General features: G+C 48.9%; 4 protein-coding genes and 1 non-coding gene across 7 annotated transcripts; 3 read left to right on the top strand and 2 right to left on the bottom strand.

Annotated features, from left to right (window-relative positions):
• Positions 1–5,451: 5,451 nt before the first annotated feature.
• Positions 5,452–29,921, bottom strand: LOC139392726 (F-box only protein 7-like). Its single transcript, XM_071140926.1, has 10 exons — positions 29,704–29,921; positions 28,992–29,114; positions 27,594–27,897; positions 25,557–25,790; positions 25,132–25,276; positions 20,125–20,208; positions 17,897–17,992; positions 14,139–14,315; positions 13,272–13,315; positions 5,452–6,480 (listed from the first exon to the last, which is right to left on the bottom strand). Exons 2-10 carry the CDS (start codon positions 29,111–29,113, stop codon positions 6,163–6,165), a joined length of 1,524 nt encoding a protein of 507 aa, XP_070997027.1. The 5' UTR covers position 29,114; positions 29,704–29,921; the 3' UTR covers positions 5,452–6,162.
• Positions 29,922–30,180: 259 nt separating this feature from the next.
• On the top strand, positions 30,181–49,078 carry LOC139392723 (RNA-splicing ligase RtcB homolog). 2 transcript variants are annotated; one of them, XM_071140923.1, is made up of 13 exons: positions 30,220–30,376; positions 30,601–30,679; positions 30,787–30,854; positions 31,116–31,215; positions 31,319–31,475; positions 33,533–33,689; positions 34,258–34,417; positions 36,378–36,553; positions 38,128–38,316; positions 43,044–43,154; positions 43,664–43,756; positions 43,819–43,845; positions 48,429–48,668. In XM_071140923.1, the coding sequence occupies exons 1-13, from the start codon at positions 30,284–30,286 to the stop codon at positions 48,534–48,536; spliced, it is 1,518 nt and encodes a 505-aa protein (XP_070997024.1). In that variant the 5' UTR covers positions 30,220–30,283; the 3' UTR covers positions 48,537–48,668. The 2 variants fall into 2 exon arrangements, with proteins under 2 accessions (XP_070997025.1, XP_070997024.1); XM_071140924.1 differs by lacking the exon at positions 43,819–43,845 and having other exon boundaries at positions 30,181–30,376; positions 43,664–43,783; positions 48,429–49,078.
• Positions 49,079–53,864: 4,786 nt separating this feature from the next.
• On the bottom strand, positions 53,865–101,194 carry LOC139393091 (exportin-T-like). Of its 2 annotated transcripts, XM_071141438.1 has the most exons (26): positions 101,020–101,177; positions 91,041–91,274; positions 87,983–88,065; positions 86,544–86,600; positions 85,680–85,749; positions 84,504–84,722; positions 83,665–83,849; positions 77,203–77,371; positions 76,593–76,829; positions 75,870–75,950; positions 74,464–74,502; positions 73,992–74,054; positions 73,547–73,671; positions 73,289–73,433; positions 72,624–72,743; positions 71,964–72,058; positions 70,860–70,929; positions 68,687–68,925; positions 59,822–60,107; positions 58,678–58,867; positions 58,337–58,453; positions 55,353–55,468; positions 55,207–55,254; positions 54,988–55,059; positions 54,830–54,886; positions 54,327–54,448 (listed from the first exon to the last, which is right to left on the bottom strand). In XM_071141438.1, the coding sequence occupies exons 2-26, from the start codon at positions 91,128–91,130 to the stop codon at positions 54,422–54,424; spliced, it is 3,000 nt and encodes a 999-aa protein (XP_070997539.1). In that variant the 5' UTR covers positions 91,131–91,274; positions 101,020–101,177; the 3' UTR covers positions 54,327–54,421. The 2 variants fall into 2 exon arrangements, with proteins under 2 accessions (XP_070997540.1, XP_070997539.1); XM_071141439.1 differs by lacking the exon at positions 75,870–75,950 and having other exon boundaries at positions 53,865–54,448; positions 101,020–101,194.
• A 429-nt stretch (positions 101,195–101,623) lies between these two features.
• Positions 101,624–109,901, top strand: LOC139392687 (large ribosomal subunit protein eL20). Its single transcript, XM_071140856.1, has 5 exons — positions 101,624–101,687; positions 102,711–102,890; positions 104,987–105,116; positions 106,401–106,510; positions 109,748–109,901. Exons 1-5 carry the CDS (start codon positions 101,670–101,672, stop codon positions 109,838–109,840), a joined length of 531 nt encoding a protein of 176 aa, XP_070996957.1. The 5' UTR covers positions 101,624–101,669; the 3' UTR covers positions 109,841–109,901.
• LOC139393347 (small nucleolar RNA SNORA68) lies at positions 102,441–102,575 on the top strand. The gene has a single exon (XR_011629778.1). It is a non-coding gene; the product is annotated as a small nucleolar RNA SNORA68 (small nucleolar RNA).
• Positions 109,902–124,882: the final 14,981 nt, after the last annotated feature.

The raw sequence follows: 124,882 nt of genomic DNA, 5'->3' as shown, positions 1-124,882 counted from the left end.
ACTGCTCAATAAACCAGACTGCAGACTGCTCAATAAACAGGATACAGACTGCTCAATAAACAGGATACAGACTGCTTAATAAACCAGGATACAGACTGCTCAATAAACAGGATACAGACTGCTCAATAAACAGGATACAGACTGCTCAATAAACAGGATACAGACTGCTCAATAAACAGGATACAGACTGCTCAATAAACAGGATACAGACTGCTCAATAAACAGGATACAGACTGCTCAATAAACAGGATACAGACTGCTCAATAAACAGGATACAGACTGCTCAATAAACCAGGATACAGACTGTTCAATTAACAGGATACAGACTGCTCAATTAACAGGATACAGACTGCTTAATAAACCAGGATACAGACTGCTCAATAAACAGGATACAGACTGCTCAATAAACAGGATACAGACTGCTCAATAAACAGGATACAGACTGCTCAATAAACAGGATACAGACTGCTCAATAAACCAGGATACAGACTGCTCAATTAACAGGATACAGACTGCTCAATTAACAGGATACAGACTGCTTAATAAACCAGGATACAGACTGCTCAATAAACAGGATACAGACTGCTCAATAAACAGGATACAGACTGCTCAATTAACAGGATACAGACTTGCTCCACAACAGCTCTCTCCTCTCACAGGATAAACACTAGACCTATTTATACACCTTCCAAATGGCAACCTATTTCCTTTATAGTGCACTACTTTCGACCAGAACTCTGGTAAAAGCTAGTGCACTACTTTCGACCAGAACTCTGGAAAAAGCTAGTGCACTACTTTCAACCAAAACACTGGGAAAAATCTAGTGCACTACTTTCAACCAGAACTCTGGGAAAAATCAAGTGCACTACTTTCAACCAGAACTCTGGTAAAAGCTAGTGCACTACTTTCGACCAGAACTCTGGTAAAAACTAGTGCACTATAAAGGCAATTGGATGTCATTTTGAATACAGTGTAGTGCATTCATTGCACTGTGACGGTGACAAACGGAGCCCACAAACTGTTAGGGCCTAAATAAAGCTGTACCAACAGCAGAGTACCAACAGCAGAGTCCCAACAGCAGAGTCCCAACAGCAGAGTCCCAACAGCAGAGTCCCAACAGCAGAGTCCCTACAGCAGAGTCCCAACAGCAGAGCCCCAACAGCAGAGCCCCAACAGCAGAGTCCCAACAGCAGAGTCCCTACAGCAGAGTCCCAACAGCAGAGTCCCAACAGCAGAGTCCCAACAGCAGAGTCCCAACAGCAGAGTCCCAACAGCAGAGTCCCAACAGAGTACCAACAGCAGAGTCCCAACAGAGTACCAACAGCAGAGTCCCAACAGAGTACCAACAGCAGAGTCCCAACACCTTACCACTGCTACACCTGGCTATCAGCAGAGTCCCAACACCTTACCACTGCTACACCTGGCTATCAGCAGAGTCCCAACACCTTACCACAACTACACCTGGCTATCAGCAGAGTCCCAACACCTTACCACCACTACACCTGGTTATCAGCAGAGTCCCAACACCTTACCACTGCTTACCACTGCTACACCTGGCTATCAGCAGAGTCCCAACACCTTACCACTGCTACACCTGGCTATCAGCAGAGTCCCAACACCTTACCACCACTACACCTGGTTATCAGCAGAGTCCCAACACCTTACCACTGCTTACCACTGTTACACCTGGTTATCAGCAGAGTCCCAACACCTTACCACAACTACACCTGGCTATCAGCAGAGTCCCAACACCTTACCACCACTACACCTGGTTATCAGCAGAGTCCCAACACCTTACCACCACTACACCTGGTTATCAGCAGAGTCCCAACACCTTACCACTGCTACACCTGGCTATCAGCAGAGTCCCAACACCTTACCACTGCTACACCTGGCTATCAGCAGAGTCCCAACACCTTACCACCACTACACCTGGCTATCAGCAGAGTCCCAACACCTTACCACAACTACACCTGGCTATCAGCAGAGTCCCAACACCTTACCACCACTACACCTGGCTATCAGCAGAGTCCCAACACCTTACCACAACTACACCTGGCTATCAGCAGAGTCCCAACACCTTACCACAACTACACCTGGTTATCAGCAGAGTCCCAACACCTTACCACTGCTACTCCTGGTTATCAGCAGAGTCCCAACACCTTACCACAACTACACCTGGCTATCAGCAGAGTCCCAACACCTTACCACAACTACACCTGGTTATCAGCAGAGTCCCAACACCTTACCACAACTACACCTGGCTATCAGCAGAGTCCCAACACCTTACCACCACTACACCTGGCTATCAGCAGAGTCCCAACACCTTACCACAACTACACCTGGCTATCAGCAGAGTCCCAACACCTTACCACTGCTACACCTGGTTATCAGCAGAGTCCCAACACCTTACCACCACTACACCTGGTTATCAGCAGAGTCCCAACACCTTACCACCACTACACCTGGTTATCAGCAGAGTCCCAACACCTTACCACTGCTACACCTGGTTATCAGCAGAGTCCCAACACCTTACCACCACTACACCTGGTTATCAGCAGAGTCCCAACACCTTACCACCACTACACCTGGCTATCAGCAGAGTCCCAACACCTTACCACAACTACACCTGGCTATCAGCAGAGTCCCAACACCTTACCACAACTACACCTGGTTATCAGCAGAGTCCCAACACCTTACCACTGCTACTCCTGGTTATCAGCAGAGTCCCAACACCTTACCACAACTACACCTGGCTATCAGCAGAGTCCCAACACCTTACCACAACTACACCTGGTTATCAGCAGAGTCCCAACACCTTACCACAACTACACCTGGCTATCAGCAGAGTCCCAACACCTTACCACCACTACACCTGGCTATCAGCAGAGTCCCAACACCTTACCACAACTACACCTGGCTATCAGCAGAGTCCCAACACCTTACCACTGCTACACCTGGCTATCAGCAGAGTCCCAACACCTTACCACTGCTACACCTGGCTATCAGCAGAGTCCCAACACCTTACCACCACTACACCTGGTTATCAGCAGAGTCCCAACACCTTACCACTGCTACACCTGGCTATCAGCAGAGTCCCAACACCTTACCACCACTACACCTGGCTATCAGCAGAGTCCCAACACCTTACCACTGCTACACCTGGCTATCAGCAGAGTCCCAACACCTTACCACCACTACACCTGGTTATCAGCAGAGTCCCAACACCTTACCACCACTACACCTGGTTATCAGCAGAGTCCCAACACCTTACCACAACTACACCTGGTTATCAGCAGAGTCCCAACACCTTACCACCACTACACCTGGTTATCAGCAGAGTCCCAACACCTTACCACCACTACACCTGGCTATCAGCAGAGTCCCAACACCTTACCACCACTACACCTGGTTATCAGCAGAGTCCCAACACCTTACCACCACTACACCTGGTTATCAGCAGAGTCCCAACACCTTACCACTGCTACACCTGGCTATCAGCAGAGTCCCAACACCTTACCACCACTACACCTGGTTATCAGCAGAGTCCCAACACCTTACCACTGCTACACCTGGCTATCAGCAGAGTCCCAACACCTTACCACCACTACACCTGGTTATCAGCAGAGTCCCAACACCTTACCACTGCTTACCACTGCTACACCTGGCTATCAGCAGAGTCCCAACACCTTACCACTGCTACACCTGGCTATCAGCAGAGTCCTAACACCTTACCACCACTACACCTGGTTATCAGCAGAGTCCCAACACCTTACCACTGCTTACCACTGCTACACCTGGCTATCAGCAGAGTCCCAACACCTTACCACTGCTACACCTGGCTATCAGCAGAGTCCCAACACCTTACCACAACTACACCTGGCTATCAGCAGAGTCCCAACACCTTACCACCACTACACCTGGTTATCAGCAGAGTCCCAACACCTTACCACAACTACACCTGGCTATCAGCAGAGTCCCAACACCTTACCACTGCTACACCTGGTTATCAGCGGAGTCCCAACACCTTACCACTGCTACACCTGGCTATCAGCAGAGTCCCAACACCTTACCACAACTACACCTGGCTATCAGCAGAGTCCCAACACCTTACCACAACTACACCTGGCTATCAGCAGAGTCCCAACACCTTACCACAACTACACCTGGCTATCAGCAGAGTCCCAACACCTTACCACAACTACACCTGGCTATCAGCAGAGTCCCAACACCTTACCACCACTACACCTGGCTATCAGCAGAGTCCCAACACCTTACCACAACTACACCTGGCTATCAGCAGAGTCCCAACACCTTACCACCACTACACCTGGTTATCAGCAGAGTCCCAACACCTTACCACTGCTACACCTGGCTATCAGCAGAGTCCCAACACCTTACCACTGCTACACCTGGCTATCAGCAGAGTCCCAACACCTTACCACAACTACACCTGGCTATCAGCAGAGTCCCAACACCTTACCACAACTACACCTGGTTATCAGCAGAGTCCCAACACCTTACCACAACTACACCTGGCTATCAGCAGAGTCCCAACACCTTACCACAACTACACCTGGCTATCAGCAGAGTCCCAACACCTTACCACAACTACACCTGGTTATCAGCAGAGTCCCAACACCTTACCACAACTACACCTGGCTATCAGCAGAGTCCCAACACCTTACCACAACTACACCTGGTTATCAGCAGAGTCCCAACACCTTACCACAACTACACCTGGCTATCAGCAGAGTCCCAACACCTTACCACAACTACACCTGGCTATCAGCAGAGTCCCAACACCTTACCACAACTACACCTGGTTATCAGCAGAGTCCCAACACCTTACCACAACTACACCTGGTTATCAGCAGAGTCCCAACACCTTACCACAACTACACCTGGCTATCAGCAGAGTCCCAACACCTTACCACCACTACACCTGGTTATCAGCAGAGTCCCAACACCTTACCACAACTACACCTGGCTATCAGCAGAGTCCCAACACCTTACCACAACTACACCTGGCTATCAGCAGAGTCCCAACACCTTACCACAACTACACCTGGCTATCAGCAGAGTCCCAACACCTTACCACAACTACACCTGGCTATCAGCAGAGTCCCAACACCTTACCACCACTACACCTGGCTATCAGCAGAGTCCCAACACCTTACCACCACTACACCTGGCTATCAGCAGAGTCCCAACACCTTACCACCACTACACCTGGCTATCAGCAGAGTCCCAACACCTTACCACCACTACACCTGGCTACTTCAACAGCTCTGGTGGACATTCCTGCCCACAGCACAAGGTGCACCTGTGTAATGATCGTGCTGTTTAAACAGCTTCTTGATATGCCACACCTGTCAGGTGGATGGATTATCTTGGCAAAGGAGAAATGCTCACCAGCAGTGATGTAAACAAAGTTGTGTTTTTGAGACATTTTTGTGCGTATGAAACATTTCTGGGATCTTTTATTTCATCTCATAAAACATAGAGACACTTTACATGTTGTGTTTATATTGTAGCTCAGTGTACATGACTATTGAATCGTCCCTGAACAGTCTGGATTTCAGAGACAGACTGAGGGCTCAAATATGACCACAGCTAAAAACCAGTCGATTGCCATTTTCTCATTTTATTTACAGCTTTTCGTCTGCGAGGAAACAAGTACAAAATGTCTTCATAGTGAATGGTGGAAGATCAAAACGGCCTACCTCAATCCCCCAGGCACCCTTACAGATCTACTATCTTAAATTTGACCGGTTTCTCACGGGAAAACTTTTAGAAGTTTACATTTCCTGCTGTGCAGCAACATTCTCTGCAACAACAGAGAGCTCAAATGAAGATAGCAGATCGGTATGATCTGACCTCATCACTTACTAAACACACACAGGAGAACATGAGCTATTAAAAGCTGATTCTGGGTCAAGGATAGGGTTTATAAAAAACACCTGGATGAGGTTTAGGGGATAATAAGCAGGCTGGCTGAGGGTTAGTGTTTATAGACCGAACAACGCCATTTATCTGTGACTATAGCACCTTATTTAAGGTAGGCTAATCAGTCAGTCTTCAACATCTCTGTTTTATTTAAGCTTCTCTGTGTGGTGGTCATACTCCTACACCACCACTAGAGGTCACTGGTCAGGGAGGTCATATGAACCCTCTTCTGATGTCAGCCGGCCGGTTCCCAGCAGGTCTCAGCCCCCTTCGTCCAATCAGCCCTCCTGCTGTGGGATCGTGACCCGGGAGCGGACCAATAGGGTCGTAGCGGGGGCGGGGCAGAATACCACCGGGGATGCCAGGTCTCTGGTCGTACTCCCCACCGATGATGCCAGGCGGGTAGAAGGGGAAGGGGTTGTTGGGGAGGGGGTGGAGGGGGTAGAGCGGTGGGGGGACAGGGTGGTAACGGGGCATGTGGTGCCGGTAACTGGCTGCTTCTCTCCTCCACTTGTACTTCTTCTTGTAGAGCTGAAATTAAAACGATACCAGAGAGTTAGACAGTGTCTGAGTCCTAAATGATACCAGAGAGTTAGACAGTGTCCTAAATGATACCAGAGAGTTAGACAGTGTCCTAAATGATACCAGAGAGTTAGACAGTGTCTGAGTCCTAAATGATACCAGAGAGTTAGACAGTGTCTAAGTCCTAAACGATACCAGAGAGTTAGACAGTGTCCTAAATGATACCAGAGAGTTAGACAGTGTCCTCAACGATACCAGAGAGTTAGACAGTGTCTGAGTCCCAAAGGGAACCCTACTCCCTATATAGTGCACTACTATAGACCAGAGGCCTATTCCCTATATAGTGCACTACTTTAGACCAGAGCCCTATTCCCTATATAGTACACTACTATAGACCAGGGCCCTATTCCCTATATAGTGCACTACTTTAGACCAGAGCCCTATTCCCTATATAGTACACTACTTTAGACCTGAGCCCTATTCCCTATATAGTGCACTACTTTAGACCAGAGCCCTATTCCCTATATAGTGCACTACTATAGACCAGAGGCCTATTCCCTATATAGTGCACTACTTTAGACCAGAGCCCTATTCCCTATATAGTACACTACTATAGACCAGGGCCCTATTCCCTATATAGTGCACTACTATAGACCAGGGCCCTATTCCCTATATAGTGCACTACTATAGACCAGAGGCCTATTCCCTATATAGTGCACTACTTTAGACCAGAGCCCTATATAGTACACTACTTTAGACCAGGGCCCTATTCCCTATATAGTGCACTACTTTAGACCAGAGCCCTATTCCCTATATAGTGCACTACTTTAGACCAGAACCCTATTCCCTATGTAGTGCACTACTTTAGGCCAGAGCCCTATTCCCTATATAGTACACTACTATAGACCAGAGTCCTATTCCCTATATAGTGCACTACTTTAGACCAGGGCCCTATTCCCTATATAGTGCACTACTATAGACCAGAGCCCTATTCCCTATATAGTGCACTACTTTAGACCAGAGCCCTATTCCCTATATAGTACACTACTTTAGACCAGGGCCCTATTCCCTATATAGTGCACTACTTTAGACCAGAGCCCTATGCCCAATATAGTACACTACTTTAGACCAGAGCCCTATTCCCTATATAGTGCACTACTTTAGACCAGAGCCCTATGCCCAATATAGTACACTACTTTAGACCAGAGCCCTATTCCCTATATAGTACACTACTATAGACCAGATCCGATGTTGATATGTGTTGTATCTATAGAATCTATATCCATCTGTTGTAAACAGGAACAGATACTGATGAGACAGCATGTTACTCTGATGTCAGCCGGGGTTTCAGTGATGTCAGATTGTAGCTGGGATTTCAGTGATGTCAGATTGTAGCTGGGGTTTCAGTGACGTCAGATTGTAGCTGGGGTTTTATTAATGTCAGATTGTAGCTGGGGTTTCAGTGACGTCAGATTGTAGCTGGGGTTTCAGTGATGTCAGATTGTAGCTGGGGTTTTATTAATGTCAGATTGTAGCTGGGGTTTCAGTGATGTCAGATTGTAGCTGGGGTTTCAGTGATGTCAGATTGTAGCTGGGGTTTCAGTGACGTCAGATTGTAGCTGGGGTTTCAGTGATGTCAGATTGTAGCTGGGGTTTTATTAATGTCAGATTGTAGCTGGGGTTTCAGTGATGTCAGATTGTAGCTGGGGTTTTATTAATGTCAGATTGTATCTGGGGTTTCAGTGACGTCAGATTGTAGCTGGGCTTTCAGTGATGTCAGATTGTAGCTGGGGTTTTATTAATGTCAGATTGTAGCTGGGGTTTTATTAATGTCAGATTGTAGCTGGGGTTTCAGTGACGTCAGATTGTAGCTGGGGTTTCAGTGAAGTCAGATTGTAGCTGGGGTTTCAGTGACGTCAGATTGTAGCTGGGGTTTCAGTGACGTCAGATTGTAGCTGGGGTTTCAGTGACGTCAGATTGTAGCTGGGGTTTCAGTGACGTCAGATTGTAACTGGGGTTTCAGTGACGTCAGATTGTAGCTGGGGTTTTATTAATGTCAGATTGTAGCTGGGGTTTTATTAATGTCAGATTGTAGCTGGGGTTTCAGTGACGTCAGATTGTAGCTGGGGTTTTATTAATGTCAGATTGTAGCTGGGGTTTCAGTGACGTCAGATTGTAGCTGGGGTTTCAGTGACGTCAGATTGTAGCTGGGGTTTTATTAATGTCAGATTGTAGCCGGGGTTTCAGTGATGTCAGATTGTAGCTGGGGTTTTATTAATGTCAGATTGTAGCTGGGGTTTCAGTGACGTCAGATTGTAGCTGGGGTTTCAGTGACGTCAGATTGTAGCTGGGGTTTTATTAATGTCAGATTGTAGCTGGGGTTTCAGTGATGTCAGATTGTAGCTGGGGTTTCAGTGATGTCAGATTGTAGCTGGGGTTTCAGTGACGTCAGATTGTAGCTGGGGTTTCAGTGACGTCAGATTGTAGCTGGGGTTTTATTAATGTCAGATTGTAGCTGGGGTTTCAGTGACGTCAGATTGTAGCTGGGGTTTCAGTGATGTCAGATTGTAGCTGGGGTTTCAGTGATGTCAGATTGTATCTGGGGTTTCAGTGACGTCAGATTGTAGCTGGGGTTTCAGTGACGTCAGATTGTAGCTGGGGTTTTATTAATGTCAGATTGTAGCTGGGGTTTCAGTGACGTCAGATTGTAGCTGGGGTTTCAGTGACGTCAGATTGTAGCTGGGGTTTCAGTGATGTCAGATTGTAGCTGGGGTTTTATTAATGTCAGATTGTAGCTGGGGTTTTATTAATGTCAGATTGTAGCTGGGGTTTCAGTGACGTCAGATTGTAGCTGGGATTTTATTAATGTCAGATTGTAGCTGGGGTTTCAGTGACGTCAGATTGTAGCTGGGGTTTCAGTGACGTCAGATTGTAGCTGGGGTTTTATTCATGTCAGATTGTAGCTGGGGTTTCAGTGACGTCAGATTGTAGCTGGGGTTTCAGTGACGTCAGATTGTAGCTGGGGTTTCAGTGACGTCAGATTGTATCTGGGGTTTCAGTGACGTCAGATTGTAGCTGGGGTTTTATTAATGTCAGATTGTAGCTGGGGTTTCAGTGACGTCAGATTGTAGCTGGGGTTTCAGTGACGTCAGATTGTAGCTGGGGTTTCAGTGACGTCAGATTGTAGCTGGGGTTTTATTAATGTCAGATTGTAGCTGGGGTTTTATTCATGTCAGATTGTAGCTGGGGATTTATTAATGTCAGATTGTAGCTGGGGGTTTATTAATGTCAGATTGTAGCTGGGGTTTCAGTGACGTCAGATTGTAGCTGGGGTTTTATTAATGTCAGATTGTATCTGGGGTTTCAGTGACGTCAGATTGTAGCTGGGTTTTCAGTGATGTCAGATTGTAGCTGGGGTTTTATTAATGTCAGATTGTAGCTGGGGTTTCAGTGATGTCAGATTGTAGCTGGGGTTTCAGTGATGTCAGATTGTAGCTGGGGTTTCAGTGACGTCAGATTGTAGCTGGGGTTTCAGTGATGTCAGATTGTAGCTGGGGTTTTATTAATGTCAGATTGTAGCTGGGGTTTCAGTGATGTCAGATTGTAGCTGGGGTTTTATTAATGTCAGATTGTATCTGGGGTTTCAGTGACGTCAGATTGTAGCTGGGGTTTCAGTGATGTCAGATTGTAGCTGGGGTTTCAGTGACGTCAGATTGTAGCTGGGGTTTCAGTGACGTCAGATTGTATCTGGGGTTTTATTAATGTCAGATTGTAGCTGGGGTTTTATTAATGTCAGATTGTAGCTGGGGTTTCAGTGACGTCAGATTGTAGCTGGGGTTTCAGTGAAGTCAGATTGTAGCTGGGGTTTCAGTGACGTCAGATTGTAGCTGGGGTTTCAGTGACGTCAGATTGTAGCTGGGGTTTCAGTGACGTCAGATTGTAGCTGGGGTTTCAGTGACGTCAGATTGTAGCTGGGGTTTCAGTGACGTCAGATTGTAGCTGGGGTTTTATTAATGTCAGATTGTAGCTGGGGTTTTATTAATGTCAGATTGTAGCTGGGGTTTCAGTGACGTCAGATTGTAGCTGGGGTTTTATTAATGTCAGATTGTAGCTGGGGTTTCAGTGACGTCAGATTGTAGCTGGGGTTTTATTAATGTCAGATTGTAGCTGGGGTTTCAGTGATGTCAGATTGTAGCTGGGGTTTTATTAATGTCAGATTGTAGCTGGGGTTTCAGTGACGTCAGATTGTAGCTGGGGTTTCAGTGACGTCAGATTGTAGCTGGGGTTTTATTAATGTCAGATTGTAGCTGGGGTTTCAGTGATGTCAGATTGTAGCTGGGGTTTCAGTGATGTCAGATTGTAGCTGGGGTTTCAGTGACGTCAGATTGTAGCTGGGGTTTCAGTGACGTCAGATTGTAGCTGGGGTTTTATTAATGTCAGATTGTAGCTGGGGTTTCAGTGACGTCAGATTGTAGCTGGGGTTTCAGTGATGTCAGATTGTAGCTGGGGTTTCAGTGATGTCAGATTGTAGCTGGGGTTTCAGTGACGTCAGATTGTAGCTGGGGTTTCAGTGACGTCAGATTGTAGCTGGGGTTTTATTAATGTCAGATTGTAGCTGGGGTTTCAGTGACGTCAGATTGTAGCTGGGGTTTCAGTGACGTCAGATTGTAGCTGGGGTTTCAGTGATGTCAGATTGTAGCTGGGGTTTCAGTAACGTTAGATTGTAGCTGGGGTTTTATTAATGTCAGATTGTAGCTGGGGTTTTATTAATGTCAGATTGTAGCTGGGGTTTCAGTGACGTCAGATTGTAGCTGGGATTTTATTAATGTCAGATTGTAGCTGGGGTTTCAGTGACGTCAGATTGTAGCTGGGGTTTCAGTGACGTCAGATTGTAGCTGGGGTTTTATTAATGTCAGATTGTAGCTGGGGTTTCAGTGACGTCAGATTGTAGCTGGGGTTTCAGTGACGTCAGATTGTAGCTGGGGTTTCAGTGACGTCAGATTGTATCTGGGGTTTCAGTGACGTCAGATTGTAGCTGGGGTTTTATTAATGTCAGATTGTAGCTGGGGTTTCAGTGACGTCAGATTGTAGCTGGGGTTTCAGTGACGTCAGATTGTAGCTGGGGTTTCAGTGACGTCAGATTGTAGCTGGGGTTTCAGTGACGTCAGATTGTAGCTGGGGTTTTATTAATGTCAGATTGTAGCTGGGGTTTTATTCATGTCAGATTGTAGCTGGGGTTTTATTAATGTCAGATTGTAGCTGGGGGTTTATTAATGTCAGATTGTAGCTGGGGTTTCAGTGACGTCAGATTGTAGCTGGGGTTTTATTAATGTCAGATTGTATCTGGGGTTTCAGTGACGTCAGATTGTAGCTGGGGTTTCAGTGACGTCAGATTGTAGCTGGGGTTTCAGTGACGTCAGATTGTAGCTGGGGTTTCAGTGATGTCAGATTGTAGCTGGGGTTTTATTAATGTCAGATTGTAGCTGGGGTTTCAGTGACGTCAGATTGTAGCTGGGGTTTCAGTGACGTCAGATTGTAGCTGGGGTTTTATTAATGTCAGATTGTAGCTGGAGTTTCAGTGACGTCAGATTGTAGCTGGGGTTTCAGTGATGTCAGATTGTAGCTGGGGTTTCAGTGATGTCAGATTGTAGCTGGGGTTTCAGTGATGTCAGATTGTAGCTGGGGTTTCAGTGATGTCAGATTGTAGCTGGGGTTTCAGTGACGTCAGATTGTAGCTGGGGTTTTATTAATGTCAGATTGTAGCTGGGGTTTCAGTGACGTCAGATTGTAGCTGGGGTTTCAGTGACGTCAGATTGTAGCTGGGGTTTTATTAATGTCAGATTGTAGCTGGGGTTTCAGTGACGTCAGATTGTAGCTGGGGTTTCAGTGACGTCAGATTGTAGCTGGGGTTTCAGTGACGTCAGATTGTAGCTGGGGTTTTATTAATGTCAGATTGTAGCTGGGGTTTTATTAATGTCAGATTGTAGCTGGGGTTTTATTAATGTCAGATTGTAGCTGGGGTTTCAGTGACGTCAGATTGTAGCTGGGGTTTTATTAATGTCAGATTGTAGCTGGGGTTTCAGTGACGTCAGATTGTAGCTGGGGTTTTATTAATGTCAGATTGTAGCTGGGGTTTCAGTGATGTCAGATTGTAGCTGGGGTTTTATTAATGTCAGATTGTAGCTGGGGTTTCAGTGACGTCAGATTGTAGCTGGGGTTTCAGTGATGTCAGATTGTAGCTGGGGTTTCAGTGACGTCAGATTGTAGCTGGGGTTTCAGTGACGTCAGATTGTAGCTGGGGTTTTATTAATGTCAGATTGTAGCTGGGGTTTTATTAATGTCAGATTGTAGCTGGGGTTTTATTAATGTCAGATTGTAGCTGGGGTTTCAGTGACGTCAGATTGTAGCTGGGGTTTCAGTGACGTCAGATTGTAGCTGGGGTTTCAGTGACGTCAGATTGTAGCTGGGGTTTCAGTGATGTCAGATTGTAGCTGGGGTTTCAGTGATGTCAGATTGTAGCTGGGGTTTCAGTGACGTCAGATTGTAGCTGGGGTTTCAGTGATGTCAGATTGTAGCTGGGGTTTTATTAATGTCAGATTGTAGCTGGGGTTTCAGTGATGTCAGATTGTAGCTGGGGTTTCAGTGATGTCAGATTGTAGCTGGGGTTTTATTAATGTCAGATTGTAGTTTTATTGATATCTAAAAACAGTCACTAATGACTAGAGACTTACTATCTGTGGGTTGATTCCAGGGATGATGTATAGAATAAATAGAGCTGAGAATACTGGGACCTGACTCACCTCTCTCCACTGAGTGTCTCTGGCTCTGCTGTGGTCCTGGCCGTCTGCAACAGTCAAATAACAATCTCCATTACACAATATGCACTCAATAACTAACATATATTTAATAGACTTAGTTCTGCTCTGACACGTAGAATCTAACATATCTATAATACAGACGTCTCAGGAGAACAGACCTAGATTCTACATGTCAGAGCAGAACTCACATATCTTTAATACAGACACCGACATGTTATTTAACAGACACTCTGGAAAGAGACCCTCCAGATAGACCTCCAGACAGACCAGAGACCTCCAGACAGACCAGAGTCCCTCCAGACAGACCAGAGTCCCTCCAGACAGACCAGAGACCTCCAGAGACCTCCAGACAGACCAGAGACCCTCCAGACAGACCAGAGACCTCCAGAGACCTCCAGACAGACCAGAGACCCTCCAGACAGACCAGAGACCCTCCAGACAGACCAGAGACCCTCCAGACAGACCAGAGACCCTCCAGACAGACCGGAGTCCCTCCAGACAGACCGGAGTCCCTCCAGACAGACCGGAGTCCCTCCAGACAGACCGGAGTCCCTCCAGACAGACCGGAGTCCCTCCAGACAGACCGGAGTCCCTCCAGACAGGCCAGAGTCCCTCCAGACAGGCCAGAGTCCCTCCAGACAGGCCAGAGACCTCCAGACAGACCAGAGACCTCCAGACAGGCCAGAGACCTCCAGACAGGCCAGAGACCTCCAGACAGACCAGAGACCCCGAGACAGACCAGAGACCCCGAGACAGAGCAGAGACCCCGAGACAGACCAGAAACCTCCTGTCTTTTATGTGTGTTTATAAATATATCCGTGTGTGTGTGTGTGTGTGCGTTCGTCCTACCTCGGAAGTCTCTGCGGTAGAGGTGTCTCCAGAGGGCCGGGTCTGTGGTGGTCTGGTGGAGGTGTCTGTTGACCGAGGAGAGGGCCAGGAGAGAGGAGACATCCAGCAGTCTCAGGACCCTCAGTAACAGCTCTGGAGGAAGGACTGGCAGGCCAAACACTGCTGGCAGGGCCATGGCTGTTATACCACCACCAGAGAACAGGGGGAGACAGAGAGTTACAACACTGTTGGCAGGGCCATGGCTGTTATAAAATCAAATTTTATTTGTCACATACACATGGTAGCAGATGTTAATGCAAGTGTAGTGAAATGCCACCACCAGACAACAGGGGGAGACAGAGAGTTACAACACTGCTGGCAGGACCATGGCTGTTATACCACCACCAGACAACAGGGGGAGACAGAGAGTTACAACACTGCTGGCAGGGCCATGGCTGTTATACCACCACCAGACAACAGGGGGAGACAGAGAGTTACAACACTGCTGGCAGGGCCATGGCTGTTATACCACCACCAGACAACAGGGGGAGACAGAGTTACAACACTGTTGGCAGGGCCATGGCTGTTATACCACCACCAGACAACAGGGGGAGACAGTTACAACACTGCTGGCAGGGCCATGGCTGTTATACCACCACCAGACAACAGGGGGAGACAGAGAGTTACAACACTGCTGGCAGGGCCATGGCTGTTATACCACCACCAGACAACAGGGGGAGACAGAGAGTTACAACACTGCTGGCAGGGTCATGGCTGTTATACCACCACCAGACAACAGGGGGAGACAGAGAGTTACAACACTACTGGCAGGGCCATGGCTGTTATACCACCACCAGACAACAGGGGGAGACAAGGAGTAATGGATTTGACACATTGGTCATTAACGTTTGCTATTCAATGATTTTAAATGATTGCAGTGAGATCTGAGACCAATGTCATATTTCCAGATATTCCCTTCTTAATAACAGTACTACATATCGCCGTGTTTGGAGGAAGAAGAAGGATGAGTACAACCCCAAGAACACCATCCCAACCGTGAAGCATGGAGGTGGAAACATCATTCTTTGGGGATGCTTTTCTGCAAAGGGGACAGAACGACTGCACCGTATTGAGGGCAGGATGGATGGGGCCATGTATCGCGAGATCTTGGCCAACAACCTCCTTCCCTCAATAAGAGCATTGAAGATGGGTCGTGGCTGGGTCTTCCAGCATGACAACGACCCGAAACACACAGCCAGGGCAAATAAGGAGTAGCTCCGTAAGAAGCATCTCAAGGTCCTGGAGTGGCCTAGCCAGTCTCCAGACCTGAACCCAATAGTAAATCTTTGGAGGGAGCTGAAAATCCGTATTGCCCAGCGACAGCCCCAAAACCTGAAGGATCTGGAGAAGGTCTGTATGGAGGAGTGGGTCAAAATCCCTGCTGCAGTGTGTGCAAACCTGGTCAAGAACTACAGGAAACGTATGATCTCTGTAATTGCAAACAAAGGTTTCTGTACCAAATATTAAGTTCTGCTTTTCTGATGTATCAAATACTTATGTCATGCAATAAAATGCTAATTAATTACTTAAAAATCATACAATGTGATTTTCTGGATTTTTGTTTTAGATTCCGTCTCTCACAGTTGAAGTGTACCTATGATAAAAATTACAGACCTCTACATGCTTTGTAAGTAGGAAAACCTGCAAAATCAGCAGTGTATCAAATACTAGTTCTCCCCACTGTATCTACCTCCCAGTACTATTTATTTAATAACAGTACTATATATCTACATCCCAGTACTATATATCTACATCCCAGTACTATATATTTAATAACAGTACTATATATCTACATCCCAGTACTATATATCTACATCCCAGTACTATATATTTAATAACAGTACTATATATCTACATCCCAGTACTATTTATTTAATAACAGTACTGCATATCTACTTCACAGAACTATATATTTAATAACAGTACTACATATCTACATCCCAGTAATATATATGTAATAACAGCACTATATATCTACATCCTAGTACTATATATTTAATAACAGTACTACATATCAACCTCCCAGTACTATATATTTAATAACAGTACTATATATCTTCATCCCAGTACTATATATCTACATCCCAGTACTATATATCTACATCCCAGTACTATATATTTAATAACAGTATTATATATCTACATCCCAATACTATATATCTACATCCCAGTACTATATATCTACATCCCAGTACTATATGTTTAATAACAGTACTATATATCTACATCCCAATACTATATATCTACATCCCTGTACTATTTATTTAATAACAGCACTATATATCCACATCCCAATACTATATATCTACATCCCAGTACTATATATTTAATAACAGTACTATATATCTACATCCCAGTACTATATATTTAATAACAGTACTATATATCTACATCCTAGTACTATATATTTAATAACAGTACTATATATCTACATCCCAGTACTATTTATTTAATAACAGTACTATATATCTACATCCCAGTACTATTTATTTAATAACAGTACTGCATATCTACTTCACAGAACTATATATTTAATAACAGTACTACATATCTACCTCCCAGTACTATATATTTAATAACAGTACTATATATATCTACATCCCAGTACTATATATGTAATAACAGTACTATATATCTACATCCTAGTACTATATATTTAATAACAGTACTACATATCTACCTCCCAGTACTATATATTTAATAACAGTACTATATATCTACATCCCAGTACTATATATTTAATAACAGTACTATATATTTAATAACAGTACTATATTTAATAACAGTACTATATATATCTACATCCCAGTACTATATATCTACATCCCTGTACTATTTATTTAATAACAGCACTATATATCCACATCCCAATACTATATATCTACATCCCAGTACTATATATTTAATAACAGTACTATATATCTACATCCCACTACTATATATTTAATAACAGTACTATATATCTACATCCTAGTACTATATATTTAATAACAGTACTATATATCTACATCCCAGTACTATTTATTTAATAACAGTACTATATATCTACATCCCAGTACTATATATCTAATAACAGTACTATATATCCACATCCCAGTACTATATATTTAATAACAGTACTATATATCTACATCCCAGTACTATATATTTACATCCCAGTACTATATATTTACATCCCAGTACTATATATTTAATAACAGTATTATATATCTACATCCTTGTACTATATATTTAATAACAGTACTGTATATCTACATCCCAGTACTGTATATCTACATCCCAGTACTATATATTTACATCCCAGTACTATATATTTAATAACAGTATTATATATCTACATCCTTGTACTATATATTTAATAACAGTACTATATATCTACATCCCAGTACTATATATTTACATCCCAGTACTATATATTTACATCCCAGTACTATATATTTAATAACAGTATTATATATCTACATCCTTGTACTATATATTTAATAACAGTACTATATATCTACATCCCAGTACTATATATTTACATCCCAGTACTATATATTTACATCCCAGTACTATATATTTAATAACAGTACTGTATATCTACATCCCAGTACTATATATTTAATAACAGTACTATATATCTACATCCCAGTACTATTTATTTAATAACAGTACTATATATCTACATCCCAGTACTATTTATTTAATAACAGTACTATATATCTACATCCCAGTACCTTCTCTGGCTGAAGCTATCAGAGGATACACCAGCTGGTCTTTGAAGACCCGGGACAACTTCCTCAGCTCTGTGTAGACGGCCGCTGCACTGTCACCTGTGGATCAACACACAGAACAGACACTGTCACCTGGAACAGTACAGACAGAACCGACACTATCACCTGGAACAGGACAGACACTATCACCTGGAACAGAACAGACACTATCACCTGGAACAGAACAGACACTATCACCTGGGACAGAACAGACACTATCAACTTGGAACAGAACAGACACTATCAACGTGGAACAGAACAGACACTATCACCTGGAACAGGACAGACACTATCAACCTGGAACAGAACAGACAGAACAGACACTATCACCTGGAACAGTACAGACAGAACAGACAGTATCACCTGGAACAGTACAGACAGAACAGACACTATCACCTGGAACAGAACAGACAGAACAGACACTATCACCTGGAACAGGACAGACACTATCACCTGGAACAGAACAGACACTATCACCTGGAACAGAACAGATAGAACAGACACTATCACCTGGAACAGGACAGACACTATCAACCTGGGACAGAACAGACACTATCAACCTGGGACAGAACAGACACTATCAACCTGGAACAGGACAGACACTATGACCTGGAACAAAACAGATAGAACAGACACTACCAACTGTAGATAAACACACACTAACCTGTCCACTGGTCAGTCACACTAACCTGTCCACGGGTCAGTCACACTAACCTGTCCACGGGTCAGTCACACTAACCTGTCCACGGGTCAGTCACACTAACCTGTCCACGGGTCAGTCACACTAACCTGTCCACGGGTCAGTCACACTAACCTGTCCACGGGTCAGTCACACTAACCTGTCCACGGGTCAGTCACACTAACCTGTCCACGGGTCAGTCACACTAACCTGTCCACTGGTCAGTCACACTAACCTGTCCACTGGTCAGTCACACTAACCTGTCCACTGGTCAGTCACCAGACAGACACTAACCTGTCCACATTTTTAGTCACCAGACACACACTAACCTGTCCACTGGTCAGTCACACTAACCTGTCCACTGGTCAGTCACACTAACCTGTCCACTGGTCAGTCACACTAACCTGTCCACTGGTCAGTCACACTAACCTGTCCACTGGTCAGTCACACTAACCTGTCCACTGGTCAGTCACACTAACCTGTCCACTGGTCAGTCACACTAACCTGTCCACTGGTCAGTCACACTAACCTGTCCACTGGTCAGTCACACTAACCTGTCCACTGGTCAGTCACACTAACCTGTCCACTGGTCAGTCACACTAACCTGTCCACTGGTCAGTCACACTAACCTGTCCACTGGTCAGTCACACTAACCTGTCCACTGCTCAGTCACACTAACCTGTCCACGGGTCAGTCACACTAACCTGTCCACGGGTCAGTCACACTAACCTGTCCACTGGTCAGTCACACTAACCTGTCCACTGGTCAGTCACACTAACCTGTCCACGGGTCAGTCACACTAACCTGTCCACGGGTCAGTCACACTAACCTGTCCACTGGTCAGTCACACTAACCTGTCCACTGGTCAGTCACACTAACCTGTCCACTGGTCAGTCACCAGACAGACACTAACCTGTCCACTGGTCAGTCACCAGACACACACTAACCTGTCCACTGGTCAGTCACACTAACCTGTCCACTGGTCAGTCACACTAACCTGTCCACTGGTCAGTCATACTAACCTGTCCACTGGTCAGTCACACTAACCTGTCCACTGGTCAGTCACACTAACCTGTCCACTGGTCAGTCACACTAACCTGTCCACTGGTCAGTCACACTAACCTGTCCACTGGTCAGTCACACTAACCTGTCCACTGGCCAGTCACCAGACATACACTAATCTGTCCACTGGTCAGTCACACTAACCTGTCCACTGGTCAGTCACCAGACACACTAACCTGTCCACTGGTCAGTCACACTAACCTGTCCACTGGTCAGTCACACTAACCTGTCCACTGGTCAGTCACACTAACCTGTCCACTGGTCAGTCACACTAACCTGTCCACTGGTCAGTCACACTAACCTGTCCACTGGTCAGTCACACTAACCTGTCCACTGGTCAGTCACACTAACCTGTCCACTGGTCAGTCACACTAACCTGTCCACTGGTCAGTCACACTAACCTGTCCACTGGTCAGTCACACTAACCTGTCCACTGGTCAGTCACACTAACCTGTCCACTGGTCAGTCACATAGGTGGAGGGTTTCAGCGACAGTTTCCTCACTGTGTCCACCTGCTGGTTCATCTTCAGGGTGGCTGCAGAGGGGAGCAATACACAGATCAATCAGGGGGGAGACCAATCAATAATGATAAGCAGAGATGGGTCAAACATATAGCTATGTCAAAGACTGAGACTGCCTTCCAGATGGCCCCTATAGAGCCCTTCCAGATGGCCACTATAGAGCCCTTCCAGATGGCCCCCTATAGAGCCCTTCCAGATGGCCACTATAGAGCCCTTCCAGATGGCCACTATAGAGCCCTTCCAGATGGCCACTATAGAGCCCTTCCAGATGGCCACTATAGAGCCCTTCCAGATGGCCACTATAGAGCCCTTCCAGATGGCCACTATAGAGCCCTTCCAGATGGCCCCTATAGAGCCCTTCCAGATGGCCACTATAGAGCCCTTCCAGATGGCCCCTATAGAGCCCTTCCACATGGCCCCCTATAGAGCCCTTCCACATGGCCCCCTATAGAGCCCTTCCAGATGGCCACTATAGAGCCCTTCCACATGGCCCCCTATAGAGCCCTTCCACATGGCCCCTATAGAGCCCTTCCAGATGGCCCCCTATCGAGCCCTTCCACATGGCCCCCTATCGAGCCCTTCCAGATGGCCCCCTATCGAGCCCTTCCAGATGGCCCCCTATAGAGCCCTTCCAGATGGCCCCCTATAGAGCCCTTCCAGATGGCCACTATAGAGCCCTTCCAGATGGCCCCTATAGAGCCCTTCCAGATGGCCCCTATAGAGCCCTTCCAGATGGCCCCTATAGAGCCCTTCCAGATGGCCCCCTATAGAGCCCTTCCAGATGGCCCCTATAGAGCCCTTCCAGATGGCCCCCTATAGAGCCCTTCCAGATGGCCCCCTATAGAGCCCTTCCAGATGGCCCCCTATAGAGCCCTTCCAGATGGCCCCTATAGAGCCCTTCCAGATGGCCCCTATAGAGCCCTTCCAGATAGCCACTATAGAGCCCTTCCAGATGGCCCCCTATATAGCCCTTCCAGATGGCCCCCTATAGAGCCCTTCCGGATGGCCCCCTATATAGCCCTTCCAGATGTCCCCCTATAGAGCCCTTCCACATGGCCCCTATAGAGCCCTTCCACATGGCCCCCTATAGAGCCCTTCCACATGGCCCCCTATAGAGCCCTACGGTCCTTCCAGATGGCCCCCTATAGAGCCCTACGGTCCTTCCAGATGGCCCCCTAAAAGAGCCCTACGGTCCTTCCAGATGGCCCCCTATAGAGCCCTACGGTCCTTCCAGATGGCACCTATAGAGCCCTAGGGTCCTTCCAGATGGCCCCCTAATAGAGCCCTACGGTCCTTCCAGGTGGCCCCCTATAGAGCCCTACGGTCCTTCCAGATGGCACCTATAGAGCCCTAGGGTCCTTCCAGATGGCCACTATAGAGCCCTTCCACATGGCCCCCTATAGAGCCCTTCCACATGGCCCCTATAGAGCCCTTCCACATGGCCCCCTATAGAGCCCTTCCACATGGCCCCTATAGAGCCCTTCCAGATGGCCCCCTATCGAGCCCTTCCACATGGCCCCCTATCGAGCCCTTCCAGATGGCCCCCTATAGAGCCCTTCCAGATGGCCCCCTATAGAGCCCTTCCAGATGGCCCCCTATAGAGCCCTTCCAGATGGCCACTATAGAGCCCTTCCAGATGGCCCCTATAGAGCCCTTCCAGATGGCCCCTATAGAGCCCTTCCAGATGGCCCCTATAGAGCCCTTCCAGATGGCCCCTATAGAGCCCTTCCAGATGGCCCCCTATAGAGCCCTTCCAGATGGCCCCCTATAGAGCCCTTCCAGATGGCCCCCTATAGAGCCCTTCCAGATGGCCCCCTATAGAGCCCTTCCAGATGGCCCCTATAGAGCCCTTCCAGATGGCCCCTATAGAGCCCTTCCAGATGGCCACTATAGAGCCCTTCCAGATGGCCCCCTATATAGCCCTTCCAGATGGCCCCCTATAGAGCCCTTCCAGATGGCCCCCTATATAGCCCTTCCAGATGTCCCCCTATAGAGCCCTTCCACATGGCCCCCTATAGAGCCCTTCCACATGGCCCCCTATAGAGCCCTACGGTCCTTCCAGATGGCCCCCTATAGAGCCCTACGGTCCTTCCAGATGGCCCCCTAATAGAGCCCTACGGTCCTTCCAGATGGCCCCCTATAGAGCCCTACGGTCCTTCCAGATGGCCCCCTATAGAGCCCTACGGTCCTTCCAGATGGCACCTATAGAGCCCTAGGGTCCTTCCAGATGGCCCCCTATAGAGCCCTACGGTCCTTCCAGATGGCCCCCTATAGAGCCCTACGGTCCTTCCACATGGCCCCCTATAGAGCCCTACAGTCCTTCCAGATGGCCCCCTATAGAGCCCTATGGTCCTTGCCGATGGCCCCTATAGAGCCCTATGGTCCTTCCAGATGGCCCCCTATAGAGCCCTATGGTCCTACCAGATGGCCCCTATAGAGCCCTATGGTCCTTCCAGATGGCCCCTGTAGAGCCCTTCCAGATGGCCCCCTATAGAGCCCTTCCAGATGGCCCCTATAGAGCCCTACGGTCCTTCCAGATGGCCCCCTATAGAGCCCTTCCAGATTGCCCCCTATAGAGCCCTTCCACATGGCCCCCTATAGAGCCCTTCCACATGGCCCCCTATAGAGCCCTTCCACATGGCCCCCTATAGAGCCCTTCCACATGGCCCCCTATAGAGCCCTATGGTCCTTCCAGATGGCCCCTATAGAGTTCTATGGGGCTACCCGATGGCCCCCTATAGAGCCCTATGGTCCTTCCAGATGGCCCCCTATAGAGCCCTATGGTCCTTCCAGATGGCCCCTATAGAGCCCCGTGGTCCTTCCGATGGCCCCTATAGAGCCCTATGGTCCTTCCAGATGGCCCCTATAGAGCCCTTCCAGATGGCCCCTATAGAGCCCTATGGTCCTTCCAGATGGCCCCCTATAGAGCCCTTCCAGATGGCCCCCTATAGAGCCCTTCAGATGGCCCCCTATAGAGCCCTACGGTCCTTCCAGATGGCACCTATAGAGCCCTAGGGTCCTTCCAGATGGCCCCCTATAGAGCCCTACGGTCCTTCCAGATGGCCCCCTATAGAGCCCTACGGTCCTTCCAGATGGCCCCCTATAGAGCCCTACAGTCCTTCCAGATGGCCCCCTATAGAGCCCTATGGTCCTTGCCGATGGCCCCTATAGAGCCCTATGGTCCTTCCAGATGGCCCCCTATAGAGCCCTATGGTCCTTCCAGATGGCCCCTATAGAGCCCTATGGTCCTTCCAGATGGCCCCTGTAGAGCCCTTCCAGATGGCCCCCTATAGAGCCCTTCCAGATGGCCCCTATAGAGCCCTATGGTCCTTCCAGATGGCCCCCTATAGAGCCCTTCCAGATGGCCCCCTATAGAGCCCTTCCACATGGCCCCCTATAGAGCCCTTCCACATGGCCCCCTATAGAGCCCTTCCACATGGCCCCCTATAGAGCCCTTCCACATGGCCCCCTATAGAGCCCTATGGTCCTTCCAGATGGCCCCTATAGAGTTCTATGGGGCTACCCGATGGCCCCCTATAGAGCCCTATGGTCCTTCCAGATGGCCCCCTATAGAGCCCTATGGTCCTTCCAGATGGCCCCTATAGAGCCCCGTGGTCCTTCCGATGGCCCCTATAGAGCCCTATGGTCCTTCCAGATGGCCCCTATAGAGCCCTTCCAGATGGCCCCTATAGAGCCCTATGGTCCTTCCAGATGGCCCCCTATAGAGCCCTTCCAGATGGCCCCCTATAGAGCCCTTCAGATGGCCCCCTATAGAGCCCTTCCACATGGCCCCTATAGAGCCCTTCCACATGGCCCCCTATAGAGCCCTTCCAGATGGCCCCTATAGAGCCCCATGGTCCTTCCAGATGGCCCCCTATAGAGCCCTTCCACATGGCCCCCTATAGAGCCCTTCCAGATGGCCCCCTATAGAGCCCTTCAGATGGCCCCCTATAGAGCCCTTCCACATGGCCCCTATAGAGCCCTTCCAGATGGCCCCTATAGAGCCCTTCCAGATGGCCCCCTATAGAGCCCTTCCAGATGGCCCCCTATAGAGCCCTTCCACATGGCCCCCTATAGAGCCCTTCCACATGGCCCCCTATAGAGCCCTTCCACATGGCCCCCTATAGAGCCCTTCAGATGGCCCCCTATAGAGCCCTTCCACATGGCCCCTATAGAGCCCTTCCACATGGCCCCTATAGAGCCCTTCCAGATGGCCCCCTATAGAGCCCTTCCAGATGGCCCCTATAGAGCCCTTCCAGATGGCCCCCCTATAGAGCCCTTCCAGATGGCCCCCCTATAGAGCCCTTCAGATGGCCCCCTATAGAGCCCTTCCAGATGGCCCCCTATAGAGCCCTTCCACATGGCCCCCTATAGAGCCCTTCCAGATGGCCCCCTATAGAGCCCTTCAGATGGCCCCCTATAGAGCCCTTCCACATGGCCCCTATAGAGCCCTTCCAGATGGCCCCCTATAGAGCCCTTCAGATGGCCCCCTATAGAGCCCTTCCACATGGCCCCCTATAGAGCCCTTCCAGATGGCCCCCTATAGAGCCCTTACAGACGGCCCCCTATAGAGTCCTTACAGACGGCCCCCTATAGAGCCCTTCCAGATGGCCCCTATAGAGCCCTTCCAGATGGCCCCCTATAGAGCCCTTCACATGGCCCCCTATAGAGCCCTTCCACATGGCCCCTATACCCTTCCACATGGCCCCCTATAGAGCCCTTCCAGATGGCCCCTATAGAGCCCTTCCAGATGGCCCCCTATAGAGCCCTTCCAGATGGCCCCCTATAGAGCCCTTCCAGATGGCCCCCTATAGAGCCCTTCCAGATGGCCCCCTATAGAGCCCTTCCAGATGGCCCCTATAGAGGAGCCATATGGTCCCTGGTCAGAAGTAATAAACCCCATTTGGGACACAGCTTTGAGAAACAGTGAGACTGACCGTTGATAACCAGTACGGGTCCCATGGGGACAGCTAGGACCAAGGCCAGGCTGTCGTCACAGAGAGGATGGGCATACTGCAGTCTGTACAGCCCTCCTGGTGCCCTCCACCCAGCTGGCATCTCACCAGGACGCCCCTCAGAGCCCTACACACACACACACCATTTAGGGAATAGGGTTCTGGTCAACAGTAGTGCACTATGTAGGGACTAGGGTGCCATTTGGGATGCAAATCCCAGAGAGAATCTCAATTGCATACTCCTAGCGTCCTCTCTCCTCGCCTCCTTCTCAAACCCATTGGATGAGAAAGCCAGAGGTCCCTCCCACCTGACCTTCTCCTCCAATGGGTTTTGAGGAAGGAAGCAGAGAGGAATGCGAGGAGTATTCAATTGAGATTGTCTCCCCCAGTCTCCTGTAGAGGCTTACCTGACACAGGAAGCCAGTCTCCACCATCAGGAGGTGGACTGCCACCATCAGGGCATCACAGGTACTGCTGCTCTGAGCCTGGTGGTACAGAACCTCCAGGGAATGGGGTACCTTCCCTCCTTCTGCCTCCCCACACAGCATGGGCTCCCACACCCACTGACCTGCCTCTTCTTCCTGCTCCTCCTCCTCTCTGACCACTTCCTGTTGAGGCTCCGCCCCCTTGCTGGTGCTGGCCTGGATCAACAACACAAATCAGCATGGTGACTATCTGGTACTGAGAAGAAAGTCAACAGCAGTGTCCTATTAGAGTTATACAAAACTCACAGTACAAGCATACGATTTGCACACACATTACATACATACATACATACATACACACACACACACATACATACATAGTTTTTCCCTCTCAATCTACACAATAGCCCATAATGAGAAAGCAAAAACAGGTTAAGACATTAAAAACCTAAAATATGACATTTACATAAGTATTCAGACCCTTAATTCAGTACTTTGTTGAAGCACCTTAGGCAGCGATTACAGCCTCCAGTCTTCTTGGGTCTGACGCTACAAGCTTGGCACACCTGTATTTGGGGGAGTTTCTCCCATTCTTCTCTGCAGATCCTCTCAAGCTCTGTCAGGTTGGATGGGGAGCGTTGCTGCACAGCTATTTTCAGGTCTCTCCAGAGATGTTCGATCGGGTTCAAGTCCGGGCTCTGTGGCTGGGCCACTCAAAGACATTGAGACTTGTCCCGAAGCCACTCCTGCGTTGTCTTGTCTGTGTGCTTAGGGTTGTTGTTCTGTTGGAAGGTGAACCTTCCCCCCAGTCTGAGGTCCTGAGCGTTCTGGAGCAGGTTATCATCAAGGATCTCTGTACTTTGCTCCGTTCATCTTTCCCTCGATCCTGACTAGTCTCCCAGTCCCTGCAGCTGAAAAACATCCCCACAGCATGATGCTGCCACCACCATGCTTCACCGTAGGGATGGTGCCAGGTTTCCTCCAGACGTTACGCTTGGCCTTCAGACCAAACAGTTCAATCTTGGTTTCATCAGACCAGAGAATCTTGTTTCTCATGGTCTGAGAGTCTTTAGGTGCCTTTTGGCAAACTCCAAGGGGGTTGACATGTGCCTTCTATAGAGGAGTGGCTTCCATCTGGCCACCCTAGAATAAAGGCCTGATTGGTGGAATGCTGCAGAGATGGTTGTCCTTCTGGAAGGTTCTCCCATCTCCCCAGAGAAACTCTGGAGCTCTGTCAGAGTGACCATCGGGTTCTTGGTCAGCTCCTTGACCATGGCCCTGCTCGAGTCTTGGTGGTTCCAAACTTCTTCCATTTAAAAATGGAGGCCACCGTGTTCTTGGGTACCTTCAATGCTGCAGAAATTGATTGGTACTCTTCTCCAGACCTGTGCCTCGACACCATCCTGTCTCTGAGCTCTTTGGACAACTCCTTCGACCTCATGGCTTGGTTTTTGCTCTGACATGCACTGTCAACTGAGGGACCTTATATAGACAGGTGTGTGCCTTTCCAAATCATGTCCAATCAATTGAATTTACCACAGTTGGACTCCAAGTTGTAGAAAAATCTCAAGGATGATCAATGGAAACAGGATGCACCTGAGCTCAATTTTGAGTATCATAGCAAAGGGTCTGAATACTTATTTATTATTGTAAATAAGGTATGTTTTTTTTATTTTTTTTATAAATTTGCAAAAAATTCTAAAAATCTGTTTTCACGTTGTCATTATGGGGTATTGTGATGTCATTATGGGGTATTGTGATGTCATTATGGGGTATTGTGATGTCATTATGGGGTATTGTGATGTCATTATGGGGTATTGTGATGTCATTATGGGGTATTGTGTGTAGATTGAAGAGGAAAAAAATTATTGAATCAATTATAGAATAAGGTTGTAACTTAACAAAATGTGGAATAAGTCAAGGGGTCTGAATACTTGTATTGTAATATACTACTACTATATTCTACTACTACAATACTGTAATAAAATATACTACTGGTGTTAGGAGATGAGGGCTCACCTCACTGGAGCGTTGGGCTGGTGGGTGTACAGCTTGGTACAGCCCAGGACTACTACTACTGCTGCTGCTGCTGTTGCTGGGTAACTGGCGGGCTGAAGAGGCAAAGGCAGCAGAGGAAGCAGGGGAGCCTGAGGGCACAGCCTGGCGGGCTGAGGGAGCAGGGGCAGCGAAGGGCACAGCCACAGATGGAGGCAAGATGACACAGACCAGGTCCCCAGTGACGATGCCACAGGAGGACAAAGTCTGACCAGAGTCAGATAGAAGATCTGAGCCATTCAGGGACAAGGTGAACTCTGTGTCTGGGCTGTGGGGGACAGAGGAGAGTTAGGATCTGAGCCCCAACCACTATGGGTAAACTTTACAGCATTCAACATGTGGTCCTCATACTTTACTAACAATATATAAACACAAATAATACACAGCTACTGCCAAGTTAAACCTTTAAAATAACCTTCCACGCTAACGGAACTACACCAAGACATCGATTTTTCACTTTTAAACGTTTGCTAAACACAAACCATTGTTTTCTAAGTTTAATAAACCAGACAACTATGAACAATGACCTCTTTGAATAATTTACACAATACATTTATAAAAAGACCACATTTACTGGAAAAACTCCAGATGCAAAGTTTGGTTCCAGAATTACAGTAAAATCTCCCTTAGTTTTATTCTGTTAGCAAACTTAGTTTCTGCCCAGTTCTTCCTCTAAAGTTGTTTTTGGAACATTTTAAGTGGGCATTTTTAAACGTCGTCCTTGTGCATAGAGTTGTATGGTTTGTTAAACTTTGAAATCAATGTTTTTTGTTCGGCAGACATTTTAGAGTGAAAATCTGAGTCTACCATGGAATTGCCCTTTAGCAACAGAAGGAGAAAGTGTCTAACCTGAGGGACTAACTAACCTGAGGATCTAACTAACCTGAGGGACTAACCTGAGGGACTAACTAACCTGAGGGACTAACCTGAGGGACTAACTAACCTGAGGGACTAACCTGAGGGACTAACTAACCTGAGGGTCTAACTAACCTGAGGATCTAACTAACCTGAGGGACTAACCTGAGGGACTAACTAACCTGAGGGACTAACCTGAGGGACTAACTAACCTGAGGGTCTAACTAACCTGAGGGTCTAACTAACCTGAGGGACTAACTAACCTGAGGGACTAACTAACCTGAGGGTCTAACTAACCTGAGGGACTAACCTGAGGGACTGACCTGAGGGACTAACCTGAGGGACTAACCTGAGGGACTAACTAACCTGAGGGACTAACTAACCTGAGGGACTAACTAACCTGAGGGACTAACTAACCTGAGGGTCTAACTAACCTGAGGGACTAACCTGAGGGACTGACCTGAGGGACTAACCTGAGGGACTAACTAACCTGAGGGTCTAACTAACCTGAGGCCATGTGAAGGCAGAAGGATCTCTCTGATTTGAACATTGAGCTCTGTCAGAGTGGGCTCCTCTCCCTCCAGCTTCACCCGGCTGGTCTGCTTGTTTATCCTCACACGTAGTTTCATGCTTAGGAGAGAGAGACCGACGGGACAGGGAGGGAGAGAGAGAGACAGAGAGGGAGAGAGAGACCGATGGGACAGGGTTAGGTAACCAACACACAGAACACGATCAGACAGGTTAAGGACACAAATTCAATCATTCAGACCCAAGACACTTAATTGTGGTCTTCTCTCCCTGGTTCATCATGAATCATTACGGTCATCTTCCAAAACACCCTTTCACAAAGCGCCCAACTTTCTGAGCATGATGTCAGTATTCACATTGAAGTAGAAAACACTTGGCAACGCCAAGTCACCTCTTCACAGTAGAAACACAATGCTAGCTGGAATTCTTTCACTTTCATTTCCTGCCAACTGCGTTAAGAAAGACTGAATTATGAAGGTAAAATGGTAACATTCATCAGTGTAACAATCTAACGTTATAGCAGGTACACTGGCCTAGAAATTCATACTGTATACAGATACGTTTCATTATGCACAGCACACTTCTGGTATGATGGTGTTTATCTAGCGAGAACAATACAAACCTACATGTAGAAGAGCAGCTAGCTGGTTAACCTATCTGGTAGCTAGCTAGCCAGCAGTATTTCACTTACTTTAGTTTAGTTGTTGTCTCTTGTTAACTTATTGCAAGCCTTAATCATTTCACACCATACAGTTCATGTTAACTAAAGAGGTCTTAATTGCAAGTAGAGCTAGTTGAAGATTTCAACGTATTACAATCGAGAAGTAGAAGAGGCTTTGACAGAAGCTAGATGGTCAACAAAATGTTATCAAATAGTTGACTTCAACTACGGAAAGAGATTAGCGTTCTGACTTCAACTACGGAACGAGATTAGCGTTCTGACTTCAACTACGGAAAGTCAAAAAAGACTAATACAGGAAAATAATAACCACAAATGTTTTCAAAAAATAAAACTCTGCTAGGACATTAGGGAACGTGTATTTGTTAGGAACGACTATAATATGGTGTTATCCAAGATCAATGTTTCAATCCATTCAAAAATAAACGCGATAGATTTAAAAACATTTACAGCTGCGTCATTATTCAGTTTTCCAAAAACGCGTTTTGTACGGACGCCTCTGAGTTGCCGTAGTTGTAGTTTGTTGGTTCAGAACAGAATCAGACACTGCTGAAATATAAGTGAAATAAACAGCGAGCTACATAATCATATCATGAGTCGATCGTACAATGACGAGTTACAATATTTGGACAAGATTGACAAGAACTGCTGGCGAATCAAGAAAGGTTTCGTCCCAAATATGCAGGTGATTAGCTAAAACGAACTTATATGGAATGAATTAACGTTAGCACATGTCGGTAGTTTGATAGCTTCAGACGTGGCTTGTTACTATCCAGCTTGACTCTGTTATTGTTGCTGTTGTCTTTTGTTTGTAGATAAGGTGTAAGAGCATAGTAGCTATCTAATTTAGCTAACCTAATATGGCTTATGGACTTGACAGCTCATCAAATCCTTCCCATTTGATTCCAGGTGGAAGGAGTGTTTTACGTCAACGAGTCCCTGGAGAAGCTGATGTTTGAGGAGCTGCGTAACGCGTGTAAAGGAGGAGGTAGACAACAACAACAACAACACATGATGCCATGTTAACAGACAAGCCCGCTCCTGTATTGTTTTCCCAGTTGATTTGACTGATTTGGTTGTTGTTATTGTCGTCAGGTTTTGGTGGGTTTCTCCCTGCCATGAAACAGATTGGAAACGTTGCAGCTCTGCCGGGTATAGTCCATGTAAGTAGATGTCTGGTCCGGATCAGTCCTTAACACAAGTCAGTGGAGATGACGCTGACAGCCGTTATCTAACCAGCTATAAACTGACATATTGACACCTCTGTAATATCTCACCGGTTTCCCCCACACATATTTAGCCTTGTAACAGACTAAGAAGCACTTTCAATGAGTTTGCTTGTCAGTCCAGGATTTCTCTTAACCTGTGTCCAGGAAACAAGGCCTAATAGTGTCCCCAAACCTCTCTCTCTCTCTCTCCCTCAGAGGTCCATCGGCCTGCCAGACTGCCACTCAGGGTATGGGTTCGCCATCGGAAACATGGCTGCCTTCGACATGAGCGACCCCAACGCAGTCGTATCCCCAGGTACAGAGGATACACACAGTCCAACAGGCTCTCCTGTCTAATCTCTGGTGTGGGTTTTGACATTAACCGTGTGTGTGTGTGTGTGTGTGTGTGTGTGAGCTAGGTGGTGTGGGGTTTGATATTAACTGTGGAGTGCGTCTACTAAGGACCAACCTAGACGAGGGAGACGTCCAGCCTGTCAAGGAGCAGCTGGCTCAGGCCCTGTTTGACCACATCCCTGTAGGAGTCGGCTCCAAGGGAGTCATCCCTATGACCGCCAAGTAAGGAGGCACCAATACCCTGCTGTCTGCAGACACCAATACACCAATACCCTGCTGTCTGCAGGCACCAATACCCTGCTGTCTACAGACACCAATACCCTGCTGTCTACAGACACCAATACCCTGCTGTCTACAGACACCAATACACCAATACCCTGCTGTCTACAGACACCAATACACCAATACCCTGCTGTCTACAGACACCAATACACCAATACCCTGCTGTCTACAGACACCAATACACCAATACCCTGCTGTCTACAGGCACCAATACACCAATACCCTGCTGTCTACAGACACCAATACACCAATACCCTGCTGTCTACAGACACCAATACCCTGCTGTCTACAGACACCAATACACCAATACCCTGCTGTCTACAGGCACCAATACACCAATACCCTGCTGTCTACAGGCACCAATACACCAATACCCTGCTGTCTACAGACACCAATACACCAATACCCTGCTGTCTACAGGCACCAATACACCAATACCCTGCTGTCTACAGACACCAATACACCAATACCCTGCTGTCTACAGGCACCAATACACAAATACCCTGCTGTCTACAGGCACCAATACACCAATACCCTGCTGTCTACAGGCACCAATACACCAATACCCTGCTGTCTACAGGCACCAATACCCTGCTGTCTACAGACACCAATACACCAATACCCTGCTGTCTACAGGCACCAATACCCTGCTGTCTACAGGCACCAATACCCTGCTGTCTACAGACACCAATACCCTGCTATCTACAGACACCAATACCCTGCTGTCTACAGACACCAATACACCAATACCCTGCTGTCTACAGGCACCAATACACCAATACCCTGCTGTCTACAGACACCAATACCCTGCTGTCTACAGACACCAATACCCTGCTGTCTACAGACACCAATACCCTGCTGTCTACAGACACCAATACCCTGCTGTCTACAGACACCAATACCCTGCTGTCTACAGACACCAATACCCTGCTGTCTACAGACACCAATACCCTGCTGTCTACAGACACCAATACACCAATACCCTGCTGTCTACAGACACCAATACACCAATACCCTGCTGTCTACAGACACCAATACACCAATACCCTGCTGTCTACAGGCACCAATACACCAATACCCTGCTGTCTACAGGCACCAATACACCAATACCCTGCTGTCTGCAGACACCAATACACCAATACCCTGCTGTCTGCAGACACCAATACCCTGCTGTCTACAGACACCAATACACCAATACCCTGCTGTCTGCAGACACCAATACAACATTAACCCAATCCCTTTGGATAGAGCAGGGTTAAGGTTAGGGTTAGAGTTAGAGGGTTAGAGTTAGAGGGTTAGGGTTAGGGGTCAGGGTTAGGGGTTAGAGGGTTAAGGTTAGGGTTAAGGTTAGGGTTAGGGGTTAGGGTTAGAGGGTTAAGGTTAGGGTTAAGGTTAGGGTTAAGGTTAGGGTTGGGGGTTCAGGTTAAGGGTTAGGGGTTAAGGTTATGGGTTAAGGTTATGGGTTAAGGTTAGGGGTTAGGGTTAGGGGTTAAGGTTAGGGCCTTTGGAAAGTATTCAGACCCCTTGACCTTTTACACATTTTGTTACTTTACAGCCTTTTTCTAAAAATGGATGAAACACACAATACTCCATAATGACCAAGCAAGAACAGGTTTATAAATTGTTGCTACAAGCTTGTATTTGGGGATTTTCTCCTGTTCTTCTCTGAAGATCCTCTCAAGCTCTGTCTGTTACAGGGATCTAGAGGAGGCTCTAGAGATGGGAGGGGACTGGTCCCTGAGAGAAGGCTGTCTGTTACAGGGATCTAGAGGAGGCTCTAGACATGGGAGGGGACTGGTCCCTGAGAGAAGGCTGTCTATAGACTGATAACCTGGTGTCTGTTACAGGCATCTAGAGGAGGCTCTAGAGATGGGAGGGGACTGGTCCCTGAGAGAAGGCTGTCTGTTACAGGGATCTAGAGGAGGCTCTAGACATGGGAGGGGACTGGTCCCTGAGAGAAGGCTGTCTATAGACTGATAACCTGGTGTCTGTTACAGGGATCTAGAGGAGGCTCTAGAGATGGGAGTGGACTGGTCCCTGAGAGAAGGCTATGCCTGGGCAGAGGATAAGGAGCACTGTGAGGAGTATGGCAGGATGCTGCAGGCCGACCCCAACAAGGTCTCCTCCAAGGCCAAGAAGAGAGGCCTGCCTCAGGTAACACCACTCCCTAACTAACCCTGACCCCTGACCCCCAACAAGGTCTCCTCCAAGGCCAAGAAGAGAGGCCTGCCTCAGGTAACACCACTCCCTAAGTGACCCCTGACCCCCAACAAGGTCTCCTCCCAGGCCAAGAAGAGTGGCCTGCCTCAGGTAACGCCACTCCCTAACCTATAATGACCTGTCCTTATTCCAGCTGGGTACTCTGGGGTCAGGGAACCACTACGCTGAGATCTATAATGACCTGTCCTTATTCCAGCTGGGTACTCTGGGGGCTGAGATCTATAATGACCTGTCCTTATTCCAGCTGGGTACTCTGGGGGCAGGGAACCACTACGCTGAGATCCAGGTGGTGGATGAGATCTATAATGACCTGTCCTTATTCCAGCTGGGTACTCTGGAGGCTGAGATCTATAATGACCTGTCCTTATTCCAGCTAGGTACTCTGGGGGCAAGGAACCACTACGCTGAGATCCAGGTGGTGGATGAGATCTATAATGACCTGTCCTTATTCCAGCTAGGTACTCTGGGGGCTGAGATCTATAATGACCTGTCCTTATTCCAGCTAGGTACTCTGGGGGCAGGGAACCACTACGCTGAGATCCAGGTGGTGGATGAGATCTATAATGACTATGCTGCTAAGAAGATGGGCATCGACCACAAGGGCCAGGTGTGTGTGATGATCCACAGTGGCAGCAGGGGGCTGGGCCACCAGGTGGCGACAGGTAGGACTGCTCTCTCTACCCATGTTGGAAATATGCATTTTCGTTTTAAAGAATTGTCTGTAACGTGGTCTCCTGTCTGCGTTGCCTGCACGGTGTATTGGTTCTTGTCTTGGTCAGGTTGTTGTTGTAAATGGTGTGTTTTTCAATGACTTACCTGGTTAAATAAAGGTAAAAATATACATTGAGGGAAAAAAATAATTGATCCATTTTAGAATAAGACTGTTACTTTGTTCTAAAATGGATAAAATAAATACACATAAATACATAAATACATAAATACACATAAATACACATAAATACACATAAATACACTACCCCATAAGGGAAAACGGTTTATTAGAAAAACGGATACCTTACATAAGTATTCAGACCCTTTGCTGTGAGACTTGAAATTGAGCTCAGGTGCATCCTGTTTCCATTGACCTCCGGTGCTTCCTGTTTCCATTGAGCTCAGGTGCTTCCTGTTTCCATTGAGCTCAGGTGCTTCCTGTTTCCATTGAGCTTGGGTGCATCCTGTTTCCATTGACCTCAGGTGCTTCCTGTTTCCATTGAGCTCAGGTGCATCCTATTTCCATTGATCATCCTTGAAATGTTTCTACAATTTGATTGGAGTCCACCTGTCATAAATGACATTGATTGGACATGATTTGGAAAGGCACACACCTGTCTATATATAAGGTCCCACAGTTGACAGTGCATGTCAGAGCAAAAACCAAGCCATGAGGTCGAAGGAATTGTCCGTAGAGCTCCGAGACAGAATTGTGTCGAGGCACAGATCTGGGGAAGGGTACCAAAACATTTCTGCAGTGTTGAATGTCTCCAAGAACACAGTGGCCTCCATCATTCTTAAATGGAAGAAGTTTGGAACCACCAAGACTCTTCATAGAGCTGGTCACCCGGCCAAACTGAGCAATCGGTGGAGATGGGCCTTGGTCAGAGAGGTGACCAAGAACCCGATGGTCACTCTGGCAGAGCTCCAGAGTTCCTCTGTGGAGATGGGACAACCTTCCAGAATGACAACCATCTCTGCAGCACTCCACCAATCAGGCCTTTATGGTAGAGTGGCCAGACGGAAGCCACTCCTCAGTAAAAAGACACATGACAGCCCCCTATGAGTTTTCCTGAAGGCACCTAAAGGACTCAGACCATGAGAAACAAGATTCTCTGGTCTGATGAAACCAAGATTGGACTCTTGGCCTGAATGCCAAGCATCACGTCTGGAGGAAACCTGGCACCATCCCTACGGTGAAGCATGGTGGTGGCTGCATCATGCTGTGGGGATGTTTTTCAGCAGCAGGGACTGGGAGACTAGTCCGGATCGAGGGAAAGATGAACAGAACAAATTACAGAGAGATCCTTGATGAAAACCTGCTCAGGACCTCAGACTGGTGGGGGGGGCAAAGGTTCACCTTCCAACAGGACAACGACCCTAAGCGCACAGCCAAGACAACACAGGAGTGGCTTTAGGACAAGTCTCTGAATGTCCTTGAGTGGCCCAGCCAGAGCCTGGACTTGAACCCGATCGAACATCTCTGGAGAGACCTGAAAATAGCTGTGCAGCAACGCTCCCCATCCAACCTGACAGAGCTTGAGAGAATCTGCAAAGAAGAATGGGATAAACTCCCCAAATACAGTTGTGCCAAGCTTGTAGGGTCATACCCAAGAAGACTCGAGCCTGTAATTACTGCCTAAGGTGCTGCAACAAAGTACTGAATTAAGGGTTTGAATACTTAGGTAAAATTTGTTTTTTATAAATAAGTAAAAACCTTTTTACTTTGTCATTATGGGGCATTGTGTGCAGATTGTGGGGGGACAATTGAATCCATTTTAGATTAAGTTTGTCACGTAACAAAATGTGGAAAAAGTCAAGGGGTCTGAATACTTCCTGAAGCCACTGAAGAACAACCCTTGAATAATTAGGTGTCCCAACTTTTGACTGGTACTGTATATGTTCTGGTAGATGCCCTGGTTGCCATGGAGAAGGCGATGAAGCGAGACAAGATCCAGGTGAACGATCGTCAGCTGGCGTGCGCCCGTATCTTTTCAGAGGAGGGACAAGACTACCTGAAAGGAATGGCCGCCGCCGGCAACTATGCCTGGGTCAACCGTTCCTCTATGACCTTCCTCACACGACAGGTATCTGACCCTACCTGAGACAGGTAACTGACCCTACCTGAGACAGGTAACTGACCCTACCTGAGACGGGTAACTGACCCTACCTGAGACGGGTAACTGACCCTACCTGAGACGGGTAACTGACCCTACCTGAGACAGGTAACTGACCCTACCTGAGACAGGTAACTGACCCTACCTGAGACAGGTAGCTGACCCTACCTGAGACAGGTAACTGACCCTACCTGAGACGGGTAACTGACCCCACCTGAGACGGGTAACTGACCCCACCTGAGACGGGTAACTGACCCCACCTGAGACGGGTAACTGACCCCACCTGAGATGGGTAACTGACCCCACCTGAGACGGGTAACTGACCCCACCTGAGACGGGTAACTGACCCCACCTGAGACGGGTAACTGACCCCACCTGAGACGGGTAACTGACCCCACCTGAGACGGGTAACTGACCCCACCTGAGACGGGTAACTGACCCCACCTGAGACTGGTAACTGACCCCACCTGAGACGGGTAACTGACCCCACCTGAGACGGGTAACTGACCCCACCTGAGACGGGTAACTGACCCCAACTGACCCCACCTGAGACGGGTAACTGACCCCAACTCACCCCACTTGAGACGGGTAACTGACCCCACCTGAGACGGGTAACTGACCCCACCTGAGACGGGTAACTGACCCCACCTGAGACGGGTAACTGACCCTACCTGAGACAGGTAACTGACCCCACCTGAGACAGGTAACTGACCCTACCTGAGACAGGTAATTGACCCTAACTGACCGCACTTGAGACGGGTAACTGACCCCACTTCAGACGGGTAACTGACCCCACCTGAGACGGGTAACTGACCCCACCTGAGACGGGTAACTGACCCCACCTGAGACGGGTAACTGACCCCACCTGAGACGGGTAACTGACCCCACCTGAGACGGGTAACTGACCCCACCTGAGACGGGTAACTGACCCCAACTGACCCCACCTGAGACGGGTAACTGACCCCAACTCACCCCACTTGAGACGGGTAACTGACCCCACCTGAGACGGGTAACTGACCCCACCGGAGACAGGTAACTGACCCCACCTGAGACGGGTAACTGACCCCACCTGAGACGGGTAACTGACCCCACCTGAGACTGGTAACTGACCCCACCTGAGACGGGTAACTGACCCCACCTGAGACGGGTAACTGACCCCACCTGAGACGGGTAACTGACCCTAACTGACCCCACCTGAGACAGGTAACTGACCCTACCTGAGACAGGTAACTGACCCTACCTGAGACAGGTAACTGACCCCACCTGAGACGGGTAACTGACCCTAACTGACCCCACCTGAGACGGGTAACTGACCACACCTGAGACGGGTAACTGACCCTAACTGACCCCACCTGAGACAGGTAACTGACCCCGCCTGAGACGGGTAACTGACCCTAACTGACCCCACCTGAGACAGGTAACTGACCCCACCTGAGACGGGTAACTGACCCCACCTGAGACGGGTAACTGACCCTAACTGACCCCACCTGAGACAGGTAACTGACCACTCCAGTGTGACTTCTCCGCGTCTCTGTCTCCTCCAGGCGTTTGCCAAGGTGTTCACCACCACTCCTGATGACCTGGACATGCATGTGATCTATGACGTGTCTCATAACATCGCCAAGGTGGAGGAACACATGGTAGATGGGAAACAGAAGACTCTACTGCTGCATCGCAAGGGATCCACCCGGGCCTTCCCTCCACACCACCCCCTCATCCCTGTAGACTACCAGGTACTCCCTCATCCCTGTAGACTACCAGGTACCCCCTCATCCCTGTAGACTACCAGGTACTCCCTCATCCCTGTAGACTACCAGGTACTCTCTCATCCCTGTAGACTACCAGGTACCCCCTCATCCCTGTAGACTACCAGGTACTCCCTCATCCCTGTAGACTACCAGGTACTCCCTCATCCCTGTAGACTACCAGGTACTCCCTCATCCCTGTAGACTACCGGGTACCTCCTCTCATCCCTGTAGACTACCAGGTACCCCCTCATCCCTGTAGACTACCAGGTACTCCCTCATCCCTGTAGACTACCAGGTACTCCCTCATCCCTGTAGACTACCAGGTACTCCCTCATCCCTGTAGACTACCAGGTACCCCCCCTCATCCCTGTAGACTACCAGGTACCCCCCCTCATCCCTGTAGACTACCAGGTACCCCCTCATCCCTGTAGACTACCAGGCACCTCCTCTCATCCCTGTAGACTACCAGGTACCCCCCCTCATCCCTGTAGACTACCAGGTACCCCCCCTCATCCCTGTAGACTACCAGGTACCACCCCCTCATCCCTGTAGACTACCAGGTACTCCCTCATCCCTGTAGACTACCAGGTACCCCCTCTCATCCCTGTAGACTACCAGGTACCCCCTCTCATCCCTGTAGACTACCAGGTACTCCCTCATCCCTGTAGACTACCAGGTACCCCCTCATCCCTGTAGACTACCAGGTACTCCCTCATCCCTGTAGACTACCAGGTACCTCTTCTCATCCCTGTAGACTACCAGGTACTCCCTCATCCCTGTAGACTACCAGGTACCCCCTCATCCCTGTAGACTACCAGGTACCTCCTCTCATCCCTGTAGACTACCAGGTACCTCCTCTCATCCCTGTAGACTACCAGGTACTCCCTCATCCCTGTAGACTACCAGGTACTCCCTCATCCCTGTAGACTACCAGGTACTCCCTCATCCCTGTAGACTACCAGGTACCTCCTCTCATCCCTGTAGACTACCAGGTACCCCCCCTCATCCCTGTAGACTACCAGGTACTCCCTCATCCCTGTAGACTACCAGGTACCTCCTCTCATCCCTGTAGACTACCAGGTACTCCCTCATCCCTGTAGACTACCAGGTACCCCCCCTCATCCCTGTAGACTACCAGGTACCCCCCCTCATCCCTGTAGACTACCAGGTAACCCCCTCATCCCTGTAGACTACCAGGTACCCCACCTCATCCCTGTAGACTACCAGGTACTCCCCCTCATCCCTGTAGACTACCAGGTACCCCCCCTCATCCCTGTAGACTACCAGGTACCTCCTCTCATCCCTGTAGACTACCAGGTACCTCCTCTCATCCCTGTAGACTACCAGGTACTCCCTCATCCCTGTAGACTACCAGGTACCTCCTCTCATCCCTGTAGACTACCAGGTACCCCCTCTCATCCCTGTAGACTACCAGGTACTCCCTCATCCCTGTAGACTACCAGGTACCTCCTCTCATCCCTGTAGACTACCAGGTACTCCCTCATCCCTGTAGACTACCAGGTACCTCCTCTCATCCCTGTAGACTACCAGGTACTCCCTCATCCCTGTAGACTACCAGGTACCCCCCCTCATCCCTGTAGACTACCAGGTACCCCCCCTCATCCCTGTAGACTACCAGGTACCTCCTCTCATCCCTGTAGACTACCAGGTACTCCCTCATCCCTGTAGACTACCAGGTACCCCCCTCATCCCTGTAGACTACCAGGTACTCCCTCATCCCTGTAGACTACCAGGTACCCCCCCTCATCCCTGTAGACTACCAGGTACCCCCCCTCATCCCTGTAGACTACCAGGTACCCCCTCTCATCCCTGTAGACTACCAGGTACTCCCTCATCCCTGTAGACTACCAGGTACCCCCTCTCATCCCTGTAGACTATCAGGTACCCCCTCTCATCCCTGTAGACTACCAGGTACCCCCCCTCATCCCTGTAGACTACCAGGTACCTCCTCTCATCCCTGTAGACTACCAGGTACTCCCTCATCCCTGTAGACTACCAGGTACCACCCCCTCATCCCTGTAGACTACCAGGTACTCCCTCATCCCTGTAGACTACCAGGTACCTCCTCTCATCCCTGTAGACTACCAGGTACCCCCTCTCATCCCTGTAGACTACCAGGTACCTCCTCTCATCCCTGTAGACTACCAGGTACCCCCTCTCATCCCTGTAGACTACCAGGTACCCCCTCTCATCCCTATAGACTACCAGGTACTCCCTCATCCCTGTAGACTACCAGGTACCTCCTCTCATCCCTGTAGACTACCAGGTACTCCCTCATCCCTGTAGACTACCAGGTACCCCCTCATCCCTGTAGACTACCAGGTACCTCCTCTCATCCCTGTAGACTACCAGGTACTCCCTCATCCCTGTAGACTACCAGGTACCCCCTCTCATCCCTATAGACTACCAGGTACCCCCTCATCCCTGTAGACTACCAGGTACTCCCTCATCCCTGTAGACTACCAGGTACCCCCTCATCCCTGTAGACTACCAGGTACCCCCTCATCCCTGTAGACTACCAGGTACCCCCTCATCCCTGTAGACTACCAGGTACCCCCTCTCATCCCTGTAGACTACCAGGTACCCCCTCTCATCCCTGTAGACTACCAGGTACTCCCTCATCCCTGTAGACTACCAGGTACCTCCTCATCCCTGTAGACAACCAGGTACCACCCCCTCATCCCTGTAGACTACCAGGTACCCCCTCATATCCCTGTAGACTACCAGGTACCTCCCCCTCATCCCTGTAGACTACCAGGTACTCCCTCATCCCTGTAGACTACCGGGTACCCCCTCATCCCTGTAGACTACCAGGTACCTCCTCTCATCCCTGTAGACTACCAGGTACCTCCTCTCATCCCTGTAGACTACCAGGTACCTCCTCTCATCCCTGTAGACTACCAGGTACCCCCTCTCATCCCTGTAGACTACCAGGTACTCCCTCATCCCTGTAGACTACCAGGTACCTCCTCTCATCCCTGTAGACTACCAGGTACCCCCCCTCATCCCTGTAGACTACCAGGTACCTCCTCTCATCCCTGTAGACTACCAGGTACCCCCCCCCCCTCTCATCCCTGTAGACTACCAGGTACCTCCTCCTCATCCCTGTAGACTACCAGGTACCTCCTCTCATCCCTGTAGACTACCAGGTACCTCCTCTCATCCCTGTAGACTACCAGGTACCCCCCCCCCCTCTCATCCCTGTAGACTACCAGGTACCCTCCCCCCCCCCCTCTCATCCCTGTAGACTACCAGGTACCTCCTCCTCATCCCTGTAGACTACCAGGTACTTCCTCTCATCCCTGTAGACTACCAGGTACACCCCCCTCATCCCTGTAGACTACCAGGTACTCCCTCATCCCTGTAGACTACCAGGTACCTCCTCTCATCCCTGTAGACTACCAGGTACCTCCTCCTCATCCCTGTAGACTACCAGGTACCCCCCCTCATCCCTGTAGACTACCAGGTACCCCCCCCTCATCCCTGTAGACTACCAGGTACCCCCCCTCATCCCTGTAGACTACCAGGTACCCCCTCTCATCCCTGTAGACTACCAGGTACACCCCCCTCATCCCTGTAGACTACCAGGTACCTCCTCCTCATCCCTGTAGACTACCAGGTACCACCCTCTCATCCCTGTAGACTACCAGGTACCACCCTCTCATCCCTGTAGACTACCAGGTACCACCCTCTCATCCCTGTAGACTACCAGGTACCACCCTCTCATCCCTGTAGACTACCAGGTACCTCCTCTCATCCCTGTAGACTACCAGGTACCCGCTCATCCCTGTAGACTACCAGGTACACCCCCTCATCCCTGTAGACTACCAGGTACCCCTTTCTCATCCCTGTAGACTACCAGGTACACCCCCCTCATCCCTGTAGACTACCAGGTACCTCCTCCTCATCCCTGTAGACTACCAGGTACACCCCCCTCATCCCTGTAGACTACCAGGTACCTCCTCCTCATCCCTGTAGACTACCAGGTACCACCCTCTCATCCCTGTAGACTACCAGGTACCTCCTCTCATCCCTGTAGACTACCAGGTACACCCCCTCATCCCTGTAGACTACCAGGTACCCCTTTCTCATCCCTGTAGACTACCAGGTACCACCCCCTCATCCCTGTAGACTACAGGGATGGGTACCACCCTCTCATCCCTGTAGACTACCAGGTACCACCCCCTCATCCCTGTAGACAACCAGGTACCACCCCCTCATCCCTGTAGACAACCAGGTACCACCCCCTCATCCCTGTAGACTACCAGGTACCACCCTCTCATCCCTGTAGACTACCAGGTCCCCCCCCCCCTCTCATCCCTATAGATTACCAGGTCCCCCCCCCCCTCATCCCTGCAGACTACCAGGTGCCCACCCCCCCCTCTCATCCCTATAGATTACCAGGTCCCCCCCCCCCCCCCCTCATCCCTGTAGACTACCAGGTGCCCACCCTCATCCCTGTAGACTACCAGGTGCCCACCCTCATCCCTGTAGACTACCAGGTGCCCACCCTCATCCCTGTAGACTACCTTAATCCATATAACCTTAATCCATATCTGCTTTAGGGCCAATCTAACAGCCCTATGTGGCTCTGGCTCTAAAGTAGTGCCCTATATAGGGAGGGCCCTAAAGTGGTGTCATTTTGATGCAGAGACTGTTTTTAAAATGCTTCCTGTTTCTGGTCCAATCAGCTGACAGGCCAGCCGGTGTTGATCGGGGGCACGATGGGCACCTGCAGTTACGTCCTGACGGGCACGGAACAGGGCATGACGGAGACCTTCGGCACCACCTGCCACGGCGCGGTAAGGCTTTACTGCACCTCTGTCGCTTTACTGCACCTCTGTCGCTTTACTGCACCTCTGTCGCTTTACTGCACCTCTGTCGCTTTACTGCACCTCTCTGTCGCTTTACTGCACCTCTCTGTCGCTTTACTACACCTCTCTGTCGCTTTACTACACCTCTCTGTCGCTTTACTACACCTCTCTGTCGCTTTACTACACCTCTCTGTCGCTTTACTACACCTCTCTGTCGCTTTACTACACCTCTCTGTCGCTTTACTGCACCTTTCTGTCGCTTTACTGCACCTTTCTGTCGCTTTACTGCACCTTTCTGTCGCTTTACTGCACCTCTCTGTCGCTTTACTGCACATCTGTCGCTTTACTGCACCTCTCTGTCGCTTTACTGCACCTCTCTGTCGCTGTGTTCCTAGGTATGTCCATACTATAACAAGTAGTAACGATGGACTGCATCCATCTGTTCATTATCAAGAACATGTTTTATCTACTCCTCAACATTGAACTCTTGTCTCCAGGGTCGGGCTCTGTCTCGGGCCAAATCCCGCAGGAACATCGACTTCCAGGACGTGTTGGATAAGCTGGCAGACAAGGGTATCGCCATCAGGGTGGCTTCGCCCAAACTAGTTATGGAGGAGGTAGGCTTCGCCCAAACTAGTCATGGAAGGGTTAGGCTTCGCCCAAACTAGTCATGGAAGAGGTAGGCTTCGCTTCGCCCAAACTAGTCATGGAAGGGGTAGGCTTCACTTCGCCCAAACTAGTCATGGAAGAGGTAGGCTTCGCTTCGCCCAAACTAGTCATGGAGGAGGTAGGCTTCGCCCAAACTAGTCATGGAAGGGGTAGGTTTCGCCCAGACTAGTCATGGAAGGGGTAGGCTTCGCTCAAACTAGTCATGGAAGAGTTAGGCTTCGCCCAAGCTAGTCATGGAAGCGTTAGGCTTCGCCCAAGCTAGTCACGGAAGGGGTAGGCTTCGCCCAAGCTAGTCATGGAAGGGATAGGCTTGGCTTCGCCCAAAAAAGTAATGGAAGGGGTAGGCTTTGCCCAAAAAAGTAATGGAAGGGGTAGGCTTCGCCCAGACTAGTCATGGAAGGGATAGGCTTGGCTTCGCCCAAAAAAGTAATGGAAGGGGTTGGCTTCGCTTCGCCCAAGATAGTCATGGAAGGGTTGGCTTCGCCCAAGATAGTCATGGAAGGGTTGGCTTCGCCCAAGATAGTCATGGAAGGGTTGGCTTCGCCCAAGATAGTCATGGAAGGGTTGGCTTCGCCCAAACTAGTCATGGAAGGGTTAGGCTTCGCCCAGACTAGTCATGGAATGGTTGGCTTCGCCCAGACTAGTCATGGAATGGTTGGCTTCGCCCAGACTAGTCATGGAAGGGTTGGCTTCGCCCAGACTAGTCATGGAAGGGGTAGGCTTCGTCCAGACTAGTCATGGAAGGGTTGGCTTCGCCCAGACTAGTCATGCTATAGCTACAGTGGGGGGGGGGGGGGGTCGTGGAAGGGGTAGGCTTTGCCCAGACTAGTCATGCTATAGCTACAGTGGGGGGGGGGGGGGGGGGGTCGTGGAAGGGGTAGGCTTCGCCCAGACTAGTCATGCTATAGCTACAGTGGGGGGAGGTCGTGGAAGGGGTAGGCTTTGCCCAGACTAGTCATTCTATAGCTACAGTGGGGGGGGGTTGGCTTTGCCCAGACTAGTCATTCTATAGCTACAGTGGGGGGGGAGGTCGTGGAAGGGGTAGGCTTTGCCCAGACTAGTCATTCTATAGCTACAGTGGGGGGGGGGTTGGCTTCGCCCAGACTAGTCATGCTATAGCTACAGTGGGGGGAGGTCGTGGAAGGGGTAGGCTTTGCCCAGACTAGTCATTCTATAGCTACAGTGGGGGGGGGGTTGGCTTTGCCCAGACTAGTCATTCTATAGCTACAGTGGGGGGGGGGGTTGGCTTTGCCCAGACTAGTCATGCTATAGCTACAGTGGGGGGGGGGGGTCATGGAAGGGGTAGGCTTCACCCAGACTAGTCATGGAAGGGGTAGGCTTTGCCCAGACTAGTCATTCTATAGCTACAGTGGGGGGGGGGGTTGGCTTTGCCCAGACTAGTCATTCTATAGCTACAGTGGGGGGGGGGGGGGTTGGCTTCGCCCAGACTAGTCATGCTATAGCTAGAGTGTTGGGGGGGGGTCGTGGAAGGGGTAGGCTTCGTCCAGACTATTCATGGAAGGGGTAGGCTTTGCCCAGACTAGTCATTCTATAGCTACAGTGGGGGGGGGGGGGGTCATGGAAGGGGTAGGATTTGCCCAGACTAGTCATTCTATAGCTACAGTGGGGGGGGGGGTTGGCTTTGCCCAGACTAGTCATTCTATAGCTACAGTGGGGGGGGGGGGTTGGCTTCGCCCAGACTAGTCATTCTATAGCTACAGTGGGGGGGGGGGGGGTTGGCTTCGCCCAGACTAGTCATGCTATAGCTAGAGTGTTGGGGGGGGGTCGTGGAAGGGGTAGGCTTCGTCCAGACTATTCATGGAAGGGGTAGGCTTTGCCCAGACTAGTCATTCTATAGCTACAGTGGGGGGGGGGGGGTCATGGAAGGGGTAGGATTTGCCCAGACTAGTCATTCTATAGCTACAGTGGGGGGGGGGGTTGGCTTTGCCCAGACTAGTCATTCTATAGCTACAGTGGGGGGGGGGGGTTGGCTTCGCCCAGACTAGTCATGCTATAGCTAGAGTGTTGGGGGGGGGTCGTGGAAGGGGTAGGCTTCGTCCAGACTATTCATGGAAGGGGTAGGCTTTACCCAGACTAGTCATGCTATAGCTACAGTGTTGGGGGGGGGGGGTCGTGGAAGGGGTAGGCTTTACCCAGGCTAGTCATTCTATAGCTACAGTGGGGGGGGAGGTCGTGGAAGGGGTAGGCTTTGCCCAGACTAGTCATTCTATAGCTACAGTGGGGGGGGGGTTGGCTTCGCCCAGACTAGTCATGCTATAGCTACAGTGGGGGGAGGTCGTGGAAGGGGTAGGCTTTGCCCAGACTAGTCATTCTATAGCTACAGTGGGGGGGGGTTGGCTTTGCCCAGACTAGTCATTCTATAGCTACAGTGGGGGGGGGGGTTGGCTTTGCCCAGACTAGTCATGCTATAGCTACAGTGGGGGGGGGGGGTCATGGAAGGGGTAGGCTTCACCCAGACTAGTCATGGAAGGGGTAGGCTTTGCCCAGACTAGTCATCCTATAGCTACAGTGGGGGGGGGGGGGGTCATGGAAGGGGTAGGATTTGCCCAGACTAGTCATTCTATAGCTACAGTGGGGGGGGGGGTTGGCTTTGCCCAGACTAGTCATTCTATAGCTACAGTGGGGGGGGGGGGGGTTGGCTTCGCCCAGACTAGTCATGCTATAGCTAGAGTGTTGGGGGGGGGTCGTGGAAGGGGTAGGCTTCGTCCAGACTATTCATGGAAGGGGTAGGCTTTGCCCAGACTAGTCATTCTATAGCTACAGTGGGGGGGGGGGGGTCATGGAAGGGGTAGGATTTGCCCAGACTAGTCATTCTATAGCTACAGTGGGGGGGGGGGTTGGCTTTGCCCAGACTAGTCATTCTATAGCTACAGTGGGGGGGGGGGGTTGGCTTCGCCCAGACTAGTCATTCTATAGCTACAGTGGGGGGGGGGGGGGTTGGCTTCGCCCAGACTAGTCATGCTATAGCTAGAGTGTTGGGGGGGGGTCGTGGAAGGGGTAGGCTTCGTCCAGACTATTCATGGAAGGGGTAGGCTTTACCCAGACTAGTCATGCTATAGCTACAGTGTTGGGGGGGGGGGGGGTCGTGGAAGGGGTAGGCTTTACCCAGGCTAGTCATGCTATAGCTACAGTGGGGGGGTAGGCTTTGCCCAGACTAGTCATTCTATAGCTACAGTGGGGGGGGGGGGTTGGCTTTGCCCAGACTAGTCATGCTATAGCTACAGTGGGGGGGGGGGTCATGGAAGGGGTAGGCTTCACCCAGACTAGTCATGGAAGGGGTAGGCTTTGCCCAGACTAGTCATTCTATAGCTACAGTGAGGGGGGGGGGGGGGGTCATGGAAGGGGTAGGATTTGCCCAGACTAGTCATTCTATAGCTACAGTGGGGGGGGGGGGGTTGGCTTTGCCCAGACTAGTCATTCTATAGCTACAGTGGGGGGGGGGGGGGGGGTTGGCTTCGCCCAGACTAGTCATGCTATAGCTAGAGTGTTGGGGGGGGGTCGTGGAAGGGGTAGGCTTCGTCCAGACTATTCATGGAAGGGGTAGGCTTTGCCCAGACTAGTCATTCTATAGCTACAGTGGGGGGGGGGGGTCATGGAAGGGGTAGGATTTGCCCAGACTAGTCATTCTATAGCTACAGTGGGGGGGGGGGTTGGCTTTGCCCAGACTAGTCATTCTATAGCTACAGTGGGGGGGGGGGTTGGCTTCGCCCAGACTAGTCATGCTATAGCTAGAGTGTTGGGGGGGGGTCATGGAAGGGGTAGGCTTCGTCCAGACTATTCATGGAAGGGGTAGGCTTTACCCAGACTAGTCATGCTATAGCTACAGTGTTGGGGGGGGGGGGTCGTGGAAGGGGTAGGCTTTACCCAGGCTAGTCATGCTATAGCTACAGTGGGGGGGTAGGCTTCGCCCAGACTAGTCATGCTATAGCTACAGTGGGGGGGGGGGTCGTGGAAGGGGTAGGCTTTGCCCAGACTAGTCATTCTATAGCTACAGTGGGGGGGAGGTCGTGGAAGGGGTAGGCTTTGCCCAGACTAGTCATGCTATAGCTACAGTGGGGGGTCATGGAAGGGGTAGGCTTTGCCCAGACTAGTCATTCTATAGCTACAGTGGGGGGGGGGGGGGGTTGGCTTCGCCCAGACTAGTCATGCTATAGCTACAGTGGGGGGGGGGTCATGGAAGGGGTAGGCTTTGCCCAGACTAGTCATTCTATAGCTACAGTGGGGGGGGGTCATGGAAGGGGTAGGCTTTGCCCAGACTAGTCATTCTATAGCTACAGTGGGGGGGGGGTCGTGGAAGGGGTAGGCTTCGCCCAGACTAGTCATGCTATAGCTACAGTGGGGGGGGGGGTCGTGGAAGGGGTAGGCTTCGCCCAGACTAGTCATGCTATAGCTACAGTGGGGGGGGGGGGTCGTGGAAGGGGTAGGCTTCGCCCAGACTAGTCATGCTATAGCTACAGTGGGGGGGGGGGGGGGGGGTCATGGAAGGGGTAGGCTTCGCCCAGACTAGTCAGTGGGGGGGGGGTCGTGGCTATTGTGTTATAAAGGCTAACAGTATTTTCTTACCATTTCTAGGCTCCGGAGTCGTACAAAAACGTGTGTGATGTCGTCAACACGTGTCACGATGCTGGAATCAGCAAGAAAGCCATCAAACTACGACCCATCGCTGTGATCAAGGGATAAGGCTGCACCGCTCTGCTAGTGACGGCATTGGCCATGGCACTCCCTCCAGGAGCCAATCACCAGGCAGAGAGCTGGCGGAGGAGCCAATGGGGAAGTGTCTGACTGCGAGTGAGCATGTCCGTCTTCATAGACTGACTTGACAAGGGATCGGTTTCCTCCGCTCCACTTCCTGTTTATGACCAGTATGATTATTTTGGCATGGGGGGGGGGGTGATTTGTCCGTTGAGTGATCAATTTAATTGGACCGGATGGGCTCTTTAATATTGTAAAGTTTGAGAGGGTGAAGTGTCTTGGGTTTACTTTTCATTCATGGCAAAGTCACTGTGGAAAATAACCTTGAGAATCAGGTTAACCACAGATAATAAAATACAAGATGACAGATTGATCTACTTGCATTTAATGCCTGGGAGTCACTTTGTTCCAACATCTGAAAAAAACAAACACTAAAGCTTCACAGGGTGAGGAGATCGTTTGGGAACTCGATTCTCTGACCAGATTGATTTCCCTCACTACCTCTCACCCATTGGTAGGAGAAACCCTGGTGTCTGGATTAGTAAACACTTAATGTTGTTTTGATGAACCGATAAAGATACTCATGAAGACAGATTAATACAGGATGAACATATCTCTCGTAAATGTGCGGTGTTTCCTTCTCCAGTCCGCCAAAACATTTGACTGCCTTCAGTCTCCCCTCCACAACCGGTCCTGGTTCTGGGTGGCCAGATGTGATCCGTTCTGTTTTTCCAACACCACATTTAGATCCAGTCTGGATCATCTTGATTTAAATCCATTAGTCTGGTCTGTAGGTAAACTGGCTCTGATCATTTCTGAATATCCATTAGTCTGGTCTGGTAAGCTGTCTGGGATCATATCTGAATATCCATTAGTCTGGTCTGGTGAGGTAAGCTGTCTGCTCATATCTGAATATCCATTAGTCTGGTCTGGAGGTAAGCTGTCTGGGATCATATCTGAATATCCATTAGTGCTGTCTGGGATCATATCTGAATATCCATTAGTCTGGTCTGGGGCTGAAGAAGATTAATTTGTAACAATGGCATAAATAACAGACCACTCAAATACAGCTCAACATCCGGTGCAACACGGAGATGTGTTAACGTTCTATGGATTATTCTACAGAGGCTGGACAGTAAGTACAGCTGGATGAACATGGTGTTTACTGCAGGTTCTTCAGGTTCAAAATGGAGCTGAGGTGGTGGGCGTGGCCAACGGTGCGATGGAGCTGAGGTGGTGGGCGTGGCCAACGGTGCGATCCAAAAATGTTTTGAGGCCCTCCTGTTGACCCGGCTTATGCCAAACGCATTCCATGAAGGGGCCTGGTGTCGTCTGGTGTCTCCCTTTCAGACTTAGAGACAACCAGGTCAGTCAGGGGAGTTCCTAATCAGACATAATCAAGTATCAGGGAGGAGCGAAACCCCCCACTGAAAGAGTTTTTGACTCTTGAGTGACTCAACATATCAATACTACCTAACACTATGGTATAAAATAACTGGGATTCAAGGGCAACGACACACGTCGGTTGCTGGGAGGAGCTGAAATAAAACATCCCAGAAATGTTGTGCACAACTTTGTTTCACGTCCCTTTCAGTGAACACTTCTCCTTGATGATCCATATCAAGAAGCATGATCATTACACAGGTGCACCTTGTGCTGGGGACAAAAAGGCCGCTAAAATGTGCAGTGTTATCATGCCACAGATGTCTCAAGTTGAGGGAGAATGCAATTGGCATGCCGACTGCAGGAATGTCCACCAGAGCTGTTTTAGTGAGTGAATTTGGGAGACTGTCCAAACGGCCTCAACTGCAGGTGAAACCACACCAGCCCAGGTGCTCTACATCCAATTTCTTCGCGTGAGGAGTATTTCTGTCTGTAATGAAGCCCTTTTGTCAGGAAAAACTAATTCTGATTGGGTGGGCCTGGCTCCTAAGTGTGTGCCCTCCCAGGCCCACCCATGGCTACGCCCCTGCCCAATCATGTGAATTCCATAGAGTACGATCTAATGAATTTATTTCAATTGACTGATTTCATTAAATGAACTGTAACAGAGTTTAAATCATTGTCATGTTTGTTCAGTATATAGTTAACAGGCAGGTTAGCATTACCAATCACATGTCCTCATTGGTCAAGCTGAATTGTGAGTAACAGTTGGGTATAAAATGCTGTTGTCCCGGTTATAGTCAGTCCTATGGATCATGCTGCTCAAACCTTTAAAGACGACACGGACTAATCTTTAACATTACATCCTTTCAGAAAAGGAATAGAAGTTCAAAACAACAACAACAACAACAACAAAAACAAACCATCAAACTAAGTTATTTACATCCCAACATGTTATTCCTTCTTTAAAATAAAACGTCATATTTACATTTTGATCCGCTATTAAAAGACTTTCCTTCTGGAAGTGACGGTGTCGTAGCGACCACCGGGGTAAACACTTCGCTAGTCAGTCTGGTCCAGAGTTCTCCTGTTGAGGGCAGAGTGGATGACTTCACTCAGTCACACCCCCCCCCCATCATTCCCTATATGTTGCCCAGGGCCCTATAGTGGACCTTCTGTTAAGCGCCCCCCACCAACAGACAGTAAGTACAGCTGAGATGCAGTTCCTGACATTGTCTGATTTTTTTTAGATCACAAACAGATGTTTGTTAAACCAGGTCCTATTCTTTCTGAGGGGACTGAGGGTAGAGGAGAACCTTGTTCAGGGCAGGTCCTATTCTGTCTGAGGGGACTGAGGGTAGAGGAGAACCTTGTTCAGGGCAGGTCCTATTCTGTCTGAGGGGACTGAGGGTAGAGGAGAACCTTGTTCAGGGCAGGTCCTATTCTTTCTGAGGGGACTGAGGGTAGAGGAGAACCTTGTTCAGGGCAGGTCCTATTCTGTCTGAGGGGACTGAGGGTAGAGGAGAACCTTGTTCAGGGCAGGTCCTATTCTTTCTGAGGGGACTGAGGGTAGAGGAGAACCTTGTTCAGGGCAGGTCCTATTCTTTCTGAGGGGACTGAGGGTAGAGGAGAACCTCGTTCAGGGCAGGTCCTATTCTGTCTGAGGGTAGAGGAGAACCTTGTTCAGGGCAGGTCCTTTTCTTTCTGAGGGGACTGAGGGTAGAGGAGAACGTTGTTCAGAGCAGGTCCTATTCTGTCTGAGGGGACTGAGGGTAGAGGAGAACCTTGTTCAGGGCAGGTCCTATTCTGTCTGAGGGTAGAGGAGAACCTTGTTCAGGGCAGGTCCTATTCTTTCTGAGGGGACTGAGGGTAGAGGAGAACCTCGTTCAGGGCAGGTCCTATTCTTTCTGAGGGGACTGAGGGTAGAGGCCTATTCTTTCTGAAGGGACTGAGGGTAGAGGAGAACCTTGTTCAGGGCAGGTCCTATTCTTTCTGAGGGGACTGAGGGTAGAGGAGAACCTTGTTCAGGGCAGGTCCTATTCTTTCTGAGGGGACTGAGGGTAGAGGCCTATTCTTTCTGAAGGGACTGAGGGTAGAGGAGAACCTTGTTCAGGGCAGGTCCTATTCTGTCTGAGGGGACTGAGGGTAGAGGAGAACCTTGTTCAGGGCAGGTCCTGTTCTTTCTGATAGGACTGAGGGTAGAGGAGAACCTTGTTCAGGGCAGGTCCTGTTCTGTCTGAGGGGACTGAGGGTAGAGGAGAACCTTGTTCAGGGCAGGTCCTGTTCTGTCTGAGGGGACTGAGGGTAGAGGAGAACCTTGTTCAGGGCAGGTCCTATTCTTTCTGAGGGAACTGAGGGTAGAGGACCTTGTTCAGGGCAGGTCCTGTTCTGTCTGAGGGGACTGAGGGTAGAGGAGAACCTTGTTCAGGGCAGGTCCTATTCTGTCTGAGGGTAGAGGAGAACCTTGTTCAGGGCAGGTCCTATTCTTTCTGAGGGGACTGAGGGTAGAGGAGAACCTTGTTCAGGGCAGGTCCTGTTCGTTCTGAGGGGACTGAGGGTAGAGGAGAACCTTGTTCAGGGCAGGTCCTGTTCTGTCTGCAAAGGACTGAGGGTAGAGGCCTATTCTTTCTGAGGGGACTGAGGGTAGAGAACCTCGTTCAGGGCAGGTCCTATTCTGTCTGAGGGTAGAGGAGAACCTTGTTCAGGGCAGGTCCTGTTCGTTCTGAGGGGACTGAGGGTAGAGGAGAACCTTGTTCAGGGCTTGAGTTCATAAAGCATATCTGATCTAGAAGCAGTCCGACCTCTTCCTATTCATAACATCCTCCATCAGCACTCCTACTGAAACACCATGAATAGAGGCCCTGACGTTCAGGACATCCTGACAACGTTCTGAGGGACAGGGGTACCTGACAACATTCTGAGGGACAGGGGTACCTGACAACGTTCTGAGGGACAGGGGTACCTGACAACGTTCTGAGGGACAGGGGTACCTGACAACGTTCTGAGGGACAGGGGTACCTGACAACGTTCTGAGGGACAGGGGTACCTGACAACGTTCTGAGGGACAGGGGTACCTGACAACGTTACAGAGGTCTGTCATCCACCGTTACAGAGGTCTGTCATCCTCCCGTTACAGAGGTCTGTCATCCTCCCGTTACAGAGGTCTGTCATCCTCCCGTTACAGAGGTCTGTCATCCTCCCGTTAGAGAGGTCTGTCATCCTCCCGTTACAGAGGTCTGTCATCCTCCCGTTACAGAGGTCTGTCATCCTCCCGTTACAGAGGTCTGTCATCCTCCCGTTAGAGAGGTCTGTCATCCTCCCGTTACAGAGGTCTGTCATCCTCCCGTTACAGAGGTCTGTCATCCTCCCGTTACAGAGGTCTGTCATCCTCCCGTTACAGAGGTCTGTCATCCTCCCGTTACAGAGGTCTGTCATCCTCCCGTTAGAGAGGTCTGTCATCCTCCGTTAGAGGTCTGTCATCCTCCGTTACAGAGGTCTGTCATCCTCCCGTTAGAGAGGTCTGTCATCCTCCGTTAGAGGTCTGTCATCCTCCGTTACAGAGGTCTGTCATCCTCCCGTTAGAGAGGTCTGTCATCCTCCCGTTAGAGGTCTGTCATCCTCCCGTTAGAGAGGTCTGTCATCCTCCCGTTAGAGAGGTCTGTCATCCTCCCGTTACAGAGGTCTGTCATCCTCCCGTTAGAGAGGTCTGTCATCCTCCCGTTACAGAGGTCTGTCATCCTCCCGTTAGAGGTCTGTCCTGTATATCACGTCAAACTAAAACACATCCTACCCCAACCATCCCATTTCTTCCACAACAGAAAAATCTAGAAAAACATGTCAAACCCTTTTATTTAGTCCATCAATTCATTCACAGGGCAAAGAGAAACAAAACCTCCACGTTCAACCACTCAAATTAAAGACATCTTGAAAACATTTATTTTTTTTTTTTTAAGAAAAAAAATACATTTTTTATAAACAAATAAATCCTAATCGTTAGACTGTGTTCAGGTCATTGTTGGATCATCACCAACAGACAGATGAGGCTTCAGGCCTGTTAAAGGATACTTGGTATTCTACTATGGAAGCCTCGTTCCATAAGCCCTTCCTCTATACTCTAGTTTACTTCCTGTCTTGCAGAGAATCCAACCAATCACATCTTCACTTGACCAGGGTGCCACCCCAGATGGAGAGCACGTCCTTGATTGGGCCTGGATCAGTGGAGGGGGGTGTGGTCACCGCAGTGAAAGCCTCCTTGACCACTCGTGTCCTTGTGTCTTGGCTCCGTTCCCTCCCACGTGGACAGGATGGGCGGGGTTATGCAGTTACCTTCAGAAGTGCTAAGGCCGCTCCTATGCTAAGCTCTCCATCTTTAAGATCTCTCTCCGTCCGTCTCTCTCTCTGTCCGGCTGTCCGTAGTGAGTGGTACTATCTCACTACCCGTCTTCTCAGTTTCCAGTGTCCTCTCTCAATCCTTCCAGCTCGGTTTGTATTTACAGTTTGGCTCGCTGAAAGAAAGCCTGTGGAGAGAGAGAGAGACAGAGACAAGAGAGAGAGAGAGAGACAGAGACAGAGAGACAGAGAGACAGAGACAGAGAGACAGAGACAGAGACAGAGAGACAGAGACAGAGAGACAGAGAGAGAGACAGAGACAGAGAGACAGAGAGAGAGAGACAGAGACAAGAGAGAGAGAGAGAGACAGAGACAGAGAGACAGAGAGACAGAGAGACAGAGAGACAGAGACAGAGAGACAGAGACAGAGAGACAGAGAGACAGAGAGAGAGACAGAGACAGAGAGACAGACAGAGAGACAGAGATTCTTGTCAGATGTCATTGCTAGTCTCAAGACACAGGCGACAGAGTGGAGATGTTTCCAAGGCAACAACCAGCTGACTACGTACCTTCATGTAGGTTTTGAGGACCTTGGCGTCTGGCTGCTGAAGCACTTGACACACTTCCTGTGACAGGAAGAGGAGGAGGAGTGTTACAGAACTAGGGAACGGGTTACATTTCCGTGCTCTCTTCAGCTGTGATTTGTATGGTTATGCGACAGTGGTACCTGTGTGATTTCAGGTGACACCTGTAGAGAAGGGAGGTACTCCTGTTGAAGGTACTGGATAAACTCCGGACCCTGCCGACCAGGAAGTACAAAACATGACGACAAACACCCTGTCAGCCGTGCATTCATTCATTCATATAAAAAAAGGTCCAAGTTCCAGATAGATCAGGTTCTCAACCAGACGAGCACAACGGAAAGGAAAACCAAACTGGAGCTTACCCTTCTGAGATGAATCATTTTCAACGTCAGAGCACACTCTGACAACGTCTGGAGAAAAGAACAACAAAACAAGGTTTGTCAAATGAGTCCAAACGTCTGTTCTGTAAAGAGACGTGTCTGATACATCTGGTTCCACAGGTACTCACCAGGACGGTCTGAGCGTCCGTGAGATCAAAGGATGGTTTGAGAGGAGCCAGGAAGCATGCTGGGACGATGTGTTTATAGATGAAGTCTGGGAAACCAGCCATACCGTCTTTACCTCCTGAAGGACAAAACATCAGTCCCGGTTCAAAACGTTTTCGCTTTTACACCAGGGGTGTATTCATTAGTGCAAACCGTAGCAACAATGTTTTACAATGAAAACCAGAGTTTCTGTCTGGATGAATTCAGCAAGGTCCCTCCCCGTTTCAACACAGAAGGTTTCTAGTGAACACAAACCAGTCCAAGACAAAAAACACACTAATGGTTGTGTTTCCAGAACAAACCAGTCCAAGACAAAAAACACACTACTATCTGCTGGTTGTGTTTCCAGAACAAACCAGTCCAAGACAAAAAACACACTATCTGCTGGTTGTGTTTCCAGAACAACTGTTCTGTCAGGAAGGATCAACAGCAGCAAGACAGGTGGTTGGATACGGAGGGAGGGAGGGTGGTTGGATACGGAGGGAGGGAGGGTGGTTGGATACGGAGGGAGGGAGGGTGGTTGGATACGGAGGGAGGGAGGTTGGATGGATACGGAGGGAGGGAGGTTGGATGGATACGGAGGGAGGGAGGTTGGATGGATACCGAGGGAGGGAGGTTGGATGGATACCGAGGGAGGGAGGGTGGTTGGATACCGAGGGAGGGAGGGTGGTTGGATACGGAGGGAGGGACGGTGGTTGGATACGGAGGGAGGGACGGTGGTTGGATACGGAGGGAGGGACGGTGGTTGGATACGGAGGGAGGGACGGTGGTTGGATACGGAGGGAGGGACGGTGGTTGGATACGGAGGGAGGGACGGTGGTTGGATACGGAGGGAGGGACGGTGGTTGGATACGGAGGGAGGGACGGTGGTTGGATACGGAGGGAGGGACGGTGGTTGGATACGGAGGGAGGGACGGTGGTTGGATACGGAGGGAGGGACGGTGGTTGGATACGGAGGGAGGGACGGTGGTTGGATACGGAGGGAGGGACGGTGGTTGGATACGGAGGGAGGGACGGTGGTTGGATACGGAGGGAGGGACGGTGGTTGGATACGGAGGGAGGGACGGTGGTTGGATACGGAGGGAGGGACGGTGGTTGGATACGGAGGGAGGGACGGTGGTTGGATACGGAGGGAGGGACGGTGGTTGGATACGGAGGGAGGGACGGTGGTTGGATACGGAGGGAGGGACGGTGGTTGGATACGGAGGTAGGGACGGTGGTTGGATACGGAGGGAGGGACGGTGGTTGGATACGGAGGGAGGGACGGTGGTTGGACACGGAGGGAGGGACGGTGGTTGGACACGGAGGGAGGGACGGTGGTTGGACACGGAGGGAGGGACGGTGGTTGGACACGGAGGGAGGGACGGTGGTTGGACACGGAGGGAGGGACGGTGGTTGGACACGGAGGGAGGGACGGTGGTTGGACACGGAGGGAGGGACGGTGGTTGGACACGGAGGGAGGGACGGTGGTTGGACACGGAGGGAGGGACGGTGGTTGGACACGGAGGGAGGGACGGTGGTTGGACACAGAGGGAGGGACGGTGGTTGGACACGGAGGGAGGGACGGTGGTTGGACACGGAGGGAGGGACGGTGGTTGGACACGGAGGGAGGGACGGTGGTTGGACACGGAGGGAGGGACGGTGGTTGGACACGGAGGGAGGGACGGTGGTTGGACACGGAGGGAGGGACGGTGGTTGGACACGGAGGGAGGGACGGTGGTTGGACACGGAGGGAGGGACGGTGGTTGGACACGGAGGGAGGGAGGGTGGTTGGACACGGAGGGAGGGAGGGTGGTTGGACACGGAGGGAGGGAGGGTGGTTGGATACGGAGGGAGGGAGGGAGGGTGGTTGGATACGGAGGGAGGGAGGGAGGGTGGTTGGATACGGAGGGAGGGTGGTTGGATACGGAGGGAGGGTGGTTGGATACGGAGGGAGGGTGGTTGGATACGGAGGGAGGGTGGTTGGATACGGAGGGAGGGTGGTTGGATACGGAGGGAGGGTGGTTGGATACGGAGGGAGGGAATGTGGTTGGATACGGAGGGAGGGAATGTGGTTGGATACGGAGGGAGGGAATGTGGTTGGATACGGAGGGAGGGTGGTTGGATACGGAGGGAGGGTGGTTGGATACGGAGGGAGGGTGGTTGGATACGGAGGGAGGGAGGTTGGATACGGAGGGAGGGAGGTTGGATACGGAGGGAGGGAGGTTGGATACGGAGGGAGGGAGGTTGGATACGGAGGGAGGGAGGTTGGATACGGAGGGAGGGAGGTTGGATACGGAGGGAGGGTGGTTGGATACGGAGGGAGGGAGGTTGGATACGGAGGGAGGGACGGTGGTTGGATACGGAGGGAGGGACGGTGGTTGGATACGGAGGGAGGGACGGTGGTTGGATACGGAGGGAGGGACGGTGGTTGGATACGGAGGGAGGGACGGTGGTTGGATACGGAGGGAGGGACGGTGGTTGGATACGGAGGGAGGGACGGTGGTTGGATACGGAGGGAGGGACGGTGGTTGGACACGGAGGGAGGGACGGTGGTTGGACACGGAGGGAGGGACGGTGGTTGGACACGGAGGGAGGGACGGTGGTTGGACACGGAGGGAGGGACGGTGGTTGGACACGGAGGGAGGGACGGTGGTTGGACACGGAGGGAGGGACGGTGGTTGGACACTGAGGGAGGGAGGGTGGTTGGATACGGAGGGAGGGAGGGTGGTTGGATACGGAGGGAGGGAGGGTGGTTGGATACGGAGGGAGGGAGGGAGGGTGGTTGGATACGGAGGGAGGGTGGTTGGATACGGAGGGAGGGTGGTTGGATACGGAGGGAGGGTGGTTGGATACGGAGGGAGGGTGGTTGGATACGGAGGGAGGGTGGTTGGATACGGAGGGAGGGTGGTTGGATACGGAGGGAGGGAATGTGGTTGGATACGGAGGGAGGGACGGTGGTTCTCACCCCAGAGTTCCACCAGCTTGGACAAGATGATGAAACAGGTCTTCTGGGCGATGGGGTCGGGGAAGTCGACAGCTCCCTGGATGATGGTGAACAGAACCCGCTCTACGTTCTCAACACCTGGGGAGGAACCACACACTTAGAACCCTGGAGAACCACACAACAAATATTTATAGCTGAGGAACCACACACACACACACAGAACCCTGTAGAACCACACCCCAAACATTTATAGCTGAGGAATCACACACACTTAGAACCCACTTAATGTTCTCAACACCTGGGTAACAGAACACACACGCAGAACCCTGGAGAACCACAGTACACACTGAGCAGCAGCTCACCCTGGTTGGCCAGGACTTCGTTCATCCCGCTGGAGGTTATCGTCTGTATGAAGGTGAAGTAGCTTCTACGTAACATTTGTTTCTCCAGAGCTGCTGCCTGGTCGTTGTCCTCAGCAGGTCGACACAACACCTCAAAGATGGCCAGGACCAGAGGCATGAACACCTGCTGCAGGAAAGGAGACACCTGGTCCTGGAGAGGAGAGAGACAGAGAGGACCAGAGACATGAACACCTGCTGTAGGAACAGAGACACCTGGTCCTGGAGAGGAGAGAGACAGAGACACCTGGTCCTGGAGAGGAGAGAGACACCTGGTCCTGGAGAGGAGAGAGACACCTGGTCCTGGAGAGGAGAGAGACACCTGGTCCAGGGAATGGGGACATTGACTATAAACCTAAACCTAACCCTTTTAGCTGGCCTGTTAGCAGTCAGTCCTCTACCATAGATATTTGGTAAGGGCCGGTTTCCTGGACAGATGAATCTTAGTCGTGGACTAAAACCCTTCCTATGGAGATCCTACCTTAGTCCAGGAGACCAGCCCCAGATGTCCTCTAACTGTGTAGCAGGTCCCTGGTTACCTTGAACTTAGCGGTGATCTGACTGATGAGGGTATGAACTCCTGCAGGTCCCTGGTTACCTTGAACTTAGCGGTGATCTGACTGATGAGGGGTATAAACTCCTGCAGGTCCCTGGTTACCTTGAACTTAGCGGTTATCTGACTGATGAGGGGTATAAACTCCTGCAGGTCCCTGGTTACCTTGAACTTAGCGGTGATCTGACTGATGAGGGTTTGAACTTAGCGGTGATCTGACTGATGAGGGTATAAACTCCTGCAGGTCCCCCTGGTTACCTTGAACTTAGCGGTGATCTGACTGATGAGGGTATAAACTCCTGCAGGTCCCTGGTTACCTTGAACTTAGCGGTGATCTGACTGATGAGGGGTATAAACTCCTGCAGGTCCCTGGTTACCTTGAACTTAGCGGTGATCTGACTGATGAGGGTATAAACTCCTGCAGGTCCCTGGTTACCTTGAACTTAGCGGTGATCTGACTGATGAGGGGTATAAACTCCTGCAGGTCCCTGGTTACCTTGAACTTAGCGGTGATCTGACTGATGAGGGTATAAACTCCTGCAGGTCCCTGGTTACCTTGAACTTAGCGGTGATCTGACTGATGAGGGGTATGAACTCCTGCAGGTCCCTGGCCTCGCAGTCCTTCAGCATGTGCTCCGATGCCGCCGGGACGAAGGGCAGGACCTCTTCTTCGAGACAGATGATCATGCGATGAAGGAAGGAGCGGACAGCGCTACGCAGAGACCCCCTCTGGACAGGACAGCTCAGTGCAGGCAGGAAGGTCTGCAGACAGTCTCTGTAGACTTCAGTACATCCACACTGCTTCACTGTCTGCTTGTTGCTGAACGCCTTACTGGTACGACTAGAGGGGGGGGGGGGAGAGAGGGAGGGAGGAGAGAGGGGAACAGAGAGAGAGGGAGGGAGGGGGGAACAGAGAGAGAGGGAGGGGAGAGAGAAGCGCAGAGATGGGAGAGGGGGAAGGAGAGGGAGGGGGAGAGAGAGGGGAGAGATGTAGTATTTTTAGCAGGAACAGAACTTGTAAACCCAGAGAGAAGAGTGCTGAGCGATTAGTGCTTTTTGAGGTGGGTTCGGTTTCAGTTCTATAAATAACTAGTGAATGTTTTATGCATTATGTGGGTTGAATGCTGTAACAGAATGAAATAAAAGGCCATTACTGCTCATCACTTATTAACCATTTATTCACATGACTTTAAGACACACGACATGACATTATCTCTGAAGACTACACTACATGACCAGACATTATCTCTGAAGACGACACTACATGACCAGACATTATCTCTGAAGACGACACTACATGACCAGACATTATCTCTGAAGACTACTGTACATGACCAGACATTATCTCTGAAGACTACTGTACATGACCAGACATTATCTCTGAAGACTACTGTACATGACCAGACATTATCTCTGAAGACTACTGTACGTGACCAGACATTATCTCTGAAGACGACACTACGTGACCAGACATTATCTCTGAAGACGACACTACGTGACCAGACATTATCTCTGAAGACGACACTACATGACCAGACATTATCTCTGAAGACTACTGTACATGACCAGACATTATCTCTGAAGACTACTGTACATGACCAGACATTATCTCTGAAGACTACTGTACATGACCAGACATTATCTCTGAAGACTACTGTACATGAACATTATCTCTGAAGACTACTGTACATTAACATTATCTCTGAAGACTAATGTACATGACCAGACATTATCTCTGAAGACTACTGTACATAACCAGACATTATCTCTGAAGACTACTGTACGTGACCAGACATTATCTCTGAAGACTACTGTACATAACCAGACATTATCTCTGAAGACTACTGTACATGACCAGACATTATCTCTGAAGACTACTGTACATGACCAGACATTATCTCTGAAGACTAATGTACATGACCAAAAGTATGTGGACACCTGGTCTTCCAACAACTCATTCCCTACCCCCCGCTATAACAGCCTCCACTCTTCTGGGAAGGCTTTCCACTAGATGTTGGAACATTGCTGCTATAACAGCCTCCACTCTTCTGGGAAGGCTTTCCACTAGATGTTGGAACATTGCTGCTATAACAGCCTCCACTCTTCTGGGAAGGCGTTCCACTAGATGTTGGAACATTGCTGCTATAACAGCCCCTACTCTTCTGGGAAGGCTTTCCACTAGATGTTGGAACATTACTGCTATAACAGCCTCCACTCTTCTGGGAAGGCTTTCCACTAGATGTTGGAACATTGCTGCTATAACAGCCTCCACTCTTCTGGGAAGGCTTTTCACTAGATGTGGGAACATTGCTGCTATAACAGCCTCCACTCTTCTGGGAAGGCTTTTCACTAGATGTGGGAACATTGCTGTGGGGACTTGCTTCCATTCAGCCACAACAGCCTTAGTGAGGTCGGGGACTTGATGTTGAGCGATTAGGTCTGGCTCACACTCACTTCTTTTTATAAGAAACATTAATGTGTTGAAAATCCCTAATTGTTTGCGTAGTCAGCTGACACACACACACTTACCCCTCCAGACATGCCACCAGGGGTCTTTTCACCGTCCACAAATCCAGAACAAATCCAAGAACGTGTACAGTATTATATAGAGCCCTTATTGCATGGAACTTCCTTCCATCTCATATTGCTCAAATAAACAGCAAACCTGGTTTAACAAACCAGATAAAGCAACACCTGGTGGCACAACGCCTCTCCCCTATTGGACCTAGATAGTCTGTGTGTATTGATATGAGGGCAGATACAGCAACACCTGGTGGCACAACGCCTCGCCCCTATTGGACCTAGATAGTCTGTATGTATTGATATGAGGGTAGATACAGCAACACCTCACGGCACAACGCCTCTCCTCTATTGGACCTAGATAGTCTGTATGTATTGATATGAGGGTAGATACAGCAACACCTGGTGGCACAACGCCTCTCCTCTATTGGACCTAGATAGTCTGTATGTATTGATATGAGGGCAGATAAAGCAACACCTGGTGGCACAACGCCTCTCCTCTATTGGACCTAGATAGTCTGTATGTATTGATATGAGGGCAGATAAAGCAACACCTCTCCCCTATTGGACCTAGCTAGTCTGTATGTATTGATATGAGGGCAGATACAGCAACACCTCTCCCCTATTGGACCTAGATAGTCTGTATCTATTGATATGAGGGCAGATAAAGTGGCACAACGCCTCTCCCCTATTGGACCTAGATAGTCTGTATGTATTGATATGAGGGCAGATAAAGCAACGCCTCGCCCCTATTGGACCTAGATAGTCTGTATGTATTGATATGAGGGCAGATACAGCAACACCTGGTGGCACAACGCCTCTCCCCTATTGGACCTAGATAGTCTGTATGTATTGATATGAGGGCAGATAAAGCAACACCTGGTGGCACATCACCTCTCCTCTATTGGACCTAGCTAGTCTGTATGTATTGATATGAGGGCAGATACAGCAACACCTGGTGGCACAACGCCTCTCCCCTATTGGACCTAGATAGTCTGTATGTATTGATATGAGGGCAGATAAAGTGGCACAACGCCTCTCCCCTATTGGACCTAGATAGTCTGTATGTATTGATATGAGGGCAGATACAGCAACACCTGGTGGCACAACGCCTCTCCCCTATTGGACCTAGATAGTCTGTATGTATTGATATGAGGGCAGATACAGCAACACCTCTCCCCTATTGGACCTAGATAGTCTGTATGTATTGATATGAGGGCAGATAAAGCAACACCTCTCCCCTATTGGACCTAGATAGTCTGTATGTATTGATATGAGGGCAGATACAGCAACACCTGGTGGCACAACACCTCTCCTCTATTGGACCTAGATAGTCTGTATGTATTGATATGAGGGCAGATAAAGCAACACCTGGTGGCACAACACCTCGCCCCTATTGGACCTAGATAGTCTGTATGTATTGATATGAGGGCAGATACAGCAACACCTCTCCCCTATTGGACCTAGATAGTCTGTATGTATTGATATGAGGGCAGATAAAGCAACGCCTCTCCCCTATTGGACCTAGATAGTCTGTATGTATTGATATGAGGGCAGATACAGCAACACCTGGTGGCACAACACCTCTCCCCTATTGGACCTAGATAGTCTGTATGTATTGATATGAGGGCAGATACAGCAACACCTCTCCCCTATTGGACCTAGATAGTCTGTATGTATTGATATGAGGGCAGATACAGCAACGCCTCGCCCCTATTGGACCTAGATAGTCTGTATGTATTGATATGAGGGCAGATACAGCAACACCTGGTGGCACAACACCTCTCCCCTATTGGACCTAGATAGTCTGTATGTATTGATATGAGGGCAGATACAGCAACGCCTCGCCCCTATTGGACCTAGATAGTCTGTATGTATTGATATGAGGGCAGATACAGCAACACCTGGTGGCACAACACCTCTCCCCTATTGGACCTAGATAGTCTGTATGTATTGATATGAGGGCAGATACAGCAACACCTCTCCCCTATTGGACCTAGATAGTCTGTATGTATTGATATGAGGGTAGATACAGCAACACCTGGTGGCACAACGCCTCTCCCCTATTGGACCTAGATAGTCTGTATGTATTGATATGAGGGCAGATACAGCAACACCTGGTGGCACAACGCCTCTCCTCTATTGGACCTAGATAGTCTGTATGTATTGATATGAGGGCAGATACAGCAACACCTCTCCTCTATTGGACCTAGATAGTCTGTATGTATTGATATGAGGGCAGATAAAGCAACACCTGGTGGCACAACACCTCTCCTCTATTGGACCTAGATAGTCTGTATGTATTGATATGAGGGCAGATACAGCATCACCTGGTGGCACAACGCCTCTCCCCTATTGGACCTAGATAGTCTGTATGTATTGATATGAGGGTAGATACAGCAACACCTGGTGGCACAACGCCTCTCCCCTATTGGACCTAGATAGTCTGTATGTATTGATATGAGGGTAGATACAGCAACACCTGGTGGCACAACGCCTCTCCTCTATTGGACCTAGATAGTCTGTATGTATTGATATGAGGGCAGATATAGCAACACCTGGTGGCACAACGCCTCTCCTCTATTGGACCTAGATAGTCTGTATGTATTGATATGAGGGCAGATAAAGCAACACCTCTCCTCTATTGGACCTAGATAGTCTGTATGTATTGATATGAGGGCAGATATAGCAACACCTGGTGGCACAACGCCTCTCCTCTATTGGACCTAGATAGTCTGTATGTATTGATATGAGGGCAGATATAGCAACACCTGGTGGCACAACGCCTCTCCTCTATTGGACCTAGATAGTCTGTATGTATTGATATGAGGGCAGATATAGCAACACCTGGTGGCACAACGCCTCTCCTCTATTGGACCTAGATAGTCTGTATGTATTGATATGAGGGCAGATAAAGCAACACCTCTCCCCTATTGGACCTAGCTAGTCTGTATGTATTGATATGAGGGCAGATACAGCAACACCTCTCCCCTATTGGACCTAGATAGTCTGTATGTATTGATATGAGGGCAGATACAGCAACACCTGGTGGCACAACACCTCTCCCCTATTGGACCTAGATAGTCTGTATGTATTGATATGAGGGCAGATACAGCAACACCTCTCCCCTATTGGACCTAGATAGTCTGTATGTATTGATATGAGGGCAGATAAAGTGGCACAACACCTCTCCTCTATTGGACCTAGATAGTCTGTATGTATTGATATGAGGGCAGATAAAGCAACACCTGGTGGCACAACACCTCTCCCCTATTGGACCTAGATAGTCTGTATGTATTGATATGAGGGCAGATAAAGCAACACCTCACGGCACAACGCCTCTCCCCTATTGGACCTAGATAGTCTGTATGTATTGATATGAGGGCAGATAAAGTGGCACCTCACGGCACAACGCCTCTCCCCTATTGGACCTAGATAGTCTGTATGTATGTACTGATATGTAGGATACGTGTGCCTTTAAACATGTATGGAGTTCTGTCCTTGAGCTGTTCTTGTCTATTGATGTTCTGTATTATGTTTCATGTCGACCCCAGTGTTCTGGGTTCTGTGTTCTGTGCTCTGGGTTCTGTGCTCTGGGTTCTGTGTTCTGTGCTCTGGGTTCTGTGCTCTGGGTTCTGTGTTCTGGGTTCTGTGTTCTGTGCTCTGGGTTCTGTGCTCTGTGCTCTGGGTTCTGTGTTCTGGGTTCTGTGCTCTGGGTTCTGTGCTCTGGGTTCTGTGCTCTGGGTTCTGTGCTCTGGGTTCTGTGTTCTGGGTTCTGTGTTCTGTGCTCTGGGTTCTGTGCTCTGTGCTCTGGGTTCTGTGTTCTGGGTTCTGTGCTCTGGGTCCTGTGCTCTGGGTTCTGTGCTCTGGGTTCTGGGTTCTGTGCTCTGGGTTCTGTGTTCTGGGTTCTGTGCTCTGGGTCCTGTGCTCTGGGTTCTGTGCTCTGGGTCCTGTGCTCTGGGTTCTGTGCTCTGGGTCCTGTGCTCTGGGTTCTGTGCTCTGGGTCCTGTGCTCTGGGTCCTGTGCTCTGGGTTCTGTGCTCTGGGTTCTGTGCTCTGGGTCCTGTGCTCTGGGTCCTGTGCTCTGGGTTCTGTGCTCTGGGTCCTGTGCTCTGGGTCCTGTGCTCTGGGTCCTGTGCTCTGGGTTCTGTGCTCTGGGTTCTGTGCTCTGGGTTCTGTGCTCTGGGTTCTGTGCTCTGGGTTCTGTGCTCTGGGTTCTGTGCTCTGTGTGGAACCCCAGGAAGAGTAGCTGCTGCTTTTGCAACAGCTAATGTGGATCCTAATAAAATACCAGAATAGCCCAACCCGGACGATGCTGGGACAATTGTGTGCCGCCTCATGGGTCTCTCGGTCGCGGGCCGGCTGCGACACAGCCTGGGATCAAACCCGGGTCAGTAGTGACGCCTCTAGCGCTGCGATGCAGTGCCTTAGACCGCTGGCCACTGGGCCTTACTTATAACCAAATGTTGCAGTTGGGGGTTAAGGCTTAGTGTTACTAGGGCTTAGTGTTACTAGGGCTCAGTGTTACTAGGGCTCAGTGTTACTAGGGCTCAGTGTTACTAGGGCTCAGTGTTACTAGGGCTCAGTGTTACTAGGGCTCAGTGTTACTAGGGCTTAGTGTTCCTAGGGCATAGTATTCCTAGGGCTCAGTGTTACTAGGGCTCAGTGTTACTAGGGCTCAGTGTTACTAGGGCTCAGTGTTACTAGGGCTCAGTGTTACTAGGGCTCAGTGTTACTAGGGCTCAGTGTTCCTAGGGCATAGTGTTCCTAGGGCATAGTGTTACTAGGGCTCAGTGTTACTAGGGCTCAGTGTTACTAGGGCTCAGTGTTACTAGGGCTCAGTGTTACTAGGGCTTAGTGTTACTAGGGCTCAGTGTTACTAGGGCTCAGTGTTACTAGGGCTCAGTGTTACTAGGGCTTAGTGTTACTAGGGCTCAGTGTTACTAGGGCTCAGTGTTACTAGGGCTTAGTGTTACTAGGGCTTAGTGTTACTAGGGCTTAGTGTTCCTAGGGCTTAGTGTTCCTAGGGCTCAGTGCTCCTAGGGCTCAGTGTTCCTAGGGCTCAGTGTTCCTAGGGCTCAGTGTTCCTAGGGCTCAGTGTTACTAGGGCTTAGTGTTACTAGGGCTTAGTGTTACTAGGGCTTAGTGTTCCTAGGGCTTAGTGTTCCTAGGGCTTAGTGTTACTAGGGCTTAGTGTTACTAGGGCTCAGTGTTCCTAGGGCTCAGTGTTCCTAGGGCTTAGTGTTACTAGGGCTTAGTGTTCCTAGGGCTTAGTGCTCCTAGGGCTTAGTGTTCCTAGGGCTCAGTGTTCCTAGGGCATAGTGTTACTAGGGCTTAGTGTTCCTAGGGCTTAGTGTTCCTAGGGCTTAGTGTTCCTAGGGCTTAGTGTTCCTAGGGCCCAGTGTTACTAGGGCATAGTGTTCCTAGGGCTTAGTGTTCCTAGGGCTCAGTGTTCCTAGGGCATAGTGTTCCTAGGGCTCAGTGTTCCTAGGGCATAGTGTTCCTAGGGCATAGTGTTACTAGGGCATAGTGTTCCTAGGGCTTAGTGTTACTAGGGCTTAGTGTTACTAGGGCTTAGTGTTACTAGGGCTTAGTGTTACTAGGGCTTAGTGTTACTAGGGCTTAGTGTTCCTAGGGCTTAGTGTTACTAGGGCTTAGTGTTCCTAGGGCTTAGTGTTACTAGGGCTTAGTGTTCCTAGGGCTTAGTGTTACTAGGGCTTAGTGTTCCTAGGGCTTAGTGTTCCTAGGGCTCAGTGTTCCTAGGGCATAGTGTTACTAGGGCATAGTGTTCCAAGGGCATAGTGTTCCTAGGGCTTAGTGTTCCTAGGACTTATATCAGGGGGTGGTGTTTGTATATCAGGGTCAGTGTTTGTACATCAGGGTCAGTGTTTGTACATCAGGGTCAGTGTTTGTACATCAGGGTCAGTGTTTGTACATCAGGGTCAGTGTTTGTATATCAGGGTCAGTGTTTGTACATCAGGGTCAGTGTTTGTACATCAGGGTCAGTGTTTGTACATCAGGGTCAGTGTTTGTATATCAGGGTCAGTGTTTGTATATCAGGGTCAGTGTTTGTATATCAGGGTCAGTGTTTGTACATCAGGGTCAGTGTTTGTACATCAGGGTCAGTGTTTGTACATCAGGGTCAGTGTTTGTACATCAGGGTCAGTGTTTGTATATCAGGGTCAGTGTTTGTACATCAGGGTCAGTGTTTGTATATCAGGGTCAGTGTTTGTACATCAGGGTCAGTGTTTGTACATCAGGGTCAGTGTTTGTACATCAGGGTCAGTGTTTGTACATCAGGGTCAGTGTTTGTACATCAGGGTCAGTGTTTGTACATCAGGGTCAGTGTTTGTACATCAGGGTCAGTGTTTGTACATCAGGGTCAGTGTTTGTACATCAGGGTCAGTGTTTGTACATCAGGGTCAGTGTTTGTACATCAGGGTCAGTGTTTGTACATCAGGGTCAGTGTTTGTACATCAGGGTCAGTGTTTGTACATCAGGGTCAGTGTTTGTACATCAGGGTCAGTGTTTGTACATCAGGGTCAGTGTTTGTATATCAGGGTCAGTGTTTGTACATCAGGGTCAGTGTTTGTACATCAGGGTCAGTGTTTGTACATCAGGGTCAGTGTTTGTACATCAGGGTCAGTGTTTGTACATCAGGGTCAGTGTTTGTACATCAGGGTCAGTGTTTGTACATCAGGGTCAGTGTTTGTACATCAGGGTCAGTGTTTGTACATCAGGGTCAGTGTTTGTACATCAGGGTCAGTGTTTGTACATCAGGGTCAGTGTTTGTACATCAGGGTCAGTGTTTGTACATCAGGGTCAGTGTTTGTACATCAGGGTCAGTGTTTGTATATCAGGGTCAGTGTTTGTACATCAGGGTCAGTGTTTGGATATTTACCTAGCGAAGCCAACAGCGTGACTGAGACAGTCGGCCAGCGCAGCCTGCCTCTCCTCCTCCCTCTCAGAGGCCAGTTTGGCCAGCAGCAGACGGAAGGCGTCGGTCAGCGGGGTCAGCAGGGATCTCATCAGCGCCTGCTTCCTCTCCGCGGGACTCTCTCCGTGGACGATCAACACCCCCGCCGTCTCAAATATAAACAGCTGGTCATCGCTGGTCAGCAGCGCAGGGAAACCGTTCTCCTGAGGCACATATGGGGAGGGGAAGGAAGGTCAGTACAGGGGGGGTAATGTATGGAGGGTAAGGTAGGTCAGTACAGAGGGAGGGTAAGGTAGGTCAGTACAGAGGGGGGGTAAGGTAGGTCAGTACAGAGGGAGGGTAATGTATGGAGGGGAATGAAGGTCAGTACAGGGGGGGTAATGTATGGAGGGGAATGAAGGTCAGTAATGTATGGAGGGTAAGGTAGGTCAGTACAGAGGGAGGGTAATGTATGGAGGGTAAGGTAGGTCAGTACAGAGGGAGGGATGGTAATGTATGGAGGGTAAGGTAGGTCAGTACAGAGGGAGGGGAATGTATGGAGGGTAAGGTAGGTCAGTACAGAGGGAAGGTAATGTATGGAGGGGAATGAAGGTCAGTAATGTATGGAGGGTAAGGTAGGTCAGTACAGAGGGAGGGTAATGTATGGAGGGTAAGGTAGGTCAGTACAGAGGGAGGGATGGTAATGTATGGAGGGTAAGGTAGGTCAGTACAGAGGGAGGGGAATGTATGGAGGGTAAGGTAGGTCAGTACAGAGGGAAGGTAATGTATGGAGGGGAATGAAGGTCAGTGCAGAGGGAGGGGAATGAAGGTCAGTGCAGAGGGAGGGGAATGTATGGTAGGTAAGGTAAGGTAAGGTAGGTCAGTACAGGGGGAGGGTAATGTATGGAGGGTAAGGTAGGTCAGTACAGGGGGGGTAATGTATGGAGGGTAAGGTAGGTCAGTACAGAGGGAGGGTAATGTATGGAGGAGAATGAAGGTCAGTAATGTATGGAGGGTAAGGTAGGTCAGTACAGAGGGAGGGTAATGTATGGAGGGTAAGGTAGGTCAGTACAGGGGGGGTAATGTATGGAGGGTAAGGTAGGTCAGTACAGAGGGAGGGTAATGTATGGAGGGGAATGAAGGTCAGTGCAGAGGGAGGGGAATGAAGGTCAGTGCAGAGGGAGGGTAATGTATGGTAGGTAAGGTAAGGTAAGGTAGGTCAGTACAGAGGGAGGGTAATGTATGGAAGGTAATGAAGGCCAGTACAGAGGGAGGGTAATGTATGGAAGGTAATGAAGGTCAGTACAGAGTGAGGGTAATGTATGGATGGGAATGAAAGTCAGTCAAGGGGGAGGGTAATGTATGGAAGGTAATGAAGACAAGTACAGAGGGAGGGTAATGTATGGAAGGTAATGAAGGTCAGTCAAGGGGGAGGGTAATGTATGGAAGGTAATGAAGGCCAGTACAGAGGGAGGGTAATGTATGGAAGGTAATGAAGATCAGTACAGAGGGAGGGTAATGTATGGAAGGTAATGTATGGAAGGTAATGAAGGTCAGTACAGAGTGAGGGTAATGTATGGAGGGTAAGGTAGGTCAGTACAGAGGGAGGGTAATGTATGGAGGGTAAGTCAGTACAGAGGGAGGGTAATGTATGGAGGGTAAGGTAGGTCAGTACAGAGGGAGGGTAATGTATGGAGGGTAATGTATGGAAGGTAATGAAAGTCAGTACAGAGTGAGGGTAATGTATGGAGGGTAAGGTAGGTCAGTACAGAGGGAGGGTAATGTATGGAGGGTAAGTCATTGGAGAGATGCTGTTGATGGTAATGTAGGTCAGTGAAGAGAGATACTGTAGAGGGTAATGTATATGAGGGGAGGGTTAACTTACAGGAGGTGCTAGCTCAGCAGGTCTATAGAGGGTAATGTGTGGAGGGTAATGTATATGAGGGGAGAGGTAACTTACAGGAGGTGCTAGCTCAGCTGGTCTGTAGAGGGTAATGTATATGAGGGGAGAGGTAACTTACAGGATGAGCTCCAGCTGGTCTGTAGAGGGTAATGTGTAGAGGGCAATGTATATGAGGGGAGAGGTAACTTACAGGAGGAGCTCCAGCAGGTCTGTAAAGTGTAATGTGTGGAGGGTAATGTGTGAGAGGTAACTTACAGGAGGAGCTAGCTCCAGCAGGTCCTGTATCCTGGACAGGATGTCTTCAATGAAGGAGTTCATGTGTTTACTGGCAACAGAGTAAACAGAGGACAGGGTTGGGGTCAATCACAAAGAACCTTCTAGAACTATTACTGTAAACAGAGGACAGGGTTAGGGTCAATCACAAATAACCTTCTAGAACTATTACTGTAAACAGAGGACAGGGTTAGGGTCAATCACAAAGAACCTTCTAGAACTATTACTGTAAACAGAGGACAGGGTTAGGGTCAATCACAAAGAACCTTCTAGAACTATTACTGTAAACAGAGGACAGGGTTGGGGTCAATCACAAAGAACCTTCTAGAACTATTACTGTAAACAGAGGACAGGGTTAGGGTCAATCACAAAGAACCTTCTAGAACTATTACTGTAAACAGAGGACAGGGTTAGGGTCAATCACAAAGAACCTTCTAGAACTATTACTGTAAACAGAGGACAGGGTTGGGGTCAAACACAAAGAACCTTCTAGACTTATTACTGTAAACAGAGGACAGGGTTGGGGTCAAACACAAAGAACCTTCTAGAATTATTACTGTAAACAGAGGACAGGGTTGGGGTCAATCACAAAGAACCTTCTAGAACTATATAATATATAACGACATGTCCTGCTTTCTGGTGATCTGGTGTTGACTACCAGGACAGGGTCCAACCAGTCTGCTGATAATACTGGTCCAACAGGTACCCTATAATCTACAACAAGGACCCATAGAGCTCTGGTCTAAAGTAGTGCACTATATAGGGAATAGGGCTCTGGTCTAAAGTAGTGCACTATATAGGGAATAGGGCTCTGGTCTAAAGTAGTGTACTATATAGGGAATAGGACCCTGATCTAAAGTAATGCACTACATAGGGAATAGGGCCCTGGTCTAAAGTAGTGCACTATATAGGGAATAGGGGCCCTGGTCTAAAGTAGTGTACTATATAGGGAATAGGGCCCTGGTCTAAAGTAGTGCACTATATAGGGAATAGGGCTCTGGTCTAAAGTAGTGTACTATATAGGGAATAGGGGCCCATTGGGAACACAGGGTAACGCGTGCTTAGTGACGGTACAGCTGGACTTACTGCAGTGTCTTGACGAACCGTGAGAAGAGGTAGGCCACTCTGCTACGGACCTTAGGACTGCTGTGTCTCAGACCGCGATGGTCCAGAAAGGACATCTACAGGGACACAGTAACACAATGATACAAAACCTCCCCTTTAACCAGGGGTCCACTGTCCCTCTCCTCAACACTGATACAAAACCTCCCCTTTAACCAGGGGTCCACTGTCCCTCTACTCTCCTCAACACTGATACAAAACCTCCCCTTTAACCAGGGGTCCACTGTCCCTCTCCTCAACACTGATACAAAACCTCCCCTTTAACCAGGGGTCCACTGTCCCTCTCCTCAACACTGATACAAAACCTCCCCTTTAACCAGGGGTCCACTGTCCCTCTCCTCAACACTGATACAATACCTCCCCTTTAACCAGGGGTCCACTGTCCCTCTCCTCAACACTGTGAAGACACAATGTTAAAAGGTAGAGTTCATTGATTCAGCGACTGAGCTAGGACAGTCTAGTATTGCAGAACTAACTGAGCTAGGACAGACAGTCAGGTACTGCAGAACTAACTGAGCTAGGACAGACAGTCTAGTACTACAGAACTAACTGAGCCAGGACAGACAGTCTAGTACTGCAGAACTAACTGAGCCAGGACAGACAGTCTAGTACTGCAGAACTAACCAGGACAATAGGAATGTGCTGCGGTTCAACCAGGAAGAACTTGTCGTAACGAACCACCGTCTCGAAGAACTCCAGCGACACAGACGTGTGTTGGTAACCACTGAGACCAGAGGAGACCAGCTGAGGAGACAGGGAGAACACAGGATATGATGTCAGACATTAGAAACAACAGACTGTGTGTTGGTAACCACTGAGACCAGAGGAGACCAGCTGAGGAGACAGGGAGAACACAGGATATGATGTCAGACATTAGAAACAACAGACTGTGTGTTGGTAACCAATGAGACCAGAGGAGACCAGCTGAGGAGACCAGCTGAGGAGACAGGGAGAACACAGGATATGATGTCAGACATTAGAAACAACAGACTGTGTGTTGGTAACCACTGAGACCAGAGGAGACCAGCTGAGGAGACAGGGAGAACACAGGATATGATGTCAGACATTAGAAACAACAGACTGTGTGTTGGTAACCCCTGAGACCAGCTGAGGAGACCAGCTGAGGAGACAGGGAGAACACAGGATATGATGTCAGACATTAGAAACAACAGACTGTGTGTTGGTAACCACTGAGACCAGAGGAGACCAGCTGAGGAGACAGGGAGAACATGATGTCAGACATCAGGATCAAGGGTTGTCAGCGGACTGGCTGGCTGTGTGTAACTCACCGTTCTCATCATATCCTGCAGGGCGGAGGTCTTGGCCGTGTCGCCAGAGAAGTGAGCTCCGTGAGACGCAGGCAGAGCCTCTCCTAGCATGTACAGCAGCCTGATGGCCACCTCCACCTCCATGAAGGACGCCGTCTGCCAACGCCTGAGACACACAATCAGGATCAATACACGCTTCTTCACAACAGTTGTTTAAAACAAGGGGCAAAGTTAGGAAATAAGGTGGACATCGGGGAACAAAACAAGATGGAGTCTTACTGTATGGTGTTGTTGAAGACTCTGCCTACAGCTTCCAGGAGCAGGTCAGGAGACACCTGAGCCAGGCGATCCAACAGCATCTTCAACTGTTTCCTGTACTCTACAAACATCGCTTCATCCTCCCCCTGAGACAGAGAGACAGAGAGAGAGAGAGAGGATAGAGGAAGAGAGAGACAGAGAGACAGAGACAGCAAGAGAAGGAGAAGGAGATAGAGAGAAAGGAGAGAGAGAAGGCGCGAGAGAGAAAGAGAAAGGAGAGAGAGAAGGAGCGAGAGAGGAGAGAGAAAGGAGAGAGAGAGGAGAGAGAAAGGAGAGAGAAAGAGGGGGGAGGAGATGGACAGAGAAAGAGGGGGGAAGAGATGGACAGAGGAAGATAGAGACAGTGAGTAATGAAAATGCTGTTCAACTCCCCCCCCACAATTTAAAACTCACTCAAAGTTTTTACCTCGTTGTCAAAGTTGTACTCTTCATCATAAGTTAGTTTCTTCATGACGGCCAACATGATGTCCTGGTGAGACAGAGAGCACAGTCAACATACTGGATACAGTGAGGGGAAAAAGGTATTTGATCCCCTGCTGATTTTGTACGTTTGCCCACTGACAAAGAAATGATCAGTCTATAATTTTAATGGTAGGTTTATTTGAACAGTGAGAGACAGAATAACAACAAAAAAATCCCCAAAACATGTCAAAAATGTTATAAATTGATTTGCATTTTATTTCCATACTGGATATATCTGCTAACAAGATGACAGATGGACAGACACTAGATAAGGTTTTAAAAGCTTGTGGCTGGTTTCCCCAGACACAGAGTAATTATATTCCTGGAATACAATAAAATAAACATATTTTTAGTCCAGAACTAGGACTCCTCTGTGTCTGGGAAACCAGCCCAAAGAGTTCCTGATGAAATCGCACCTCAACGTGAGTCTTCTGTTGGTCTGTCAGCAGCGGGAACTAGAAGAGGAGAGACACAGCAGAATGTTCTCATTATGACACACCAGAATGTTCTCATTATGACACAACAGAATGTTCTCATTATGACACAACAGAATGTTCTCATTATGACACAACAGAATGTTCTCATTATGACACAACAGAATGTTCTCATTATGACACAACAGAATGTTCTCATTATGGAGACACACACCAGAATGTTCTCATTATGAGACACACACCAGAATGTTCTCATTATGACAACAGAATGTTCTCATTATGACACAACAGAATGTTCTCATTATGAGACACACACCAGAATGTTCTCATTATGAGACACACACCAGAATGTTCTCATTATGAGACACACACCAGAATGTTCTCATTATGACACACCAGAATGTTCTCATTATGGAGACACACACCAGAATGTTCTCATTATGAGACACACACCAGAATGTTCTCATTATGAGACACACACCAGAATGTTCTCATTATGAGACACACACCAGAATGTTCTCATTATGAGACACACACCAGAATGTTCTCATTATGAGACACACACCAGAATGTTCTCATTATGAGACACACACCAGAATGTTCTCATTATGAGACACACACCAGAATGTTCTCATTATGAGACACACACCAGAATGTTCTCATTATGAGACACACACCAGAATGTTCTCATTATGAGACACACACCAGAATGTTCTCATTATGAGACACACACCAGAATGTTCTCATTATGAGACACACACCAGAATGTTCTCATTATGAGACACACACCAGAATGTTCTCATTATGAGACACACACCAGAATGTTCTCATTATGAGACACACCAGAATGTTCTCATTATGAGACACACCAGAATGTTCTCATTATGAGACACACACCAGAATGTTCTCATTATGAGACACACACCAGAATGTTCTCATTATGAGAGACAGCAGAATGTTCTCATTATGAGACACACACCAGAATGTTCTCATTATGAGACACACACCAGAATGTTCTCATTATGAGACACACCAGAATGTTCTCATTATGAGACACAACCACAGGCCTTTTAATACAACGCAGTGGGCTATTCCAGACAGCAGGACAGACTAGCCAGCTAACTATGATAAACACACACACACACACACACACACACACACACACACACACACACACCTCTAAATGTTCTGCATCATTTGGAAAGTTAAACTTGAATGTGTTGTTGGTTTGTAAAGTCAATTATACCACGGCCATTTCCAAGTCTATATTTGTTGTAAATGTAGAATAATTCAGACAGTTAATCAGCTAATCCATTGCTGTCTCTTCCTGGAACAGGGGGGGGTAATGATAATGATTGGGGTCAGTTAGTGTGGACAGTTTCCTCCACCTTGTCTGAGTCCCAGTACTCTTCAATGGCCTCCTGTCCTCCTCTCCCTACCTGAGGCATGTGACTCTGCCACTCGGACCCCTTGAGGAAGATTAAGCAAATGAACACAAGTTTACGTCATGTTACCGTGCCAACCGGACCCTATTGAGGACGCTGTCACATGACAGTGGTCTGAGGGGCTACTCCACACCCGTTATAAAGATTATATTTCTATGGTTTCCATCCTGTCTAGTAAAGATACATCTAGAGTGACTCCCTCTCCTGTCTAGTAAAGATACATCTAGAGTGTCTCCCTCTCCTGTTTCGTAAAGATACATCTAGAGTGACTCCCTCTCCTGTTTCGTAAATATACATCTAGAGTGACACATAGAGAATAGGGAGCCATATTCCAATAGGCCTCTGGTCAGATGTAGTGCACATAGAGAATAGGGAGCCATATTCCCATAGACCTCTGATCAGATGTAGTGCACATAGAGAATAGGGAGCCATATTCCCATAGCCTCTGGTCAGATGTAGTGCACATAGAGAATAGGGAGCCATATTCCCATAGACCTCTGATCAGATGTAGTGCACATGGAGAATAGGGAGCCATATTCCAATAGGCCTCTGGTCAGATGTAGTGCACATAGAGAATAGGGAGCCATATTCCCATAGGCCTCTGGTCAGATGTAGTGCACATAGACAATAGGGAGCCATATTCCCAACTAGCAGGGTGTATCTCACCTGTTTGAGTACGTTCAGGTAGTCGTAGCAGAAGCCTACGATGTTGGCTGAGATGTCATCGTCGTCGTGGACCAGTAGCTGGAGGAGCAGAGGAACCTTGGTCTCGAGGGCACGCAGCGCCTCGGCGGCTTCCTTCACGGCGCCCCCCTTGGCCAGTTTGGTCCAGCTCAGCACCAGAGACTGGCCCATCCCGTTCACCAGTCTGGAGAACTTAGCCAGGAAGTCCACATCCTCCTCCTGATGGAGCCAAGACAGGAAACAGGGGGGGGGGGGGGCTTTTCAGGTATAAACAGGAAACAGTTTCACATCCATTCAGGAAGTAGAGGTGAGGAGGAAGAGGAAATGGAGCCTTTGGCCTTTTGTTGGACTGTGGGAAATGTAGTAGCGAGTGTGTGTGTGGTGTGTGGTGTGTGTGTTATGTGGTGTATGTGTGTTGTGGTGTGTGTGTGTGTTATGTGGTGTGTGTGTGTGTTATGGTGTGTGTGTCTGTGTGTGTACCTACCTGGTCCACGTTGAAGAAGCCAGCCGACTGCAGGACCTGACAGAGGGACTCGACCAGCTTGGTCTTGTCTGTTATGCGGTGTGTGTGTGTCTGTGTGTGTGTACCTACCTGGTCCACGTTGAAGAAGCCAGCCGACTGCAGGACCTGACAGAGGGACTCGACCAGCTTGGTCTTGTCTGTCGGGGCCATTCCTTTACAGACAATCTCATACAGACAGTCACACGCCTCCTCTCTCAGGTCCTCCACAGACATCTGACTCAGCAGCAGGTTCACAAACCTGGAGGGAGAGGAACACAGAGGAACACACTGGTTAAACACTGGTCCAGGACCAGTCATCTGATCTAGTGTCTGGTTCATAAACCTGGAGGGAGAGGAACACACTGGTTAAACACTGGTCCAGGACCAGTCATCTGATCTAGTGTCTGGTTCATAAACCTGGAGGAAGGGGAACACACTGGTCCAGGACCAGTCATCTGATCTAGTGTCTGGTTCATAAACCTGGAGGGAGAGGAACACACTGGTCCAGGACCAGTCATCTGATCTAGTGTCTGGTTCATAAACCTGGAGGGAGAGGAACACACTGGTTAAACACTGGTCCAGGACCAGTCATCTGATATAGTCTCTGGTTCACAAACCTGGAGGGAGAGGAACACACTGGTCCAGGACCAGTCATCTGATCTAGTGTCTGGTTCATAAACCTGGAGGGAGAGGAACACACTGGTCCAGGACCAGTCATCTGATCTAGTGTCTGGTTCATAAACCTGGAGGGAGAGGAACACACTGGTTAAACACTGGTCCAGGACCAGTCATCTGATCTAGTGTCTGGTTCATAAACCTGGAGGAAGGGGAACACACTGGTCCAGGACCAGTCATCTGATCTAGTGTCTGGTTCATAAACCTGGAGGGAGAGGAACACACTGGTCCAGGACCAGTCCTCTGATCTAGTGTCTGGTTCATAAACCTGGAGGGAGAGGAACACACTGGTCCAGGACCAGTCATCTGATCTAGTGTCTGGTTCATAAACCTGGAGGGAGAGGAACACACTGGTTAAACACTGGTCCAGGACCAGTCATCTGATCTAGTGTCTGGTTCATAAACCTGGAGGGAGAGGAACACACTGGTCCAGGACCAGTCATCTGATCTAGTGTCTGGTTCATAAACCTGGAGGGACAGGAACACACTGGTTAAACACTGGTCCAGGACCAGTCATCTGATCTAGTGTCTGGTTCATAAACCTGGAGGGAGAGGAACACACTGGTCCAGGACCAGTCATCTGATCTAGTGTCTGGTTCATAAACCTGGAGGGAGAGGAACACACTGGTCCAGGACCAGTCATCTGATCTAGTCTCTGGTTCATAAACCTGGAGGGAGAGGAACACACTGGTTAAACACTGGTCCAGGACCAGTCATCTGATCTAGTGTCTGGTTCATAAACCTGGAGGGAGAGGAACACACTGGTCCAGGACCAGTCATCTGATCTAGTGTCTGGTTCATAAACCTGGAGGGAGAGGAACACACTGGTTAAACACTGGTCCAGGACCAGTCATCTGATATAGTCTCTGGTTCACAAACCTGGAGGGAGAGGAACACACTGGTCCAGGACCAGTCATCTGATCTAGTGTCTGGTTCATAAACCTGGAGGGAGAGGAACACACTGGTCCAGGACCAGTCATCTGATCTAGTGTCTGGTTCATAAACCTGGAGGGACAGGAACACACTGGTTAAACACTGGTCCAGGACCAGTCATCTGATCTAGTGTCTGGTTCATAAACCTGGAGGGAGAGGAACACACTGGTCCAGGACCAGTCATCTGATCTAGTGTCTGGTTCATAAACCTGGAGGGAGAGGAACACACTGGTTAAACACTGGTCCAGGACCAGTCATCTGATCTAGTGTCTGGTTCATAAACCTGGAGGAAGGGGAACACACTGGTCCAGGACCAGTCATCTGATCTAGTGTCTGGTTCATAAACCTGGAGGGAGAGGAACACACTGGTCCAGGACCAGTCCTCTGATCTAGTGTCTGGTTCATAAACCTGGAGGGAGAGGAACACACTGGTCCAGGACCAGTCATCTGATCTAGTGTCTGGTTCATAAACCTGGAGGGAGAGGAACACACTGGTTAAACACTGGTCCAGGACCAGTCATCTGATCTAGTGTCTGGTTCATAAACCTGGAGGGAGAGGAACACACTGGTCCAGGACCAGTCATCTGATCTAGTGTCTGGTTCATAAACCTGGAGGGACAGGAACACACTGGTTAAACACTGGTCCAGGACCAGTCATCTGATCTAGTGTCTGGTTCATAAACCTGGAGGGAGAGGAACACACTGGTCCAGGACCAGTCATCTGATCTAGTGTCTGGTTCATAAACCTGGAGGGAGAGGAACACACTGGTCCAGGACCAGTCATCTGATCTAGTCTCTGGTTCATAAACCTGGAGGGAGAGGAACACACTGGTTAAACACTGGTCCAGGACCAGTCATCTGATCTAGTGTCTGGTTCATAAACCTGGAGGGAGAGGAACACACTGGTCCAGGACCAGTCATCTGATCTAGTGTCTGGTTCATAAACCTGGAGGGAGAGGTACAGACTGGTTAAACACTGGTCCAGGACCAGTCATCTGATCTAGTGTCTGGTTCATAAACCTGGAGGGAGAGGTACAGACTGGTCCAGGACCAGTCATCTGATCTAGTGTCTGGTTCATAAACCTGGAGGGAGAGGAACACACTGGTCCAGGACCAGTCATCTGATCTAGTCTCTGGTTCATAAACCTGGAGGGAGAGGAACACACTGGTTAAACACTGGTCCAGGACCAGTCATCTGATCTAGTGTCTGGTTCATAAACCTGGAGAGAGAGGAACACACTGGTCCAGGACCAGTCATCTGATCGAGGGTCTGGTTCATAAACCTGGAGGGAGAGGAACACACTGGTCCAGGACCAGTCATCTGATCTAGTGTCTGGTTCATACCCCTGGAGGGAGAGGAACACACTGATTAAACACTGGTCCAGGACCAGTCATCTGATCTAGTGTCTGGTTCATAAACCTGGAGGGAGAGGAACACACTGGTTAAACACTGGTCCAGGACCAGTCATCTGATCTAGTGTCTGGTTCATAAACCTGGAGGGAGAGGAACACACTGGTCCAGGACCAGTCATCTGATCTAGTGTCTGATTTCATAAACCTGGAGGGAGAGGAACACACTGGTTAAACACTGGTCCAGGACCAGTCATCTGATCTAGTGTCTGGTTCATAAACCTGGTGGGAGAGGAACACACTGGTCTAGGACCAGTCATCTGATCTAGTGTCTGGTTCATAAACCTGGAGGGAGAGGAACACACTGGTTAAACACTGGTCCAGGACCAGTCATCTGATCTAGTGTCTGGTTCATAAACCTGGAGGAAGGGGAACACACTGGTCCAGGACCAGTCATCTGATCTAGTGTCTGGTTCATAAACCTGGAGGGACAGGAACACACTGGTTAAACACTGGTCCAGGACCAGTCATCTGATCTAGTGTCTGGTTCATAAACCTGGAGGGACAGGAACACACTGGTCCAGGACCAGTCATCTGATCTAGTGTCTGGTTCATAAACCTGGAGGGAGAGGAACACACTGGTTAAACACTGGTCCAGGACCAGTCATCTGATCTAGTGTCTGGTTCATAAACCTGGAGGGAGAGGAACACACTGGTCCAGGACCAGTCATCTGATCTAGTGTCTGGTTCATAAACCTGGAGGGAGAGGTACAGACTGGTTAAACACTGGTCCAGGACCAGTCATCTGATCTAGTGTCTGGTTCATAAACCTGGAGGGAGAGGTACAGACTGGTCCAGGACCAGTCATCTGATCTAGTGTCTGGTTCATAAACCTGGAGGGAGAGGTACAGACTGGTCCAGGACCAGTCATCTGATCTAGTGTCTGGTTCATAAACCTGGAGGGAGAGGAACACACTGGTCCAGGACCAGTCATCTGATCTAGTGTCTGGTTCATAAACCTGGAGGGAGAGGTACAGACTGGTTAAACACTGGTCCAGGACCAGTCATCTGATCTAGTGTCTGGTTCATAAACCTGGAGGGAGAGGTACAGACTGGTTAAACACTGGTCCAGGACCAGTCATCTGATCTAGTGTCTGGTTCATAAACCTGGAGGGAGAGGTACAGACTGGTTAAACCCCTTTGCAAAGGGTCTGAATACTGACGTAAATAAGGCATCTGTATTTTATTTTTAATACATTTGCAAAATTTCTAGACAACCTGTTTTCGCTTTGTCATTATGGGGGTATTGTGATGTCATTATAGGGTATTGTGACGTCACTATGGGGTATTGTGATGTCATTATGGGGTATTGTGATGTCACTATGGGGTATTGTGATGTCACTATGGGGTATTGTGTGTAGATTGATGAGGGAAAACAATAATTGAAATTGGTTACTAGATATTATCTAGCGTGTCCTGCGTTGCATATAATCTGACTGAGCATACAAGTATCTAAGTATTTGACTGAGCGGTGGTAGGCAGAAGAAGGCACGTAAACATTCATTCAAACAGCACTTTCGTGCGCTTTGCCAGCAGCTCTTCGTTGTGCGTCAAGCATTGCGCTGTTTATGACTTCAAACCTATCAACTCCCGAGATGAGGCTGGTGTAACTGAAGTGAAATGGCTAGCTAGTTAGCGCGCGCTAATAGCGTATTAAACGTCAATCTCTCTGAGCCTTCTGGTAGTTGTTCCACATGCTCTGCATGGGTAAGGCTGCTTCGATGGTGGCTGTTGTCGTTGTGTTGCTGGTTCGAGCCCAGGGAGGAGCGAGGAGGGGGACGGAAGATATACTGTTACACTGGCAATACTAAAGTGCCTATAAGAACATCCAATAGTCAAAGGTTAATGAAATACAAATGGTATAGAGGGAAATAGTCTTATAATTCCTATAATAACTACAACGTAAAACTTCTTACCTGGGAATATTGAAGACTCATGTTAAAAGGAACCACCAGCTTTCATATGTTCTCATGTTCTGAACAAGGAACTTAAACGTTAGCTTTCTTACATGGCACATATTGCACTTTTACTTTCTTCTCCAACACTTTGTTTTTGCATTATTATTATTTAAACCAAATTTAACATGTTTCATTATTTTTCTTGAGGCTAAATTGATTTTATTTATGTATAATATTAAGTTAAAATAAGTGTTCATTCAGTATTGTTGTAATTGTCATTATTACAAATACATTTTAACATAAAAAAAAATATATATATATATATAAAATAGAAATGGGCTGATTAATCGGTAATCGGCTTTTTTGGTCCTCCAATAATCGGTATCGGCGTTGAAACATCATAATCGGTCGACCTCTAGAATATACCCATGTTCCCCCATATATCTTAATGTAATTACATGAAAATAACTGGCAGATTATTACTCAAAAGGCGAAATCCATTAACACCAAGATAATGGAGTTCATTCCCCTTGACAATCAACCGTTCCCTGTCGTGGGTGTTGTCTTTCGCCGATTGGTCGAGCACCGGTACACACTACCAAGTGTGATATTTTTCAGATGTTGCCCTACCAGAGTTACACAGTAATAGTGTCACTGCTATTAGCTTCACGACATACTACTGAACGCCGTTTGGGTCTTTGCGTGTCAGAAAAGATACAGTAGCACTGTCAAAGCTGTACAAAGAAGTCTGCAACACCGGCCACGAACGATGTGTTTACAATACCGCGTTGGTAATAAAGCATCATCTGTTCAACCGCAACTTCTGGGGTAGCTAGCTTTAGCTTGGTACCTAGCTAGCTTTAGCTTGGTACCTAGCTAGCTTTAGCTTGGTACCTAGCTAGCTTTAGCTTGGTACCTAGCTAGCTTTAGCTTGGTACCTAGCTAGCTTTAGCTTGGTACCTAGCTAGCTTTAGCTTGGTACCTAGCTAGCTTTAGCTTGGTACCTAGCTAGCTTTAGCTTGGTACCTAGCTAGCTTTAGCTTGGTACCTAGCTAGCTTTAGCTTGGTACCTAGCTAGCTTTAGCTTGGTACCTAGCTAGCTTTAGCTTGGTACCTAGCTAGCTTTAGCTTGGTACCTAGCTAGCTTTAGCTTGGTACCTAGCTAGCTTTAGCTTGGTACCTAGCTAGCTTTAGCTTGGTACCTAGCTAGCTTTAGCTTGGTACCTAGCTAGCTTTAGCTTGGTACCTAGCTAGCTTTAGCTTGGTACTTGCGCGGGACAACTTTATCAGCATCATAGCATACTGTACGTATTGATGAATCATTGTGACATATGAAATACGAGGGATCGTCTAATCGATGTGTAATAACTACGTAAACAAATTATTAATGCGTTACATTATCATGTGACGTCATATTCAGGTCCTGATTGGTCAACAAGCTTCATTGGCCCGTCAAATAGTGTATATTATATACACACAAAGACCCAAACGGCGTTCCATAGGAATCCTGGTTGAGAATGAAATGACTGACCACACAGACTGACCACACAGACACTGACCAGACAGACTGACGGCAGACAGACTGACGGCAGACAGACTGACGGCAGACAGACTGACGGCAGACAGACTGACGTACCTGTCGTTGGCGATGAGGTTGAGGTCTATCCAGGAGACGTATGCCCCCACTACCTCCAGACATTGACAGGTGATCTCAGGGTGAGACTGCTGATAGGCCCCGAGGATCTGGTACCAGGACTCAACCAGGCTGGGGATGACCTGCTCCCTCATACCATCTTTTATTAATGTGTTCCTACGCACCTCCTAGAGAGAGGAGAGAGAGAGAGGAGGGAGGGGAGAGAGAGAGGAGAGAGAGAGGAGGGAGGGGAGAGAGAGGGAGGGGAGAGAGGAGGGAGGAGAGAGAGAGAGAGGAGGGAGGAGAGAGAGAGAGGAGGGAGGAGAGAGAGAGAGGAGGGAGGGGAGAGAGGGGAGAGAGAGAAGAGTTAGAGACTGGGGATGACCTGCTCCCTCGTACCATCCTTTAATAATGTGTTCCCACGAACCTCCTAGAGAAAAGAGAAGGAGAGAAAAGGAGAGAGAAGGAGAGAAAGAGAAGAGAAGGAGAGAAAAAGAGAGAAGAGAAGGAGAGAAAAAGAGAGAAGAGAAGGAGAGAAAAAGAGAGAAGAGAAGGAGAGAAAAAGAGAAGGAGAGGACACCCTCAGTGTCCTCTTACCTCAGGGGAGAGCAGGATGTCTCTGTCCACCACCTCAGTGTCCTCTTACCTCAGGGGAGTGCAGGATGTCTCTGTCCACCACCTCAGTGTCCTCTTACCTCAGGGGAGAGCAGGATGTCTCTGTCCACCACCTCAGTGTCCTCTTACCTCAGGGGAGAGCAGGATGTCTCTGTCCACCACCTCATTGTCCTCTTACCTCAGGGGAGAGCAGGATGTCTCTGTCCACCACCTCAGTGTCCTCTTACCTCAGGGGAGTGCAGGATGTCTCTGTCCACCACCTCAGCGTCGATAGCCATCAGTGTTCTGAGGTAGACATCGACCCCGTGTGGGTTCAGGCCCACTAGAGACAGCAGGTCGTGGAAGAACTTGGGCCAGTGGGTCAGGTACTCCATCACGAAGGTCAGAGCAAACACCTGGGCTGCCTTGTTACGGATGAACGGCTTCTCTGGTTGGGAGTTCATTAACTGGAGAGGAGGAGGAGGAAGGGGGAGGAAGAGGAGGGGGGAGGAAGAAGAGGGGAAGGATGAATAGGAGGAGGAAGGAAGAAGAAGAGGAGGAGGGGAGGAAGAAGAGGAGGAGGAGGAAGAGGAGGAGGAAGAAGAGGAGGAGGAGGAAGGGAAGGAGACGGAGGGGAAGGATGAAGTGGAGGAGGAAGGAAGAAGAAGGAAAGAGAAGGAAGAAGAGGGGGAGGGGAGGAATAAGAAGAGGAGAAAGAAGAAGAGGAGGAGGAAGAAGGGGAAGGAGGAGGAGGAGGAAGAAGATGAAGAGGAGGAGGGGAAGGATGAAGTGGAGGGGAAGGAGGAGGAGGAAGAAGGGAAGTGGAAGAAGGGAAGGAATAAGAAGAGGAAGGGAAGGAAGAAGAAGATGAAGAGGATGAGGGGAGGATTGTCGGGATAGCAGTGAAGGAGAATATTATATTGAAATTAATTTTCTAATACAATTTTTCAATTCAGGAATTCAGGTGTGGAAGAGAGTCAACTTCATGACTGTATAAAAACGTGTAACTAACGACAGCTCAAGTAACAAATAGAGTTGTTGATGAAATGTGTAACTAACGACAGCTCAAGTAACAAATAGTGTTGTTGATGAAATGTGTAACTAACGACAGCTCAAGTAACAAATAGAGTTGTTGATGAAATGTGTAACTAACGACAGCTCAAGTAACAAATAGAGTAGTTGATGAAATGTGTAACTAACGACAGCTCAAGTAACAAATAGTGTTGTTGATGAAATGTGTAACTAACGACAGCTCAAGTAACAAATAGAGTTGTTGATGAAATGTGTAACTAACGACAGCTCAAGTAACAAATAGTGTTGTTGATGAAATGTGTAACTAACGACAGCTCAAGTAACAAATAGTGTTGTTGATGAAATGTGCTACGTTGTTGTGACAGGTTGCCTAAGTGACAGAGAAGCCCCACCTGACCCTGCAGCCACTTCATCAGGGTTTCTCTGATCAGCTGTTGCTGGGCAGGACTGAGCCCTCCATGTCTGGGACAAAACACACAACACAAAGTCACTTTCTGTTCAGGACTACTTCATAGAGGAATGCTGCTGACAGAGACACATGTACATGGTTTTCAGTCAGATGTTAGGAAGAAACGTGACACTACTTTAATGCTCTACTGTGAAAGCATGAGAAAAGGTGACAGTACTTTAATGCCCTACTGTGAAAGCATGAGAAAAGGTGACAGTACTTTAATGCCCTACTGTGAAAGCATGGGAAAAGGTGACAGTACTTTAATGCCCTACTGTGAAAGCATGAGAAAAGGTGACAGTACTTTAATGCCCTACTGTGAAAGCATGAGAAAAGGTGACAGTACTTTAATGCCCTACTGTGGAAGCATGAGAAAAGGTGACAGTACTTTAATGCCCTACTGTGAAAGCATGAGAAAAGGTGACAGTACTTTAATGCCCTACTGTGAAAGCATGGGAAAAGGTGACAGCATTAGCTGTTATCTGGAGTCAATGGGATTGGAGGAACAGTCAACCTATTATCACAGACTTCCTAATTCATCATCTATCAGACTAGTGGCAGGATGACAGCTGACAGAGGTACTTCCTCTCCTTCCCCTCCCCTCTCTCTCCCCCTCCTCCTCCTCCACCTCTCCTTCCCCTCCTCCCTCTCTCCTTCCCCCCTCCTCCTCCACCCATCCTCCACCCGCTCTCCCCCTCTCCTCCCCTTCCCCTCCCTCTTCTCCCCTTCCCCTCCCTCTCCCCCTCCTCCTCCTCTTCCCCTTCCCCTCCTCCCCCCTCCTCCTCCCCTCCTCCTCCCCTCCTCTTACCTGTACTTGATCTGGTGCTCCAGGACTTGGAAACAGAAGAACTTCACATGGTCGTCACTGAGAGAGGGATTAATAAAGATATTACAATACAACACAGGGTCGTCACTGAGAGAGGGATTAATAAAGATATTACAATACAACACAGGGTCGTCACAGAGAGGGATTAATAAAGATATTACAATACAACACAGGGTCGTCACTGAGAGAGGGATTAATAAAGATATTACAATACAGCACAGGGTCGTCACTGAGAGAGGGATTAATAAAGATATTACAATACAACACAGGGTCGTCACTGAGAGAGGGATTAATAAAGATATTACAATACAACACAGGGTCGTCACTGAGAGAGGGATTAATAAAGATATTACAATATGGCACAGGGTCGTCACTGAGAGAGGGATTAATAAAGATATTACAATACGGCACAGGGTCGTCACTGAGAGAGGGATTAATAAAGATATTACAATACAACACAGGGTCGTCACTGAGAGAGGGATTAATAAAGATATTACAATACGGCACAGGGTCGTCACTGAGAGAGGGATTAATAAAGATATTACAATACGGCACAGGGTCGTCACTGAGAGAGGGATTAATAAAGATATTACAATACAACACAGAGTCGTCACAGAGAGGGATTAATAAAGATATTACAATACAGCACAGGGTCGTCACTGAGAGAGGGATTAATAAAGATATTACAATACAACACAGGGTCGTCACAGAGAGGGATTAATAAAGATATTACAATACAACACAGGGCTGTCACTGAGAGAGGGATTAATAAAGATATTACAATACAACACAGGGCCGTCACTGAGGGATTAATAAAGATATTACAATACAATATATGGTCTGGGAGACCAGAGTCCAGAGAAGGACCAACAGGGAGACAAACAGGGAGACAAACAGGGAGACCAGAGAAGGACCAACAGGGAGACAAACAGGGAGACAAACAGGGAGACCAGAGAAGAACCAACAGGGAGACCAACAGGGAGACCCACAGGGAGACCAACAGGGAGACCAGAGAAGGACCAACAGGGAGACCAACAGGGAGACCAGAGTCCAGAGAAGGACCAACAGGGACACCAACAGGGAGACCAGAGTCCAGAGAAGGACCAACAGGGAGACCAGAGTCCAGAGAAGGACCAACAGGGAGACCAGAGAAGGACAAACAGGGAGACCAGAGAAGGACCAACAGGGAGACCAACAGGGAGACCAGAGAAGGACCAACAGGGAGACCAACAGGGAGACCAGAGAAGGACCAACAGGGAGGCCAACAGGGAGACCAGAGTAGGACCAACAGGGAGACCAACAGGGAGACCAGAGAAGAACCAACAGGGAGACCAACAGGTTTGAATCTGAAACCTCCCAGGTGTGACTAGAAGGATACTGTACCGTCTCTAATCAGAATCCTACCAACTAATGGGTCTCACCTGTAAATGCCTTTAGCCAGGGCCTCTGCACACACCTCCCAGGCATCCTGGGACTCCTTCAACTGCTCAAAATACACCATCGCCTGAGGAGGAGAACCAGAAGCAGAGAGAGAGAGAACCAGAAGCAGAGAGAGAGAAACAGAAGCAGAGAGAGAGAAACAAGAGTTAGAAAAGGGAGAGAAACAGAGCTTCTGAATCTGACACATAACTACCCAATTCTACAGCCAGCCACACAACCCCCATAACTACCCCATTCTACAGCCAGCAACACAACCCCCATAACTACCCCATTCTACAGCCAGCAACACAACCCCCATAACTACCCCATTCTACAGCCAGCCACACAAACCCCCATAACTACCCCATTCTACAGCCAGCCACACAAACCCCCATAACTACCCCATTCTACAGCCAGCCACACAAACCCCCATAACTACCCCATTCTACAGCCAGCCACACAAACCCCCATAACTACCCCATTCTACAGCCAGCCACACAAACCCCCATAACTACCCCATTCTACAGCCAGCAACACAACCCCCATAACTACCCCATTCTACAGCCAGCCACACAAACCCCCATAACTACCCCATTCTACAGCCAGCCACACAAACCCCCATAACTACCCCATTCTACAGCCAGCCACACAAACCCCCATAACTACCCCATTCTACAGCCAGCCACACAAACCCCCATAACTACCCCATTCTACAGCCAGCCACACAAACCCCCATAACTACCCCATTCTACAGCCAGCCACACAAACCCCCATAACTACCCCATTCTACAGCCAGCCACACAACCCCCATAACTACCCCATTCTGTAGCCAGCCACACAAACCCCCATAACTACCTCATTCTACAGCCAGCCATAACAACACTCGTGCTGACAGCGGAGAGGGAACAAGTTAGGCAGGCTGGCTGGCTGGCTGGCTGGTTGGTTGGCTGGTTGGCAGGCTGGCTGGCTGCCTCAAGGACACAGAGTTGGTGTGGGTCTCCTAGACATGTATTTCTGTGTAGGCCTACATCTGAAAAAGCATGGTGGAAGCCTTGCGTTCCACAGCAGATCCCAGGTGGAAGCCTCGCGTTCCACAGCAGATCCCAGGTGGAAGCCTCGTGTTCCACAGCAGATCCCAGGTGGAAGCCTCGTGTTCCACAGCAGATCCCAGGTGGAAGCCTCGTGTTCCACAGCAGAACAGCAGATCCCAGGTGGAAGCCTTGCGTTCCACAGCAGATCCCAGGTGGAAGCCTCGCGTTCCACAGCAGATCCCAGGTGGAAGCCTCGCGTTCCACAGCAGATCCCAGGTGGAAGCCTCGCGTTCCACAGCAGATCCCAGGTGGAAGCCTCGTGTTCCACAGCAGATCCCAGGTGGAAGCCTCGTGTTCCACAGCAGATCCCAGGTGGAAGCCTTGTGTTCCACAGCAGATCCCAGGTGGAAGCCTTACGTTCCACAGCAGATCCCAGGTGGAAGCCTTACGTTCCACAGCAGATCCCAGGTGGAAGCCTTACGTTCCACAGCAGATCCCAGGTGGAAGCCTTACGTTCCACAGCTATTGCTGTTGTATTACTGAACGTGTGCATATTACTGTATATAGAGGCCTATTGGTCTGTAGCGAACCGCTCAAACCCACTCATTGACTTCCTGTAGCCATGTTTAACTTCCTGAGTGGTACTGGTCTCTGTAAACAGCACCAGTTACAACATAACAACTTAATGTGGAGAGCACTTGTCAAGTCCCTCGGATGGAGAGTCTGACGAGACAGAGCGCTGGTTCAAGTCCCCTGGATGGAGAGTCTGACGAGACAGAGCGCTGGTTGTCAAGTCCCCTGGATGGAGAGTCTGACGAGACAGAGCGCTGGTTCAAGTCCCCTGGATGGAGAGTCTGACGAGACAGAGCGCTGGTTGTCAAGTCCCCTGGATGGAGAGTCTGACGAGACAGAGCGCTGGTTCAAGTCCCCTGGATGGAGAGTCTGACGAGACAGAGCGCTGGTTCAAGTCCCCTGGATGGAGAGTCTGACGAGACAGAGCGCTGGTTCAAGTCCCCTGGATGGAGAGTCTGACGAGACAGAGCGCTGGTTCAAGTCCCCTGGATGGAGAGTCTGACGAGACAGAGCGCTGGTTCAAGTCCCCTGGATGGAGAGTCTGACGAGACAGAGCGCTGGTTCAAGTCCCCTGGATGGAGAGTCTGACGAGACAGAGCGCTGGTTCAAGTCCCCTGGATGGAGAGTCTGACGAGACAGAGCGCTGGTTCAAGTCCCCTGGATGGAGAGTCTGACGAGACAGAGCGCTGGTTCAAGTCCCCTGGATGGAGAGTCTGACGAGACAGAGCGCTGGTTCAAGTCCCCTGGATGGAGAGTCTGACGAGACAGAGCGCTGGTTCAAGTCCCCTGGATGGAGAGTCTGACGAGACAGAGCGCTGGTTCAAGTCCCCTGGATGGAGAGTCTGACGAGACAGAGCGCTGGTTCAAGTCCCCTGGATGGAGAGTCTGACGAGACAGAGCGCTGGTTCAAGTCCCCTGGATGGAGAGTCTGACGAGACAGAGCGCTGGTTCAAGTCCCCTTGATGGAGAGTCTGACGAGACAGAGCGCTGGTTCAAGTCCCCTGGATGGAGAGTCTGACGAGACAGAGCGCTGGTTCAAGTCCCCTGGATGGAGAGTCTGACGAGACAGAGCGCTGGTTGTCAAGTCCCCTGGATGGAGAGTCTGACGAGACAGCGCTGGTTCAAGTCCCCTGGATGGAGAGTCTGACGAGACAGAGCGCTGGTTCAAGTCCCCTGGATGGAGAGTCTGATGAGACAGAGCGCTGGTTCAAGTCCCCTGGATGGAGAGTCTGACGAGACAGAGCGCTGGTTCAAGTCCCCTGGATGGAGAGTCTGACGGGACAGAGCGCTGGTTCAAGTCCCCTGGATGGAGAGTCTACATGGGTCAGTCTACATGGGTCAGTCGACATGGCTCTAAGAATCATTTGCAGGAGCCAAAGCATTTGGATCCGCAAGATTTGTCCTCTACAAGCACATGAATGAACTACACACACACAAACAGTGTAATGAGACTTACCTTCTGCCTATAGCAGGCATCTGCGTTAGGGTTGAGCCCCAGCAGGGCCTGCTCGTCCATGTTGATGATGGAGACAGACTGGCAGGCCATGAGAAGGTCTTCTGCTGCTACCCTCCACGGTAGTTTCACCGTCTTCTGTTGCTCCCCTCCACGGTAGTTTCACCGTCCTCTGTTGCTGCCCTCCGCTATAGTTTCACTGTCCTCTGTTGCTGCCCTCCGGCAGGCCAGGCACATCTACACACAACAAAAATAACATCAACAATAATAATTAGGGCTGGGAATTGCCAGGGACCTCACAATACGATATCACGAAACGTCGGTGCCAATACGATGTGTATTGCGATTCTCCATATGCATTGAGATTCTATATATAAACTGTGATTCGATACTGTCATTTTATTGCAATTTGATGTTCCAAACGTATCGCTCACCAATATGTCTAATGCAGAGCGACAAGAAAACAAGCTTTTGTAAAAAAATAAAATAAAACGTTTAACTAATTTTCTCCCCAATTTCGTGATATCCAAATTGGTAGGTGCAGTCTTGTCCCATTGCTGCAACTCCCATACGGACTCAGGAGAGGCGAAGGTCGAGAGCCGTGCGTCCTCCGAAACACGACCCTGCCAAGCCGCACTGCTTCTTGACACACTGCTCGCTTAACCCAGAAGCCAGCCGCACCAATGTGTTGGAGGAAACACTGCCAGCCGCACCAATGTGTCGGAGGAAATATCTTCCAGCTGGCGACCGAAGTCAGCTTACAGGCACCTGGCCCGCCACAAGGAGTCTAGAGCGCGAACTGGACAAGGACATCCTGGCCCGCCACAAGGAGTCGCTAGAGCGCGAATGGGACAAGGACATCCTGGCCGGCCACAAGGAGTCTAGAGCGCGAACAGGACAAGGGCATCCTGGCCGGCCAAACCCTCCCCTAACCCGGACGACGCTGGGCCAAACCCTCCCCTAACCCGGACGACGCTGGGCCAAACCCTCCCCTAACCCGGACGACGCTGGGCCAAACCCTCCCCTAACCCGGACGACGCTGGGCCAAACCCTCCCCTAACCCGGACGACGCTGGGCCAAACCCTCCCCTAACCCGGACGACGCTGGGCCAAACCCTCCCCTAACCCGGACGACGCTGGGCCAAACCCTCCCCTAACCCGGACGACGCTGGGCCAAACCCTCCCCTAACCCGGACGACGCTGGGCCAAACCCTCCCCTAACCCGGACGACGCTGGGCCAAACCCTCCCCTAACCCGGACGACGCTGGGCCAAACCCTCCCCTAACCCGGACGACGCTGGGCCAAACCCTCCCCTAACCCGGACGACGCTGGGCCAAACCCTCCCCTAACCCGGACGACGCTGGGCCAAACCCTCCGATACCCGGGCGACGCTGGGCCAAACCCTCCGATACCCGGGCGACGCTGGGCCAAACCCTCCCCTAACCCGGACGACGCTGGGCCAAACCCTCCCCTAACCCGGACGACGCTGGGCCAAACCCTCCCCTAACCCGGACGACGCTGGGCCAAACCCTCCCCTAACCCGGACGACGCTGGGCCAAACCCTCCGATACCCGGGCGACGCTGGGCCAAACCCTCCCCTAACCCGGACGACGCTGGGCCAAACCCTCCCCTAACCCGGACGACGCTGGGCGAATTGTGCGTCGCCTCATAAGGTCTCCCGGTCACGGCCGGCTGTGACACAGCCTGGGATCGAACCCGGGTCTGTAATGATGCCACAAGCAATGCGATGCGTACCTTAGACCGTCGCGCCACTCTGGAGGCCCGAGAACTAGTTTTGATCAGTTCTGAAAACAAAATGTCTCCCCATTTAAAAAGACGGACAACAAGTTATGACGGAAACAAACTGCAGTTTTGGTGCAGGTACAGACAACTAACGCAAAACTATTGTGATATCATCCCAAATAAATATCCTGATATGTAACGATCAACCCCCCCCCCCCCCTCCCCCATCACTAATAATAATGATTTGAAAGTCTGAGAATTTACTGAACACTGTTATGGACACACACACACACACACACACACACACACACACGTTACCAACCACAACAACACAAGGAAGAAGAATGATGATGACAATGCGGAAGTCTGCCAGATTTGAAACCCATTGTAATCTATGGAATACATTCAAACCCACCTGTTTACCAAGCGGCAGGTATGAAGAGTAGATAAACATGTATGGATAACTTAAATAACCACTGTAACTTTATAGAGCCAGTCTCCACTTCTTAGCATAGAGCCAGTCTCCACTTCTTAGCATAGAGCCAGTCTCCACTTCTTAGCATAGAGCCAGTCTCCACTTCTTAGCATAGAGCCAGTCTCCACTTCTTAGCATAGAGCCAGTCTCCACTTCTTAGCGTAGAGCCAGTCTCCACTTCTTAGCGTAGAGCCAGTCTCCACTTCTTAGCGTAGAGCCAGTCTCCACTTCTTAGCGTAGAGCCAGTCTCCACTTCTTAGCGTAGAGCCAGTCTCCACTTCTTAGCGTAGAGCCAGTCTCCACTTCTTAGCGTAGAGCCAGTCTCCACTTCTTAGCGTAGAGCCAGTCTCCACTTCTTAGCATAGAGCCAGTCTCCACTTCTTAGCATAGAGCCAGTCTCCACTTCTTAGCGTAGAGCCAGTCTCCACTTCTTAGCGTAGAGCCAGTCTCCACTTCTTAGCGTAGAGCCAGTCTCCACTTCTTAGCGTAGAGCCAGTCTCCACTTCTTAGCATAGAGCCAGTCTCCACTTCTTAGCACAGAGCCAGTCTCCACTTCTTAGCACAGAGCCAGTCTCCACTTCTTAGCCCACTTCTTAGCACAGAGCCAGTCTCCACTTCTTAGCACAGAGCCAGTCTCCACTCCTTAGCACAGAGCCAGTCTCCACTCCTTAGCACAGAGCCAGTCTCCACTCCTTAGCACAGAGCTAGTCTCCACTCCTTAGCACAGAGCTAGTCTCCACTCCTTAGCACAGAGCTAGTCTCCACTCCTTAGCATAGAGCTAGTCTCCACTCCTTAGCATAGAGCTAGTCTCCACTCCTTAGCATAGAGCTAGTCTCCACTCCTTAGCATAGATCCTTAACATAGAGCTAGTCTCCACTCCTTAGCATAGAGCTAGTCTCCACTCCTTAGCATAGATCCTTAGCATAGAGCTAGTCTCCACTCATTAGCTAGTGGTGCTGTTGAGTTCAATTTTGTGATTGAGTCATTGACTCAGTGGCAGCTGACCAGCATGCCCAGGACAGCTGCACAACAGTAGCTAACGAGCACAGCAGTGTAGTGACCTGCATGGCACTGCGAGTGTCAGCGTGTGTGTGTGGCTAATATTGTTTGACACACACACACACACAGACAAAGAGAGTAACGCTGAGTCAACAGAAACACGTAGGTGTTGATGGGAGGGCCAGACAGACCCTGGAACTGGGACAGACCCTGGAACTGGCCTCTCCACTCTACATAATGAACAATACCCGGCGGCTAACCCCAGTTCCCCTGCTGTACCCGGCGGCTAACCCCAGTTCCCCTGCTGTACCCGGGGGCTAACCCCAGTTCCCCTGCTGTACCCGGGGGCTAACCCCAGTTCCCCTGCTGTACCCGGGGGCTAACCCCAGTTCCCCTGCTGTACCCGGGGGCTAACCCCAGTTCCCCTGCTGTACCCGGCGGCTAACCCCAGTTCCCCTGCTGTACCCGGCGGCTAACCCCAGTTCCCCTGCTGTACCCGGCGGCTAACCCCAGTTCCCCTGCTGTACCCGGGGGCTAACCCCAGTTCCCCTGCTGTACCCGGCGGCTAACCCCAGTTCCCCTGCTGTACCCGGGGGCTAACCCCAGTTCCCCTGCTGTACCCGGCGGCTAACCCCAGTTCCCCTGCTGTACCCGGCGGCTAACCCCAGTTCCCCTGCGGCTAACCCCAGTTCCCCTGCTGTACCCGGCGGCTAACCCCAGTTCCCCTGCTGTACCCGGGGGCTAACCCCAGTTCCCCTGCTGTACCCGGGGGCTAACCCCAGTTCCCCTGCTGTACCCGGGGGCTAACCCCAGTTCCCCTGCTGTACCCGGCGGCTAACCCCAGTTCCCCTGCTGTACCCGGCGGCTAACCCCAGTTCCCCTGCTGTACCCGGCGGCTAACCCCAGTTCCCCTGCTGTACCCGGGGGCTAACCCCAGTTCCCCTGCTGTACCCGGGGGCTAACCCCAGTTCCCCTGCTGTACCCGGGGGCTAACCCCAGTTCCCCTGCTGTACCCGGGGGCTAACCCCAGTTCCCCTGCTGTACCCGGCGGCTAACCCCAGTTCCCCTGCTGTACCCGGCGGCTAACCCCAGTTCCCCTGCTGTACCCGGCGGCTAACCCCAGTTCCCCTGCTGTACCCGGGGGCTAACCCCAGTTCCCCTGCTGTACCCGGCGGCTAACCCCAGTTCCCCTGCTGTACCCGGGGGCTAACCCCAGTTCCCCTGCTGTACCCGGCGGCTAACCCCAGGTCCCCTGCTGTACCCGGCGGCTAACCCCAGTTCCCCTGCGGCTAACCCCAGTTCCCCTGCTGTACCCGGCGGCTAACCCCAGTTCCCCTGCTGTACCCGGGGGCTAACCCCAGTTCCCCTGCTGTACCCGGGGGCTAACCCCAGTTCCCCTGCTGTACCCGGGGGCTAACCCCAGTTCCCCTGCGGCTAACCCCAGTTCCCCTGCTGTACCCGGCGGCTAACCCCAGTTCCCCTGCTGTACCCGGGGGCTAACCCCAGTTCCCCTGCTGTACCCAGTAACTAACAGTTACACAACACATAGCTAGCATGATGCAACATGGACTCAATATTTCTAATCAGTTAAGTACACAGATATCATAACAGGTGCAGCGAATGCTTGTCTTTCTAACTCCAACAGTACAGTAATATATAATGTTTGTGTTTCTAGCTCCAACAGTACAGTAATATATAATGTTTCTAGCTCCAACAGTACAGTAATATATAATGTTTGTGTTTCTAGTTAACAGTGCAGTAATATATAATGTTACTAGAGCACCGGGTGGTAGCGGGCTAGAGCACCGGGTGGTAGCGGGCTAGAGCACCGGGTGGTAGCGGGCTAGAGCACCGGGTGGTAGCGGGCTAGAGCACCGGGTGGTAGCGGGCTAGAGCACCAGGTGGTAGCGGGCTAGAGCACCAGGTGGTAGCGGGCTAGAGCACCGGGTGGTAGCGGGCTAGAGCACCGGGTGGTAGCGGGCTAGAGCACCGGGTGGTAGCGGGCTAGAGTACCGGGTGGTAGCGGGCTAGAGCACCGGGTGGTAGCGGGCTAGAGCACCGGGTGGTAGCGGGCTAGAGCACCGGGTGGTAGCAGGCTAGTAACAGTGACTAAAGTTCAGGGCAGGGTACTGGGCGGAGACTAACAGTCTGATGGCCTGGAGATAGAAGCTGTTGTTCAGTTTCTCTGTCCCAGCTTCGATGCACATGTACTGTCTCCACCTTCTAGATGGTAGAAGGGAGAACAGGCAGTGGCTCGGGTGGCTGGGGTCCTTGATGATCTTCTAGATGGTAGAGGGGAGAACAGGCAGTGGCTGGGGTCCTTGATGATCTTCTAGATGGTAGAAGGGAGAACAGGCAGTGGCTGGGGTCCTCGATGATCTTCTAGATGGTAGAAGGGAGAACAGGCAGTGGCTCGGGTGGCTGGGGTCCTTGATGATCTTCTAGATGGTAGAGGGGAGAACAGGCAGTGGCTCGGGTGGCTGGGGTCCTTTATGATCTTCTAGATGGTAGAGGGGAGAACAGGCAGTGGCTGGGGTCCTTGATGATCTTCTAGATGGTAGAGGGGAGAACAGGCAGTGGCTGGGGTCCTCGATGATCTTCTAGATGGTAGAAGTGAGAACAGGCAGTGGCTCGGGTGGCTGGGGTCCTTGATGATCTTCTAGATGGTAGAAGGGAGAACAGGCAGTGGCTCGGGTGGCTGGGGTCCTTGATGATCTTCTAGATGGTAGAGGGGAGAACAGGCAGTGGCTCGGGTGGCTGGGGTCCTTGATGATCTTCTAGATGGTAGAGGGGAGAACAGGCAGTGGCTGGGGTCCTTGATGATCTTCTAGATGGTAGAGGGGAGAACAGGCAGTGGCTGGGGTGGCTGGGGTCCTTGATGATCTTCTAGATGGTAGAGGGGAGAACAGGCAGTGGCTGGGGTCCTTGATGATCTTCTAGATGGTAGAGGGGAGAACAGGCAGTGGCTCGGGTGGCTGGGGTCCTTGATGATCTTCTAGATGGTAGAGGGGAGAACAGGCAGTGGCTGGGGTCCTTGATGATCTTCTAGATGGTAGAGGGGAGAACAGGCAGTGGCTGGGGTGGCTGGGGTCCTTGATGATCTTCTAGATGGTAGAGGGGAGAACAGGCAGTGGCTGGGGTCCTTGATGATCTTCTAGATGGTAGAGGGGAGAACAGGCAGTGGCTCGGGTGGCTGGGGTCCTTGATGATCTTCTAGATGGTAGAGGGGAGAACAGGCAGTGGCTGGGGTCCTTGATGATCTTCTAGATGGTAGAGGGGAGAACAGGTAGTGGCTCGGATGGCTGGGGTCCTTGATGATCTTCTAGATGGTAGAAGGGAGAACAGGCAGTGGCTCGGGTCCTTGATGATCTTCTAGATGGTAGAGGGGAGAACAGGCAGTGGCTGGGGTCCTTGATGATCTTCTAGATGGTAGAGGGGAGAACAGGCAGTGGCTGGGGTCCTTGATGATCTTCTAGATGGTAGAGGGGAGAACAGGCAGTGGCTCGGGTCCTTGATGATCTTCTAGATGGTAGAGGGGAGAACAGGCAGTGGCTGGGGTCCTTGATGATCTTCTAGATGGTAGAAGGGAGAACAGGCAGTGGCTCGGGTGGCTGGGGTCCTTGATGATCTTCTAGATGGTAGAGGGGAGAACAGGCAGTGGCTCGGGTGGTTGAGGTGCTTGATGATCAAATCAAAATGTTATTTGTCACATGCGCCGAATACAAACAGGTGTAGACCGTACTGTGAAATGTTTACAGACAAGCCCTTAACCAACGAGCGGTTGCCACACCAGGCAGTGATGCAACCGGTCAGGATGTTCTCATCTTCTTGGCTGATACCGATATACAATATTTTCCTTGCCAAAAACAATTAGAACGATACTAAAAATGTTGGCGGCCTTTTAAGCCTTATAGTTAAATAGTTAACACACACACGCGGATGCAGAGGTCTAAGGCACTGCATCTCAGAGCAAGAGGCGTCACTACAGTCCCTGGTTCGAATCCAGGCTGTACCACATCCGGCCGTGATTGGGAGTCCCATAGTGCGGCTCACAAATAGCCCAGCTTCGTCTGGGTTTGGCTGAGGTAGGCAGTCATTGTAAATAATAATGCGTTCTTAACTGACTTGCTAGTTAAATAAAGGTTACACACACACACACACACACCACACTGAGCCAAAAGCTAATTTGTTGGCATTTACGTATGTCCCCATTACCAGTGAAAACATAATCAATACCTTTTTCTTTCACTTACTCGCTGTGCTGTTTGGTTGTTCAGTCATTTCATTCTCAACCAGGAACGCCGCTGGGGCCGTTGCTACGGAATGCCGCTGGGGCCGTTGCTACGGAACGCCGCTGGGGCCGTTGCTACGGAACGCCGCTGGGGCCGTTGCTACGGAACGCCGTTGGGGCCGTTGCTACGGAACGCTGTTTGTATTTAACATGTCAATTAAGCTTGTTGACCAATCAGGACCTGAATATGACGTCACATGATAATGTAACGCATTAATACATTGTTTACGTAGTTGTTACACATTGATTAGACGATCCCTCGTATTTCATATATCACAACGATTCATCATCGTTGCTATGATGCTGGTCAAGTTGTCTCGCGCACCTACAGTGCTGGTCGTTTAAGAAAGCTAGCTAGCTCATGGAGGCAAACAATGTTCTTCCCCCAAAACACAGAAAAACAACCATCTGTTTCAGTAGCTATAGATATCTGGCTAACTATCTAGCTAGGTGTCATCATCTAAAATAACCAACAGACAGTTCTTATTTGGTTAATGTTGGTCGGACCCATCTAGGTGAAGCTAGCTACAATAACGATTAACGTTGGCATTTTTAGCTAATATCGCCCTATTACGATATGTTACGATCGTGCCTCCCTAATGGCAACTGCTCGGCATCTGACTATAAAGCACTAGAGAGGGTAGTGTGTACGGCCCAGTAAATCACTGGGGCCAAGCTTCCTGCCATCCAGGACCTCTATACCAGGCGGTGTCAGAGGAAGGCCCAAAAATTGTCAAAGACTCCAGTCACCCAAGTCATAGACTGTTCGCTCTGCTACCGCACAGCAAGCAGAGGACGGTGCAGGTGCCGTACCAGGCGGTCATACAGCCCGACAGACAGGATGATCTCAATGGCGCATCTGTAAAAGAATGTGAGGATCTTATGGGCCACGCCTAATTTCTTCAGCCTCCTGGAGGTTGAAGAGGCAGTCGCTGTGTCTTCTTCACCACATTGTCTGTGTGAATGGATCATTTCAGGTTGTCAGTGCACGCTGAGGAACTTGAAACATGTTCACCCTCTCCACTGTGGCCCATCGATGTGGATGGGGGTGTGATCTCTCTGTTGTCTCCTGAAGTCCACAATCAGCTCCTTCCGTTATGTTGACGTTGAGGTAAGAGGTTATTGTCCTGGCACCACTCCGCCAGGGCCCTCCCCTCCTCCCTGTAGGCTGTCTTGTCATTGTTGGCAAATCAGCACTACCACTGTTGTGTCATCAGCAAACTTGATGATTGAGTTGGAGACGTGCACAGCCAAGCAGTACAGGAGGGGATCTAGCACCCAGTTACATAGGGCTGGGCTCAGAACCAGGACCCCGAGCTCAGTGATGAGCTTGGAGGGCACTATGGTGTTGAAAGCTGCGCTGTAGTCGATGAACAGCATTCTTACATAGGTATTCATCTTGTCCAGATGGGATAGGGCAGTGTGCATGCGACGGCAATTGAGTCATCTGTTGGGGCAGCACACAAATTGTAGAGGGTCTAGGGATTCAGGTAAGATGATGTGATCCCTAACTAGTGGGTCTAGGGCTTCAGGTAAGGTGATGTGATCCTTAACTAGTGGGTCTAGGGCTTCAGGTAAGGTGATATGATCCTTAACTAGTGGGTTTAGGGCTTCGGGTAAGATATGATCCTTAACTAGTGGGTTTAGGGCTTCGGGTAAGGTGGTATAATCCTTAACTAGTGGGTTCAGGGGCTCGGGTAAGATTATATGATCCTTAACTAGTGGGTTTAGGGCTTCAGGTAAGGTGCAGGAGATATAATCCTTAACTAGTGGGTTTAGGGCTTCAGGTAAGGTGGTATGATCCTTAACTAGTGGGTTTAGGGCTTCGGGTAAGATGACATAATCCTTAACTGGCATCAAAGCACTTCAGGGTGACAGAAGTGAGTGCAGTGGGGCGATGGTCATTTAGTTCAGGTACTTTTGCCTTCTTGGGTAAAGGAACAATGGTGGACATCTTGAAGTAAGTGGGGTAGGGAAAGACTGAATCCGTCCGTAAACACTCCAGCCAGCTGGTCTACACATGCTCTGAGGACGCGGGATGCTGTCTGGGCCGGTAGCCTTGTGAGGGCTAATAAACTATTTTGACTTAGATGCCGGTTACCTAGTATTGACTAACGTTAACTAGCTAGCGGCTGGACAGTTGGCACCGAAATACCGTCTGGTCAGCCACTCCTCATAAAAAGTTGCCCTTGTGTGTGTTGTTCTGGCTTGGTCGCATAACGTTAGCTGGATATCTAACTAGTTTCGTTTAAATGAAACAAGGTAACAACGTTAAATACAGGTTTTTATACTTGTACTATCAAAACGTCACAACATCAAATTAACGTTAGAGCTACGGCAGACTGTTTTTCCTCCGGTATCATCAGCACACGTTTACCGCACATTGAGCCACCATAACGCTCCCGGTGAAAGACTCCCGAGGCCCGTTGAACAAAGTCAATTCAGAAGTAAACCGATATTTTATAATATCTCACCTTATTGTTATACTTTTATCTTCATCGTCTCCGTCCGTCAGTACATCCCTAAATCGTCAGGAATTACCCAAAAAAGCACTTCGAGTTTGTCTGTTTAGCTCGGCTAAGGGTTCAGAGCAGGAATTTCAGGAGTCGATTTCTTGCGGCGTGTCGATTCAACGGAACGGGAAACGTCACATTTTCGTTGGGTCATGACCACAGGAAGAAGTTCTCCCCCACAAATTATTTTATTTCCAATAAAACGTGTTTTAAATAAACGTAATTTCCTTCACGACAAGTCTGTGGCTAGATATATGTTTTTTTGGAGGATCCCTCTTCTGATAACAATTCCATAAATGTTTTGAAAGGGAATATTTGACTATTCTGACAGATTGATTAGATAAATCTTATTTATTAGATATGAAGTGGTTCTACTCCTTCTACTCTCTGATACAATCAAAGATTGACTGTCGTTGACAATGTCAAAGATACTGATAAAATTATAGCTTAAAATATAAATAAACGTTCATTAAAAACAGCTCATAAACGCTCTGGACGGCGAACCAATCAGAGGAATTAAAGCGTTGGATCCCGCCCCTTTTTGTACTTCACATCCGGAGTCTCCGCCCTACTACTTCCTCTTTCCCAGTTCGCAGTCAGCGAGAGACACCATGAAGGCGTCTGGCACAGTATGTAAAATTGTTTATTCAACCTTTTTAAGTCACATAAAGCCAGTTATTTAGACAGATTTGAGCACACATTGCTTCAATCGTTTGAATTGTGTAGTCACATGATGCTAAATCGATAAATAGTTCAATTTTTTCGGCTTTAAAAAACTGAAGCCTCCGCGGCTGTAACATGGCGTCCACGTTTGAGATTTTGGACCATGTGGGCACCTAGAGAAACAATGCAGCTAGCTAGGAAAATATGTGGCAACAGTGAACCAAACAAATATGCCCGTCTTATGTATTTAGCCACCTCCAAACAATTTGTCTTCTGTACACTTCTTCTCAAAGTGTGTTAAAATGCCCGCGAAGTGCTAACTAACATGTATCTATTAGCCTAGATTGCTAACTTCAGTAAGCTAGTTGCCACATACCTGGCCAGGCGTAGGCCGCGTTGCTAGTCGGCTAACTTGGCCAGTTAGCGAATACAAATCTCGTAGCTAATTATCCTCTCCAGACACATGTTAGCTGCCCATCCTGTTTCTTATTCCCGAAACAAGTAATTAGTTGGGTTGTTAACTGGAAGTAGTTGTTAGCTATAACTAGCTAGTGTCATTCAGAACTGTAAAATATCAAAGTTAGCAGGCTAAGATTGGCTGGCTACCAAGCTAAAGACATTGCGCCTGGTACATGAAGCAAACGTATTGTTGACATCCTTGCAGTTGACTGTAGGTAATGTCATGCATTGTATTCATTTAATTTAGATTTACGAATTGCAATGCACCCTAACCCAAAGGCCATATCAAATAAATGGTATGATCTTGTCAGGTGTGCTAAAATCAACATGATGTACCTTGTCGCCTTTCTCTGATGCTGATGTGCCGTTGAAAGTGAATCCAAGGTTCAACATTTTAATACATGCGTCTTATCCAGTATCCGTCATATTCTTTAAGTTAGCAACTGGTATCTATGGACAACCTGTATTCGCCTATGGACATTGTATTGCACGTTACTCACATTTCTTCCTCTCCTGCTCCATCCACACAGCTTAGGGAGTACAAAGTCGTTGGGCGCCTCCTGCCCTCGGTTAAGAACCCCACCCCTCCTCTCTACCGCATGAGGATCTTCGCTCCTAACCACGTGGTGGCCAAGTCTCGCTTCTGGTACTTTGTCTCCCAGCTGAGGAAGATGAAGAAGGCCAACGGAGAGACAGTCTACTGTGGTCTGGTAGGTAGCACAGGGGACCGGGTGGGCTCATGGGTGGGATTGGGGAAACAAATCAACTGCAAAGATTCACCAGTATTGAATGCACATCTTCTTTAATGTGTTTCATTATGTGCAAATAAACTATTATGGAAATGGATGGTGTCAGTGGTCTGGCTGGAAGTTAGTATTACTGTTGCACACATTAAGCAGTTTAAAGACACTGCCCTTTAAAGAGAGATTACAGGAGAAAAGAAACTGTTGATGCGTTTGACTGGTTTTAGATTTATATGTAAAAAATGTTTGTCTGGTGATCCTCTCCTGGAGAAATGAGACGTTTTCAGGGTAAACATCCTCTCCTGGAGAAATGAGACGTTTTCAGGGTAAACATCCTCTCCTGGAGAAATGAGACGTTTTCATGGTAAACATCCTCTCCTGGAGAAATGAGACGTTTTCAGGGTAAACATCCTCTCCTGGAGAAATGAGACGTTTTCAGGGTAAACATCCTCTCCTGGAGAAATGAGACGTTTTCAGGGTAAACATCCTCTCCTGGAGAAATGAGACGTTTTCAGGGTAAACATCCTCTCCTGGAGAAATGAGACGTTTTCAGGGTAAACATCCTCTCCTGGAGAAATGAGACGTTTTCAGGGTAAACATCCTCTCCTGGAGAAATGAGACGTTTTCAGGGTAAACATCCTCTCCTGGAGAAATGAGACGTTTTCAGGGTAAACATCCTCTCCTGGAGAAATGAGACGTTTTCAGGGTAAACATCCTCTCCTGGAGAAATGAGACGTTTTCAGGGTAAACATCCTCTCCTGGAGAAATGAGACGTTTTCAGGGTAAACATCCTCTCCTGGAGAAATGAGACGTTTTTCAGGGTAAACATCCTCTCCTGGAGAAATGAGACGTTTTCAGGGTAAACATCCTCTCCTGGAGAAATGAGACGTTTTTCAGGGTAAACATCCTCTCCTGGAGAAATTAGACGTTTTCAGGGTAAACATCCTCTCCTGGAGAAATGAGACGTTTTCAGGGTAAACATCCTCTCCTGGAGACATGAGACGTTTTCAGGGTAAACATGAGTAAAGGCTATGCATGTACCCCAGTGTTGTCACGATACCTGAATTTAGACTTGGATACCTGCTTCAGTGTCAGGATACTCAGTATCATCACAATACTCGATTTTCAAAACGATGCCACAGCAAACAAACCAAACAAAACGTCACCTGATCCGGACGGAGGAACTCAGCTACTGTTCTGTATCTTGGAGTTTTTATTTCATTTGGTTTCTTTTTACTTTAGCCATTATTTAACTAGGCAAGTCACTGAAGAACAAATTATTCTTTACAGTGACGGCCAAACCCGGACGATGCCGGGCCAGTTGTGTCGTGGGTGACGCACAATGAATCAGTCATACATTTGATTTGATTTGATTGTTCTTTTGTAGATGAGTAAAAACACCATGCTAATAATTTAATACTTGAAAGGAACATTTCTAGATAAACTAATTAAATCGAGATGTAGCCTAGGTCTTATTCACGGTACAGGGGAATGCGGACCAAGGCACTCTTCATATAATTAATTTAAATGCCTTTTATTAGTTTGGCATGTTCAATAGAAACATTATTATATTTTTTTTTAACCGATGTGTTTCTGCTGAATTGAGTTATTCAGCTTGTTTTGAGCTGATTTCACGGGGCTGCAGATAACCAACAACCCCTTCTGTTTAGGACTAGCATTGAACTGATAGGCTTGAACCTCTCAATCGCGTGAGACCCGTTTGACGGAATGTAACCAAATCCCTGTACTGGATAATTTTCAGTATACCGTGCATCCCTAACGTCCCTCTGCCATTTCTGTATAAGTCAGGTTAAACCTTATAGAATGAGACAACTTCCTGTCTGCCAATTAGGTGTCGGTCAGGAAGTTGTCTTGTTCTGTAAGGTTGAACCTGTCAGTCAGGAAGTTGTCTTGTTCTGTAAGGTTGAACCTGTCAGTCAGGAAGTTGTCTTGTTCTGTAAGGTTGAACCTGTCGGTCAGTTAGGTGTCAGTCAGGAAGTTGTCTCGTTCTGTAAGGTTGAACCTTGTCTAATGAACTCTTATTTCCCCCACCTCTGTCTCAGGTGCACGAGAAGACTCCCCTGAAGGTGAAGAACTTTGGCATCTGGTTGCGTTACGACTCCCGTAGCGGAACCCACAACATGTACCGAGAATACAGAGACCTGACCACCTCTGCAGCAGTCACCCAGTGCTGTGAGTATGTCTGTCTGACAGTCTGGAGAGTATGTGTGGCCCCATGTCCTGCAGTCTGTCTGATAGTCTGGAGAACACTGGACCGTTACCCAGTGCTGTGAGTATGTCCCAGTGTGGCCCCATGTCCTGCAGTCTGTCTGATAGTCTGGAGTGCACTGGACCGTTACCCAGTGCTGTGAGTGTGTCCCTGTTTGGCCCCAGTCTGTCTGACAGTCTGGAGAACACTGGGTTTAACCCATTGATGCGTTGGACAGACATTTATAAGATCTGTGATCATTATTAGACGGTTCCTCATGAACTGTTTAGGGAAACAGCTTGTAGCTGCTGTAGATCCGTCCCAGGAGAACGGAGAGTGAATTTAGAGTTAACGGCGTAAACGTTGAGTTGGCACAAACCCAACGTGTCTCTGTGCGTTGTCTCTGTGTGTTGGGTTTGGGCGCTATGCAGATGTACATACCGTTTCTGTATCATACCGGTACTATCGGAAGTGTACCTAAGTTGCACCCCCCCAAATAAATACATCTGCGACACAAACAATGTAGTCAACCGGGATCTTGATCCAGGAGGAGATTAATTATCTCTGCTGTAATCTAGAAGCTTGATGTTGCCATCTAATACTTAGCTAGGAAGTTAGCAAACCAAATTTATTTAACTCAGGACATCTTAGTTGGCAAGCCAGATGCTTAGCTGGAGCCCAGGCTGGAGATCATTTACAGGCCTACTGTGTCTGATCTTGTCGTGTCAGAAATCAAACCTTCAGAACGCTGTTGTCTTCCAGCAGCTACACGTGAAAACAACGTTCTACAATCCACACCTAAAGCTTTGAGACGTGAACCTAATCTGCCCCCCCCCCTCCAGCAGGCCTGATCAGTGAGACATGAACCTAATCTGCCCCCCCAGCAGGCCTGATCAGTGAGACATGAACCCAATCTGCCCCCCCCTCCAGCAGGCCTGATCAGTGAGACATGAACCTAATCTGGCCCCCCAGCAGGCCTGATCAGTGAGACATGAACCTAATCTGGCCCCCCAGCAGGCCTGATCAGTGAGACATGAACCTAATCTGGCCCCCCAGCAGGCCTGATCAGTGAGACATGAACCTAATCTGGCCCCCCAGCAGCAGGCCTGAAATTAAATCCGTTGCTTAATTTTCCCTCCTAAAGGTCTTGATAAATCTTTCTTGGGGGGGTAAATACTAACTTGGCCAGTCTTCCAGGAGGGCAGTTGGGTGTGGTTGTCACTAGCTGTGTTTTTGTTATTCTGATGTTGTGTCTGTGTGTTCTCCAGATCGTGATATGGGCGCTCGCCATCGTGCCCGTGCCCACTCCATCCACATCATGAAGGTCCAGGAGATCGCTGCCAACAAATGCCGCAGACCTGCCATCAAGCAGTTCCACGTAAGTCTTCTCACATCGTATATCATCCACCCGGGACCGGGTCTAGGTCTTCTCACATCGTATATCATCCACCCGAGGTCAGACTGTTCTCTGTGCTACGGCACGGTACCGGGTCTAGGTCAGACTGTTCTCTGCGCCAAGTCTAGGTCCAAGAGGGTCCTTAACAGCTTCTTACCCCCAAGACTGCTGAGCACACTGTTTATTATCTATGCATAGTCACTTTACCCCTACCTACATGTACATAGTACCTCAACTAACCTGTACCCCCACACATTGACTCGGTACAGGTACCACCTGTATATAGCCTCATTACTAACCTGTACCCCCACACATTGACTCTATTGGTACCCCCTGTATATAGCCTCATTACTAACCTGTACCCCCACACATTGACTCGGTACAGGTACCACCTGTATATAGCCTCATTACTAACCTGTACCCCCACACATTGACTCGGTACAGGTACCACCTGTATATAGCCTCATTACTAACCTGTACCCCCACACATTGACTCGGTACAGGTACCACCTGTATATAGCCTCATTACTAACCTGTACCCCAGCACATTGACTCTACTGGTACCCCGTCTATATAGCCTCATTACTAACCTGTACCCCAGCACATTGACTCTACTGGTACCCCCTGTATATAGCCTCATTACTAACCTGTACCCCCACACATTGACTCTATTGGTACCCCCTGTATATAGCCTCATTACTAACCTGTACCCCCACACATTGACTCGGTACAGGTACCACCTGTATATAGCCTCATTACTAACCTGTACCCCCACACATTGACTCTATTGGTACCCCCTGTATATAGCCTCATTACTAACCTGTACCCCCACACATTGACTCGGTACAGGTACCACCTGTATATAGCCTCATTACTAACCTGTACCCCCACACATTGACTCGGTACAGGTACCACCTGTATATAGCCTCATTACTAACCTGTACCCCCACACATTGACTCGGTACAGGTACCCCCACACATTGACTCTACTGGTACCCCCTGTATATAGCCTCATTACTAACCTGTACCCCAGCACATTGACTCTACTGGTACCCTGTCTATATAGTTGCTCTGGAAAAAAGGAGCGTCTGCTAAATGACTCCAATGTGAATGTTATTGTGAGCGTATCGTAATGCCAGGTTGTATTGTGTCTTGCTGTTTTAACTGAGTCTGATGTGCCGCGGGTCTCTGGCGCTGTATTGGTCCGCTCCGGATATAAAAACCTGCCAGACAGAACACCAGATTAACTGAGTCTGATGTGCCGCGGGTCTCTGGCGCTGTATTGGTCCGCTCCGGATATAAAACCTGCCAGACAGAACACCAGATTAACTGAGTCTGATGTGCCGCGGGTCTCTGGCGCTGTATTGGTCCGCTCCGGATATAAAACCTGCCAGACAGAACACCAGATTAACTGAGTCTGATGTGCCGCGGGTCTCTGGCGCTGTATTGGTCCGCTCCGGATATAAAACCTGCCAGACAGAACACCAGATTAACTGAGTCTGATGTGCCGCGGGTCTCTGGCGCTGTATTGGTCCGCTCCGGATATAAAACCTGCCAGACAAAACACCAGATTAACTGAGTCTGATGTGCCGCGGGTCTCTGGCGCTGTATTGGTCCGCTCCGGATATAAAACCTGCCAGACAAAACACCAGATTAACTGAGTCTGATGTGCCGCGGGTCTCTGGCGCTGTATTGGTCCGCTCCGGATATAAAACCTGCCAGACAGAACACCAGATTAACTGAGTCTGATGTGCCGCGGGTCTCTGGCGCTGTATTGGTCCACTCCGGATATAAAACCTGCCAGACAAAACACCAGATTAACTGAGTCTGATGTGCCGCGGGTCTCTGGCGCTGTATTGGTCCACTCCGGATATAAAACCTGCCAGACAAAACACCAGATTAACTGAGTCTGATGTGCCGCGGGTCTCTGGCGCTGTATTGGTCCGCTCCGGATATAAAACCTGCCAGACAAAACACCAGATTAACTGAGTCTGATGTGCCGCGGGTCTCTGGCGCTGTATTGGTCCGCTCCGGATATAAAACCTGCCAGACAGAACACCAGATTAACTGAGTCTGATGTGCCGCGGGTCTCTGGCGCTGTATTGGTCCACTCCGGATATAAAACCTGCCAGACAAAACACCAGATTAACTGAGTCTGATGTGCCGCGGGTCTCTGGCGCTGTATTGGTCCGCTCCGGATATAAAACCTGCCAGACAAAACACCAGATTAACTGAGTCTGATGTGCCGCGGGTCTCTGGCGCTGTATTGGTCCGCTCCGGATATAAAACCTGCCAGACAAAACACCAGATTAACTGAGTCTGATGTGCCGCGGGTCTCTGGCGCTGTATTGGTCCGCTCCGGATATAAAACCTGCCAGACAAAACACCAGATTAACTGAGTCTGATGTGCCGCGGGTCTCTGGCGCTGTATTGGTCCGCTCCGGATATAAAACCTGCCAGACAAAACACCAGATTAACTGAGTCTGATGTGCCGCGGGTCTCTGGCGCTGTATTGGTCCGCTCCGGATATAAAACCTGCCAGACAAAACACCAGATTCCTCTTCCAGGTGTAATGTTCCTGGTCTTAAAACCTGGTGTGTTTTTAAATCTGGCTCCATGCTGATGCTACCGCCTGTAAAATTAGTATGGTGTTGTAATTTCAATGGATGATCGGCAAAACTGTTTTTTATCCCCTAGTTATCTAACCCCCCCCACTGCCACTTTAAGGCAAATTCTATATATTTCTACTTGATTTTTAAATGATTGTAGTTATGATGACTGTAGGTTTCTGCCGTTCAAATAAACCCAGCTAAGTGTTAGCATGGCGGCTGTGTGCCTTGTTTTCTTAATGGAAACGCTAGGAGCTCAGATGCAATCGTTGAACGTTGTTATCCTTATGTACATATTCTTTATCCCCTTAGACTGTGTATAAGACAGTAGTTTTGGAATTGTTAGCTAGATTACTTGTTGGTTATTACTGCATTGTCGGAACTAGAAGCGCAAGCATTAACACTCGCATTAACATCTGCTAACCATGTGTATGTGACAAATAAAATTTGATTTGATTTTCGGTTATTGTATCTTAGCGCCTCCTTTTGAGTGTGTGTGTGGCGCTCCTTTTCGTTTAAGTGTTCTTCTCCGACTAACCAGCACCTCGCCTCATTTCTTCTGCCCGTCAGATGTCTTTGCCTAAAACATCTCCTCTTGTCCTCTCCTCAGGACTCCAAGATCAAGTTCCCCCTGCCCCACAGGGTCCTGCGTCGCCAACACAAGCCCCGCTTCACCACCAAGAGACCAAACACCTTCTTCTAAAGGAAAAAACCTCTGTTTTCACTTTGTGCGGCACAATAAAAATTCTAATTGTAGAAAAGAAGCCATTTTGTTTTTGAGTTTAATTTTTGTACATGTTTGGCTAAGAATTGGTTTTGTGATACTTCCGACATGCACGTTTGAAGTGAAGCCTAGTTTCTCTGAGTCATGAGTTGGATTGCATCATGCTTTGCAGGAGGGGGGAAATGGTTGTCAGTGGATATTATGTGAAAAGTTAACTAATAACATTCAGAAATGTGAAGAGAGAACGTTTGGACCATCGTCACAGATTTGCTACAAAACAGCTCCTAATTATGGCTTTATAATGACCATTTAGAAAGATTATGCGTTGCATATGAGTGCTGATCAATATATGAAAGATAAAAGTTGCCACATAATAACATGGTTGAACTCATCTGGATCATCTGTAGGTTGTAATATGCAGTGGTGTGGAAGAGGCCATTTTAACCCCCCTTTTCCATTAGAGGCTCACGTTTTAAGAGTTCTTGTCTTTTGTCCTAAAATGACAAGTAGTTTCACACCACTAATATTTGTGAAGAATCCATACCCATAACATTAGTTATGTTTACTGTGTATTTAAATGCTTTATATTTTAATGTATTTCGTTGTTTTGTGGCACACACACTGTCCGCGTGTTCATTTCCTGTAAGTTGGCGCCATCTCGTGGCTCGAGCGCGTGGTTGTCCGGGGTACCGCGGTCATAGATGTTTTACTGTCATGACGGGGATTTCGTTAAAGGTTAAATAACTGGCAAAGCTTCAGGTAAGTTTGGTAACCGTAAATTCGGTAAAGTGAGCCGGAAAATGTAGTCTCAATTCGGTAAAATGAGCGGGGACAGTTATTCTCCATTGAAATTGTGTTAAACTTCACATGGGACGCTTTCATGTCTTCCATTCGCGGATGAGACTAAATCTGAGGTAAATATTTTTTGTTGCTCAACTCAATAGACCTTAAGTCCAATGTCACATCACACGTTATGTCCGGTGTCAGTTTTGCTCCATTCTAACGTGCTTTTAGGTTGTTGGCTAACGTGTCAAGACATGTAGGCTGACTTGCAATATGAATGGATACATTTTCAACAATCTCATGTGGGTAACGGAGGCCTACGGATATCGGTGACCGGTCAATGCCCAGACATGCTAAAGGCATACGGTGTTGTCAGAGAACACACACAGTGTTGCTCAGTGACAGATGAAATGTAACACCAGTATTAATAGCAGTTTAATACAGGTTTCCAAGTGGTTTCAGATTGCATGGTCCTGACAGATCCCCTTGGAAAGCCCTTCTGAAACAAAAGGTCATGGATCAGAAACCCAGTCAGTATCTGTTGTGACCACCATTTGTCTCATGCAGCGTGACACGTCTCCTAGAGTTGATCAGGCTGTTGATTGTGGGATGTTGTCCCACTCCTCTTCAATGGCTGTGTGAAGTTGCTGGATATTGGGCAGGAACTGGAACACGCTGTCGTACACCCCAGACATGCTCAATGGGGTGACGTGTCTGGTGAGGATGCAGGCCATGGAAGAACTGGGAAATGTTCAGCTTCCAGTAATTGTGTACAGATCCTTGCAAATTGGGGCCGTGCATTATCATGCTGAAACATGAGGTGATGGAGGATGAATGGCACCACAATGGGCCTCAGGATCTCATCACGGAATCTTTGGGCGTTCAAATTGCCGTTGATAAAATGCAATTGTGTTCATTGTCCGTAGCTTATGCCTACCCATAACCCCACCGCCACCATGGGGCACTCTGTTCACAACGTTGACATCAGCAAACCGCTTGCCCACAGGATGCCATCCACACTGTCTGCCATCTGCCCGGTACAGTTGAAACCAGGATTCATCTGTGAAGAGCACACTTCTCCAGCGAGGCCAGTGGCCATCGAAGGTGAGCATTACCCCACTGAAGTCGGTTACGATGCCGAACTGCAGTCAGGTCAAGACCCTGGTGAGGACGACGAGCACGCAGATGAACAGACGGTTGCTGGCTGACTGTACCAGAAATTATTTTGTTGTGCAAACCCACAATTTCATCAGCTATCTGGGTGGCAGGTCGATCCCGCAGGTAAAGAAGCCCGATGTGGGGGTCCTGGGCTGGCGTGGTTACATGTGGTCTGTGGTTGTGAAGCAAGTTGGATGTTCTGCCAAATTCTCTAAAACGTTAGAGGCGGCTTATGGTAGAGAAATAAACATTTGATTATCAGGCAACAGCTCTGGTGGACATTGCTGCATACCAATTGCACGCTCCCTTAACTTGAGACATCTGTGGCATTGTGTTGTGTGACAAAACTGCACATTTTAGAGTGGCTTTTTATTGTCCCCAGCACAAGGTTCACCTGTGTAATGTTCATGCTGTTTAATCAGCTTCTTGATAAGTCTCACATGTCAGGTGAATGGATTATCTTGGCAAAGGAGAAATGCTCACTAACAGGGATGTAAAAAAAAATTGTGCCGAAAATGTGAGAAATACACTTTTTGTGCGTATGGAATATTTCTGGGATTTTTTATTTCATCTCATGAAACATGGGACACTTTTACCTGTTCAATTTCTATTTTAGTTTAGTGTGTATGTCACCAAACCAGGCCGTGTTGATGTTCCTTTTTCAGATAAAGCTTCACCCTGTCAGTGTGGGAGGAGGTCTGCTGTTACTCCTTCACCCTGTCAGTGTGGGAGGAGGTCTGCTGTTACTCCTTCACCCTGTCAGTGTGGGAGGAGGTCTGTTACTCCTTCACCCTGTCAGTGTGGGAGGAGGTCTGTTACTCCTTCTCCCTGTCAGTGTGGGAGGAGGTCTGTTACTCCTTCACCCTGTCAGTGTGGGAGGAGGTCTGTTACTCCTTCTCCCTGTCAGTGTGGGAGGAGGTCTGTTACTCCTTCACCCTGTCAGTGTGGGAGGAGGTGTGCTGTTTATCCCGTATCAGAGCAACCATCAGGAGGTATGGACTCCTAATCCCATGGGCCCTGGTCAAAAGTAGTGCACTATATAGGGAATAGGGTGCAAGGGCCCTTGTCGACAGTAGGGCACTATTTAGGGGATAGGATGCATGGGCCCTGGTCAACAGTAGGGCACTATATAGGGAATTGGGTGCATTGGCCCTGGTCAACAGTAGGGCACTATATAGGTAATAGGGTGCAATGGCCCTCGTCGACAGTAGGGCACTATTTAGGGGACAGGATGCATGGGCCCTGGTCAACAGCAGGGCACTATATAGGGGATAGGATGCCATATGGGACAGCGTATTGGCCTCGGTGTAGACTTCTTTCGACTGCTCTAAAAATCACACTCGGTTTGTTTAAAACATTTTTGAAGCTGAAACTGATTCTCTATTTTTCTCTTTTTGTCGATTGGAGCCTGTTTATTTAAAGGCTTTTTAAACCAGATCCACGAGACCTTGTTGAAGACCAATCCACTCACACCAACTCATTTTGATCGGCTACGTTTCCCACAGCCTGGTGGGGGGGAAGGGGGTGGGGGGGGGCAGGTAGGACGAGGCCAGAGAGTGAGACTACGTCTGCCTTGGCAGGATATCCTTTGAAACAATAATCCCGGGTAATTTCTCTGGTAGGGAGCGGCCCTCCGTTCATCTAATCTACCAGATGTTTCCCACGCTACTTTGAGATGAGGGCACAGTGATTTCCCTGCTGGGTAGCAGTCCGACTCCGGGCGGCTGTACCTCTCTCTCTCTCTCTCTCTCTCTCTCTCTCTCTCTCTCTCTCGCTGTCTCTCGCTGTCTCTCTCGCTGTCTCTCTCTCTCTCTCCCTCTCTCGCTGTCTCTCTCTCTCTCTCTCTCCCTCTCTCGCTGTCTCTCTCTCTCTCTCGCTGTCTCTCTCTCTCTCTCCCTCTCTTGCTGTCTCTTTCTCTCTCTTTCTCTCTCTGTCTCTCTCTCTCTCTCTCTCTGTTTCTCTCGCTGTCTCGGTCTGTCTGTGTTTGAAATACGTCAGACAGTGTTTCCAAATCCTCACCTGGTATATTGATGACTAGACTCATGGATCTCTGTCCTCCTGGACTGTTATTGAGATGATGTCATGTACTTGGCCCAGCAGTCTGGCCATAGATTTAGGGGTCTGGCTGATCTCTAGACTTAGTCTAATCAGCAGTCTGGCCATAGATTTAGGGGTCTGGCTGATCTCTAGACTTAGTCTAATCAGCAGTCTGGCCATAGACTTAGGGGTCTGGCTGGTCCGTAGACTTAGTTTAATCAGCAGTCTGGCCATAGACTTAGGGGTCTGGCTGATCTCTAGACTTAGTCTAATCAGCAGTCTGGCCATAGACTTAGGGGTCTGGCTGTTCTGTAGACTTAGTCTAATCAGCAGTCTGGCCATAGACTTAGGGGTCTGTAGACTTAGTCTAATCAGCAGTCTGGCCATAGACTTAGGGGTCTGGCTGGTCTGTAGACTTAGTCTAATCAGCAGTCTGGCCATAGACTTAGGGGTCTGGCTGTTCTGTAGACTTAGTCTAATCAGCAGTCTGGCCATAGACTTAGGGGTCTGTAGACTTAGTCTAATCAGCAGTCTGGCCATAGACTTAGGGGTCTGGCTGGTCTGTAGACTTAGTCTAATCAGCAGTCTGGCCATAGACTTAGGGGTCTGGCTGTTCTGTAGACTTAGTCTAATCAGCAGTCTGGCCATAGACTTAGGGGTCTGTAGACTTAGTCTAATCAGCAGTCTGGCCATAGACTTAGGGGTCTGGCTGTACTGTAGACTTAGTCTAATCAGCAGTCTGGCCATAGACTTAGGGGTCTGGTTGGTCCGTAGACTTAGTCTAATCAACAGTCTGGCATTAGGGGTCTGGCTGGTCTGTAGACTTTGTCTAATCAGCAGTCTGGCCATAGACTTAGGGGTCTGGTTGGTCTGTAGACTTAGTCTAATCAGCAATAGACTGTAACAGCAGCAGGCAGTGTAGAACCCAATGCCCAGCATTTTCCTCTGAATCATAGACGACAGACATTACGATTTGTGCATTGCACTACAGCACAAGGAACTTACACATTCATTGGCTCGTTATAGTATATTCCAGATTGATGTCAGTTGGCTTTTGAGTTGAGGCGTATGAATACAGAGACACGGACTGAGGTGAAGTGTCCCTAAGTACTGGTAACCGAGCAGAACAGTGGAGTGGTTCGGTCTGACACGTCTGTGGTGGGGTCTACTTAAATGGGTCACGCAAATCAAATCAAATGTATTTATATTTATAGAGCCCTTTTCTTTTCTTACATCAGCAGATGTCAGAAAGCGCTTATACAGGAACCCAGCCTAAAAACCCCAAACAGCAAGCAATGTAGAAGCTCCTGTCCTGTCAACCCCTAGCAACACCGTAGTACCTCCTCTGTTTCTCCTCTCCTGTCCTCTCCTTTTCTCAGTAGTCTGTTCCCAGGTCTCCACTAATTATTTATCCGGTCCTGTTTTCCTAACCAGCGGGAATGACCGGCTCCCTCAGAATTCCAGCCAGTTTGGAAATTGGATCAAGCGTCCGCCAGAGGCCTTTGTGTGTTCAGCTTCCTGCCTGTCAAAATAAGAGTAGTTTATTTGTCCGTAGAGGTGCTTTACAGAAACCTTTTATAGCTACATTAGAGAATGTTGGCCTTCCTGTCAGCCCAGATACAGTATGTTGGTTAACCTGTCTAACTCTTCACTGCTGTCTGCCTGTCAGCCCAGATACAGTATGTTGGTTAACCTGTCTGTCAGCCCAGATACAGTATGTTGGTTAACCTGTCTAACTCTTCACTGCTGTCTGCCTGTCAGCCCAGATACAGTATGTTGGTTAACCTGTCTAACTCTTCACTGCTGTCTGCCTGTCAGCCCAGATACAGTATGTTGGTTAACCTGCCTGTCAGTCCTGATACAGTATGTTGGTTAACCTGCCTGTCAGCCCAGATACAGTATGTTGGTTAACCTGTCTAACTCTTCACTGCTGTCTGCCTGTCAGCCCAGATACAGTATGTTGGTTAACCTGTCTAACTCTTCACTGCTGTCTGCCTGTCAGCCCAGATACAGTATGTTGGTTGACCTGCCTGTCAGCCCAGATACAGTATGTTGGTTAACCTGTCTAACTCTTCACTGCTGTCTGCCTGTCAGCCCAGATACAGTATGTTGGTTAACCTGTCTAACTCTTCACTGCTGTCTGCCTGTCAGCCCAGATACAGTATGTTGGTCAACCTGTCTGTCAGTCCAGATACAGTATGTTGGTTAACCTGCCTGTCAGTCCAGATACAGTATGTTGGTTAACCTGCCTGTCAGTCCTGATACAGTATGTTGGTTAACCTGCCTGTCAGCCCAGATACAGTATGTTGGTTAACCTGTCTAACTCTTCACTGCTGTCTGCCTGTCAGCCCAGATACAGTATGTTGGTTAACCTGTCTGTCAGCCCAGATACAGTATGTTGGTTAACCTGTCTAACTCTTCACTGCTGTCTGCCTGTCAGCCCAGATACAGTATGTTGGTTAACCTGCCTGTCAGCCCAGATACAGTATGTTGGTTAACCTGTCTAACTCTTCACTGCTGTCTGCCTGTCAGCCCAGATACAGTATGTTGGTTAACCTGTCTAACTCTTCACTGCTGTCTGCCTGTCAGCCCAGATACAGTATGTTGGTTAACCTGCCTGTCAGTCCTGATACAGTATGTTGGTTATCCTGTCTAACTCTTCACTGCTGTCTGCCTGTCAGCCCAGATACAGTATGTTGGTTAACCTGTCTAACTCTTCACTGCTGTCTGCCTGTCAGCCCAGATACAGTATGTTGGTTAACCTGCCTGTCAGCCCAGATACAGTATGTTGGTTAACCTGTCTAACTCTTCACTGCTGTCTGCCTGTCAGCCCAGATACAGTATGTTGGTTAACCTGTCTAACTCTTCACTGCTGTCTGCCTGTCAGCCCAGATACAGTATGTTGGTTAACCTGCCTGTCAGCCCAGATACAGTATGTTGGTTAACCTGTCTAACTCTTCACTGCTGTCTGCCTGTCAGCCCAGATACAGTATGTTGGTTAACCTGCCTGTCAGCCCAGATACAGTATGTTGGTTAACCTGTCTAACTCTTCACTGCTGTCTGCCTGTCAGCCCAGATACAGTATGTTGGTTAACCTGTCTAACTCTTCACTGCTGTCTGCCTGTCAGCCCAGATACAATATGTTGGTTAACCTGCCTGTCAGCCCAGATACAGTATGTTGGTTAACCTGCCTGTCAGTCCAGATACAGTATGTTGGTTAACCTGTCTAACTCTTCACTGCTGTCTGCCTGTCAGCCCTTATACAGTATGTTGGTTAACCTGTCTAACTCTTCACTGCTGTCTGCCTGTCAGCCCAGATACAGTATGTTGGTTAACCTGCCTGTCAGCCCAGATACAGTATGTTGGTTAACCTGTCTAACTCTTCACTGCTGTCTGCCTGTCAGCCCAGATACAGTATGTTGGTTAACCTGTCTAACTCTTCACTGCTGTCTGCCTGTCAGCCCAGATACAGTATGTTGGTTAACCTGCCTGTCAGTCCTGATACAGTATGTTGGTTAACCTGTCTAACTCTTCACTGCTGTCTGCCTGTCAGCCCAGATACAGTATGTTGGTTAACCTGTCTAACTCTTCACTGCTGTCTGCCTGTCAGCCCAGATACAGTATGTTGGTTAACCTGCCTGTCAGCCCAGATGCAGTATGTTGGTTAACCTGTCTAACTCTTCACTGCTGTCTGCCTGTCAGCCCAGATACAGTATGTTGGTTAACCTGTCTAACTCTTCACTGCTGTCTGCCTGTCAGCCCAGATACAGTATGTTGGTTAACCTGCCTGTCAGCCAAGATACAGTATGTTGGTTAACCTGTCTAACTCTTCACTGCTGTCTGCCTGTCAGTCCAGATACAGTATGTTGGTTAACCTGCCTGTCAGTCCTGATACAGTATGTTGGTTAACCTGCCTGTCAGCCCAGATACAGTATGTTGGTTAACCTGTCTAACACTTCACTGCTGTCTGCCTGTCAGCCCAGATACAGTATGTTGGTTAACCTGTCTAACTCTTCACTGCTGTCTGCCTGTCAGCCCAGATACAGTATGTTGGTTAACCTGCCTGTCAGTCCTGATACAGTATGTTGGTTAACCTGTCTAACTCTTCACTGCTGTCTGCCTGTCAGCCAAGATACAGTATGTTGGTTAACCTGTCTAACTCTTCACTGCTGTCTGCCTGTCAGCCCAGATACAGTATGTTGGTTGACCTGCCTGTCAGCCCAGATACAGTATGTTGGTTAACCTGTCTAACTCTTCACTGCTGTCTGCCTGTCAGCCCAGATACAGTATGTTGGTTAACCTGTCTAACTCTTCACTGCTGTCTGCCTGTCAGCCCAGATACAGTATGTTGGTCAACCTGTCTGTCAGTCCAGATACAGTATGTTGGTTAACCTGCCTGTCAGTCCAGATACAGTATGTTGGTTAACCTGCCTGTCAGTCCTGATACAGTATGTTGGTTAACCTGCCTGTCAGCACAGATACAGTATGTTGGTTAACCTGTCTAACTCTTCACTGCTGTCTGCCTGTCAGCCCAGATACAGTATGTTGGTTAACCTGTCTAACTCTTCACTGCTGTCTGCCTGTCAGCCCAGATACAGTATGTTGGTTAACCTGCCTGTCAGTCCTGATACAGTATGTTGGTTAACCTGTCTAACTCTTCACTGCTGTCTGCCTGTCAGCCCAGATACAGTATGTTGGTTAACCTGTCTAACTCTTCACTGCTGTCTGCCTGTCAGCCCAGATACAGTATGTTGGTTAACCTGCCTGTCAGCCCAGATACAGTATGTTGGTTAACCTGTCTAACTCTTCACTGCTGTCTGCCTGTCAGCCCAGATACAGTATGTTGGTTAACCTGTCTAACTCTTCACTGCTGTCTGCCTGTCAGCCCAGATACAGTATGTTGGTCAACCTGTCTGTCAGTCCAGATACAGTATGTTGGTTAACCTGCCTGTCAGTCCAGATACAGTATGTTGGTTAACCTGTCTGTCAGTCCAGATACAGTATGTTGGTTAACCTGCCTGTCAGTTCTAATACAGTATGTTGGTTAACCTGTCTAACTCTTCACTGCTGTCTGCCTGTCAGCCCTTATACAGTATGTTGGTTAACCTGTCTAACTCTTCACTGCTGTCTGCCTGTCAGCCCAGAAACAGTATGTTGGTTAACCTGTCTAACTCTTCACTGCTGTCTGCCTGTCAGCCCAGATACAGTGTGTTGGTTAACCTGTCTAACTCTTCACTGCTGTCTGCCTGTCAGCCCAGATACAGTATGTTGGTTAACCTGCCTGTCAGCCCAGATACAGTATGTTGGTTAACCTGTCTAACTCTTCACTGCTGTCTGCCTGTCAGCCCAAATACAGTATGTTGGTTAACCTGCCTGTCAGCCCAGATACAGTATGTTGGTTAACCTGTCTAACTCTTCACTGCTGTCTGCCTGTCAGCCCAGATACAGTATGTTGGTTAACCTGCCTGTCAGCCCAGATACAGTATGTTGGTTAACCTGCCTGTCAGCCCAGATACAGTATGTTGGTTAACCTGTCTAACTCTTCACTGCTGTCTGCCTGTCAGCCCAGATACAGTATGTTGGTTAACCTGTCTAACTCTTCACTGCTGTCTGCCTGTCAGCCCAGATACAGTATGTTGGTTAACCTGCCTGTCAGTCCTGATACAGTATGTTGGTTAACCTGTCTAACTCTTCACTGCTGTCTGCCTCTCAGCCCAGATACAGTATGTTGGTTAACCTGTCTAACTCTTCACTGCTGTCTGCCTGTCAGCCCAGATACAGTATGTTGGTTAACCTGCCTGTCAGCCCAGATACAGTATGTTGGTTAACCTGTCTAACTCTTCACTGCTGTCTGCCTGTCAGCCCAGATACAGTATGTTGGTTAACCTGTCTAACTCTTCACTGCTGTCTGCCTGTCAGCCCAGATACAGTATGTTGGTTAACCTGCCTGTCAGCCCAGATACAGTATGTTGGTTAACCTGCCTGTCAGCCCAGATACAGTATGTTGGTTAACCTGTCTAACTCTTCACTGCTGTCTGCCTCTCAGCCCAGATACAGTATGTTGGTTAACCTGTCTAACTCTTCACTGCTGTCTGCCTGTCAGTCCAGATACAGTATGTTGGTTAACCTGCCTGTCAGCCCAGATACAGTATGTTGGTTAACCTGTCTAACTCTTCACTGCTGTCTGCCTGTCAGCCCAGATACAGTATGTTGGTTAACCTGTCTAACTCTTCACTGCTGTCTGCCTGTCAGCCCAGATACAGTATGTTGGTTAACCTGTCTAACTCTTCACTGCTGTCTGCCTGTCAGCCCAGATACAGTATGTTGGTTAACCTGCCTGTCAGCCCAGATACAGTATGTTGGTTAACCTGTCTAACTCTTCACTGCTGTCTGCCTGTCAGTCCTGATACAGTATGTTGGTTAACCTGTCTAACTCTTCACTGCTGTCTGCCTGTCAGCCCAGATTCAGTATGTTGGTTAACCTGTCTAACTCTTCACTGCTGTCTGCCTGTCAGCCCAGATACAGTATGTTGGTTAACCTGCCTGTCAGCCCAGATACAGTATGTTGGTTAACCTGTCTAACTCTTCACTGCTGTCTGCCTGTCAGCCCAGATACAGTATGTTGGTTAACCTGTCTAACTCTTCACTGCTGTCTGCCTGTCAGCCCAGATACAGTATGTTGGTTAACCTGCCTGTCAGCCCAGATACAGTATGTTGGTTAACCTGTCTAACTCTTCACTGCTGTCTGCCTGTCAGTCCAGATACAGTATGTTGGTTAACCTGCCTGTCAGCCCAGATACAGTATGTTGGTTAACCTGTCTAACTCTTCACTGCTGTCTGCCTGTCAGCCCAGATACAGTATGTTGGTTAACCTGTCTAACTCTTCACTGCTGTCTGCCTGTCAGCCCAGATACAGTATGTTGGTTAACCTGCCTGTCAGCCCAGATACAGTATGTTGGTTAACCTGCCTGTCAGTCCAGATACAGTATGTTGGTTAACCTGTCTAACTCTTCACTGCTGTCTGCCTGTCAGTCCAGATACATTATGTTGTTTAAACCTGCCTGTCAGTCCAGATACAGTATGTTGGTTAACCTGTCTAACTCTTCACTGCTGTCTGCCTGTCAGCCCAGATACAGTATGTTGTTTAAACCTGCCTGTCAGCCCAGATACAGTATGTTGGTTAACCTGTCTAACTCTTCACTGCTGTCTGCCTGTCAGCCCAGATACAGTATGTTGGTTAACCTGCCTGTCAGCCCAGATACAGTATGTTGGTTAACCTGCCTGTCAGCCCAGATACAGTATGTTGGTTAACCTGTCTAACTCTTCACTGCTGTCTGCCTGTCAGCCCAGATACAGTATGTTGGTTAACCTGTCTAACTCTTCACTGCTGTCTGCCTGTCAGCCCAGATACAGTATGTTGGTTAACCTGCCTGTCAGTCCTGATACAGTATGTTGGTTAACCTGTCTAACTCTTCACTGCTGTCTGCCTCTCAGCCCAGATACAGTATGTTGGTTAACCTGTCTAACTCTTCACTGCTGTCTGCCTGTCAGCCCAGATACAGTATGTTGGTTAACCTGCCTGTCAGCCCAGATACAGTATGTTGGTTAACCTGTCTAACTCTTCACTGCTGTCTGCCTGTCAGCCCAGATACAGTATGTTGGTTAACCTGTCTAACTCTTCACTGCTGTCTGCCTGTCAGCCCAGATACAGTATGTTGGTTAACCTGCCTGTCAGCCCAGATACAGTATGTTGGTTAACCTGCCTGTCAGCCCAGATACAGTATGTTGGTTAACCTGTCTAACTCTTCACTGCTGTCTGCCTCTCAGCCCAGATACAGTATGTTGGTTAACCTGTCTAACTCTTCACTGCTGTCTGCCTGTCAGTCCAGATACAGTATGTTGGTTAACCTGCCTGTCAGCCCAGATACAGTATGTTGGTTAACCTGTCTAACTCTTCACTGCTGTCTGCCTGTCAGCCCAGATACAGTATGTTGGTTAACCTGTCTAACTCTTCACTGCTGTCTGCCTGTCAGCCCAGATACAGTATGTTGGTTAACCTGTCTAACTCTTCACTGCTGTCTGCCTGTCAGCCCAGATACAGTATGTTGGTTAACCTGCCTGTCAGCCCAGATACAGTATGTTGGTTAACCTGTCTAACTCTTCACTGCTGTCTGCCTGTCAGTCCTGATACAGTATGTTGGTTAACCTGTCTAACTCTTCACTGCTGTCTGCCTGTCAGCCCAGATTCAGTATGTTGGTTAACCTGTCTAACTCTTCACTGCTGTCTGCCTGTCAGCCCAGATACAGTATGTTGGTTAACCTGCCTGTCAGCCCAGATACAGTATGTTGGTTAACCTGTCTAACTCTTCACTGCTGTCTGCCTGTCAGCCCAGATACAGTATGTTGGTTAACCTGTCTAACTCTTCACTGCTGTCTGCCTGTCAGCCCAGATACAGTATGTTGGTTAACCTGCCTGTCAGCCCAGATACAGTATGTTGGTTAACCTGTCTAACTCTTCACTGCTGTCTGCCTGTCAGTCCAGATACAGTATGTTGGTTAACCTGCCTGTCAGCCCAGATACAGTATGTTGGTTAACCTGTCTAACTCTTCACTGCTGTCTGCCTGTCAGCCCAGATACAGTATGTTGGTTAACCTGTCTAACTCTTCACTGCTGTCTGCCTGTCAGCCCAGATACAGTATGTTGGTTAACCTGCCTGTCAGCCCAGATACAGTATGTTGGTTAACCTGCCTGTCAGTCCAGATACAGTATGTTGGTTAACCTGTCTAACTCTTCACTGCTGTCTGCCTGTCAGTCCAGATACATTATGTTGTTTAAACCTGCCTGTCAGTCCAGATACAGTATGTTGGTTAACCTGTCTAACTCTTCACTGCTGTCTGCCTGTCAGCCCAGATACAGTATGTTGTTTAAACCTGCCTGTCAGTCCAGATACAGTATGTTGGTTAACCTGCCTGTCAGCCCAGATACAGTATGTTGTTTAAACCTGCCTAACCCTCATTTGTATCCTAAGATTGTCTTGCACAAAATGTTTAAATGTTAGGCGTATTCCTGCTTGGTGAACATATACTCAAATTGCAATGTATTTTGAAAACCGTGTGCTAGACCAGGGATCATCAACTAGATTAAAACTTCAACAGGATCGGTGGGTCCCCTGAGGGATGGTTGAGCTAACGTAGGCTAATGAGATTAGCATGAGGTTGAGCTAACATAGGCTAATGAGATTAGCATGAGGTTGAGCTAACGTAGGCTAATGAGATTAGCATGAGGTTGAGCTAACGTAGGCTAATGAGATTAGCATGAGGTTGAGCTAACGTAGGCTAATGAGATTAGCATGAGGTTGAGCTAACGTAGGCTAATGAGAGTAGCATGAGGTTGAGCTAACGTAGGCTAATGAGATTAGCATGAGGTTGAGCTAACGTAGGCTAATGAGATTAGCATGAGGTTGAGCTAATGTAGGCTAATGAGATTAGCATGAGGTTGAGCTAACGTAGGCTAATGAGATTAGCAACAAGAACATTTCCCAGGACATAGACATATCTGATATTGGCAGAAAGCTTACATTCTTGTTAATCTGCACTGCACTGTACAGAAGCTATTACAGTGAAATAATACCATGCTATTTTTTGAGGAGAGTGAACAGTTACGAACTTAAAGTTATTAATAAACAAATTAGGCACATTTGGGCAGTCTTGATACAATTTTTTTTAAATAAATACAAATACGCTGCTGCCATCTAGTGGCCAAAATCTAAATTGCACCTGGGCTGGAATAATACATTATGGCCTTTCTCTTGCATTTCAAAGATGATTGAACAAAAAAATACCAAAAAAACAGTTGTTTTTTTCTTTGTATTATCTTTTAACAGATCTAATGTGTTATATTCTCCTACATTCCTTTCGTATTTCCACAAACTTCAAAGTGTTTCCTTTCAAATGGTACCAAGAATATGCATATCCTTGCATCAGGTCCTGGCAGTTAGATTTGGAGATGTCATTTTAGGGTCGAAAATGGGAAGAAAAAAAACGAGGCAGATCTTTAAGAGGACCAATTTTGTCTTGAGTGGATGGTCAGGGGGCAGGAACATAATTATAAATATCTGTCGACTTCAAATTGACCAAACAGACTAGAACATAATCATTTCAAACCTTGCTTATATACTATCACATGTACAGTATCTCTCTGTTATGTGTGGGAATACTGTAGAACACATTTAAAAAAAAGTTAGATCAATTGGAGCTGGTTTGTTGTTTTTACAGTCTATGTCCAACAATATAAACAAATATATATTATTTTTTCTCAGAAAACTTGGGGTGGCCAAATAAAATGACTTGCCAGTTAGGGAACCCTGTACTAGGCACACGGTAATGAGAGAGAGGTCAAATCAAATCAAATCAAATCAAATTTTATTTGTCACATACACATGGTTAGCAGATGTTAATGCGAGTGTAGCGAAATGCTTGTGCTTCTAGTTCCGACAATGCAGTAATAACAAGTAATCTAACTAACAATTCCAAAGCTACTGTCTTGTACACAGTGTAAGGGGATAAAGAATATGTACATAAGGATATATGAATGAGTGATGGTACAGAGCAGCATAGGCAAGATACAGTAGATGGTATCGGGTACAGTATGTACAAATGAGATGAGTATGTAAACAAAGTGGCATAGTATAGTATAAAGTGGCTAGTGATACATGTATTACATAAGGATACCGTCGATGATATAGAGTACAGTATATACGTATGCATATGAGATGAATAATGTAGGGTAAGTAACATTTATATAAGGTAGCATTGTTTAAAGTGGCTAGTGATATATTTACATCATTTCCCATCAATTCCCATTATTAAAGTGGCTGGAGTTGAGTCAGTGTCAGTGTGTTGGCAGCAGCCACTCAGTGTTGGTGGTGGCTGTTTAACAGTCTGATGGCCTTGAGATAGAAGCTGTTTTTCAGTCTCTCGGTCCCAGCTTTGATGCACCTGTACTGACCTCGCCTTCTGGATGATAGCGGGGTGAACAGGCAG

This window comes from Oncorhynchus clarkii, chromosome 33, assembly GCF_045791955.1.
Source record: "Oncorhynchus clarkii lewisi isolate Uvic-CL-2024 chromosome 33, UVic_Ocla_1.0, whole genome shotgun sequence".
Taxonomy (NCBI): Eukaryota; Metazoa; Chordata; class Actinopteri; order Salmoniformes; family Salmonidae; genus Oncorhynchus; species Oncorhynchus clarkii.
This window is presented reverse-complemented; position numbering and strand designations above follow the sequence as displayed.

Bases quoted from the DNA above. Each gene is read 5' to 3' on its own strand.
- LOC139392726 (XM_071140926.1), bottom strand. From the start codon at position 29,113: ATGAAACTACGTGTGAGGATAAACAAGCAGACCAGCCGGGTGAAGCTG. The intron at 17,993-20,124 runs GTTAGTGTGACT...GTTGATCCACAG, and splicing joins TGTGACTGACCAGTGGACAG to GTGACAGTGCAGCGGCCGTC. The intron at 6,481-13,271 runs GTGAGTCAGGTC...TTTTAATTTCAG, and splicing joins GAGACACTCAGTGGAGAGAG to CTCTACAAGAAGAAGTACAA.
- LOC139392723 (XM_071140924.1), top strand. From the start codon at position 30,284: ATGAGTCGATCGTACAATGACGAGTTACAATATTTGGACAAGATTGAC. The intron at 31,216-31,318 runs GTACAGAGGATA...TGTGTGAGCTAG, and splicing joins CAACGCAGTCGTATCCCCAG to GTGGTGTGGGGTTTGATATT. The intron at 43,784-48,428 runs GTAGGCTTCGCC...TACCATTTCTAG, and splicing joins CCAAACTAGTTATGGAGGAG to GCTCCGGAGTCGTACAAAAA.
- LOC139393091 (XM_071141438.1), bottom strand. From the start codon at position 91,130: ATGGCCTGCCAGTCTGTCTCCATCATCAACATGGACGAGCAGGCCCTG. The intron at 68,926-70,859 runs GTAAGTTACCTC...TATGTGCCTCAG, and splicing joins TGCTGGAGCTAGCTCCTCCT to GAGAACGGTTTCCCTGCGCT. The intron at 55,060-55,206 runs GTAAGCTCCAGT...CCTGGTCGGCAG, and splicing joins AAATGATTCATCTCAGAAGG to GGTCCGGAGTTTATCCAGTA.
- LOC139392687 (XM_071140856.1), top strand. The intron at 105,117-106,400 runs GTGAGTATGTCT...TGTGTTCTCCAG, and splicing joins TGCAGCAGTCACCCAGTGCT to ATCGTGATATGGGCGCTCGC. The intron at 106,511-109,747 runs GTAAGTCTTCTC...TCCTCTCCTCAG, and splicing joins CTGCCATCAAGCAGTTCCAC to GACTCCAAGATCAAGTTCCC.